This window comes from Tachypleus tridentatus, chromosome 13 (assembly GCF_004210375.1).
Source record: "Tachypleus tridentatus isolate NWPU-2018 chromosome 13, ASM421037v1, whole genome shotgun sequence".
Classification (NCBI taxonomy): Eukaryota; Metazoa; Arthropoda; class Merostomata; order Xiphosura; family Limulidae; genus Tachypleus; species Tachypleus tridentatus.
Genome location: NC_134837.1, coordinates 188,967,584 through 189,089,479, shown reverse-complemented (window position 1 = coordinate 189,089,479; position 121,896 = coordinate 188,967,584). Strand labels below are relative to the sequence as shown.

The 121,896-nt window shown below is 33.8% G+C and overlaps 1 protein-coding gene across 9 annotated transcripts; it reads right to left on the bottom strand.

The window, feature by feature from the left end:
- Positions 1–11,711: 11,711 nt before the first annotated feature.
- Positions 11,712–56,013, bottom strand: LOC143240290 (uncharacterized). Of its 9 annotated transcripts, none has more exons than XR_013021700.1 (7): positions 55,918–56,013; positions 30,768–32,189; positions 23,905–24,314; positions 22,787–22,946; positions 22,024–22,149; positions 13,862–13,937; positions 11,712–12,399 (listed from the first exon to the last, which is right to left on the bottom strand). XR_013021700.1 is itself a non-coding variant. In XM_076482502.1 (7 exons), exons 3-6 carry the CDS (start codon positions 32,035–32,037, stop codon positions 22,043–22,045), a joined length of 1,947 nt encoding a protein of 648 aa, XP_076338617.1. In that variant the 5' UTR covers positions 32,038–32,189; positions 49,627–49,871; positions 55,918–55,994; the 3' UTR covers positions 11,712–13,685; positions 22,024–22,042. The 9 variants fall into 9 exon arrangements, 8 of the variants coding, with proteins under 8 accessions (XP_076338617.1, XP_076338616.1, XP_076338621.1 ...); XM_076482502.1 differs by lacking the exon at positions 13,862–13,937 and adding an exon at positions 49,627–49,871 and having other exon boundaries at positions 11,712–13,685; positions 55,918–55,994; XM_076482501.1 differs by lacking the exon at positions 13,862–13,937 and having other exon boundaries at positions 11,712–13,685.
- Between the last annotated feature and the right edge of the window lie 65,883 nt (positions 56,014–121,896).

The window sequence follows — 121,896 nt, the reverse complement described above, 5'->3', positions numbered from 1 at the left end:
ATTCTCCTGCATAAAAAGTAACTGAACTCCAACATTTATTTTTCTATAGTTGTAGTTACGACTTTAGTTGACTGGCATCGTTGTTTTAACAGAACAGTGCAACCACCCTTCAGTTTAATCCAGTCGTAGTTCTCTCCCCCTTCGTCGGCAGTTCTCAAATTTGTCATGATTTTTTGGGTATCCTTTTGGTTCATCAACTCTCATGCAATTGCACGGACTGCGAGGGCAAACTTACGCCACTGATTGACTACTTTCCAAAGTAACGTCGTATCTACTTTCACAGGTACAGTTATGTAGAACGTATCAGTGTTGCAACGCAACAGTACCAATAACTCAAGATCACTTGACGTCATAAATGATGTTAATGATAATGTAGTGTTGAATTTCAGGAGGTTTTTAATTCTATACAAACTGTAAGCGAGCAACATTCTGGAAGGCTGAAATAAATCAGCCATCACTCACAAATACTCTTCAGACAAGACATTGGACTATGAAGTTCTTGGTGAGTTGTTTGTTGTTTCTCCAAACAACCTGGGCATTGAGAAGTTAACGGCAAAAAAAGAATACAGATATCAGTTGGTAGATTTATTCCGAAAACAGAGATCAGTTGGTAGATGTATTCCGAAGACAGAGATCAGTTGGTAGATTTATTCTGAAGACAGATATTAGTTGGTAGATGTATTCCGAAGACAGAGATCAGTTGGTAGATGTATTCCGAAGACAGATATCAGTTGGTAGATGTATTCCGAAGACAGATATCAGTTGGTAGATTATTTCGATTATTGTTTTTTAAAGAAACTGAAGATGAAATAACGTTTTGGGGTAAAGTCACGTTCCTAACGTTAGAAGTTTGTATGTTTATCAACTGGTTTTAAGACGTAGTAGAAAATTTTATCTTGGCATCACTTTAGTGATGAAATGAAACCACACTTATATATCTTTCAAAAAGTATCTGTTTTTCTTTACAAAGTACATAGTTATTTCAAATATACTTTGTTTTGTTAAATGTAATACCGGTAGAGATCTTAAGGTGCACAGACCAATTAATTGTAAATCTTGAATGTTTACAATATATGTATATATATTTGTATGAAACATCACTCCTTTTTTCATTTAAGGATTGGCCATTAGTACCAGGATAAAATGTATATGGAACCGGATTCAACAGTTTTTGTTTACTTTATTTGGAGTTTTGTGCTGTGTTAAAAAAAAAAAAGAGAAATTAATAATATAATAACAATTTATCCTCAAGGAATAAACAAGTAAATGTTCTGTTGGTTTTACTGTCTTACAAACTTGTAGAAAAGATTAATATTTGTAACTGTCACGTTCTGAAATGACGACAAAATTGTAACTATACTCATCTATTCAATGACGACAGAATTGTAACTATACTCATCTATTCAATGACGACAGAATTGTAATTATACTCATCTATTCAATGACGGCAGAATTGTAACTATACTTATCTATTCAATGACAACAGAGTCGTAACTATACTTATCTATTCAATGACGACAGAGTTGTAACTATACTTATCTATTCAATGACGACAGAGTCGTAACTATACTTATCTATTTAATGACGACAGAGTCGTAACTATACTTATCTATTCAATGACGATAGAGTTGTAACTACACTTATCTATTCAATGACGATAAAGTTGTAACTATACTTGTCTCTTCAATGACGATAGAGTCGTAACTATACTTATCTATTCAATGACGACAGAGTTGTAACTATACTTATCTATTCAATGACGACAGAGTCGTAACTATACTTATCTATTTAATGACGACAGAGTCGTAACTACACTTATCTATTCAATGACGATAGAGTCGTAACTACACTTATCTATTTAATGACGACAGAATTGTAACTATACTTATCTATTCAATGACGTATAACGCTTAAGCCTAATCTAATAAAACATGGAAATCTCTCAGGTCTAACGTTTGACTGTATATGTTTTTATTCACACCCTCTAACAGATGAACTATAGAACTTGTATCTTGTTTTGAAAATATATTCATAAAACATGCTTCTCTCCCATACCAGCCGTTATAAGATATATTTTTATTTCAAGAGGGTTTCTCATCTTCAAGAATGCTTTTCTTTCATTCGTAATTCTCAAAACAGAAGACAAAATATACAGTTTAGTACATAAGTTATTAATTTAGTAATTTTTCTCATAACTATTTCATATATATCTTCACTTCTCTTTCTGTGTTTAGAAAACTACACACAAATTAATATCTTTAACTCACATGGCTAGTAATGGTAAAACTCCATCTTAGGAGAAACGACTGATTACTCTTTAGATGAATGTTAGAAGTTTAACAGGTTTCAGAACATTGTTTTTTTTAATACACCAAGAACTACCGGAAGTATTTTTCGAACCGTGTCTATTTACGACACCAAAAACGATTGGTAAACTTTTTTTTTATTTGCAATGTTTTTCTGTCGTGGTTTTTTTAAACATCGAGTTTGCTTAATAGTGCTTAGCAATATTCGTTAAGATATGGAGGACGATTGGTAGTTTTGTGAAGAACGTTCTGTAAGTAATCGCAAACCACTGGTGTCCTTTTCAACCGTTTTTAAACATTTATAATGGTTGATAATCGTTTTGAACTATTTTTAACTACTTTGATTGATTGGTAGTTATTTAGGATATCGATAATTTGTCTGAAAAAAGTAAACCTTTGAAAACAACTGTTTATTTTATTCTATATGGTTTATACCATTATAGCCATTAACGTTCAAGAAAATAAAGCTACATTTATATGTTCATGTATCATCGACTACACAGCTTAAAACCCTGTTTCATTAACACGATTTCAAATTGGATTAATTATTCATTAGCAATACTAGTAACTAATACTAGTAGCTCTCATATGTATCATACACTTGATTAATAATACGTTTAATAAACACGTAAAAACGATAATATAATTATCAAAAATATTATAATTTTAAAAAAGCTCCCCTTAACATATTTTTGAACCTAGAAACAGCCACTCATATGATGTTCGTTAAATTAATGGTAATTTGGAAACATTGTAAAATCTATTTGTTAACTTGACAGGAAACATCTTCGCATGTAGTTAAAGAAAAAACACATCGTAAGGTTCTTCATACGATGGTTGATAATTGCTTTTAACCTTGAAGAAATTCACTTAATTCATTTAGCTCAATATAAATAAATAGTCGAGCGAAGATCACAAAATATTCCAATCAACATTCTGAAGTTTTCTAAACTTACAATAATTTCTTTCCTTAAAGCAAGCTCCAGTTCAAATGAGTTATTTCAAATGTATGACATATTCTTTGTCAATGTCTCAATTTCTGAAGAACTACATAGCAACCTATATATACTGTTTGCTTTTTATAGTATTCGTCTATCATAGGCCTCACCCAAAAGTAGTATATTGTAGCACATTGTACCATATTGTGCATTAAGTCTTACTTTTTCTTTATCAAATTAAACACATTGTTTATGCTGCACATGTACAAGATACTTTAAATTGTGTATGCGACAGATAAAGTATTTCTGTTTATTGTTTAATTACAAGAAAATTGCGATGCCGGTATTTAGATATGACAAATACCCGTCTTATAGTTTAACCTGTCAGGCTTTTTTAAAATTATGTATTTTGTTTTATTATATACATGATTCATTAAAAATACACATACATTTTAAGAAAACATTAATGTTTTAATAAACCATTGTCTTAAGTTTTAGCTGGTGATTAAACCGAATAGCACCTCCCTTTACACCCAGAATGGTTTAAACCATAATTATCGATAATATAGATTTCTTAATTAATACGCTATGTGCCTAGCTTTTCCCGTGAAATAACATATTTAAAATTTCATATTGACTAGTTCATTTACAAGAACATTAACTGTAATCTATGATTAACTTAAAAAAGTTCCAATCCTCCCAGTAAAAAATCCTGGAACGATCTTTACATGAAATACAAGGCAAAATTCTGTTGTTAGACTTACTGGTTTCAGACTGCCGGTAAACTAGAGATAAAGTGATTAGTGTAACGCTTACTCGGAACAACAACTAAAAAAAAAAAACATTTGTCTGCTTAAGCTTACTTAATATGAACTATTACTCGGGTTTGAACGAGATTAAATCCTTATAAAAATATTAATCAGAAGACTCGAATCTTCTTTGGATAGCTTTTGCTGTATACTGACGTATTTACGTCATTGATTGTTTCAGTGTTGCATTATTTCCTTCTAATGTGTAAGCTTTAAGTACCGATAACGAGCAAAACGCGAACAATGAAACCATCCTTGGTTACCTCAAACCTTCTTCTCTGTAAGAGGTTTAATCAACGATGTATGAAAATAATTACTTTTAGTAAACAATTACACCATGATACAAATATACATAGATATATGTATATATAACTCGATTTCGCTTTTATACGTAAAACGTACAAAGAAAATAAACAGAACGTAGTATGAAAATAAATTGTCACTGTGAGCTGAGGTACGCCCTCACACAACTGAACTTGTAAAATCTTTACGCACGTATTTTTGTTTCTGGTTAACATAAACAACGTATATACAGTTGAAACGGCCCAGCATGGCCAGGTGTTTAAAGAACGCGACTCGTAATCTGTTGGTCGCGGGTTCGAATCCCCGTCACACCAAACATGCTCGCCCTTTCAGACGTGGGGGCGTTATAATGTGACGGTCGTTGGTAAAAGAGTAGCCCAAGAGTTGGCGGTGGGTGCTAGCCGTCCCTAATTTAGCACAGATAGCCCTCGAGTAGCTTTGCGCGAAATTCAAAACCAACAAACAAACAGTTAAAACGATGGTGACTTTTAACATTTTGTTTTCAAATCATGGCCAAATGGGACACAGTAACTCAAAATGTTTGGCGTAAATATTTTAGAATGTGAACAAAAACGTTGAATACAGAAAGGTGGATTCAACGACTTATTTTATATAAAATGAAAGAAGTTCTTTAGAAAATAATCAGTGTCAACGTTTGTTATAGTTGTAATAAAATCAGTTTTAATAATATCTATTACATTTTCATCAAACTTTTACATAGACTTGACTGTAATGATTAGCATATTCTATACTTACACTAGATATCAACATATAGAATTTAGTAATACTCGGACTTGAATAATACTAGTGTCTCTCACATCAAATATCTGCGTATATTGAGCAGTATTTAATGTCTTTCACACCTATATTGTCAATTTCAGTAAGTTTGAGTAATATATAGTTTATATCTTACAAATACACCATGTATGTCTAGCATGTGCATCGAATAGTAACGTAAAGTTGAGCGGTATCTGGTGTCTATTAACACACATCAGCGGACGTCTACGTAAATTTGACTAATACGTAGTTTATCTTACATCAGAATCTATTACCGGTGTAATATTATTATCTCTTTCGTGCACATCGGACATTCACTTCTAGAAATTAGATTAATGAGGTGCTTTATCAGCACATCCAAACAGACATATCTTACAATCCGAATGTTTCGAACTAACACTGAAAGATTATAGTATCAAACACAATGTGTGATGACAAAGACTGGCAAATAACCTAGGAATTTCTTTCTTTAATGACACGAATCTGAATACTTACAACATTCTGAAAACTAATTACTTAGGCCACACTTCCCTTTTTTAGGCCCCAAGTTATTCCTGTCACAAAGAGGTTTAATGGTCTATAAGTCACATAAATTCGACAGTAAAATATTGTCCTTTCATCATACTACAGTACTATAAACCGCGTTGGTTTATAGAATGTGAATAACGTAATAATTCATTTAGTCCTATACATACCGGTGAAGGTCAAAGTGCGCATTTACGAACGAAGTACCATTCAACTTAATATTAAGTATTTGATGTCAAAATTATAAACTATTAATTTTACTCTGCTGTAATGATTTAATGTTATTTCATGGTAGACGAAAGTAAATACAAGATACGACATATAAAGATATTGACAGTAACTGAAAATATACAGGTCCTAGACCTATGTGAATGAAATACAGACTGTGCCATGGAAAAGTTGTCTGCTCTTCACATAAACACCACCTTGTTCTACAACTTGTCAGTATCTGAGTCAAACTGACGTCGTAAATCTAGTGACGTACCTCGAGTACGAACACCTTTTAAATTATTTTTCATTGAACAATAAACTTGTACATGTTGTTAAAACCTTGCTGTATTTCGTGTAAATACACACAACAAATTCGGGATTACAGTCAATATTCCTCTTCAGTACAGGGGCGGTGAATACTCAATTAGTGATGGCAGAATTTGTGAAAAACTTGAGTTTCAGTTGTTTTTGTATTATACAATTCATATGTACAAAAGCTTATTTGCGTGTATACATATATATATTGATGTAACATAACCAAATATGGACGCTTTTTTTTTGGCTGTGGATAGCCGTACGACTGAAAGTCTTATTATTCAGTCAGATAAAAATAGCCCAAGAAAATTAGACGATGGATATTACTGATCGTTAATTGTTTGTTTTCAGAACAAAGTCACATTGCTCTATCTGTTATTGGATATTAGTTATGTAAGTTCGTAACTTATCGCTGCTCCTTCTTGTCTACGTATCTCTGAAAGAAATATCTCTGCTTCCAATAAAATCGAGTTTGTGCTTACTAAGTATTTACCTATCTATGTTATCTGACAACCCGACTTGTTGGAAACATCTATAGATAATTGTAGCTTTTTGGTTTTGAAATTGTTCGTTTCTTGAATTTCGCGAAAAGCTAAACGAGGGCTATCTACACTAGCCGTCCCTCATTTAGCAGTGAAAGACTACAGGGAAGACAGCTAGTCATCACCGCTCCCCGAACTCTTGGGCTACTCTTTTACCAACGAAGAGTGGGTTTGACCTACATTATAATACTCTCCACGGCTGAAAGGGCGAGCATGTTTGTGTGACGAATCTCGAACCCGATATCCTCAGATTACGAGTCGAGTGTCTTAACCACCTGGACATCTCCATTTTAAAACTAATGATGATAACTTCAGTCAATAAATGTTTCATTTATAATACTTTCATTCTATTAATATTTACTAGCATAAGCCACCGCACGGCGCGCGACATTTATTTTATTGGCTTCACTGGATCTTTTGCTACTTTTGCTATCTATACTTATTGGTCTACTGAAAATACGGTAAAAATCACTCAAAATTCACCCCTATTGGCCATCTTCGTTATATTAGTGTAAATGTGACTGTTTTCAACGTGAATTTTAACTTGTACTTCTACGTGTTATGGAAACTTGGACCAACCTAAGAAAACCCTAAAAGTTCGGGAAGTAGGTATAAAGGCAGTAGAAGGAGGAAAATTAAAATGTCTAACAAATTCGTAAAATAAATAACGTTTATATCCCCTCTAGAGCAGACCAAAGCACTATTGATAGTTTTATGGTGATCAAAACCCTTTAGAGGTTGGAAAGTTACAATATTTTCGTCACTGACAGATATAAACACGTGCCACTTCATACAAAGGTTGAGTGCGTCATATCAAAGTGATTTCGAACCTCTTCGTTATTTTTCATGTCACCACATACAGTCATGCTCCACCTGACGATCATACATCTTTACAGTAACTATACAACGTAGTTACACTGCAAAAGGCTTCATTGTAAGCCTCTTACGACCAAAGTACACCACTTATTCCTGTGGTGTTTTAATTATCCATCTGGTGTTTGAGAATGACACTATCCCAGCATTTCTTTCAGCAGTTTCTACTGCACAGAAATCGATAAATGCTACGTCCAGCAACTTGAACGGTATGTTTTCGTAAAGAATAGCATATTAGGCAGATATGTTGTAGAAGCAATTTGTGTACACGTGACTTGTGCCTTGATCATTCTTGATTATATTACGTACTGTTGATTAGAGCACGTGGATAGACTTCACTAACTTTCGTGTTCTTGACTTTTTAGCTGTTAAAAACTACTATGAGATCTCATTAAGACAGTAGGCTCTGGGGATGAGCCCCATCTAGCCCCTACTACTTTTCTTACTAGAAATCGGGTAATATTTGTCACAGGTCTCTTTTTGGATGGTCCTGATATCACAAATTGATTTATATTCCTTCGTTTTTCAAAGTTGCTATCTGGGATATACCAGTCTTCTGAACTTTAAATTCTCGATGTGAATTTTTATGACTATAGTGTATGAATATTTTGCGTGAGAAAGGGCTGTTACATACCCTTTCCAAAAGCAATCAATTTTGGGCGTCATCACACTGCCTTCGAAACGCAATGTCAAAATGAGGTTCTGATACGCACCGATCCATCGTGACTTTATAGTGGGTGTTAGTGTCACATGACTTGCTGGTTTGTAAATTTAAAATAGCTTTAATATATTCAACATTCTGTAGCACAGACTACACTAACGTTTGTAAAGATCCCTATTTCAAGTGTTGAAAATTTTTAAACAATAATTTTGAAACGCTCAGGTGTGCATCACTCTGACAACTGTTATAAACAAGAAATTGCCACGAAATCATCTTGAGCACTGGATCGTTAATTCTTTTTCAACGCTAGTAAATATAAAATCGTTCCTTGAATGGTAGTAAATAACAATCATTATCACAGCAGACTTTGTGAAGTTATTAATTCATCAAGCAGAAATATGGATTCCCTTCTTCACGACATTGAAAAACAAGAATATGTTTCATTTATAGTTAATGTAAATTAGATCAAAATTGGTTTAACAACGTGTACGCAGACTCGGATTAAATCAGTAGTCATACTAAACGGGTTTAGAATGTGGTCGTGAAAGCAAGAAAAATGGTTTTCCTACAATTCTGTCACATGGCGAGGTTAATTAGTAATTCTTGTTGATGCACGAGCTAGTTAATGAACTATGTTTCGAACTACATATATACATATGGTAATAACCATCACTTATATTTGTAATAAATAACACTTTTTGTTTAAATGTATTTTTCAGAACTACCAGTCGGTCAGTGCTAAATGTACGTACTTAAAACACATACAGGTTCTGCTCCTCGAGATGACCAGAAGCACAGATATCAGTATCTGTATATCAATGGAAACAGATCAAGGTTTATTCAATTTTCTAATGTATGTGGTACATTTGTTGATAAAAGCATAAAAGATTTTATGAAAGGCTGCATGCTATTACGTCAAACATCAAGTACAATATAAACCAGAAACTATTCTAATTCAAAGATGTTGAAACTTTCTGAAGAATAAACAAAACGTATAAGTTGGTATATCTTGACGGAATGGATATATATTTTTCAAGTTATACTAGGTTTATTGAGCACACATTATTTTTCAGTGTTTTAATATAATCTACTCGTTTTGTATCATTTACTTACAAGTTAAAACTTCCATAACCACTATTACGTTTGATTTGATTTCTTTTAATGATCAATTTACTAAATATTTAGTTCAATTTCAACTCTAATTTATCATCCCCCCTCCCCAACGTAAACCTAGCAACACCATCATCAGGTCAGACTCTTAGGTTCAGCCATGGCCATCCTTGATTTAAAACTGCTGACCTAAAACAAATGGGACATTTCAAGTAGGTTTCTCGTCATCAAGAAAAAGGACAATTAGCTAGCAACAACGCAACCCTTTATGTTGCTAATCTAGCCAAAGAGGGTAACTGGCTTTCACAGTTATAACATCTCTACGAGCACCATCAGCAGCATGTCATCGCTCGAACCATCGACTTTCAGGTCTGATGACCGTCAGGCTAACCAATAGTATATGCCAAACACTTAACTTTAGTAAGAACGAAATATAGTTAAGTTGGACAAAAACACCTTATTCTGTTACTAACAAACTTGTGAATTCATTCCTTAGTTTACAAATAAACTTTATTAAGGCCAAAAATAAATGTTTCATATGTATTTGAGAACAATATACGAAAGTTGATCAATTCATCTTGCTTTAATCTGACTGCCTATAATCATACATGTAAACTTCCGGTTCATTTATCTTGTATATTTACCCATTAAGCACCAGTACTATATTTTCCCGATGCCTATACACAACTATTATCTTTATAGCTCATTGTTTTTTTTTTGCATTTATATTTTTATGATTTTGTTTTTAATGTAGCCAGATCCCAGAGGGTTAGAGATAGCCTTCAATGGAAAATATGAGATTATTTATAAAAAAAAAACAAAACGAGATTGAAAGAATTTGCACTTTTTCCTTAAGAAAATGTTTTTCTTCAGGTATGGAAATTATAATATTAGAAGTGCTTGTGACAAACCTACTGTTGGATTATCTTGTTTTCTTCAGTCATGTTAGTTGGTAGGATATCACAAAACCTCTGAGGGCTTCTTTCACTATAATCCAGTTAGCATCCGTTCCGTGCAAGGAATTAAACCACATGACAGGTTTCAAGACAGACTAGAGTAGCGTTTAATACAGTCAACTCGAGAACGTTGAGATAAGGCTTATTACCTGCTTAAGACAGGCAAGCAAGTAAAAAGGAATTGATTGAACAGCAACTGTATGGTATCTGAAATCTTTATTTAAAAATTTAAAAGTTGTAGTATTATATTACTATTAATAGGTTGAAGCCTAGTTATTTGGTTTATCATTCATCTACTATTCTACCCTATGAGACTTAGTATTGTAATTAATGACACTGATGTACCTGGATATTCTTGGTGTTATACTTGTGAACTTTAACACTTTTAGCCCAAGTGGCTTTTTAAGCACTTTTCTCCTATAAAAAGTATTCCATTTAAAATGTTACCTGCAAGTTGCTTTACTCATACACTTTGTAATGAACATTTAACAGCAAAAAGTGAACTGTTGAAAAAACATTTGGTACATTTTATAAAATTTTGTAATGTATGATGATTGACAAAAATATAACTGCTTTTTAGATCTTTCAAGACATCTCAAAGTTTTCCTATCCCTAAAAACTTGTCTGACCTTATAACTGGGTAGTGAATAAAGTGCTGAGTTAAATCTTAAGTTCTTTATCTTGTAATTAAACAAGTCATATTTAAATTCCTGAAGCAAATAAAATTTTAATAAAAATTTCAAAATCAAGAAAGATTTGCTTTCATTCTTTATACCAATCATGCACTGAAGGTAAAGAAACTTTGAAAACAACACAATGTATACATCATTCATAAATAACAATTTAAGATAGACGTTACAATGATGACCTCATTCTGTTACCAGTAACGTATTTCATGTGTATGATGAATCTTACTTGGTTATTGTTACTATACTTGTGTACAATGAATTTTACTTAGGTACCAGTAGTGTACTCAGTTGTATATAGGAAATTTACTCAGGTACCAGCAGTGCACTGAACCATGTAAGATTATGTTTACACAGTCACTACAGTTATACTTGATCATGTATGATGGATTTTACTTGGGTACCAGTAGTGCACTGAGCTGTGTACAATGATACTTACACAGTTACCATTAGTTCTACTGATTCTGTATGAATTTTATTCAGTTACAAATTTGTTCTCCATTGTAGATAATGAATTCTACTCAGTTACCAGTAAGGTACTTAATTACGTACAATGAACCTCAATCATTAACAGTGCTGTACTAGACTGCAATATTAAAAAACAGAAGTATCAAAGCTCAGTAAGTACAAAAACTGAAAATTATTAACTTTTTCAAAATATTACCAAATATGTATAACATACAAGATGACTGCAGTAGAGTTTTTATACTATTTAAATTTATTGATCTTGTATCAATACAGTATGTTAATGGAAGGTACACGTAATATATCTGAAAGATATAAATAACAACTGAAACCTATAATATTGATTATCCATATACTATATACTCTGGACAAAGTCAATTATTTTTAATACACTTTTTCTTTTTTATATTTCAGTTGCATCAGTCACTTTACAATTTTACCCTTATATCTCAAGGTATTGTTATGGTGAGTATAAACTGAAACAAAGCAAAAAAATTTAATTCTGGCTGATATAACAAATATAATTATAACAATCAGATACCTTGCAGTTTATAGTTCAGCAATAATACACACACAATGCATAAACAAAAACGACAAAATATAGAATTTTAAATCATGGCTTCTTCAAGCAAAACTCTAGCCTCCAGTGGTTTACTGCTTGTGACTAGTGCCACCTACTGTTAATATGCAAAGAAAAACACTATTATGACACCCAAGCAACTGTAGCTTGATATTTAACAAAGCACAAAATTCTCAAACTTCATCAAGTCTACCATCTGATACTTGGATTTTCCTATAACATCAGTGTAATGTACACAGTGTTTGTTAAGTCATGCTAATATGTAGGTTTGATTTGCAACATGAATTACACGTACCTACAGTTATACACACCATATGACAACGTCCACTTGGTTGGTTTGTTTCTGCAAAGTAACAGTTTATGAAACAATGATCAGAAACATACTGTCTAAATAACCTCATAACTACATATATTAACATATGAGATTGAATAGTTTCGAACTACATTTTTATTTCACTCAAAATTTTAACAACCATCTTCAAATCTACAGATTAATATCTTAACACTGAAAATTATTAGTACATCTGTAATCTTAAAGCTAAATTATACATATGGCATCACTAAATACTTTATCAATAATAATAATGAAAAAGAACAGAAACACAGATTTCATAAAACTGAGTTTCTTCAAATAATAAGTTCTTATATTCTGATGACAGCAAAACATAAGATGGATGGTTACAAAAGCAATATACAGATTTACAACAAATCAAGGAAAAAAGTACTAATCAGAGGCTAATTGATAAATTTCTTCTTAAATATATCATAACTTGTAGTTAGTTTCAATGACAGTTTTATAAAAAACAATGCACATGTTCATACCAAAATGCAATTCAAAAACCCTCAAGTTGAATGACACTTGCTGAAAAATAACAATGCTATTTAGGGTACAAATACTTGTAAAAAATAGTGATTTATAATGTTTAGTATAAATTGAGATTAGATTTAGAGAGCTGTAGTTAAACACTACAAACATGAACAATATCAACTAATGTTATTCAACAATCAATGGGTTCAACGCATACAACAAAAGTCCATGCTGTTGACAGCTTTGACATAACTGGAACATAGCTACAATACCTAGGATTCTATATATAAATCATTCCTATCACAAGCTATGTGATGTGCTTAACATATACCTGCAAAAAAATTACCTGTATACACAAATCCAAAACACTGTAATCTTTTCTATTATTGCACTTTGAAAGAAAAACAAAAACATTATATGGTGAATATATATGTAAGAACGGCTGGTTTGGGTTGAGAAAATTTTTACGTAGAGGAGTGAACAACATTTCAACCTTCTTCAGTCGTTGTCACGTTCACGAAGGAAGAAAGAGGTAACTGACCGATAGCTGACCACATGTTTGAAGAGGGTTGTGTAACTGAGTGTAGGAATGTAGAGGGCATGCTTAGATGTTTATTTTTATTAATACAGGTATAAAGATGTTCCAGCCATTTTTATATATATATTTTTCTCTACAAGTGGGTTTTCTCATCATCACTGATTATATGGTGAATATTATATGGACACTGCAAATACAATGAATTTTTTGTGCAACTCAGAAAAACCTTTTTCACCCTCATCTGACTCCTTGGTTTGATCAACTTCCAGTACTTCAGCCAATACTGACAAAAAAAAATTTATTTATTTATTTATACTAAAATATTAATGAAAACGTATACACATAAAGTAAAATTAAAGTTTTTACAAGTTGGGTGGAATGTAAATGGACAGAAACAAAGTTTCACATCAGTTCAATGCTTATTAAAACCTTATAAGTCTTAGAAATCTTATATCATACCTTACATACACTAGACTTTCCAAGTTCTCCAACTCCCAACAGCTATCATCTGATTATTCACATTTTTAATGCTTCACTGTTATAGAGAACGTGTCATAATTCATTTATTGGTGCAATTCATACAATTGCAGAGATGCCAACTATTTCAAATGACTGAGCGTAATGATTGTAGACAGAGCCCTTTATCATTTGCGGCTAGTAGGCCTGACCAATGTCTCTAAGCTGTTTACTATTATATTATTATTATAACTATTATTATTTATTGGTGAGATGCTGATTTTGCATGTCTGGAACAATCATTTATCCTGCCATGCACCACAGAAAAATCAATGTGACAAACTGTACAAAATGCATGGCTGTCACTGACTTTTGATACAATGACCAGATATTTTGCACTATACTCTTTCTTAAATTTTTGATTCACAATTTTAGTCCTCTTAGATTTGCCAGAAACAAGACAATCTGGTGAACGAGGCCTCTTTCTCTCCATCTCATAAACAATTGCATTGGTGTTTCTATGCCGTTTAGAAAACGAGAAATACCCATCTACGTGAGCATTGATTGGCTGACAAGCACTGATGACGTAACTGTGGATTCCCCCACAGATCCAGTATGAAAAAGCACCACACGCAGACTATTGGTAGACATAGGAGATACCAATATTTTTTATTATTTCAAGCACAAACATGATTATCACAAGTAGCCATTTGGAGAATGTCTTTTACTTATTATCAAAATTTATTTGTATCTCACTAGAAATTTTGTTTTCACCTCTTTCAAGCCCTGGGGGAACAATTTATCACTTTATTGTATAGGCCTATATAATATATGATAATTTGGGAGTTGCAACAAGTTGTAATATTTGTCTGTATGACCGTATAGTTGTAATATATACACCAAAATCGTAATGATTATGCTCAAATCGTAATGGTTGGCATCTCTGCAATTGAAAGAGAAAAATTGAATGAAACAAGTTATTTGAGTGATATAGAAATGACAAAGAAATACAAAAAAATCAAACTTCTGTATTAAATGTAAAACAATATAGACAAAGTAATCCTAAGTTATTGACAATATCATAGTAGATGTTTCCAACCTTTCTATTTAACTATAAGTTAACAAAATCTTTTAGTACTTAACATACATATAATTATACAAACTACAAATTGCTGACAAACAAAATGGCTCTAAATTCCTTTTTCTGTAGTTATCTATTGTTCCAGGTATTTACTTGAGGTATAACATGCACCTTCTTGTGAGAAAGACTTATGTAAAGTTGGATGTACTGTGCAAAAACAGACAATATCTTTTTCACCGGTAGTGCAAATGAAACTTTCAGGATACATTCTCTATTTTTTGATGGGAAAAGACAAGAGTGATATACGTAGTGAATGTGCTTTGGGATGAGTAGTCTTACCATTATATATACAGAACAACATGTTACTATGACTGGCCAAGATACTAGCATTTTCATAAATCTACTTCATACAGAACTCTCAAACCTCTTTTCAGGGTATCATAAATACACTCATTTGGTCTTTAACTAGTGTTCAGTAAATACAGTTTTATATGATATATACTGTATCTAGTTTCTTAGTTAAGCATTGTAAAATGTTACAGAATTTAGACTTACCCCACAAAAAATTTACCAATTGAGCCTTCAGTTATTCTGTGGATCCTAAAACATTGATTACTCTTAAAGAAAAATGTATATGCCATGGGAACCATAACAGAGAAGAACTAGTCAGTAAGTGGTACAAGACATAACACAGTAATCACAACCAGGTGGTTGGTAAGGATCATATTACTACAAACTTCACAAAACAGGTCAAAGTAATCTTAGACTAACACTTTAATGGATGACAGAATCAAGTAAAGACTTCATTATCACTTCTCACTCAAGGTATGATGCTATTCATTTTTTACATCAGAAACATAAGAGGCCCAGGTTCTGACAATGCAACCTGTATTGCTTATTTATAAAAATTAAATGTCAGTGGTCAATTCTACCAATTAGTAATACGTTTTATTACCAAAACTATGTTTACTCCTCAGGAAGCCTATGTTTTTTTCCTATGTAAGATTATGATAAGTTTTATCTTGTAGAGAAGCAGTAACAGGTCAAACAAAAGGTGCCCTCTTATTGAAAACTAGCACAATATTTATCCTCACTGACAAACTTGCCATAATAATAATAATTCTTCTTTCACAACTATTATCTTGTATCAATATTTAAAGTAGTTATCTGGTTCATCACCGATGTAAGTGTAATTTACATAAACACTTTGACAGTACCAAAAACAAACTTTTCAGTGTGAATAGCTAATTATCCAATATTAAAACAATGCCATTACAGCTTTATTCACATATCTCCTCTTTTTTGAAAACAAAAACACCACCAAGAAAAAGACACTACATTATGTTACCATTTTCCTTCCAAAGAGGAACGTTTTGATTTCTTGAAAGTTAAGTAACTGTCATAATGCAATAATAAAACTAAATCATTCACACAATAGTCACTTGCTAAAATTTAGAGAAACAAACAAGAAAGGAAAATAACTATCTGGCAATATTAAACTGTTGATTTACTATATATTACTTTCATAATAGCCAATGAACCTGTGTTTCCACAGTTCACCACTGACTAGTCCTGTTTTGATCTCGTGGTACTTTCTGAACGTGTGTGCATGTGAAAATGTTTGTATGTCTATGTGGTCAATAACTTTCTGCAAAAGAAAAAAGATGTTTGAAGCATTCTTTTTTACTTTGAAATTATCAGTTAAATTATGCAAGGTTACAAAACTATAACTGCCTTGGCTTTTTGTAACTATTAGAAGTAGTGAATGCTAATACAATATAAAATAATGCATATCAATCACCTGAATGTAATATGGAATAATTATAATTAGTTAGTTATCTCATCCAATTTATCTAAAGTCAATTAATATAAGTAGCTAATAATTAATTAGTGATACATATGTAATAAATAATATCTCTAGATGTAAAAAAAGTGAAAATAAGACCAAAGTAGCAGCCATGGATTGGTTTGTTTGATTTTAAATACTGCTCAAAGCTACATGAGGGTTATCTGTGCTAGCTGTCCCTAATATAACAGTGAAATACCACCATCACCACTTCTTGGACTACCATTTTACCAACAAACAGTGGAACTGACTCTCAGGTTATAACATTTCCGACAGCTGAAAGGGCAAACATGTTCCATAGGACAGAGATTTAAACTTGCAACCTTCAGAACATGAGCCAAGTGCCATAACCATCTGTTCATGTTAGGCAACAGGCATAGACAAATTCTAGTATTCCATTGGTTCATTATCAACTACATGATCAAAAGTGGCTCTGAATTAGCTATAGTAAAAGTAACATTGGTAACACAAAAATTTTGTAAAACTATCAGAGAAACACGTTCAGGTGAGGTGTAAAATCATTAAATCACATAAGAACTAGAAACAAGTAACCAAGCTGTTAGTAACATTTCTCCACATCAAATTAAGTCTCTACCAAGAATTATATAAGCAATGACCTGGTAAATAATGAAAGAGCTTTTCAGGTGCATTTTGGATGTAATTCAGCAGGATAAAAATCTTTTAACTTTTTAGTATTACCTTTCTGTTTTATTCTTAAATAGCATCAAATAGGTGATTCTGAAGAAAGTTTTGCTTTTTTGGAACTCATTAAGAAAGAATGGCAGTTAAACGTTTTACATCTACTAACAAAATGATCAAGTGTGACATTCAAACAGTATCAAGGAGTGGAAATATTATGTTGTCACAACAGTGACATACATGACAGTTTTTATGACAGAGATTTCAGATCATGGGAACCAGTTCACATCACAAAGAATTCAACCAATGGCAATAGTTTTAGATATGACGAGAACAGCTTCCTTCATGCAGGTACAAGTTTCACAGTTTATTTACATGAGCAATGCAGAACAAATTAAGCTTTGTTTGTGCAAGGCACTTAATGACATTCAAAATCCTCGTAAAGTACTGCTGCCAAGTACATGAGAAATATGGCCAATAGATTATACTACCTCATCAAACCTGCTGAAAAATATAAATGTCCCAATCATGTAATGAGTATGCAACTATTAAAGGATCTGTTTAGTTATGAAAACAACACACTACATACTAAGCTTAAGAGATTTGGTAAAACTGTTACTTCCTCAAAAAGGTATATAATGACACAAAAGTATACAACTTGGTTTCTGGATCTTGTAAGGAAGTGTATTCCTTGATGACATAACATTTAGTCATTACTTAAAAAAGAGAAAATTGTACAAACCCTTGAAACAGTTATTTCTGTGTTTTAAGATGTTGTGATTGAGCCAAAGGAAGATTGGACTTTAACACAAACAAGAACTATTTTTGCTACTATATCTGTTTTTAGATCTGTCTCCTAGTCCCATAGGATATTATTATCACCAGACTTCACATGTCAGCCAATAAAGTTTGAAGAACAGTTTCTTCCATGCTATTATACCTTGTAACATGCACATGGTTATATTCCATAAATGTATACAGCACACATTTCAAGAAAGTTGAAGACAGATGTTCAAGTAAATTGCAACACCTATACTTAGCTCTACATGCATAGAGTCAATACAATGAAGTAAATCCACACTAAAGAATTAATATTTACTACACATTTTATAATTTAAAATTTATTTAATTATCTTTACAAAATTTGGTAAGCTTTTAATTAACATTATAAGTATGTTGTACACAAAAAAATAGATTTTTTAATATTTATAATTCTATTAAAGATTTGTTTCTGAATTTATCAGTCTGACTCGGATATGGAATAGTCTGAGTGCAAGGTGAAGTTCCATGTTAAGGAAAATCATTTTTTATTCTTCAGTTTTCATATTATTTCATAAGATCCAGAACCTTTTAAATCAACACCAAATGTTTTTATTTCAGTAAAACTTGTATATTTTACCTGTTATTTTCTATACCCTAACAATAAATGAACTCAATCCATTTAAAAGAAATTGTAACAATAACAAAGAAATATGAAATATATCTAAGTCACATTTTTCTTTTCAGAATGACTGCAGATTGTAACAAAAAATAATTTTTATCCTAAACACACAGGCTTGTAACAATTTACACTAATTTTTATTATTTGATTGTGTTTTTCAGCAATGTCTAATTACCATGAATAACAATAAACACCACCCACCAGGAGTATGCAGTTTAGTTAAATAAAATTTCAGGTTATACCATTTAATGTCTAACTGTGTATGTTCTTCAAAGAAAATAACTTTTATAATTATTTTCATTTAAGTTTTTTAACATAACCTAACAAGTTTTTAAGTTTTAGATTTTATTTACTTAAAAAATTAATCAATAAAAAATATACATAAAAAAGTAAAACTATCAGCACTTTCTTCACAACTGAGACTCTTTTGTTCTTAGAAACTTGTCTTTATTAACCCTAAATTTCTTCAATAATTTTGTTCAAAAAAGTAATATGTATAAGTTTCATATATGCATCTTAAAATTCAAACAGTGAAACAATGCTTCAAATCTACACTAACTTATTTTACTTTTCAACTGACCCATTTGTTTATTCATTTCATAAAGTTTGAGCAAAGCAACTTGAAGGCTCTCTGTAATAAGTATTCTTAACTAAAAAGTTATAGACTACAAGGAAAGTAGTTAAGTCAATCCCACTCACTGCCAACTCTTGGGCTAGTGGATTAATTGTCACACTGTAATGTTCTCATAGTTGAAACAGTGAGCATGTTTCATGATGAGATTAGAATACACAACTTGGAAATTGTGAGTCAAGTGTCCTACTCATCAGGCCATTCCAGATACTAAGTGACCTTTAAAAAGGTTAAAAAAATTTCATAACTCATCACAGCACCAATTTCAATTTCAATCTTCACTCAGTAACATTTGTTTCAAAAATGGCATCTTTTACCAAAATAAACTAAAAAGAATATATTATAATTATGTAGTTCACAAAATGGACTTTCTATTGATTATAAACATGAACCACTGACAAAAGAATGATTAACTAAGTAATTTCAAAATATTGTAAAACTGGGAGGAGGCTTCAGTGATGGGTGTAACAAATTAACTGATATCTTAGAGAATATAGGTAGGAGGTTCTCACTCTAAATTCTAGCCTATCAACATCCATAGTTGGTTTATTTTATCGGTAGACATTCTGATATAATATAAAAAAGAAAGAATATCTAAAATGGAGACTTCAGAACAAAAAGGAATCATGCTACATAAAGGAGAAAATTGAGAATTTATTTGAAAATTTTCATTTATTCCAAATTAGGAAATAAAAACTTGTATAATATTAGACTTTGATTTTTATAAACTATAGTTTAATGGCAAGCTCACTGATGAACACTAATAATGTTTAAATTTTGGATCTAACTTTGTAAAAATCATGACATGTGCACTTTGATGTCTAACTGCACACACGTTACAAGTGCAAGGTCTTCTGTTTCTGATACTTGTTTCTTTAATTATACAATGTAGTTTATTCAGCAAACAGTATTATTTTGTGAGAATCAAAATAGCATTATGGTCAGGAAGTAACACTACTAAAGTTAAAGCAGCAAACAAAGTCTACTTGTCCAATGTAAGTACAAAACTGTTCACTAGTTTTTGTTTCATTCTTTGACAAACGAGTCTTGGCAAACAACATCAAACATCTGTAAAAATCAAAAACTAGTTGGCTTGTAATGTGCTAGTAAATTAGAGGCAATGAGGAAAACAGCAAACAATTACTAAGTGAATTACTAGTCAAGTTAACAACTGATAATAAAACACACACTGTAACAACATAACTCACTTGAAAATAAGCTTACTCAGCAATCTTGTCACAATATTTTAGTATGGTTTCAGATAACTTTATCTTTGAAGAATCACAAATTTCTTAGGTATGCCTGAACTGCATTGCTTTGTTTTCTTTATTATAATTACTTATGCTTATGATTTTATTGTATGTTAATTTATATTTCTATGATTAATTTAGTGACTTCTTACACTTTTACCTTCTGACATTTGCAAGAATAAAGCTTTGTTTTTAAGGGTATTGTTCTCTTTAATAAATTTTGTGGCAACAAAGGGTCTATGGGGAAAGTTGTATATTATCATTCTCGTAATGGAAAAACAAATAATAGAATTAGATACTCTTTTAAAGCTTTTGACATAATTTCTTCCTCTACTGATAGTTTTGTGGAAGAGTGAAACTACATAGGTATGTAACAAAATAGGAGTTTTAGTTTATGGTCACAATGATTTATGAATATATTTGTGGCTAGGTATAGCATGATTTTAGTATATACACACACACACACTCAAGGTAGTGAAACAAATAAGGTTGAATGCAATTTATTCTAATGTACATCTACCTTAAGAATCTACAGCAGACTTAAAACAGAAGGATTTCAATGTCAGTATTTTAACAACTGACAACAAAATAAATTCTAGTTCAAAAAACAAGCGTTATGACAAGTTTGGTTTAGCTTATGGACTTCAATAGTACACTTCAGTATTACACGATGTGGAAAATCATAAAATAATTTTAACCAATCAAGTCACATGAGAACTTTCAGATACACATATACTGAAGAAAAAAAAAAGTAAGTCAGCTGCTGTAAGTAAGGTAACTATAGGTTTGTAACTTAGTTTTTGAACACAAGTGGCTGTTAGGACCACTAAAATACTGATTTAGTGACACATGATATCTTTGGGTATGTTTTCCAACAGCATTTGGAGTTCCATTCAAGACCAAACACTGAGACAGGATTACAGAAAGCCAACTACCACTTTTTTTTATGCAGTAACAGCTTAGTAACCTCATATGATACTCATAATATTACTTACTCATTCTTAAATGGTAATAAACTTACAAAATTATCAAAGTTCTTTTTACAGATACAGAGAAATGACTTGTAACTACAGCACAAACCAGCACTGTTCACAATCCACCATATTGCAAAATATTGATTATTGTCATTGAGTGGAACTTGAAATAGTTAGTATGAGTGCACCAGTAACAAATGATCATGCGACATTAACATGCTTTTTGTTAATTTTAATAGCTGAAGTAAGTTACAGTACAACAATTATAATTAAACAGTTGAGAAAAAGAAGATAACTAAATACCTTTTTGTTTACATGAAAATCACACCCACACACCATGTGGGTTCTTATTAGTTGGAACAGCATTCTCTAACTGTCTTGGAGATCCAATAATTTTTCGTGTGCTCCCTGGCCTGTTGTGAAAGTTACCTGCAAATGTAAATGCAAAAATAATTTAGTATGATAGAAACAGATAGAAATACAAAGACAGGTAAAAGTATATTAACAAGATAAAAATATATACAAGTATGAATACTGTGCTTGCAAACAAAGTACATTCAGAACACTTGTCTGCTGGAGACATCAAACTTGAAATAAAAGTTACATCTGTGGTGAAATTATATATGCTTAGAAAATAAATTATACAAAGTACTGACAAATACTGTTGGAATGTTGGTTTGGAATTTACATACTAAAATTAAATATAGTATAAAGACAACACAAGTAAAATGTGACAAAAGACAGAGCTATCATCTCATTTTGAAAATAATATTGTAATAAAACTACCCTTCCAAATCCCAAAAAATGGCATTGAGTTCAAAAAACTTTATTTTCATGCTATTTTTCACAAGCCTTTATTCAGCTAAAACTTAAAAAAATAAAACAACAAAAAAACAACATTCTACAATTTGTATTTCTAAATATGGTATAATTATATTACTTATAATATCTACACAGCAAATGTACTTAGCAGCACATTAGTGACTTGCACATGTTTTTTAAGCTACAAATTAGTCCTATTTTCTGTAGGTTATACCTGATGAATGAAATCTATAACTTAAAGTACCTTCCATAAAATGTTTCATTTCATCAGCTACTGTCATTGAAAGTGATTTTAGATTTTCCTCTCGCAGCTCCTGAGTTAGTTTTTCAATCAGTTTCTCACTTTCTGAAAGCAAAGTGTCCATTTCATTCATCTTCCTTTCAAGTTTCTCTGTACACTCTTTCTATAAAGAAAAAAAAAGAGAAAAAAGATAATTTTAATACAATAATTAAAATAAAGTGTGTCAGTGGTATCATGACTCAAAGTTTCAACCCTCTGATCTTTAGCCTGACATACCAATCACTAGACCATGCCCAGCTTATATCTGATAAAGATACTCATCTAAAGTTATTACTACAATCAGTCTTTCACAAGTTTTCTACTTTTCTACCTGTGATAATTCTGAGACTTAATTATGATCACAGTACATTGCAACTCCTCCAAACTTTCATTTTACTATATATATATAAGATGGGAAAAGTTTTAAATGCAAAAAAACCATGTAGTACTGAAAATCGAGCTTTAAAATGTTCTTAACAAAATGCTTTAACATATCTGAATTTTAATAAATACTACTGGAAACATACATGATGCTTTATTTATAAAGTTTCCTTACAGGGCAATAGAAAAAGAATTAACATAACTTATGCTACATTTACTGACCTTATACCATTTAGTTAAACATAAGAATGTAGACAGAAATGAATTTTTTTCCCAATAATTACATTTATGTTTGTGTATTTCCAACGAATCTCCAAAAGCGTTCTGTTTAAAGAGTAAAACCAAATTTAAGAGTAACAAATAGTTTTATTATTTGCTTTTGAAGTTCGTATGTCATGCTGTGTTGTAGCCTAAAGAGTGTATAATTCTTCTCATGATTCATGACATGCATGTTTTACTGACATCACGACAGTACACACTACAACGTTAAGTGTCCCTCGTGCGATTTCTTTTGAGTGTCTACTGACTGAAAGATAACCCACTACTGTATTGTAGCACAAGTAATTAAAACAAGTGAGAAACTTGTGAATTTCCAAGACCTTCAGGACAAGATATTAGGGCATTTATTTTTTGTTTGGTTCATTCTTGTTTTACATAGAAAGGCAATGAATAACTAGTAATAGAGCAGTACCAAACATTACCTGTATATCATACTCTTCCATTTGACTCATCATTTTTTGATTCAAGATTTCAAGTTCTTCCTGAATCTGCTGTTCTTGTTCTCTTTGCTGCTGTTTGACTTGTTCCTCAAGCAACATTCTCCTGCGTCGTTCATTAGCAATTTCCTCTAGAACTTGCCGAACACGCTGCCGACATTGTAAAAGCTCAGTTTCACAATTTGCCAACTGAGAACGAGCAAGTGTTAGCTCTGAACGAAGAGTACGCTCCTCCTGGCGACAAACATCAACCTCTTCTGCAAGAGGGCGCCGATCTAGCTGGTCTAGTTCTTCGTTATACTCCTGTTCTGTCCTTTCTAACTGACGAACTTCTTCTTCGAGAGAAGCCAAACGTTCCTCCTGCTCCTGTAACTTCCCCTCCCAGTATACTATTTCTAATGAGAAATTAGATAATTATGGTGAATAACATAAACTTCAATAATATTTCATAATATTGATATCCATTTATATAATAATAAATATAGTCTAAGGACGTTTATTAAAAGTACAATATGAAAATGGTGCTGTTGTCATGAAGAAGGTCCAATAATAAATTTTCAAATAAAAATACATTTAATTTGTAACATTACATCATAAAATGTATTCTTAAAATTTCTTCATGAACTTCTACTGTCAGCTGTCTTGAAACCCACTATTATTTTAACATAAAATTGTTAAATGAATCATATTATTCAAAAGATTTATAATTTTCCAATTTGACCTCTGTCACTTCTATCACAAAGCTGTTAAATGTATTATGTTTTAAAATGTAGCCATATTGAATTTATGCACTTTACTAATGAATAGTATAAAATGAGTTACAATTGAGATAATATTTAAATTCAAGGTGTTACTTTTGGCCTGTACAAGCTAAAATGTTTGCCCCAGTGTTCCCAAGTCCACTTATAATAAATGCAATTGTTTTTTCTTTCAAAAATTGCTTTAATTTTTGAAGAGCTGTGGGTGTCAATTCTTTTGGTCTTTTTTTACTCTAAGCTCACTTATTTTTTTTAATGGCTGACACATAATAAAACAGCTGTAGGAGTGATTTCAGTGATTAACTGGGTTATCAAATAGTCTACATTATTAAAATTTTAGAATCATCAAATCCTCACTATTGTTCAGTTAAAAATAAACCTACAATCATGGACTTTTAGACTGCCAACTTGACACATTCTGCATTCTATATAGCAATGAAGTTATGCAAATCACCAAAGCTGGATTAAGGGTTTTAGTGGCCCTAGGCTTTTCAACTTATAGAGGCCCCCTCGAAACAGAACCTTTACGTGCAATACATTTATAGTCATAGCTTGAGGCCCTCTAATTAGTGTGTGGCCTTGGCCTTCTGTTCAGTAAGCCTAAGCCTTCAGGAATGGATTATTTATTAGGCACAACAAGCAGTGTCTAGGGCCTATGAAAACAATGGGTCCATTTTTTTCTACGAACAGAAAGTGCCTAGGCCCTACAATCATTTTGAGCCAGCACTGCACGCCTAAATCTGGGGTTGCAAATCTTCATTTTGAAGGTAAGCCATAAACAGCAGTTTTGAAAGTTTGTTTTGCTTGTTTTGAATGGCAGTGCCATTTATTTTTCTTGCAAGACCTGACAACACTGGTTGGCCTGTACCCAACAGCTAAATATTCCCAAGCCTTGCAACACCTATATAGATGAAAAAATTCAGTACAAAGTAAACACAAGTAGCATGTGAAAGTAAACTTAAATTCCTAAAGAGTTAATGAACAAAAGTTAAAATTTTCCTAAGTTGAAAATGTATTACCAATGACATTTACCTCTACTGACATTTACAGGTAATCCTTGACTTCCAGAATTTCATCTTTGCCCATCTAACATTGGTCTGACTTTTTCTAGCTTGCTTTAGTCTTTTATTTTCCATTCAATTTCCCTTGGTGATATACTCTTCACCAGTGTCAATGTGCTCTCTATCCTGGAAATGTGTATAAGCACCTCATTCAGATACTTTTATCACTTTTGTGAGACTGTTACTATCCCAGTCTTTCTCATTGACTCTAAGGAAGGAAGGGTGGGAAAGTGTGAGCTGGGTAAATTCCAAAAAAATACCATCCACTAGTACTAATAGCTAGAATTCCATATTGAAAAGGTGGAGGGGTCAGTAAGGACATTATTCAAACAGAAAGTATCTGCACAGATTAGGGGTCCACCAAGATAAAAATTACACTTGAGTGGGTAAAGAACACTACATTCAGATCAGGTATATTCTTCTTCCAAACTTAGTTCCTGTATCAAGGGTGGAAAAATACAAGTAATTATCACTATAGGCCAGCCCTAACCAGACAGCTGAGTTTCCACAACATGGGGTTGAAATTAAGGGGTCTTGGTCCCTATATCTCACATTGATGGTTAGGTCAATTGAACCATAATGTAATATATAGATATAATTTTGATTGGATCCCAACCTATAACTAAACCATAAGAATCATGATAGGAAAGTGAGTAACACTGAAGAGATAAACTTTCTCCTGCACCTGAAGAAGTCTGTAAGGCAACATCCCAGATTCAGAATGACAGATTGTGTATACCATACTCAACCAAAGGAAGAGAACTCATCCAGCCTGGAATTATAAACATAAATCCTCACTCCTTAAGACAAGTGGGCATTCCACTGGCCACTGGAATTATGGAAAAGATGTGGAACACCATACTCAACCAAGGACCCAAGATGGGACCACTCCAGATTTAAAATTATGAGGTGATGGTGGACTTCCTTACATAAACAATATACTAAATTGATATTCATCATAAATAAGGATCATTCACACCCAAGGTGGACAGCTTAATATAAAATCTGAACCAATATTATAAGGTTTTTACCACTCCTACTGCCATCTGGGAAAGAAACCTCCAAGAACACAATAAGGAGAGCTCCCAACTTTGTTCTCTTCTCCAAAGTGGAGGAAAACACTTGAACAATCTGGAGGAAAAAAACCTCTGTCCACAATCCTAGTGACTGGAAACTAGCTTTATTAGCAGAACCTGGGGGTAATGCAAGTTGAGGAGTCCTAAGAAAAGGTGTTCTAGAAACATTGCAACAGATGAACCCAGTTCCCTAGATTTTTAAAAGCAAACCAACTCCAATTGTTTTAATCTGATGATAAGCAAGGATGGGCAAGATCCCCTTTACCTTTACTCATGATAGTCCATGGTTAGCAGTCCAGTATAATGTTGAAATACCATCTGGTAAGCTCCTAGATTGCATCATAGAACACCTCATTTCTACAGAGCCTGTTGCAACTGGTAGTAAGTATAGTTAAACTGGTTGATAGTGTGGAATTGGAATGATAAAAGCACATCCATTCAGGCAACATTTGCCAAAGAGTGGAGTTCAGTGAGGAAAAAAAAAGTAAGGGGCCTTGGAGTAAAGAGGCAAGAATAGGACAAAAGGTAGTTGTTAAAAGTGCTTTATATAAAGGAACAATAAATAAAGCTACATCTTAGTCAAAAAACCAGGTCAACAACAACAACAATAATAGAATGAATAATGATGATATTCACCTCTAATAGATGATTTAGACCTTGAACCATTGCTTGATGGTCAACAAGTTCAAAATTAGTGTTGTGGAAGGAAGCCCTGTCCTCCATCCATAGACATTGGAATTACTGATCTTTAATATACGCTTCATCCCTGAAGTGGGGCATCTGTGAAAAGATGAAACTTGGGACACTGATGGTCACACTGATCTGATAAATCACTACTCGATAACTAAGATGTTGCCTGATGAAAGAAAGTGGACAATCCAATGGGTTTGAATTCCTGATCCATTGGTAATAGCCACTGAAAGGACTGTACATGTGCTTGTCCTGAAAGAATCAGAGATTTGAAGGATACCCACATTCCCAAAAGGGATATTCATCCCTTTAGTAAGAGTCTATCTATTCCGCAGCTTAGAGCCAGATCGGAATTGTCTGATCCTAGTTTAAAATATGTTGACAAAAACACATCTTGATAGTCAATGTTTAAAGTCAGCAAGAAAATGGATTTCAAGGCTTTGATAAGAAAGCGAGCCTTAGTAGGTTCTGCCAACTGATAAGGTGGTGCCAAAAGTAACCAGCTGTTCAGATAATGAAGTGTGCACAAGCCCAAAGTATGAAAGTGATAGGAAAAATACTTAGGACTCTGCAAAAGACATAAGGTGTGGATACTAGGTCAAAGGAAAGATCCCTGAACTGCAGAACCTGACCCTGCTGTATGAAACTTGAATACCAGCAGGATGATTCTGCTATAAGAATATGAAGATATGCATCACCAACATCAAACTTATTCATCCACATACCTGGTAAAGAATGCTAATGTAGGTTCAGAAAGGACTCCACTACAAACCTGGAAGGATTTAAAGTTTGGTTGAAACAAGAAAGAATGACAATCAACTGCCAACCTCCTGTCTTCTTGAACACAAGAAGTAAATGGGAATGAAATCCCAGAAGAATAAGACTGACTCTCACTACCACTGCCTTAACCAATAACTCTCTGTCAGGCTAGGAACAAAGATCCATGTTCCACTGATCTGTTGGGGTGGAAAATGGAGATGTAGAAGTTAATGGAATGACCAACTCTGATGAAGAGCCCACTAATTTATGGTGGAAAAAGTACAAATGCCCTTCAATTATTATGACTTTACTCCAACAAACCCTACCCATTTTGGGTAGTCACCTACAACATTGGTGACAGTCTGCCCAAGTGGAAAAGCCTTGAAAATAAGGATGAACTCTATTCTGAGTATCCACAGAACATATACAGAGCAAGAGGGTTAGGACACATAAGAAGCACTCACAGCATGACTTCCAGCAGGAGTCAAAAAAAGTCTAGAGGCCACCAACAATGTGGAAAAAATCAAACAAATGGGTGATATCAAGTAGGAGATAGCAGGTACATGAACTCCCTTACACCAAGCATCTCTATCCAATGAGAAATTGTGATATGTTCAAAGTGATGACAGGATCCAGTCTGGAACCTCACATATCCAAAAAGAATCTAGGCTGTAGAATAAAGGTATGTCTACCTATCAGTGGTAAGCCAAAGCATGCAATTCAGTCAAATGAAAGGAACAAGATGCTAGAAAAAACAGAGTCCAAATTCTCTCCAGACTGTTGTGGATCATTGACAAAATCAGACCCAGAACCCCTTTAAGAAACCTAAAAATGAATAAGATCACAGAAATCCTCAACTGAGAGTGCCCCCCTTACAAACTTTGAGAGAAGTTGGATAACAGAGGTGGAATAGAGGAGGGCTAATTAGACTCCTGCACAGGATACAGTAACATTTGCCTGAAAAAAACATGTCAATTTTATTTTTTTTTAATTATTTTTACACAATATTTATTACATACATTTTTACAGAAAGCTACCAGGCAATGCAAAAGTCACAACAAAAATGGATTAATTATTATAACAGTTGTATAAAGAAACCCGTATACAACCGTTTTGTTATTGAGCAAAAGGGGTAAACATATCTGAATGAGGTGCTTATATACAGTACCAGGACAGAGTGCACATTCACACAGGTGGAGAGTATATCACCAAGGACAATTGGCTGACATATAAAATACTTGAGCAAATGAAAAAAAAATCAGACTTTTGGGTAAAGCTGAAATATTGTAAAATGAGGAACAGTTAAAAGTGTCAGCACATGGTAACTATCCTTTCAAAGTTTATTTGCTGCTTGCTTTTTTTGTTTTGTTTTTTTTCAAACTGAAACATCATTTCACTTTGATTCTCACTGCCACACAATTTACAAAGCTGTAAACTCTCGAGTAGTATGTGACAAAAGTTGTATATCACTTGAACAATGCTTGCCTTAGAAGATAACACATGCAGACTGCAACAAGTCTGTCATTTTTCCAAAAAACATGGGCTAAAAATGTGTTAACAAGAGTTGTAAGTAAATAATGGACAAAAATTAATCTTTACAATTTCCCATATTGATAACTTTGTTTCATATATATTTAATCATACAAAGTATTTGTGTTGAGACCAAAATAATAAACTGACTGATTTTGTTTAAGTGACAATGAATATTTGCATGTAATGTCACTCACAATAACACTGAGAGTTTTTACTCGTTTTCTTGATTGATGCATTAAATCTACAAAATGTACATTTAAAATTGCAATTTTAATCTGTGCTTTTAAAAAGACATTAACAAAAAAATATTATATTCTTGTTACTTTAGCCCTGTACAAAACATTGGTCAGATAAGTTTTTCTCATGTACTTAGCCTCTCAAGTTAATTTTTAAACTTCATCCACTTTATTTAGTTTGTTCTCCTTACTGAAATGTATTTGACTCGGAATACATATTTCAGTATTAAAAAAAAAAAAAAAATTTAAAAGTATTTTAATACAAGAAAAATTAAGTTGGTATAGATTTTAAGCATGAAATTGCACACTTCTTTGTACTCCATGCACTATAGGGTTCAAACCTTTACTTTTGGTGTCATAAGCTCAGAAGCTTAATACATAAACAGTCCATTTATGAGGATTGATTGTTTTCTTAAAGACTTGAAATAAAATGTAAAACCACCAATCCTCTTACAGGAAACTAAATATATTTTGTCAACTCTTACAAAGATAAAATTTTATTTACTAGACTTAAATCTCACAAATACATTATAAGATATAAATATGACTTAGTAAAATAGTATTTATTTATTAATAATATAGGGTATATATAAAAATAAATGGTTGTGATATTTTAAATACATCACTACACAGCTCAACAAGTAAAACATTAAGACATCTTTTTTGGACTGAGCTTTGAGTAACATAGTTTTGTTACAAATAAATAGTATTTATAGGTATGTGAAAACATTTTACCTGCATCATATTGACTTATTTCTGCCTGCTGATTACTAAGTTTCTCTCTTTGAAGGCTGACCAGTCTCACTAAATCATGAAACTGGGGATCATGAGAGATTTCTTCCTGAATCCCAACTGCTTTTCTTGTTTTTATATTCTGACTAGTTCTTTCAAATAAAGATGTCTTATTCAGCTGACTCTCAGCATCAGAAGTGAAAATATCAGTTTGATCAAAATGGTTAATCAGGTTCTTTTTAACTCTTGATGCAGATATTTCTTCATAATGTTTGTTGGCCTGTTGAGGCTTTTCCTGAGTTGGAGAAAAGGCTCTAACAGAAGCCACAAGTTGACCTTCCTTGCTAATTCTGCCATCCCATCTAGAATCCTGAGGTTCTTTGGAGTTAGCCATATCACATGATGTGCTGTCATCTTTTTTGAATTTAGATGACTCAATCTGTTGATGGGGTGACAGGCATCTTTGGGCATTTCTTGCATTTTCTTCAATCCTACTGGTAGCAACATGACGTCGTTTGCTAGAAGGAGATTCACTAACATGGGGATAAGAGTCGATACCTGTTGGTGAAAACTGACTAGTGGGAAAACGAACATTTGATCGATGAATAGCTTCGTCATAAGGTGGTGGATGTTGAGGCCTTTCTGCCTTTGTTCCACTTGGAGAACTATGTGAATCAGAATCACTGAACTGTTCTCTTGGTTTTTGGGGAACACCACGAACAACACCTCTTGGCACGTCCTGTCGTGAAAGAACATCATGAGGATGCAATTCATGTGATACTGAGTCAAATTTTGATGGAGTACTTGTGCTGCTTGTGTTTGGGGTGGTGTTTGAGCTACTCCCACTGCTACCATGGCTACCACTAAAAGTCAGAGATTTCTTTATTTCCTTACTCTGTGTTGAAGATGATTTCTGATTTTGAACTGGAAGATTAGCTGCAGGTGGAGGAAAATTCTGAAAAAATTCATGCTGTCGTTTATTGTTTTGGTGACTGTGACTTACTGAAGCACCGTGAGCCTTAGAATTAGGTTGTGACCGACGAAGAATAAACTGAACATCATTGGCATGTTCTCCCCACTTCAAGAGAACCTTTAAAGGATTATCCTGAGGAGCAAGAAGTCTTTCACTATTTCTCCATTTTTCAACTAGAGTGAATCTTCCTGTCTGGCCAGTAGCATGAGCAAGGGCAAAAACAACATCTTGACAAGTGGTGTTCTCTGTTACTCCACATACAACCCTTTGTATTCCTTCAACCCACACTTTAAGTTCCATCTTGTATTTTACTTCATTGTTTTATATTACATAAGTGTTTTACTTAACAATATATGCTTGGTTATACCCTTGTAATGAATATCACAAGTACTCCAAATTTCTATTCAAAACATCCACCTCTACTGCTCTATCATTAGTCAAATCCCCATTACCTGAAAAAGAAAAAAAAGAGAGCACATCATAAATTAGTTTTTATCCCAAAACATAAAGATAAACAATATACAATGATTTAACAACAAACTTTAAAATCAAATATTAATAAACACATTAGTTGAGTTTAAAGAAACCTGTTTCATATTCTTAACAGTTTTGTAATGACTTATATTTAAAAAATTTGAGTAACAATATTATTATAACAGAAGTAATGGCTACAATTCTAACATAATGAAATGTAGAAACATCTTGAATGTCCACAGTATTACTCACCTTTATACATTTACAAACTAAAAATTGCACATAGCATTTCTGTCATTTATTCATGTCACAGTATATTTCTGTACTGTATACTAGATATAAAAAAAACCATTTAAATTCTCTTAACAAATAATTAAAAACACTAAACGAAATTCTGCAATGTTATTATGGTTTGTCTTTAGTGTATATTGGGAGTTTAAATAAACTAAATTTCCTGTTATAAGGTGATCTATTACTAGAATTAAAAGGCACATACTTTTCCTTTATGTAATTAAATTGGTTCAGTAATCATAATGTTAGTTGTCAGATCACCACTTTATTAATGATTTTATAACAGAGAAAGAATCTGAATTAGTTGCATTACACTGCCATAAGCCAATTCTACCAAACAGACTGATCCTTTTCAACCACCTTAACATCTGAGTAAAAGGAAGAATACTTAATTTAACTGAAAGCTCACTGGTAAAACATTTTACAATTACTCTTTTGAACAAATCACTGTGTCAAATGATTTCCATATATGGAAATATGCTAAAACCTTGTGCTTGTTGTACTTGAAAAGTCATAAATATTCATAAAATTTCTGCCCGTATTCCTGACATTTGATCTGGTCAGTGTGATTAATTAATGAACCCCAATGATTAACTGATCATCAAAGGTTCCAGCTTTATACAAACATCATAACAAATAACTTTCCAATTTCTAACACTAACAGTGAAGTAATATTGCCAGAAGTGAATATTTACGACCTTTTTCAGAGTAATTTTTCCTAACACTTGAGTAATAAACTTCCTTTATTTCAACCAAATAGCAATAAATAAACTCACAGATACAACTTTATTTTAAATTCTTAGCTGTTTTTACCCTAAATCCTAGTCTTTAGCATTGATTACCATTTCATACTTCATACATGTTAAAAGGTTGATATGGAACTACAGGTGTTCATTTTTGAAGTGTACTAATGATCAAGATGAAGAAAATTCAGTAGAAAATCTGGCTTGAAACAGAAGTAGCAATTATATGAATTAGTGTCACAAACTACTGATTAATCAAAATTACCATTAAGATGACTGAACGATATTTAAAGGTTTTCCTGTACAGAAAATATATTTGACAGGTACTTGCTTCTGCTCAAAAGATTAGACATTCTTGCTCACTGCTACCCCTCTATATGCAATTTTTCATTAATGGACACTGCAAGCCTTTTGTTCCCTCCTGTTGGAATTGATTAATTCTAACGTGTTACTCATGTAAATGATCATGTGTCACTTCTCCACCAATAGCAGCAAGACATATATGATGAATGTGACTCCTTCTATATGAAATATATTTTCAGTGTGGAAAAAATTATTACTTCCAATACAGTAATACTAAAGAACTGATAATTGAAACCACACCACTTCTGAAACAGGTATACTTTTTGCCTATTAACAATTGTTATATGTGTAGTAGATAAGGATAGAAAAGGAAAGGAACACATCTAAATGGGAGAGAACTGTGTTAAGAGACTGATCCTAACCACTTAAATATATGTAGCTTAATCCCATAAATTATAAAAGTGGGTGAAATAAAACAATAAAGTACCCCCTAGGCGTACAGTAGATGGGACACAATGGATCATACTTGGTAAGTACATCCAAAACCCATGCTGATGAGAACAAACATCCACATAGGGGTAATATATAAGGATCATACCAACTTTACCTGAAGTTCATGAGACCAAAGAGAACCTAGAACCACTCTGACTTCTGAGCATGATGTGCTAGCTTTGTTTTATTGATTCAGAAACCCAAGATCTGGTATCAAAAGGATGTCAACAAAACTGACTGGAACTATCGAAAAAGCAAAAACATCTTTAAATAAGATACAACAAGGATAGCAAAAAAGACAGAACAAGAACAATCCACTTTACCTCCACTGTGACCGACAACACAGAAGAATACAACTGAGAACTTATGCTAATTGGTTCTATTCTTAATCTAAAATCCAGCCAGGAGTTCCAACATCTACGTGAGGACTGGATGAGTACTTTCAATCATTGGAGTAAACTGCATTTTGACATCTATTTGTATATTTTATATTGGAGAATAGCAATTTATCTACACTTCCAAATAACCACTGTTCTACTCTGCCCTGAATGGTTAGTTAACTTAGTGTGGAACCCATTTAGGAAGGTGTGTCAGTGACTGACCACCCCAGCAGCTTGGAACTGGAAAATAGTAAGGACTCCTATACACCATAAGAAGAAAGGGGAGTGAGAATGCAGTGGAGAGTCAGGAGGGGCATCACAACCTTAAATAGTGCAAGGGGTGAACTCAAAACCCTATTTTTAAAAAGCAGACCATATTGATTTATTCAATACAAGGCATGGCAGGAATGGGCAGTTATCCCCTTCTGCTTTACTCATGCAGTCCAGAATGGGCAAGTTTAGGAAGCAATTATATTGTGAAGTTATTCACCCACAAGTGATAATGTGGAACATCCTATCTTACTGAGCATTGCAAAGCCATGGAAGATAAATCATAAGTCAATGTGGCTGTACAGTGCAGATTTCAAGTTACACTCTTCACAAAGCAGGATCCATTTCATGAGCAAATGAAGCAAGGGTTCCTGAAAGGAAAAGTATGAAAAAAAAGTTGCTCAGTCAATGTCCCAGCTACAGCTCTTGAAGAACAGCTACAGGTGGAAGGTGAAACCCTGATGAAAAATAAACTAAGAAAGAGTGTAAGTAACAGGAGACTAATGTATTTGGTGTGGTCCACATGACTGACTCTAGGATTTCCACCAATAACCCACCAAGACGAGATGCAAGGGAAAAGATAAGGTATTGAATCTGATGAGAAGACACCTGGAACAAATTCTGGGAGAAAGAAGACAAGTGGGAATACGCCATATCAAATCAAAAGTTGAACCCAATTGGTAAGAGACAGGGTCTTGAACAGAGAAAACAGGTACCATGGAAGGAACCTATGTGGACAATATAACAAGAAAGAGTATGGACCATACACAGAAGTCTATCTAAACTGGGACATTTGGTATAAATAAGAAGTAGAAGAAAGGGACATAACCAAAAAAGGAGTTTTCCTCACTAGTTGCTGAGATATTTGGAAGGAAAGTACAATCTGAATAAAAGAGAAAACAGGTTAAGTGGTAAAGTGTATGCAAAAGATCAATGGCAAACAAAGCAGAACTTTGATGTTCACAGGCTAAGAAAATGAAATACAAGACCATGTTAATTTCACAGCCCAAAAGAATAGACCGTCTGGGGATGGAACAAACTCAGAAGCAATGCATTAACATGGTAAGGATAGGGGAAGTAAAAACTTGACAGCATTAGGAAAACTGTAAAGTATGGGATAAACCAACCCAATAACTTGAAAATGAGGAGACCAAAGATCCTAGTTGAAAAGAATGTGAAAAACCCTGCCACTCAACCTACAGCAGGTCATTGTGGAACACTTTCCATTTGTGCTGATACATCTTAATTAAATAAAGACATATGCATTGAGTTAGAAGAAAAGCTAACTGATGGGAGAAACCAGATCTCTTTGCCGAGGACTAGAAAAAAGCCAAGCATTAAAATGAAGAATGTAAATTAATGGAGAACTGATAAAGCCACCAGGTAATGAGGGTTCTAAATACCATTCTGTTAGATATATTTTGTCAAGAGTAGGTACGATGATCTGTTAAAATATTAAAAGCATCAAGAACATGACATGCAATGAGATGAATGTGACAGGTGAGAGCCCATTACAATAGATTCAATGTTCAAAAATAAAGATCTCTTGAGTGGGTACCCCCTTGGTAATTTATATATGCTACTAACATAGAATTGCTAGAATGAATCATCATCACACAACATCTGGAAAGAGGAATGAAGTGATTCAAAGCCTAATGAACCATAAGAAGCTTGAGGACATTAACTGACCCAAGTACATACACCCCAGCTCTGAAAGGATGTGTTTGAGAAATTATGTAAATCAGGGTGAGGAGGAGGAAGCTGAACACCCACTGACATATGAACCTTGTCCAACCACTAGTGCAAATCATCCATCAGAATAGTAGGAAGGTTAACAGGAGCTGATAATGTGCATTGGGTTATTCACCTTGATGATCACATCCCCAAAAGAGACAGAACCTTGAGAGTAGAAAGCGAGGGAGATGAAAGGGTGTGGTAAACTGAAAGTTTTATGGAATGAAGTCATAGAGGAGAAGATTGAGCACAAGTGAAATGAGAGTTGAAGGACACTCACCTGGAAAAGATATATTTTTAGGTTAAAGGAAGGACTTCTTCAATTTGATTGGCCAGCTCACCCAAGCAGCCACTGGAAGGAACTGATGAGTATGGCTGGCTATATCCAGTTCAGAATGAGCCAGAAGCCAGTTGTGTCCATATAATGGAAATAGATGACCCATCTCCTTGTCTGCCTAAACAAACTTAGCTTGGGTGGAAGAAAGAGAAGAGAGGTTGACCCACATAACATTCAATCTCCCAAGAAATAAATCAAACTGCACCTGAAACTCAGTACTAGTTGCAGATGTACCCAACAAAATGGTAATATGAACTTCAGAATTCATGTTGAGAAAGAGTCAACCAATAATTGAAAGTATAAATAACAACTGGACTGTAATAAATTGGCATTAAAGTGAAGTTAAGAAAAAATAACTAACTAATCAAAACAGTTTCCAATTATTACTCTTTTGAATTATTTTAAACTGTACAAATAATTGATACATTGTTACTATATTTGTTATTAAGCACATAGCTCCATAATGAGCTATCTGAGTTTTGTCCTGTTTTAACCTTTCAAGTTTTATAACATACTTAAACTTTGTTTAGCTTCAGTGACTTAGGAAGCTTATGATTCAAGGGTTTCAGGTTCAAATTCCACTGATACCAAATTTGTTAACCCTGTATATTATGGTAAAGCTACTTATGCTATCTGCCAATGTCACTAATTTTATACTGCTGACTAGAGGTAAGACAACTGGCTAGCTGAACTCAGCAACAACGTATTTTTTTCTTCTCATATGTACCATGGTTTCAGGAATGCTGCACTAGTCAATTAACCCTTTCATGAGGAATTTGATATAATATACACAAGTTTGTCTACACATTGCACATATTAAGTATTTGCACTAGAACTTTTGATACAGCATGTATGTGCATCTTCACAAAATTTGGTAGACCTTTAGTAAAGATTAAAAGTATTTTGTAGACAAAAATTAGATTTATATAGAAATGTTTATTTAAGATTTGTTTATGAAAATAGAGTCTGTCTCATTACTAGTCTGAGTGTAAAGTGATTTTTGTCAGGTTTAGAGAAACTATTCTTTGTCCCAAAAATATCAAGTATTACTTGCATAATCTCTTAAAACCTCAAAATACATTTCAAACATTTGGTTTCAATTACATTTTATATTTTATGTTATTTTCTATACTTTAACTATGTGGGATCTGTCATGTGGCCAATCTCATGACCATTATACAAAAATTAGGAAATATAAATTATTTTTTCATGCTAGAATGAACACATTTTAAAATATGAAAACACAGATGTTTAGTATTAAGTAGCTTAAGTCTCATAACACTATATATTAACATATACACATATATTATATTGACCTTCTAGTCCTGCCTAGTTAACAGTGCATAACTTGCACTGATGCAATGTATGAACACTATGTTACATATCCAATAATATAAAACTGACCTTTAGTCTTCCCTGTCTTGGTTGTCCTTTAGTGAATTAGCAGTTTGTAATTCACAATCACATTTCAATTATTACACATTATATAGGTGTATATATATCAACTGATTATTCAGTATTGAAGTAAATGTATATAATGGAATGTTTTCAAAAATGGAAAGAGGTGAACGGGCCCACTGTGTTTGACTCAGTACATAAGCCATATCTCAGCAAAGTAAAAGATAATGAGGTTCTCATTTTATATTCTAGCTTGTTGCTACTGGTAATGTAAATTCCTAATTTGTATGAAACTACAGACTCAGTATTTTGACATCATAAAAATATAATTTAAAACACTGCTGCACTTAACATACCATGTGACTCTCTAAAATCTATATATTTAAGTACCTTCTATTAAAATTTTCTTTTATATTACGAAATTAACTCACAAAAAACATTTAAGTTTGAATTATAATCTACAATTTGATTCCAAACTTATTAACATAAATATATAGCATAGTAGTTCAATAAAATTTTCAATACAAGTCAACAAATGAGATGATATAGTCTTTAACCTGTGATCTGACAAGAAAGTATTAACCGAATGTGAATGATTTAACTACTTCAAAACAGAAGTTGTCACCACTGATAACCCTTGATTTTTTTCCCCCTTCTAACAAAACTTAACCAAACAGCATGAAACTTTGAAACAACTAATTCAGTACTTTAGCTTCCAGTTTTGGCTTAAAGTAACTCATGTAATTTGATTTAGGTCTCCTAACATTTCTATGTTATAAAATTTCCAAAACTTTGTTGTAAGAGTTTGGAGAAACACACACATACTTTCATCCTACAAATTAAAATTTTAAAATATTATTTAAAAATAATTGTACAACTGTGAAGTAGCCATTTTATTGCATAACATAATGATGAGTTGATGAATCTTTCGATGAAAGGACCCAACATGGAATATTACAACTACAGAAGTGTGATCAAAATCTTCATTACTAATAGTTATCACTTTAAATGTGCAGATTTATTATTTTAGAAATAAAATATTGGTAATTGTTAAGGTGCACAATAAAAATAATATCTTCCACTGTTTTAGTGTTAGACTGTTTAATGTTTATTTTACTCTTCAATATAATTGTTTTTATTAATTTACTGAAAATAAAAATTATAGATGACTATGTTACTTCTCTTGTAACTTAAATCAAAAATTTTGTTCTACTTTTACTGCAAACAAATTTTACAACTGATTCAATCCAAATCTTGCTGTGCAGTATTCACTTTCAAGTTAAAATAAAAGTATTTCAATGAAAACCAGTTATTGAACTTATTGGAATTAAAAGTGATAAAATTTTATGCTCAGTTATTGTTATTTTTATGTTCTACAAACTAAAATTCAAGTTCAATAATATCAATATCCATTAATCATTTGTTTTATTTTATGGAGGAATATACATTATCATCATGTTTAAATGTTATAACAAGAGTTAACTAAACAGTGTAATGCAACTCCCAAATGATGGAATACAAATTTTTGACACGAGTTTCCATAAATACTGACAAGAAGCCATTCCTAAAATAAGTCACTACATGGGTAAAGTAAAACAGTCTTAACTGGAGCTTCATTTGTACTTTACAAACATTAAATGTTTTTTCTCTTTCCCATTGTTTTCAAAATATAACACAATATTCTTCAGAAAACAATGAAAACTTTGTAATAATTCTAGGTGAGGTCTAACTAGTGATTTATTTGGGATGTGAAATTTAAAAACAATTTCTTGTCCAGCAGATAAAACACTAGAAAAAGTACTTGTCTATTTTACAAATTTAACTGCCCTTTCCCTGTTCCACAAACCACTAATAAAGTATTTTTCAAGATTTTGGTTCTATTTAATACCAAACACAATAAATATCACTGGCAACTCAATTTTGTCAGGAATGGCATATACTTCACTTTGCATCTAATACTTCCACACGTTTATTTTTGTATTTTTTGTGAGCTCTAAACATTAGTCATTAGGATTTTTATAGTGCAGCACAGAGAACATCCCAAACAAGAGCTGATATTGAAACTACAGTTTATATTAATGCTGCCATAAATCAAAATTATGTTTAATAAATACATTATTTTATTTTCTTGGTTACACTTTGAACAAATGTTTTCTTTTATCAAGCCAGGAACAAACCTGTTTTTAATGCCAAATTACTATACACACGTTTTCTTTAAGTCATACATTATTCAAACTTTACTGAGTTCCCACTGTATATGAAGTAGATATAACAATATTGTTGCATTAACTTAAATACATTTATTACTGTGTAACTGAAAGTTTGTGAACTTAAGGGTTGTGTATATAGTTTTGGTTGCATTTTTAAATATGTTTGCGTACATGCTGTATTTCTGCAGCTCAGAAATTTTAGAAAATTAGATGGCTATCATGTATCAGGGGAAGACATTGATTTTTAAATGTAGTAATGACAGTTTACTACCTGCCTAACAATAGAGTTTGCAGCAAAATAATCTTATTCACTAGCTGTTCATGCTTATGGAAATGTGTGCTTCTCTTACTCTTTCTCTCTATTCTCTTGTCTTATTGTTTTCAGAATAGATCACAATGTTCTTCTACAAAAGACCAAAGCTTTCAAATAATTCTAGGTAAGGTCTAAATAGTCATTTGTCTAGGGTGTGATACCTCTTTTGTCCCCTTAACCATCCTCTGAGAATAATCAAGTAGCTGAATGTAACAAGTCCAACAATATTTGGATTGAATCAGTTGCAGAACTTGTTTGCATTCTGTGTACGAAAAAAAAATTCTTGGAATTAAATTAGAAACACATACAAACAAACATTATAAACAAATAAATTTAGGTTTTAAATAGATTGGATAACATTCATTACTGGACACTCCTGAAACTATCTTGTGCTCAACTGTTTTTGAATCTGGTACAATTAATTTTTACTACAAATTGTGATTAGGCTTATAATATTTACATTTCTTTTCCATTAGGAATACAGTTAAAAGACAAAAATTTATACTAAATATTAAAGCAGTGCAACTTACACAATTAATCAATTAGTGTAAATAAAGGTGTTTAATCGAATTACAATTTTAAAATTGTCAAATATAATGCTAGTGTTTGACTATTTCAACTATACAGTAATTGAAATTAGGATAAAATCTATCAGAAATTAAAGTTTCTGATTATTATTACTGCCAACTGTTTCAGCAAATTCTACATTTGATCTGCAGAATAACATGATCACCAAATTCTACATTTGATCTACAGAATAACATGATCACCAAATTCTACATTTGATCTACAGAATAACATGATCACCAAATTCTACATTTGATCTACACAGTAACTGACCACCAAATTCTATATTTGATCTACACAGTAACTGATCACCAAATTCTATATTTGGTCTACAGAATAACTTTTATCTTTGAATTTCATTCACGTTACCTATATCATATAACTAAGAACCTCCCACGTCTCTATGAGGATGTGACAGCCTGCAAATTGTTGCCCACAACTTAGAAAACTTTGTTGGGAATAATTCTTGTCACTTAAAAATATATGAAAACATTAAAATTTGAAGACAAAGGGAAAAAAAAGTGTGTGCTCATACATGCTATATTTAAGGTACAAGTCAATAAAATGCTATTGCATCAAACTAGTAGAAAAACAATATTTTTAGGGGACAAACTCCTACCAGGTGTACTTCAACTTTGAACTCTGAATACATGTACAATATTGCATTAATGTGATCTCTGAATACCTCACTAAATTATTTTATTACCTACTGTATAAAAAAATATTTTGCAGCAGGGATAGATCATCAAAAGGACCTTTGCATTTTAATGCAGAAATGATACTAAACAACAGTATTAATGACCATGATTAGATGTACTTTTCTCATAGAGCATATATAGATGAACATATGGCAACATAAAAACATAAATTTGTTTTTCCATATTAAGCAATAACTGGTCTGCATCATTTGATAAGATGACAAAACATAATTTCTTCAGTGCCGAAATGCTGAAGGTAATTGTACAATTTACTTTACTTGTAGAATTAAAGAATAAACTTTCACATGATTTCTAATTTGATAAATTCATCATCAAAGAAACTTTTATTCCAAAAGTATACCTAACATAATATACATTTTTGAATTCTTCGATGATCCATTAACTTCCTTTGTAATCAACACTATCTTCAGTTAAAGTCAAAATATCATCACCAATGAAATCCACATCATCATTTTCACCATACACAATTCCTTTACTGACATTTACAACTTTATGATTTTAATATGGCAATGGTCATTTTCTTCTACAATTTGTTACATCATTAGTACTTACTAATACTCTTTTATGCTGCTTTACCCACATCTCCAGCTCAGTTTAGCAGATTGAGAACCATCCTATTCACAACCACAATGAGAGCATGCTGAGAATTTTCCCTATTTAGGTCTTTTCACATTCATAAGATAAAGGTCCCATTTTAAACTAGAATTTATTTTCAATGGTTGTAAAAGCAGTTTTCAACATTTTTAATCTTTCAATTTGGAACAGACAGTGATACAATAAAGCTAAAAACAGGCAAAATTATCATGTTTTTTTTTGGCCAATGCTATTATATTAATACAATGCTATTGCTCAATAAAAGGAAACAAAAAATAATTCCATAATTGGTAGCTTTTTTCCAAATCAACACAAGCCTACTGAATTTGCAGATTTCAGTAGTGTTATAGAGCTTCTTTTATCAGACTTGTTAGCATTTTTCCCACTGAAGAAAAAATGGTACTCCAATAGGTCAAAGGCAGACTCAAAACAAAAAGAAATCACTTCCCTTTATCCATGAAGGTTTTTGTTTACTAAAACAGGAAGCCTTCAGATTTTTGTATCAAACATGTTCACAATGTTTAAACACCATTTAATAAAGGAAATGTTATTCATTTATGGCCAAGTTTTCCATTACACACAAACAAGATGATAGTATTAATTTTAAAAACTTTTTCTTCAATACATGAAAACCATACACATACATTGAATCAGGGATCCACTTTTGAAAATAAAGTTGAGATGGCTTGAATGTGTAACAAATGAAACTTTATTACAAGTATCAAATGAACATTGTTTCGCTACAGTAATACAAGTTGTAAAGGACTTTCTGTAGCATAATTGTAATTAACATAACTCACCAGGAAGACTAATAAGCAAGTTCAAAAACCATCGTAGGTCACCTGAAGTTGGCCTTTCCAGTCCTGGTTCTGAGTTATATGATGTTATGACCATTTTCAAAAATTAAAGTAATAAAAGTTTTGAAAGACTTGTAGCAAAATTTTAATTATAACTCACCAGGATGATTAATGGGTAGTTCAAACAGCAGCATTAGACACCTGAAGTTAGCCTTTCCAGTCCTAGTTTCAAGTTATTTGACGATATGGCTATTTTCTAATTTCAAATCAAACTAAATACTTTGATTCTTAAGAGGGAATCACATTAAAAAAGGTCTAATGTATAAATTAAAAAACTTAAGTTGCATTAAAAAGATTAATGACCTTTAAAAAACTAAAAACATTTCCAAGGTGGACAGTGTCACCATCACCAATAACACTGTCTAACGTTATGGATAAGCCTTGGGACAAAACATGTTTAAACTGATGCCATCGTTGAAAGACATAATGATGGCAAGAAAGTAATATGTGGCTTATTGTGACTTGAGTCACAAGAACAACTTTCTCTTTCCGATCCTTACAGAAGCAAGATAGCCAAAGTCATATATAGGGTTTTATTTGGAAAAACTTGTTTTCGCATTGCTCACCCAAGCCAACTGCCAACTAGCACAAAGCCAAGCCTTGAATGCAAGACCATAGTCCATGTATGGGACAGGCACAGCGATGATAGTGCCAAAGCAGATAAACTTAGCTACAGTGTCGGCAAGCTCGTTCCCACGAATACCAACATGGCCTGGTATCCAGAAAAACTGGATAGAAGTAGATGTTAAAGAGAAATGGGCCAGTCAGTTTTGAATATTGGTGAGAACAGGGTGTGAACCACCGTGAAGCAATTCCAGGGCCAATAGAAAACTAAGCGAGTCAGTATAAATCGTGCAGTTTGAGTACTGCTTAGCTTCTATGTGATCCAGGGCAAAAGAAATGGCATACAATTCAGCAGTGAACACATTAGCTGTAGAGGGGATTCTGTGCACAATCACTGAACCACAACAAACCATGGCAGAGTCTACACAGTCATCTGATTTTGAACCATCTGTATTAATAGGAGTGGAAGGATGGTTTGAAATATGTTCAGCAAATAGCAGACAGTATTTCCAATCAGGAGTGTCTACTTTTCTCAGATGACTTCAAGATAGGTCACAATTGGGGACTGTAAGAAGCCATGGTGGGATGGGCCAAGCAGTGGACACAGCAATGTCATCCAAAGACAGACCCAATTCATCCAACTGCACCTGAATATGAAGGCCAAAAGGAGCAATAACAGACCATCTGGTCTAAAAAAGCATGGCCCATTGAGGAAGAAAAACACAACCCCAGGTGGGATGTTTTGGTAAGAAATGAAGTTTCAAAGCATATAGTAGAGACTGTTGCAAATGGTGTAGGTGCAAAGAAGATTCATGAGACTTTATGTATAAGCTCTGAACTGGGGAAGTACAGAAAGCCCCAGTACAAAGCCAAAGTCCTTGATGATGAATAGGGTCTAGCATCTTTAAGGCCGATGGTCTGACAGAGCCATAGACATGTGATTCATAGTAGAGTTTCAATCGAATAAGAGCATGATATATTTTTAGCATAGAATGTTGCTCCACTCCCCAGTAGTGGAAGAGAGGACATGGAGGATGTTCAGTGCTCTTGTATATTTGACTCATAGCTGTTTGATGTGTGGTATAAAGGTCAGCTTACAGTCAAAGATAAGCCCCAAGAACTTAGTCTCAGAGACCACAGGGAGCACAACTTCACCAATACAGAGTTCAGGATCAGGATGAATACCCCTTTGGTGGCAAAAGTGCATGCAAATGGTTTTAGAGAGAGATAGAAGGTAAAGCTGTTTGCTGTGGTCCACTTCAGTAAACAAATGTGGGCAGTCTGTAGCTCATGCTCAATATACCTCATGTTCGACAACTAACATGAGATGTGAAAGTCATCGACATAGAGCCCGTTTGCAACAGTGAGAGGGAGTTGCTCAGTGATGGTATTAATTTTTATACTGAAAAGTGTGACACTCAGAACAGTCCTGAGAGACTCCAAGTTCCTGTAGAAAAGAATGGGAAGTGTTAAATCCACGTGAACTTGGAATCTTCTGTCCATTAAAAATTTTTAAATAAAAATGGCCACGTAACCCACATATATGGAGGTCTTGCAAAATGCCACACCTCCATGTTGAATCATAAGCCTTCTCAATGTCAAAGAATATTGATAAAAGATGTTGTCGCATGAGAAAGGCTTCTCTGATTGGCGTTTCAAGTCTAATCAGGTGGTACATGGTGGAGCACTGTCATCAGAACCCACACTGGATGGGTGACAGGAGGTTGTTTGATTCGATGAACCAAACAAGACGAGCATAGCCATCCTCTATGAGGTCTTACAGAGACAGCTCATCAAAGCAAGTGGACGGTAGTTTGAAGGAATCTTGGGTTCCTTCTCCGGCTTGAAGAAAGGTAGGACAATAGCCTGGTGCCAGGCATCAGGAAAAATGTTCTCCTGCCAGATCCGGTTAAAACAATCAAAAGGATAGCAAGAGAAGCAGGAGATAGATGGCACAGCATCTCATAGTGTATATCATCAGGTACAACCAATGTACTGACAGACCAATGAAGGGCCAGTTTGAGTAAATGGACAATTATAGTCATAGAGCAATCAGCTTGAAAGGAAAAAGGTGATTGCTCTGCCCGAGTCTTGATGGCTAAGAAGGTAGAAGAAGAAGCAGAAGTGCTAGATACCTGGCAAAAGCTTTCACCTTGAGTATCAGCTATGCTCTGAGTATCAGCCACTTTCTGGCCATCAGAGAGCAAGATCGAGAGGGGGACAGAATTATATTGCTCATTGACCTTTTGAATCTTGTCCCATATGACTTTGGATCTGGTGGTAGAAGATATGCTGGTTGTGAACTTAATCCAAGATTCCTTCTGGCTTTGATGCCTTACCCATCGAGCATGTGCACAGGCCCGCTGGAAAGCTATGCGATTTGAGAGTGTGGAATATCTATGGAAAGTATCCCAGGCTCGTTTTTGAGCCTTCAATGCCATGGGGCAGGCAGGATTCCACCATAGACGAGGATATATTGGAAAACATTTCGAGGTTTTAGGAATACATTGAGCAGCTGCTTGTATAATACAGTCAGCTTACAGACAATGGCAGCATCAAGTTCTGCGAGAGCAATAAAAGAGGGCCAGTTTAGCTGATACAGCTTCCACCTGGGCATGGACAGTCTCTCAAGGTTATAAGAAAATGATCACTGCCTTGCTGATTGTTGTCAACCCTCCATGAAAAATAGAAAAATAATGAAGGAGAAATATAAAAGAGAAAGGTTGTGATCAGAGAACATACGCTCCACAGAACAACCCCTCCCATCAATATCAACACTTCCCCAGAAGGGATGATGTCCATTACATTCCCCCAGGATTAAAAAGGTAGATGGCAACTGTTCATTGAGAACATCTCAAGGTCTGATTGATCATAGGCCTCTCCTGGTGACAGGTAGAGAAAACAAACAGTGATGATACAACTCAAGGAAACACAGATGGCTGCGGCCTCCAAGGGTGTGGAGTGGTAAAGCCAGAGTGGGCACATGCTAATCAACCAACAGTGCCACCCTTTCATGCACTCCTCCATCTCACAGCCTGTCATTTCTGTACAAAGAAAACTGCCAAGAGGTGACTGTATTGGCAGGTTTCAGAAATGTTTCCTATAAGGAAAGACATAAAGGATGGTAAGAAGCAATCAGTGTTTTGATGTCCTCCAGATTATAATGTGAACTTTGACATTTCCATTGTACCAATGTGGCCATTTTTATTTATGTGTAGGTGTATTGGGTGGAAAACCTTTCTGTTTATGACCACATCTTTTTCTTTACTGTCTTTATTCAAGGGAGGTCTATCGACCTCCACGGATCATTTTTCATTTTGCTTAAGAATGATTCTTTTAGAGGTGCAGAGAGATCCATTTGCATTCCCACTGCAGTAGTGAAGCAAAGTGCAGCAGCAAACATCTGAGATAAAGTGGTGAACATAAAGTTTCTAGCCTCAGGATAAGTAATGTTTTGAATCATTTACAACTGCTGCACCTCTTTTTCTTCCAACCATTTAGGGCTAGAATGAAAGTAGGATGGGTGAGAGCCATTGCAATTGATGCAATAAAGGTCCGTTTCACACTCAGAGGCATTGCAGTCCTTGCCACCTCAATAAACACACATCAGGAAACCATGACATGACGTCTACGAGTGACCGAACTGCTGACAATGGAAACATGCAAGAGGGTTTGGAATGTATGGCTGTACCCTGCAATTAAGATAACCCACCTTGATGGTGGCAGGTGGATGTAGTGATGTAAATGTCAGAATGAGAACATTGGTCAACATCATAATTCCATCTTTACAAGTGAAGAAATGCCTCACTGCAGAAACTCCTTGGGTGGAGAAACCAGTGAGAATTTTTGACTCAGGGATGTTCTTCAAATTCCTCTCAACAATAACTCCTCATGATGAATTCAAAGTAGCATGAGGTGCATCCTCAATAGGTACATCCCAAACTTCCTTTGAATACAAGAGGAGTTCACTGTGTTGAGATGTGGATGTTTACACCAATGTCATCAGATTGAAGCTTCTTTACTGATTTTGGAAGGCTAGAAAGTTTCTCTAGTCCCTTCTGAATAAAAAAAGGAAGACATTTGCCCTAAATGTTTGTCTGAAAGAGAATGTAGTACAAGAAAATGAGGTACAATGGGTGTTACAGATGTTAAAGATTGCTGCTCAGAATCTTTAAGATGTGGTCGTTTACCTGTGGACTGTTTTTTCACTATTTAAGTTTTTATTTGGAGGATCCCTAATAAAAAAAGGAATATTTTGGTGCACACTGACCCCACCCAGGATGAAGCCCTACAAGAGGATGCACTACAATGCCAAACAAGGATATTGCAGCAAAGCATGGGTTTCATGAGTACCATACCCAAACACCAGCATCAGATACAATGTCCACAAAACCTGTTGAGAACATCCAACACTAGTACTTGGTTGACCCTAGCCCAAGTGGACCAGCCAACAGACCCAAAAGGGGCCACCCCAAGACTGCCTGTCTACAGGAATTCAAGGCCAAAGTGATGTGTTAGAGTTGGACCCCTCAACCACCAGGATTCTCTCCTCCCCTTCACAGGTCACCATGCACAGCAAACATGTGGGTGGATGTTTAGATCCCAGAGGAAATAAACTGAAGGAACAGAACCTTCATTGAGAGGTCCCCTCACCATGTACAGGAATCCACACCATGGGGTGCATCAACTGAGTAGATTCCAAAGTGCAAGCTATAATGTGGGATTATAAAAGGTACCCTAGGTTTTGAAGGTGACTGTGCAGAAGTAGGACTGAAATTATGGTGAGGATACACCATATACCAGTCTTAACCTCCATTCACCAGTCTCACATAAGAAATAAAGAGTAACAATCGATATAGACATTGGGAGAGCAAGATGTGAGTGCTCAAGTCCACAATGTCCCACATCTATATCACCATTCACTGCCTACAGAGAGTTGTGGGAAGGTGACTGCTCTCCTAAGTACAGAATTAATTGAAATAAAGAATTAGAAAAAAAAAAATAATAAGGAAATAAGGTACTTTGGGGACAAGTAAAATGAAAACTTAACTCTTGATGTTAGTATTCCAGCCCCCAATATGGCAGAAAGGCAATAACTGAAAGCACAGCAAACGAGTTATACCAGCATGAAATGCCCCATCCAGCTGCCTAAACAAACAAGTATAGCTCCCAACCATCACCCATTCACCAAGTTCACTGAAACTATCATGCTGTAAACAAGCCTTTTATGTGGCAAGGTGTGTCATCTGCATAAAGTAGAGCCAATGACATTATTCTTAACTAAAATAATTAGAAATTTTAAGTAAAAATATTTATGTTATTGTAAACAGAATATTTTAATTTTTATTTAAAGTTTCTTTATTAAATCCATTAACTATTTCAACATATTTCAGTATTTCAACATTACTGATAAAATATTGTAATTTATTACAAATTTTACAATATCTGAATAACTGCAAAGTTATAATGCTTATAACAGAAGTGTATGATATATTACTATTAAGACAGGGTGAATAGGAAAGGCAAAGTATTTCCTTTTATCAAAAATATTTACATTGATTTAACAATTAAAATAACTGATAAGGATATCAATGTAAGTAGCTGGAATGCTAACAACAACAGGTAAGTTTTCATCTTACTTACCCCCAAAGTACTTTATTATTTTTTTCTTTATATCCATTAAATCTTTACTTAGGAGAGCAGTCACCTTCCTACGACTGTCTACAGGCAGTGAAGGGTGATATCGATGTGGAACGTGGTGGGCTTGAGCACCTACATCTTGCTCTCCTGATTTCTAATTCTATATTTATTGCACTTTACTTCTTGCGCGAGACTGGTGAATGAACATTAAGACTGGTAGACGGTGTATCCCCACTGCAATGTCATAACTCAAAAACAAGCAGAAACAAAAAACTTAAACAAAAAATGTTGTGTCAATTGAAAATATTACAAGGTGCAAGCTAAAATATAGGATTATAAAAAACTAATATAATTAGTCAAAGGTTTGGTTTTGTTGTTTTAAATGCAGTATTTCCTTGTGATTTTACATATTTTACCATTTAACTTCACTAAAGTGTATTTTCACTAATATATATATATATATCTTTGCTATCTTATACATATTAAAGGAAGACATTCTGCTTATAAATTTAATAATCTCGGCTTTTCATTCTCTACAGTATAACTGTTTACTAGCATTTTCTGCAGGTTTTATGCCTAATAAATTTGCTAGATATTTTGTGCAAACAATAACTACTGCTATGGGCAGTAATACACAAGTTTAATTTGACTGCACATTTAAAATACAATTGTATCTTTAAACCAATGTGTAATGTCAATTTAAGATGATCCTGCTTTTACAGTACCTACCTTATATAAAGTTACCAGCTGTGACAAAAAATCCAATAAAAAATATGAAAATGTATGTACCCAAAAGGACACAACACCTATTGCATGCATCATTAAACACTTCTGTAATCTACTGATAGTGATAATAATTAAGGCAATCGTGTTTATCAATAAAATATAGACAACTTTGTCCTGCAGAAACTATCAACATTAACTGATAAGTGTAATCAGTCGTGACATACATACCTCAGTATTGAGATTGAATCAAGCATGCTGATTGGCTTATCCCTACATTCTGCATTCTAATTTGGAAGAATATGTACAAGTACTGTCTTAACAACTTCACTGGCTTATGTTGAGAGTTTTGAAAACCAAATGTGTGACAATACTGCCTTTGATATAGTGAGTGACCAACGAAGCTGAAAATTGAAGCTAACTACAATTTCACCACGATAGCAAAAATGTAGAGTTGAAACTTTGAAGGTAAAGTTTCAAGGCCCTTTACTATGTTATATGAGCCCACGCTTCAGATAATATGCATATCTGTGTAAAGTTTTTATAGATAAAAAAAAATTATGCTAACCAAATACACATACTTTTTGCTGGTGTACATATCATTCATACATATATGTATATACCTGCTAGTTGAAAAGAAAAAATCCTGTTATCAGTAATAACACAAACATAAAACATGGAAAATCATCCTCATTGCAAACTGATTGGTAAGCTATATAGTAATTTGTAGGAGTTACTTAAAGTTCTTTACATCAAATCATACAAGTTTGCATTTTATCACCATATGGAGGCCTAATATACTACTCTTGATTGGTCTCCTAAGTAGAAATTAAAAGCCACAACTTGTCCAAACTAAATACTACTGAATTGGGAGTAGCAAATCAAACAACAGACTAGATCACTTGTGCTATTCATGGACTCTTTCTTTTCTTCACTGAAGTTATACGTTTTAGTCAGAAATTAATATTAACAAATGGGTAAAGTAGTAATTATATGCTGGCAATTGCCTGGGGTTACTACTGAAATAAACATTACAGCATTATAATGTCATCAATCAACGTTGTTAAGTGATTTGTAATAGAACAATAATTGCAGGTATAACAACAAGTAACTAGTAAACAGCAAAACAGTGACAAAATGTGAAGTGTTTGATGACTAATATGCCAATAAAACCCAATAATATAAACATTTTCAGTACTGAGTTAGTTTTTGTTTTCAGCATTACAGTTTATACCAAAGTAACTTATCTGTTATGATAAAAGCTTATTTAAAACTCTGAAAATTTAACTGGCCTATAATTTTAAGATCAACTCTTATCACCTCCAATCCTTGGGCATCTAAATGTTGCCACACAAATACTGAAGAGTGAGAGTTGTATCTTAAATATCTTTTAAAATCCAAAGGAAAACACAGCCTAGTCCTAGTATCTTATTTTGCCTCATTCTAGTATCTTATTTTTTAATTCTCAGTCCTTTTATTTATCATCTAGGGATTAAAATTGTAATTTTCTTATACTGAAAATATATTTATGTTAAGTAGTTACCTCTGTTAACATAATTACCCATTTTTGTTTGTTCTGTCCTCCATATAAAAAAACAACAAAACATTTATGCATACCCTAAGCCTTGAAACTCTCACCAATATGGAATTGACTGAATCATCTAGCATGCAAATTATCATGCAACAAAAAAGTGTGATATACTTTTTTGAAACATGATTCCCTCTATTCAATTGTACCAAATTATCACTTCAAGTTTTGGCATAAAATGGAAGCACCTGTTTCAGTGGGGAGGATATGTGGGTAGTATAGAAGGGAGGTACGTGCCTACTGAAAATATATTTTCAGTACAGGAAAATTATAACTATCAATATGGTACATTACCTACTCACACATAATTAGCTGCAATCCCATACTGAATAGACAGATACAAGAGAAAGAAGTATCCATAGGACACTTCCCAAGAGATCTTGGGATTCAAAGGATCATATGTGGAAGACTGCATCATTCTGAACAGGTATACTCTTCACTCTTTGTGGAATATATTGCATGCGAAGGTAGAAATATAAAGAAGCACATCCAAGTGGGAGAGAGCTATGGCAGGATAAGAATCTGTACCATACAATATGTATTAAACTCAATCCCAGAAAACATAAAAGTAGGTAAGATTAAAATGATGTGTCCACAAATATAGAGTGGCTAAGTGCTGTGTGATGAACCATACACAGCAAGTAAACTACATTCCAAACCCATGCTGCTGGGAATCATATGGGGGTAGAATGGAAATTATACTATTGGTGGATCAACTATAATCCAAAACCTGGTCACCAGGTACCAACATCCATGTGGGGGTATGAACAACACACAGCTCTACTCTCAACTGAATAGTTTAATAATAATTTAAAACATTTAAAGGGATGTCTCCATAGTCCACCACCCTAGCAGCTTGAAAATTGTTAGGACTCTCAAAGTGCACTAGAAAGAGGAAGAAAGCATGGAGGAGAGTCCAGAGAACAGACTACACTGGAGACAGTGCAACAGGTGACCACCAAAATCCTATACTGAAAAACAGACTATACCAATTTATTCAATATAAGGCATGGTAGGGATGGGCAGTTATCCCCTTTTGCTTAGTCATGTAATCTACAGATGAGTACAATCTAGGACATTGTAACTAATGAAGCAAATATATTTCCAGAATAAGCCCACAAGGGATCTTGTGGAATACCCCATCTCATCAGTGTACATTTAGCAGGCATGGGAATCCTAATATGCAAGTTGACATGATCTTACAGTATGGATTTGAATGTTTAAAAAACACCTGGTTGGACACCACTGACAACAGAGCAGGATCCAAACAATAAATAGCAACAAACCAAAAGGAAATGGATAAAGGCTCCTGTAAAGAAAGATAAGAGAAATAAAAGATAACTTACTCAAAGTCTCACTGTAGTCTGAGGAGTGGCTACAAGAAGAAAATGACAACCAACAGATAAAGATACCATAATCTGATGCAAACAGTGAAATATAAACATACAAGTTGTAGTCCACATGTCTAATTGAAGAACTTCCTCCATGGTACAAAGAACATGAAATGCAAATAAAAAGGTGTGATGTCTAATTTGATGAAAAGACACCTGGATCAAAGTATGGAAAGAAGATGATAAACCAATCAAATTAAAAGCCAAACCCAACTAGTAAGGGTGAAAAGAGAAAGATCACAAATAGAGGATATTTGCCTGCTAAAATAGGTCTTGTACTGCCTCGAACAAAATGTTGCCCAGCAGTATGATCTTAAGGCAGCAGGAAAGACATGTAGGGGAGAGAGAATTTTAGGGCAGAACCCTTGGCTATAACAGAGCAGGAGAAAACAAATGTGCCAACAATAAGGTAATTAGGGAAAGGGTCTCCATTAAAAAACTATCAAGATATCTGTGGATCATCTCAGAAAGAAGATGGATAGTAGATAAATACTGTAGAAGAGAATTAAGGACAAGAAAAAGACAGAATATTGGGCAGGGCATAAATGCACAGATAAAAAACAAAATCAGGGATTGTCCCCAAAACAGGTAAAATCAACCATATCTACTAATAGCTGAGAAATGAACAGTCAGTGTGATGGTAAGCTAATGCAAACTGATTAGTACCCTGTGGAGGATCAAGCATGCTGGCATGCTTCCCAAAACTGAGAAACAAAATGTTCAGAATGGACCTCAATATCCAGGGAAGGAGGAAAACTAAAGACTGAGATGAATAGGTATCACACAAGGGAGAAAGATGGGGATTATAAGAAATTGGGAAAATGGACAAAACATTCCATACCTGTGAAATCATGTCTAAAATGCCATACTATTCCTAGTTAATTTCACAGAAGGGGCATCAAAAAACATGAAAGAATCTGTGGTGGAAAAAGGCTATCAAAATTTTTATTGGCCTGAACAGGTTCAGATTATTCAGGAAGAAGAGGTTGATTCATATAATGGTCAATAACATGACAAATAGCAAATAAATCCAATGACAGGTCTCCCTCCATAGCCTGTGTGATAGTGCTAATAGAAGGTATAATATAGATAGCTTCAAAGCTTGTGGATATGCACAATTTTTAGTATCTAGATAGCAGTACTGAACAAGAATAGATAATTATGTTATAGGAGATAAGTACTATATCAGAAGTACCTGAGTGATTCACATTGAATCCAAATTTGCTCAGTGGCAGGAATATTAAAAAGGTTCTCTTGAAATAACTGCTTGGTAGTAGCAAGTATTTTATTTGTTTGACTGAAATTTCAGATGATAAAAACCCACAGTTCACTTTGTTAATCAATCAAAGACCTTAAAACTATGGTCTTACTATTCAACTATAAATCATGAGAACCTATCTGGATAGAAGAGGATATAGTCAGTAGTTACACTAATAGACAATCATTCCACGTGTTTGAAGGAATACTTTCTTGTGTATTCCAACTACTTTTTCCCCAGTGGTTTGTAAAAAATTTATTATAATAGGTAAAATGCAAATAAATCAAAATTATTGTTCCCAATAAATTCTATTTTCAGCTATTACAATTATTCAAACCCAATGCAAGAATAATCATTATGCTGCTGAAGATAATTAAGCTATAAGCAAATTCCTCTGACTATCCAGATCTAATTACCAATTGATATATATCATTCCACAGTATCTTAATATAATAGAAATAATCAGGAATTTGTCATCAGCAAACTTTTGTAACATACTAATTATGCCTCTAACACATCATTACTGTAATTAAGAAAAAAGGTTTATTTCTCTCATCCAGCCACATGACAATCCAATTAAGTAATTCTTCCCCAACCTAATGATATTTTTTCAGCTAACCTTCTCAGAACGCTTTTCATAAGGTGTCACAACACTCTATGAAAAGCGTTCTGAAAATCCAAAAATAATGTGTCCATACTTTAACCATTATCCAGACGACAATCAGCATCTGATTTAAAAGTTAATGAAATATTAATTAAGTCAAGTATTTCCTTTACTTTAGACAATTTTTATCTATACATTGATCGGCATTTCATATGGTTAAAAGGTCTAAAAACTTTTAAGTGGTCGCAATTATTATGTAGTAATGAAATAAATAAATTATATACTTTATTTTTATTTAAAATAGTTTACTTCAGTTTAACCTTGAAACTTGATACAGCCCGTCAACACAACGTCTTAAAAAATAAAACTTCTAAAGAAAAGTTCAAAATTTGTACATAAGCTACATTAAATTTTGAGCTTAATATTCATTATAAATTCCCCATTTCGATATAAATTAAGTGGTGAAAAGGCCATCTAACTAATATTAGTAGTAATAACTAATAAATCCTTAAATTTACCTATTAAATTTAATATTAGTATTACTACTACTAATTTCTAAATTAGGCTTCAGTCTCATATACAATAACATTAACAATAGAAAACATAAAGTCAACTTATTTAGCTACAACTGAGAAAAAGAAAACAGGTTAAATAATCAGAACATCTAAACTGTTATTAATATATTCTGACAAATTATTTCTGTAAACTTAACAATATCTTTTAAACTTACCGATGTATTTTGTTAGGCCTAATAATATCAAATGAAAAGCCTACACCTCAATCTTTTCCCATTATCCATTGGTTTTAATTCTAGGTCAAACCACCAGGGAAGAACAGATTTGTTCATAATATTTATCTATAATTACAAACATACCTAGTGTGTATAATTAATAAATTCATCCATAAAGAAACAAAAATTCTCATAAATAGTTATTGATAACAAGTCTATTTATTATATCCATAATATTTCATTCTTCACAGTATGTTATGAGTATAGTTTTGTAATGTATCATATACTTTGGCGGATTTCTTCAAGAACGTTTGCTACGCGTTACGTTAACATAACCGAAAGTTGTAGAACTAAGACGATGAAAATATAACTTAAGACAAATCTTCCAAAGTTTCACGTTTTACGAAAACTCAAAACTGTTTATTTTTATTAATTACTTTATTTTTGAAATAACTGTATGATATTTAATAAAAATATTATATGGCATTTTGACACTTTTTGATACAAAGAGGTATAAAATTAAAAGATTCTTCATAAAGTGGCAGTATATAAAAATACATATATATAGATACACTGTACACATGTAAATGACAGAGGCGTCGGAACCGGGGAGATTGGGCTGCTTTAGCACCCTTACTTTTAGATATTTGACTTATATAGCAACTGCAAATTATATTATTATATTAATTTTTTGCTTCCGATCCCCTTAGACTTCTGTGTTGCCTTTCGTAGTACGGGAGCTGCTTTTAGTAGCTCCTTATATTTTCAGTTTTTTATTATAAAATCTTTATGCTTAGCCAAGCACCCCCACTTTACAACTCCTTCCTACATTACTGAATAAGAATACTATTCCAGGCATATAAATATGTTTGTATTGTGCATTTGTGGCAAAGCTATGAAGGTTACCTGTTTCAGTCTCTAATTTTTAACTGCTGATCAAAAGGAAGACAATTTACTACCCACCATTCTAGTTGAATGATTACTTGTCTCTCTTATAACTACATAAGACTGAGATTTTGGAGTTCCTGTAAACTTATACTAACATTGCATATGTATCAGACTAATTTGTATTTGTTTTTTTTATCAAACCATCAACAAATAGAATTTCATATTGCAAATGAAATAGCAATGAGTTCTTTTACAATAAGTTTAACAGCCTTACAAACTTTTAGCTTTAATGAACGTTTGTGCTTAAAATTTAGACAATTAACTATTGTACTTAGCCAGTTTGTTTTGCCTTTGAATTACTAGATCAAATGATCAGAAAAGCTCAGCTCTTTAGAAGTGATCTTAAATTTATTGTGTTAATTTACAAATTTAAGGCCTATTATATGAAACCGATACATTCTCAATCATTGCATAATTGTGTTTAATCAAAAAGTATAAACAATTTCAGGACCTTGATGAAACTTTCACTGATTTATAGGTCACCATGTCCACATTTTAAATAAACTGGTCCTTTCTAGTGACATTTAAGGAACTTAAGAAGTCAAATAAATATTTCAATGTCGTTATTTTAAAACAATCACGATGATATCATCTCATATGTTTTAAAAATTATACTGATGTGAAAGTATAAACTGTCTCTAATCTCAATAAACCTAAAACGAACTCAATAATCAATTTTACAAAGAAAAATGGTTTACTTTGACAAATTAAAAATTTTTGTTTCCTGATGTAGCTTATTTTGCTGAAAGGTCGTATCTTTTATTTAATTTTTTTACAAAGGATAGCTCAAAGACGTTATTTCAAAGCAATGAACACTCATGTGGATTTTAATATATTAATTTAAAATATTTTGTGTTGAAGTATGTCTAAATATTTTCTTTTACCTAAAATAACACATAAGAAGAGCGAGTTATAGAACAAAAGAGTTTGATATTGTGTTTAATTTGAAATCTCCAGCAACACAATATTTTAATTGTTTTTATTTTTCCTTCTTTGTATTCAAGGTACGATTAGTTGAAATTTATATTTTTAAAAATGTACCTGAAGAAAGAGTTGAACTTGAAATTGCTCTTTAAAATTATATAAACTTGATTTTGGTAAATAACTTACTGATACATAATGATTATACTATGAGACACTAATCTATTCATTTCTGCATTATTTTGATATAGAAAACAATTATATTTTCGAAATCACAGAATATGGCTCGTTAATTGGGAAAGTCTCAGAATTATGATAAATATCACATTTAAAACCTCTGTTTTACTGCTCTTATTTGGTCAATTCACACGTACCTTCATTTTTTATCTATTGTAAATTTTGTAGAAACAGACATAGTAATATTTCATTTCAGCTTATCATATTTTTTAGTTTAACTCTTTTTTTTTTAGGTTTTAGAAATTTGCAAATGATTTTAAATCTAAATACTCTAAAATTACATTCAAGCATAATTCAGATATTGGCGTCATTTTCTGATTTTCTAAATTTAGTTAAACATATTTATTAAATAAGGAATGTAAATCACATAAACTGCTTCTACCTTCAGAATATTCGAAGGACAATAATTATTTTGTTTGAAAATGTTGTTTTAATTTTGTGGCACTGTATGGCAGCACTATATTTTAATTCTCGCGCTTACTTGAAAGCATTAAAAGGCATACTAGACAACTTATGAAAACAGTCCTGTCGATGACGTCAGTAATAAGTTTGCGGAATTATAATGCTAAAATTCGGGAATCAATTTTTCGAAGTAAATATACACAGACCACTGTGTTTATAAGCAGCTTTATACTAAGAAAACAACAACATATAGATAATAAATGTGAAATGTATCTGTTATTTGTTTGTTTTTGAATTTCGCGTAAAGTTACTCGAGGACTATCTGCGTTAGCCGTTCCTAATTTAGCAGTGTAAGACTAGAGGAAAGGCAGGTAGTCATCACTACTCACTGCCAGCTCTTGGGCTACTCTTTTATTAGCGAATAGTGGGATTGACCATAATATTATAACGACCCCACAGCTGAAAGGGCGAGCACGTTTGGTGCGACCGGGATTTGAACCCGCTACTCTCAGATAATGACTCGAACGCCTTAACACACTTGGCCATGCTGGGCCCTGTATCTGTTATTACTTACATAAAATTAAGGGTTTTTTGAAAGCAAGCACTCGACGCTTGTATTTCGTTACTTGAACAATTTTAGAAAAGTTCTAACCGTCAGTATTTAAAATCATAAAATATTCAGTTGTAATGTTAAATAAAATGTAGCATAAAGAAACCGGTTGGAAAAATACACTGATCGATAAAATATAATTAAGAAAGCGAAATGCTGAGTTATCATACTGAACAGCCTAGTCATAATTTCTCAACAATGTAATTTTATACAAACTCAATCTCTTATCATTATAGATAGCACTGTCTCATTAATGTTGTTACGTAGATTCTTATTACTTACTGTCGAATATGTGAATGTGGCGCCCTGAACTAACTGTTTTGTAAATCCAAATGCATGGAGATAACCTAACGATATTGGGATATTATGAAATCATAAATTTCAAATATCGTAGGACAAAAAGTTGTTAGAGTTGTCGCGATTGTATGATCAATTGTAAAATATGTTATCTGAAAGAAATACAGATATAGTAACAAAATCCAAACTTTGAAAACTTTCAGGATATCCAGTCTCATGGTATATTGACATACAAAACGAATTCAATTTTGATTCCTACTATGACCAGGTGAGGATATGGTAATAATAGTGCTCTATAATATAACAACTGACGACTATCAGGATCAGTATTATTAGCAATTACAATGCGCAAGTGGTTATTAACTTGGTTGTATTAACGCCTATTTGATTTGGTTTTTTTTTTGTTTTAATTTCGCACAACGCTACACGAGGGATATCTGCGCTAGCCGTCCCTAATTCAGCAGTGTTAGACTAGAGGGAATGCAACTAGTTATCATCACCCACCGCCAACTCTTGGGTTACTCTTTCACAAACGAATAGTGCGATTGACCGTAACGTTATAACGCCCTCAAGCTGAAAGGGCGAGCATGTTTAATGTGAGGGGGATTCGAACCCGCGACCTTCAAATTACGAATAGAATGCCCTAACCATCTAGCCATGCTGAGCCTCACCTATTTGGTATGCCTATGTTTTCAATGGCTGGTTATATGTGATAATACTATGACGCTATATTAGAGAGGCTGAAATTAATAATATACAAAACTTGCTAAGATCCTCTACTTAAACAACTATTTGTCTCTGAAATTTCGAATTACTGTTTAAATCATAATTTAGTCATACAACATCAATCACTTATATGTGCATGCAGTTAGTAATAAACGTTTTTAAATATAAACCAACGAAATCCACTTTTCAAAAGTACACATATCTAACTTTTAAAGTAAATGAAAAAAAAAATAATCACGACGAATTTGCAAGTTATGTTTAAATGTTATTATTTTACATGACAAATAAAACGTTATACGAAACTAAAATATTAGGAATAGGTCAACCTTTGTGTGAGTATTTTTCATTGATGACACAAAACAATTTCATCAGATACGAAAATGGCTGAGAACTACCTCAAATATTATAGGCAGCCCTAACCGTAGTTTTTAATTAAACAAAACGCTACACAATGGGCTGTCAGTGCTATGAACACCACGGATTCCAGCATCGGAAGTCCGCACACATACCACTACACCTTCTTACTGTAGGTCTCAACCAAATGCTGGGAAATTTTATACTACGTAAAATAGAGCACATAAACTATTCTGTTTATGTTGTTATAAAGTAGAGAACACAAATTATTCTTTTTATATTATTATAAAGTAGCGCACATAAACTATTCTTTTTATTTTGTTATAAAGTAGAGCACACAAACTATTCTTTTTATGTTCTTATAACGTAGCGCACATAAACTATTCTTTTTATATTATTATAAAGTAGCGCACACAAACTATTCTTTTTATGTTCTTATAACGTAGCGCAGATAAACTATTCTTTTTATATCTTTATAAAGTAGAACACAAAAAACTATTATTTTCTGTTATTATAAAGTAGAGCACACAAACTATTCTTTTTATGCTATTATTATTTCAAAATATATTGTTTTAAAAAATGTAAAACTTTTTGTGAATATTCCGAAGAAGCACTCATATTTTATTAAAATCTAAACTTCTAAAGCGATGTTCCGATAACTTAAATTCAAAAATGAAAGCATAGAGAAAGCTCTTATTCCATACTATTCGAAAACTCGGCAATTTGTTCAGCTCCCTAACTTTTCCTGAAGAGCTCTCAATAAATTGTGTTAAACAGGTTTTCAGAAAAGTAGTTAAAAAGCGTAGGTCATTAGGCATTATTGTTAAAAAGCTTTAGCAGTGTAGAGAGTTAAAATGAACTAACAATCTTATAGGACTTTTGGTAATGACTGATGTATATATATAAATACATGTATTTCTTTACACGATTATAGTTTCTACAAGAAATAAGAATAATAACAACAAAAAGGATAAACAACAACTGATGAATCCAAAATTTGTATAACTTTTCCTTCACAAGTTTAGAAAGCGTGATCTCTCATGCCATCTGTCTCCCGTAGGAACAGCAGTAGGTCTACGGATTTACAACGATACAATCAGAAGGTTCAATTCCTATCGGAAGACAGAGCAGATAGCACGACGTGGCTTTGCTAAAAGAAACACACAAACACATGCCATCTAAATGCACTAACTAACTAACTATATATAAATAAATACTTGGAGCTACATATTAAGCAGTAAAGGAACTCTATACCTACTTACTTTAAAAAACCCCATAAATATCTTAATTATAACTGCACTAGAGTCCTTACTATTCCAATACTCGTATAAATTTCCTGTTCGCTAAGTATACAATTAATAATATAATGACGAATAAAACCCACCTACGAAACTCTGTGGCAGTGGAGTGATACTTTCTTCGTATGGTAAATATCAAGTTGTACAAAAAAAGCGTAGAACCAGATAACGAAAACAGGTTAAGATAAAAGGGATAGTCATCTGACCACAAATACTCTACCAGTAATCGTGATGTTGTGTTTCACAAATACTCTACCAGTAATCGTGATGTTGTGTTTCACAAATACTCTACCAGTTATCGTGATGTTGTGTTTCACAAATACGCTACCAGTAATCGTGATGTTGTGTTTCACAAATACTCTACCAGTAATCGTGATGTTGTGTTTCACAAATACTCTACCAGTAATCGTGATGTTGTGTTTCACAAATACTCTACCAGTAATCGTGATGTTGTGTTTCACAAATACTCTACCAGTAATCGTGATGTTGTGTTTCACAAATACTCTACCAGTAATCGTGATGTTGTGTTTCACAAATACGCTACCAGTAATCGTGATGTTGTGTTTCACAAATACTCTACCAGTAATCGTGATGTTGTGTTTCACAAGTGCTCTACCAGTAATCGTGATGTTGTGTTTCACAAATACGCTACCAGTAATCGTGATGTTGTGTTTCACAAATACGCTACCAGTAATCGTGATGTTGTGTTTCACAAATACTCTACCAGTAATCGTGATGTTGTGTTTCACAAATACGCTACCAGTAATCGTGATGTTGTGTTTCACAAATACGCTACCAGTAATCGTGATGTTGTGTTTCACAAATACTCTACCAGTAATCGTGATGTTGTGTTTCACAAGTGCTCTACCAGTAATCGTGATGTTGTGTTTCACAAATACGCTACCAGTAATCGTGATGTTGTGTTTCACAAGTGCTCTACCAGTAATCGTGATGTTGTGTTTCACAAATACTCTACCAGTAATCGTGATGTTGTGTTTCACAAGTGCTCTACCAGTAATCGTGATGTTGTGTTTCACAAATACGCTACCAGTAATCGTGATGTTGTGTTTCACAAATACGCTACCAGTAATCGTGATGTTTTGTTTCACAAATACGCTACCAGTAATCGTGATGTTGTGTTTCACAAATACTCTACCAGTAATCGTGATGTTGTGTTTCACAAATACGCTACCAGTAATCGTGATGTTGTGTTTCACAAATACTCTACCAGTAATCGTGATGTTGTGTTTCACAAATACGCTACCAGTAATCGTGATGTTGTGTTTCACAAGTGCTCTACCAGTAATCGTGATGTTGTGTTTTACAAATACTCTACCAGTAATCGTGATGTTGTGTTTCACAAATACTCTACCAGTAATCGTGATGTTGTGTTTCACAAGTGCTCTACCAGTAATCGTGATGTTGTGTTTTACAAATACTCTACCAGTAATCGTGATGTTGTGTTTCACATTTTTTTGACTAGCTTTTGTCTACTTTATGACGGTGGTTGTAGTTAATAGTTTTGTTTTGTGTTTACTTAATTTGTTACAAGTTACAACTTTTACAGTAAAGGATATTTATTTTTAGAGCAGGTACGAAGTTGCGATCATTGGTACAATCATTCACAAATTTTAACAGTAAACAAGGTTTTAGTATTTAAATCAATATTAAACAACTTAACAATAATTCAACTTTTAGAACTGATAGTTGTTACTTATGCATGTGTATATCCATCTGTGAAACTGACACGTTATTCATTTACAGCTGAACAGAAAACACAAGTAACAATTTAATAAATATAAAAAGTTATGGAATGTAAGTGAAGAAACATTTGTAATAACGACGTATAGATATATGTCTGGGTATTTGTTCATTGTGAGAGTGTTTGATTTTATTACTCAGTTAAATACTGATCTTAACCCAGTATACAACAAAGAATTCATAAAACTACTCAACGTATTATTACAAAAATATTACTTTCAAACTTCTTAATGTTTTGCATACAAAACAATCAAGAACATCAAAAGCCTATGATTTACCAAAAGTTAAAAAAAATCTTTTGTCCAATTATGTATTCTTATAACTCTTAAAACAGTCCCAGTATGGTTAGGGCGATCGACTCGTAATCCGAAGGTTGCGGGTTTGAATTCTCGTCACGCCAAACGTGCTCACTCTTTTAACCGTGAGAGTGTTATAATGTGACTATTCGGTGGTAAAAGAGTAGCCCAAGAGTTTCTGGTGGGTGGTAATGACTAACTGCCTTCTCTCTAGTTTTACACTGCTAAATTAGGGATGGCAAACGCAGATATCCCAAGTGTAGCTTTGCGAGAAGTTAAAAACCCTTTAAAATACAATTTTGGTAAGTACTTTAACTAGGTTTTGGAAACTTATGTTTCCTTTTAGTTTTGATGTATAAACCTATTTCCTCAAGCCACTCGTCATGAGACAATACAATTTATTGGAAATATTTTTTTACAAGACTCCAAAAACCGAAGTGTTATGAAACAGGAACACCTGATGGAACTGTTACAACTAGTCCTATTTGTCTGCTTTTAATACCGAGATTCATACTTTCTTCAGTTACACGGACTTGACAAGGAAAATCCATTGTTAGGTACTTTGGTCACTCTTTACTTACATCATGTTGAACAACATACCATAGTCACTTCCACGTATAAGTCTGAATATTGGTTTAGATAAGTAGATGATGTTTGTTTTTGGCTTTTTTTGCCAAGATGAACAAACAAACACACAAACAATCTACACAAAGACATGCAATTCATAGTGGGAAGTGAAAACAACTATAATATAGGTTTTTAAGCTTTGACATCACGCAAAACCACAAGGTTTCATCACTAAATTTTACATACTGCGTGAATTACATAAACTGGTTTTCTAATCATGTAATCCACTAGAAGTTAGGCACTTTATAAAGCCTCAATGATTAACATACGTTACATACACTAAAAATAACATCGATAAAGAAGTTGCGAACTTAACTTAATGCTTTACTAACATTAATCAGTACCCTACTAAAGTAACTGCAGAAACTATTATCACATTCAAACAACACAGACAAGAGAAACTTAACAAAACATACACATTCGAAAAACACCCCACGAAGATAAACCTATTCACTTAAACTATCCCATATCTCTTACTATAATGGATATAGCGTGTATGTCATTATCTACTTATTTAAGCAAAAATGCTTGCTTCGGCAGTACATATAATAAACCTGGGACGATAGAGGGACGATCGCCAGGGTGCCGTGACAGGTTGACACGTATAATCGTGTAGCGTTCTATTCTTTCTCACTTTTTTGCCCCACTTCAGTGGCGTACTCACATTGCTAGAAACTGGTTTTCGATGCTTGTGGTGGGAAGAGCAGAGATAAACCATTGTGTTGTTTTGTGCATAATTCTAAACAAATATACAAGCAAAATCTTTTGCGTCACCTATTGATAGAAACTACAAACAAATATCCATAACAAAATTCACAGTTTGGATATTTCAGATGATTAGAAAAATAAACATGGTAAAACACAGCTTTAAATAAAATTATTCTCCTCACAACGAGAACACAACTTTACTAGGACTGTACTTGAAGGTTTGATTATATTTTTATTGATGCAATTTTGAATTGTATTACTGAGAAACTAGAGTTATTAAAAACTATATTTTTTTCTATAAACAGTACCACTTAAAACATATTAAAACATTACAGTTTACATCAATAAAACTTATGAAAATTTTAAGTTTTGTTATATGAATCAATGAGTCGCGTCTGTTTAAAAAGTACAATCCGAATACTCAAAACCCCGCGTCCCAAGTTCATGAACACACGAACAAAATAAACACGGTTTTCCTGAACAGAATGTCACAATACTAAAACATTAACTGGATACTAACAGCAAAAATGTCAGAGAAGCTTTATTTATAAAACCAAACAATCTCACATTTAACAAACACCCAGGCATATCTCTACATGTTTTTAATCATTTCACATCTAACAAACCCCCAGGCATATCTCTATATGTTTTTATCATAATTTCTCTAGACATTCCTAATCTTATGCAAATATTTGGCTTAACTTATTCCACATTTTTTTATTCACTTTGTGCTCGCTTTCTTTTCTTTGGATGTAAATAAATAATCTGTCAGTTGACACAGATTCATATGCATTTCCATAAATAACTACCAACAATTCTACAATTTAAATATATTGTAAAATTGTTGCATATTGATTTTGAGGGTCACGGGTTCGAATCTCCGTCACACCGAATATGCTCGCCTTTTCACCCGTGGGGCCATTATAAAATAACGGTCAATCCCACTATTCGTTGGTAAAAGAGCAGCCCAAGAGTTGGCGGTGGGTGATGACTAGCTGTCTTCCCTCTAGTTTTACTCTGCTAAATTATGGACAGCTAGCGCAGATAGCCATCGTGTAGCTTTGCATGAATTTCAAAAACAGACAAGCAATACTTTTAAAACTCGTCTATATGAAAATGATTGCACCAGAGGTTGAAACGTAGTACGTGTTCTGTAATTTATTCTTCTTCAAATGGATTAAGAACAACTGTCATGATGTGAACTAGATTAAACTGGTGTGATTTTTCATCAGTTTAATTTGTGTCACAATACATCAGAACTGCCGTATGGAATATTTAGCATTATTCAAAAGAATCAGTCATTTTAGAAACTAATAAATACATCTTTCGTTACCTTGAGACCCGGCAGTTACAGTTAATAATAATACGGCTATTTATTTAATGGTCTATAACACGGTATATGCTAAGTGCACAAATATATCCCTCTGAAAGTTTAAGATATTCTCGGTTATACCTATTATTTAGTAAACTAACCCATGGGTTTCACACTACATAATAAGTCTGTTTGAATATCCTGAGTAAGATTTCTCAACTGTTTGAAACTGCTTGAGCTTTGGGCCTTGTTTGGAAACATTAAAACTTCTGTAGATAATCCTGTGTGATAACTTCTTATCCAGAATGAATATTTAAATAAATAGAATTCTATAAAACTGTATTTGAGACTCTAATAAAGTAGTCAGTAGCCAGTGTATGTGTGTGTTTGTGTGTGTTGATAGATAATGAATAATCGAAATGAGTTTCTTTCAACACAATTTATGTTTTATATACAAGATGGTTATTGATAAAATTCTGGGTTTAAAATTATTATGTATACCCTCAATGGCTCAGCGGTATGTTTCTGGACTTAACACGAAAAACATGTTTTCGATCAGTATTGTGTACTTCATTTCAAATAAACAAATTGTTATATATTAAATCCCATTTCTACGTACGACTCGTAATTGGTCGCTGGTTTAAATCCCCATTACATCAAACTTGCTCACCCTTTCAACCATGGGGGCATTATAATGTAACTGTCAACCCCAGTATTCGTTGATAATAGCGTAGCCCCAGAGTAGGCGGTGGGTGGTGATGACCTACTGCCTTATCTCTAGTCTTACACCGCTAAATTAGGGACGGCTAGCGCAGATAGCTCTCGTGTAGCTTTGCGTGAAATTAAAAAAACAAACAAACAAACAAACAAACAAACAAACAGGGAATCAAATGTACACCAAATGCATGTTAAAAATGATGAGATTTGTTTTAGAACATTAGACATGGTGTAGGGTGTTTCAAAACTATATATGAAAGAACAATCCTAAATCGTTTTCCTTACAAATCAGTATTACTTCTGATGTGTAACCTCTTCCTCCTCTCTTCAAATAATACGAGACCAGCGAGTTCAACCCAGTCCACAACAAACGGTGCTTGCAATAGTGTTATTTAGAGCTAAGAATGACATGATGATTAGCGGAATAGCGGAAAATACATCGAACATCTTTAACAGTAGTTTTTGAAAAACTCTGCACTCTATTCAGCTAGTTGGTTGTTTGTTTAGAGCTTCATGGCACAAAAAAAGATAAACCATTCGCGTCGAACAACCGTTAAAAAGGTGAAAAAATATAAACTGTATAAAAAGTAAAAACTAAACAAGCTAAAAGCTAATCAATGTCCAAGAATCAGATGAAGATTAAATAGAATGAAAAGGTCAATGGTGAACAAAAATATAAGAAGTACAACGATTCTGGACAGTGTAGTCATCGCCAATGACACTGTTCAACGTCAGGGGTAAATCCTAAAAGAAAATGTGTCTAAAATGGTACCGTCGACCTCATTTGCAACAAAGGCACGAAAGTGAAATGTGGGCAGATGTGACCTGAGTGTCACAAAGGTTACACATTAGCGGGTTAGTCCCACATAAAAGTAAACGATGAGTAGAAAAGCTGCATTCACTGCGTAGACTTGAGAAGACAATTTCCTTCCTCCAATACCTACGGAAACGACACGGTGAAAGAACATGAGCTCGTTTGATTCGTAAAAACCTGTGATAAATTTGTTCATCCCAAATGGAATGCCAACTGGTCCGAAACCGTGCCTTGATTATAATATCATAGTTAACAAACTTGACAGTGCAAGAACAGACGGACTTGGCTGTCGTGTTAAGAAGCTCGTTTCCACAAAAACCGAGATGGGAAAAATGAAACAAAAACTCGACAGAAAGGGATGAAAGAGAATATTAGGCCAGTTGTTTCTGAATATCTATGAGAACTAGGTGAGACCTCACAGGAAGCTATTCTAGGTTCAGCAGAGTGCTAAGAGAGTCGATGTAAATAGTAGAGTTAGTGTACTGCCTAGCTTCTGTGTGATTCATGGAAAGAAAATTGACACACAGCTCAATAGTAAACACAGAAACTGTAGTGGGGATCTTATGAGTAACTACCGATCCACAACAAACCATGGTCGAACCCATAGAGTCACGTGATTTTGATCAGAAGACGGTACTTCTAATCAGAAGATGGTACTTCTAATCAGAAGACGGTACTTCCAGTCAGAAGATGGCACTTTTAATCAGAAGACGGTACTTCTAATCAGAAGACGGTACTTCCAGTCAGAAAACGGTACTTCCAATCAGAAGATGGTACTTCTAATCAGAAGATGGTACTTCTAATCAGAAGACGGTACTTCCAGTCGGAAGATGGTACTTCTAATCAGAAGACGGTACTTCCAATCAGAAGACGGTACTTCTAATCGGAAGCATTCGTTCTCTTCAAATGATCCAAAGAAAGGTCACAGGTGGAGGTGGTAATAAGTCATGGATGGATGGGTTGACAATCGGGTTCAGCAGCATCATCCAATGGCAGACTTAGTTCATTTGGTTCCTAGACACGAATGCCAAATGGAGGAGTGGAAGACCGCTGATTCTCAAAGAGTAAAGTCCACTGAATAAGGAAGACACAACCCCAGTGGGATGTCGTGGTAAGGATCTTAGCTATGTAATGTTTAGTGAGGAACATCTGTGGTGAAAAGAGGTTCATTGTATTCAGTGTACAGACTCTGGACTAGACAAATGTGGAATGTCCCTGTGCATAGTGGAAGCCACAGATTACATATAGGGTCTAACACCTTCAAGACAGAGTCCGTGAGAGAATTGTAGAAGATAGACCTCTTACCCAACTTGGATCGAATGAGAGCACGTTAGATTTTGAGCGTGGAACATTGACTCTTAATCATTGTTGTTATTTTACGATTCTATTATAATTACGTTGAAGACCATAACAACTTTTAAAACACAAAGAATTAGATTTGATTACAGAATTAAGTCCCTCTTCTACTTAAACAACGTTAAGAATTACATCTTTAACGGTTGTATGTTTGGAAAAAATACATTTAACCCCTGCAGATTCCTTAAATATCATAAGTTAAGTTTCTAAGTATATAAAATACTGTGACATAATTTTAAAGTCTATAACGAAATACTGTGTCACTGAAACAATATTAATACATACAATAATATTAACTGAAAAGATTAAAATGCTCTAAATTCGTTGAGACAGAACTCAAAAGCTGTTTTAAAAATATTGACGATTTGTTAATATTGAAATAATCTTAATTTTACTACAAAATTCAACAAAATATTTGTAACAGAGAAGTGTTTTCACTTTAAGGTTTGCGAAATTATCTCATAATTAATTTTTGGTAAATTTTTTTGCTTGTCTATTACACATTCTTCAACATAAGTCCTTCCCGGGTATTTATTTACACCTGGTCTTTCAATTAATTAAATTGTATGTAAAAAATTGTATTTAAAATTTATGTAAGTAATGCTACGCTACGAAAACAGTTTCAAAAGTTCCAATTATGGATTTAAGTCTACGGATTTACAACGTTAAAATCAGGGCTTCGATTCCCCTAGGTGGACTCAGCAGATGACCCGATGTAGCTTTGCTATAAGAAACACACATTGATTATGAATTTAATTATTTATTAAGAAGAACCGTCTTTATAACACACACATACATATCTTTAGTTAATTAATTAGAAAGTACTTTGAATATTTTGTGACAGAAAACATTTTTTTCATGTTGAAATCCATAAACTGTTATTTTGTTTATAAACTTTCTTATTATCGCTCAATAGATGGCACTAAGAGATAAAATTGATTGGTTGGCCATCTGAATGATAAATTTCAAATTATGTGAACGAGCCTCGTCAATTCAAAAATATTTTTAAGAACTAAATACAAGCCTAAAGTCAGGTAATAGCAACAGAGTTTTATTAGTAAGGATCTATATGGATAATGTGAAAACCAACATAAAGTAAATATTAAGTTTCGGGTTTAGAAATCACGTGAAAAAGCTTAAAGACAAGGTCGTTAGATTAACATTTATCTGTACACATACGACAGACAAAATGACATCTAGATGGGGAAAGAGATAAACATCTTCTTGTTGTTTTGAAATGAGCTACAAAATGAGCTATGTGTGCTCTGCCCACTACGGGTATCGACACTCGCTTTTCATCCTTGCATGCGCACTGCTGTTCCCCTAGTGACTGAACAAATGAAACTACAAAGAAACGAAGTACAATATTAGCTTTAGTTACACTTGATTCATAAAAACTTGACATTTTCTCGTGTCAAATGTACAGAAACATGAATCGAAACTTAAATAATGTTTATTTGCAATAACAAGCACTTATAAAAGAGTAGAAATTCAATATCTGTCTATTATTTAAGTTACATTTGTGTGAAACAATAAAATATAGCGTTAATTATTTAATGCAGCAATTCATATATTACATAATTTCCAATGTTGTTATTTGCAGTTAAGCACAAAGCTACACAATGGCACTATATGCTCTGCCCACCACGGGTTATGTCAATGATTCTTTGTTTGTTTTTGAATTTCGCGCAAAGCTACACGAGGGCTGCCTGCGCTAGGCGTCTTTAATTTAGCAGTGTAAGGCTAGAAGGAAGGCAGCTAGTCATCATCACCCACCACTAATTCTTGGGATACTCATTTTACCAACGAATAGTGGGATTGACCGTCACATTATAACGCACCCACGACTGAAAGGGCGAGCATGTTTGGTGTGACGGGTGTTCGAATCCGCAACTCTCAGATTACGAGTCGAACGCCTTAACCCATCTTACCATGCCGGGCTGCGGAGCAAGGTATTTCATATATGTTGTTTATAATCTCCTGAAACTTTTAATTAAAAAACAACGATATATTTATTCGTTTCTAGCAGATATGAGACGAAGATAAAAACAGTGGTAATTATTTGCCTGGAATTAAACACAAACGTACATGATGCGCTATCTGTGCTCTGCCCACCATGGATAGCGAAACCTGGGTTCCAGCGGTGTGAGTCTGCAGACATACTGCTGTGCCACTGGAAAGTGTTTGTTTTTTTAATCTGAAAAGCCTTGTCTTACGTAATTTGAACAGCTTTGGTTTTGAACATCAAAAGACTATTTCTTATAAATTCTTAGTTTGCGATTAAGGTCACAATGTTGTATTACCAGTGGAATCAAGTGTATTAGAAACAAGATCAATACAAGATATAATTTTTAACCATCTCACAGGCGCGACACGACCAGATGGTTAGGGTGTTTGACTCTTAATTTGAGGGTTGCAGATTCAAATCCTCTTTACACCAAACATGGTCATCCTTTTACCCGTGGAGGCGTTATTATGTGACGGTTAATCTCAGCATTTGTTGACAAAAAGGTAGCCCAAGAATTGGTGGTGGGTGACGATGACTAGCCGTCTTTCTTCACTGCTAAATTAGGGACGACTAGCGCAGATAGCCCTCGTGTAGCTTTGTGTGAAATTCAAATAAACAGTTAGAGGAGATTAATTTGAAGATTGATGGTATTTTCATAATAGTTTAAACATTTTAAATGTTTATGTTATTTTTATGTTATTAACGGTTCAGTATACAAGAATAGAATGAACTGACAAGCAAACTATTCTTTAGAGAAATGTGTTTCATAAAAGACAAACCCATATTGGACCACACTGTTAGTTCTTCGGTTTAAATCATTTATTAAAATATTGAATACATGTTGAAGTGTTCATGGATATTTTCGTTGTTTTCTTTTCCCCTGAAATTGATGAAAAAAAAAACGGATTACTTTTCGTTTTGTTAAAACGACTTTAGTCGGCAAGTTGTAGTTGTGTGTTTGTTTAAAAAATGTAAACTCAAAGAAAAATTGAACACCACGTAGTTGGAAGAAAAATTTGTTTGTTTTGGAATTTCGCACAAAGCTACTCGAGGGCTATCTGTGCTAGCCGTCCCTAATTTAGCAGTGTAAGACTAAAGAGAAGGCAGCTAGTCATCACCACCCACCGCCAACTCTTGGGATACTCTTTTACCAACGAATAGTGGGATTGACCGTCACATTATACGCCCCCACGACTGAAAGGGCGAGCATGTTTGGCGCGACGGGGTTGCGAACCCGCGACCCTCAGATTACGAGTCGCACGCCTTAACACGCTTGGCCATGCCGGGCCTGGAAGCAGAATTCCTCCATTTATCACAGTAACTGAGGCCTAATCCACTTGAGAAATGGTGCAGCATTAGATGACGTCTAAACGAATGTGACGTTAATTCTGACGAAATAATTTTGGTGTTTGACGCAGCGTTAGGAAGCTGTCATCTCTTGGTAACTAAACGTGACTATCGAATGGATGAAATGGCTTAGAGTTAAGTTAGAAAGAAGTTACATTTTTGACCAACATAAAATTTCCTGGACCTGTTTTATTTTAAAAAAACGTAAATAATTGTGTATTTCACGTGCTACACGCTAGTACAGCGGTAAGTCTATGGATTTACAACGCTAAAATCTGGAATTCGATTCCTCTCGGCAGACTCAACAGATAGCCCGATGTGGCTTTCCTGTAAGAATACACACACAGACACAGTATTCCACATGAAAATATGTGGCACAGACAGCATCAAACGTATGTGGATGCATGCATACGAAGACCACGTGGGAGTGGGTTTAGAGGGCAAGTTGTTATAACCAAAGGTATATTGAAATAAAATTTAAATGACCGAATGAGAAGACATTACTCATATATTTTATGTTTATACATTGAATATATACTCTTCAAGAAAAGAAACGCAAAAGGCAAAATATGAAACAAATTGTTAACAAGTTTATTCCGGGTAGTTCTGTATGACATGTGTGAAACTTTGCACATTCACTGCTGAACATCCAAAGTCTGCAAAGGCGAAGTCCACGCTCACTAGGTGAAGTTTAACGTCACTCAACGTCAATAACGAGTATGCCCCCCGTGAGCATCAATAACTGCTTGGCATCTACTGCCCATGGAAACGATGAGATGACGAATCACATCCTGTGGAATGGCTGTCCACTCAGCCTGCAAAGCTGCTGCAAGCTGAGGTAGAGTCTGCGGTTGAGGTTGTCGCCGTCGAAGACGTCTGTCCAACTCGTCCCAAAGATTTTCAATGGGGTTTAAATCTGGTGATCTGGAGGGCCAGGGAAGAACGTTGATGTTGTGGTGTCTCAAGAAGACAGTGGTGAGTAGGGCTGTGTGAGGACGGGAGATGTCATGTTGAAAAACGTCGTTGACGTTCACCATGATGGGTTGCACATGGAGCCTAAGAATCTTGTCGACGGTTGCGTACAGTCTGATCGGAAATCCTACGCAGCCCTGGTATGGTTGAGGCAGTAGACGTCGCAGTAATGGTCCTATCTCGAAGGTGACGTAACCGGATGTTGCGATCTTGTGCGGGCGTGGTCACACGAGGTCTGCCAGATCGTGGAAGGTCACGAGTTGATCCATGTTGTTGGTGACGATTCCATAGCCTTGTGATGGTGCTTGGGTGGACATTCACAGCTCTGGCAACATCTGATCGAGATTCGCCCTCTTCCAAACGACCCAATGGCGTTGTTGCGTTGTGCTTCAGTCAGTCTTGGCGTAACTGTATTGCGTGTCGGTGGCTTAACACTGAGCTATGGAAACCTAGAAGCCGTCACTTTTATAGGGATTTTGCCCATGTTGCACTTGCAGAACATACAGATCTTTCAAACAAATTTATTGGACACGAATGCGTTTTGGCGAAAAATCCGATGTTTCCTCCGTTTTCAAAGTGCACAACTTTTATTGTCATTTTGGTCTGACAATCAGTGGCTTAACACGTGTAACATCACATACTCTGAGCTTGTAACGTTATTGCATATATTTCTCTTTAAAATAACAAAAATATCCCTTTTGCGTTTCTTTTTTTGAAGAGTGTATATTATATATCTTTAAAAAACTGCAAGAATGATATGAATGCTTGAACATACATGGTAGCTACGGCACTGTTTAAAATTTCTTGGGGAAAGACGAACAAAAACATGTGGCCAAACACCTTTTTTGCTTATTTCTTGTAACCAAATATATACTTCATTAATAATTCACTTAAATAAGGGGATACACACATATCGAAATTCTTTTACCTTCACCATGACCATTAAACAGTAATTTGTGATAAAAAAAAACGAACTCAAACAACAATTGTTGTTAATTTATTTCGTTGTTTTGAGCCAAAGTCATTTTACTACCATTTTTATCGCTTTAATAATACCCTTTGTGGTCTTACACCACTTTCACCAACATTATTGGTTCTTCGTTAAACTTTTCTATGATAAATGTCTGAGAACGTAGATGAGTTATAGCCTTTGAACAATATATTTTCTTCTGGACTGGCATGGTCACTTGACTCGCAATCTCAGCATCGCGGGTTCGAATTCTCTTCCTTCTAAGTATGCTCACTGTTTCGCCCGTGGGGGTGTATAATGTAATGGTCAATCCCACTATTTGTTGGTAAAAGAGTATCCCAAGAGTTGGCGGTGGGTGGTGATGACTAGCTGCCTTCCCTCTAGTCTTACACTTTTAAACTGGGAACGACTAGTACAGCAAGCTCTAGTGTACTTTGCGCGATATTCAAACCAATGTAACAATATTTTTCTTTCTTTAATCCAAATACTTATACAATTGACATGATAATGATCTTTGTCCGATATACGTAAAAAACTAGTTGATCTTTTCAATTGAACTGCCTCTAGACCCATCATCTGCACAAATTGTTGTTGGTGCAAAGATGAAAAGGATACCTGCGCCACTTTTTAAAAACAATAAAGCAGAATCAGCTAAAACTACATATAACATAAAAAAATACAACAAAGAAGACACTCGGTTTTTATTAATAAGGGAAAAATGAAATGGAATTATAAAGGCGATGGTATGTAAATAACTAATAATACTGGTAACTTATAGATTATCATAAATAACATGTCCAGTGTCAAGTGAAGTATACGAGTTTAAGTATGTGTTATACACAAAAGGCCGCTTAAAGTCAAAGAAGAGACATGAAAATAAAAGGTGAGTAACAGTGATTTGGAATTCTACTACCACATTAGTGAATCGCACCTTAGTACGAAAAGTGAGGTGCAAAGAAAGTATGGCTAATGCTAAGCCTTGTTAAAACAATGTTCTCCTTACGATCCCCGCGCAAACTATGGGCAAACAAATACTGATGGTAAGTTTGAGCCGAAAAACTTATGATTATATTGCCATTTTCCGATCGCCTACCATTTGTTACAAATTGATACCTTAAAAGCAGACTTCATGTCCATGAATATGGACAGGAATTAAATTTAAGTGTCTTAGCGGCAAGTTTGGGATCTTTATAACGTTAACATTTCAAGTTCGATAACCATGGTAAAAACAGTTAAAAAATCTCACTGTGCAGATCTGTGCTAAAATAACTAACCTTAAAACTGCTAGGTTAGACTGATTTGGTTTTGATGTCAGCAAATTTTTTCCCGATAAATTTTAGAAAAAATCATAAAAACTAATGATAATTCATTTCGGAATGTTCACGGGCATGAGAAAATTTATATGGACAGTTCATTGGTGATAGTACGTAGCTTCGATATCATTTAACCTAAGTAATATCACACACAAATCTACAATGAACACGGAAGCTAAAAGTGTGATGCTTAATACACAGCCCTAAGGTATTCTGAGCTCATGTATGAAAAATCGTGATGGTGTTAATCTCACACAGATTCGGAAAGACCTTTCTGCTAAAACGTTTCGAAGAAAAGTGGGCAGATGTCTACTCAATCCATGATATATGAGAGAGGCAGGAAAGAAAAATGATCCGGCATCTTATATTGGATTCTATCTTGTTCAACAGATGCACCGCTAGACTGATGTAGAGATGTTTGAGGTTTTGCCAGGGTTTAAAGATATTATTATCAGTAAGTAGGAGGATGCCTTAATGGTCAAAGCTGGAAGAGACCGACAAAGAAGGCAGAATCTTTGGATATACATTACTAAATGATGTTGGATAGTCCTTTTAAATTAGTTTGGTCATCGAGTTACATGGAGTCTTACGAAGGGATTATTGCAGTAACTGCATAAACAAACAGTGCAGACGTATCAGAGTTTAATGGAAACTATTATAGATCCAAACACTGTAATATGACAATGTTCTGTATACTAGTTGAGAATGTCTATCCCTTAACTTAGATGACCGCTTAATTAGCAGATTCATTCTGAGGAAAGAGGCAAAATAATGTTGTTGATGTAACTCAAGTACGACATAAATAATGCTAGGATCTGTTGATTTTTTTTCACAGACTGCTATATAACTCAAACACATGGACGAACTTTTAAATTGAAGAAATAATAAATATGTCTGGATAATTCAAAAAAGTTTTTATTCATTGTTGTAATATTTAATAAATAAAGTGATCGGTGTTTTGTTGTCGCTTCCATCAACATTTCTGGCCAATTAATGTAAAATTATTTATATAAGACACAAATTAGGAATTAATAGATTTTTTAGTTTCTTCCAAAATATCATAAATTCGATTTGAGGAATCAGATAATCAAATCCTACGGTATAAATAATAAAGTATTGGTTAGAATAATTACTGAACCTTTTTTAGTAACGTTCTTATAGAGCTAATGTTGTTCTACAAAAACTGGAAACACAGACATCATTTGTTAGATAATTTTTATCGTTGTATAAATTGTTTATAATTTCACATTACTTTACAAACAGGCAAAGAATAGTTTTATAAAGCTATTAAGTGCATCTGTTGTATCACCATTGTTTATTTGTCTATTTTCGGATAATTGTACTTAATTTTTTAGCTGATAAATCGTGGGCTAACCTTGTTTGATCGAAAGTAAGGTGTAATCCACGCACCTAAAATGTGGACAATGGACTCGTGAATCTACAGTCCAGTTTGTTAAGTATTGGATCACATTTGATACCTTGAAAATATACTAGAAATATCTACATTAAAAACAAATACAATGTTCTTTTCTACCTGCATAAGACTGTTAAGAGATAAGTCTTTAGGCTCATACGTTAAAATTTGAGGTTTGATTTCCGTGACTAGTACAGCAGAAGTAGTCTTTTATTCAGGTTTTCGCTTAAACAAACAGACATTTCTTACTATGTAATGCTACCCACTTGAACAACGATAAGTCTTCGGATTTACAACGTTACAATGAGGTGTTCATGATGACGAGAAACTCACTTGAAGTAAAAACGTATTCTCAAGACGGCTGGTGTGGGTATTAGAACTTTAATTAAACAACAAAACAACGTTTCGATCTTCTTCGATCAGCTTAACCTGAAGATCATCTAAGAAGGTCGAAACGTTGTCTATACTTTATTTTAATTGAAGTGCTAATACCCATACAAGCCGTCTTGAGAATATAATGAGGGATTCAATTCTTTTTGGCGGACAACGCAGATAGTCCGAAGGGGCCTTGCTACAAGAAAATGTACACTTAATAACCAAAGCTCAATTATTTCAGCATTTACTTTTCTGAGTTATTTCTTGAGGAGAAGATGAGATAGTGGTAACTCTGATTATATTTATTTATTCTGTGCGCGAGTTGTAAATAATCTGGAAATAAAATACAAAGCTTGTTTAATAGCAAAGCTATAAGGGGCTATCAAATGTATCCACAGAGAGGTATCGAAACACGGATTTTATGATAGTAAGCCCATAAATATACTATTGTCCCATCGGGAGACAAAAGAAACAGAAAACACAAATTGTCATAGTTGTTGTAATTCGCAGAATTAGAAACCTGAAAAATATTCTTTTCTAAATTAATTAGTCATTATTTTGTTAAATATGACAACGTTTAGCTCTGTAATTACTTCTAATTATTTAATTATTTAATGCAGCAATCCATATATTACATACTTTCCAATGTTGTTATTTGCAGTTTAGCACACAGCTACCCAATGGCTCTATATGCTCTGCCCACCACGGGTTATGTCAATGATTGTATGTTTGTTTTTGAATTTCGCGCAAAACTACACGAGGGCTGTCTGCGCTAGGCGTCCCTAATTTAGCAGTGTAAGGCTAGAAGGAAGGCAGCTAGTCATCATCACCCACCGCCAACTCTTGGGCTACTCTTTTACCAACGAATAGTGGGATTGACTGTCACATTATAACGCCACCTACGGCTGAAAGGGCGAGCATGTTTGATGCGACGGGGATGCAAACGCGCGACCCTCGGATTACGAGTTGCACGCCTTAACCACCTGGCCATGCTGGGCCTTATGTTTTTGTCACTGTATAAACTGTAGTGGAAACTAACCTCAAACAGTATCTGAAACTATCTTGAAACTTAACAAGAGAGAGTGAGTGGAATAATTTGATTCCAACTAAGTAAATATTAACTCATTTTTTACAACATTAGTTACGAAACATAAAAACATAAATCAGCATTATTAATCATGAAAACCAAAGAATGTCTTCCTTAATTTCAAATAAATAGAAAATTATGAAATCGTTAAATGCAAATTTTATTCAGTATTATCATTTAAAGTATCCTTCATATAATGTATATATATATATAATCTTTAATATTAGAAAATACTAAAATTACAAGAGGCTTTTAGGCGGTGAGTTTATTTTTCTCCATTAAAATAAGGTCTTTAAGCTATGGGTTCCGCAAGGATTGCTTATAAAATTATACAGATTTCGTAACATTGTCCTGAGAGAAAAGTACGGACTCTAATACAGACTGCTTTGATAATAAGTAAGACTTCCGTAAAAGACAACTCTGAGAGTAAAAAAGTAATTCGGAAAGACTATCGTGGAAATACAGGACGAATTCTATATAATCAATATTTAAAAGGCTCGTGACACTTTTGAAATGGTGCTTGTCAAAAAAAAAAATTCTCACACGATATATAAAATCAAGTTTAGAAACTTTAAATTAACTTAGTGCTTTCCAAATGTCTACCTATCAGTATTCGGTCAAGTACTTTCACTCATATTTTCTCATTTCAAAAATGCAGCTCTAGAATTTAAAGAAATAAAACTTTCGATGATGTTGAAGGTAGACTCAAACATGATATACCTCAGAGGTTTCCTGTTTAAGGAGAACCTTACAAAAGAAAGCTTTTAGAGAAAAACAAAGTTATGTCCTATTGATTTTCAGGGAATACCGCCACTTCTTTTTAAAAAGCCAGAGAGAGAAGAAGCAAATCGATTGGCTGGATATTTATACACTTTGCAGCTTGCTTGTCGAAAGTATTGAAAGGATTAAGAAGACATCTTGGTTTTGTTCAGGTATCCTGTTATCGGGTTGACATTTCGTAAATACTATTAACTAACTTTTAATGCTCTTCCTTTTATGTCTTTGGCATTTCATTTTTCTTGGAGTTATCAGGGAAAGTATTTTTTGCTGAGTATTCTGTATTAAAACTTCTGCGAAACAAACTGTGTTTAATGCAGCATTTTTTAAAAGACAAATTGGATTTCCTGTCTCAAGCGACTCACATTCTTGAATTTAAATACGTAACAGGGACTGTGGTATTTTGATCCTCCAAATTTACAACCAGTATAACAAACATAATATTCCAGTGTTTTAAAAACACTCACAACCTTAGGAAAATAAACTTTTTATGTCATACGTAATGCTTTCTGATTGGTTAGAAATGGTGAGTATTTTGGATCACGTCTTCGTGGTGAAAGTAATTTTCATTGAGAAATAAGGGAGAGGAGTCAAAATTATGAAAATATAATCGTAATATATTTTCTGGATTAATTAGTTCTTGATGTGATAAAGTAAATAATATAAGAAAAACGTGTATTCAAAATTCCACTAAAAGTATTTTAAATTACGTAACTAAACGATATATTAGTGTAATGATAACACAAAGTTTAAAGTAGCGGATTTGTCTTTCATTATCTTTTTCTTTGTTTCCTACTTACTTAATAAAAGCAGTACCAGCAAAACTGTTATTGTTTCACGCCAATTTGAAAATCGCTTTATTTTAAACCTGATATTTCACCATCACAGCTTTGTTAGGAAACGTTAAACAACGTTATATAAAGACTCAACAAACAACAGATATGAAGACTCAACAACTGTTGAATACTCAACAACGTTTTACACGTCAGATATGATGACTCGACAACGTTTTACACATCAGATATGATGACTCAACAACGTTTTACATATGATATTAAGGTTCAATAACATTTTACATATGATATGAAGGTTCAATAACGTTTTACACATGAGCTATTAAGACTCAACAACTTTTTACACATGAGGTATTAAGACTCGATAACGTTTTACACACGAGATATCAAGACACAACAACGTTTTACACATTAGATATCAAGATTCAACAATATTTTACACATAATACGAAGACTCAACAACGTTTTACACATGAGATAAGGACTCAACAACGTTTTACATATGATATGAGGACACAATAACGTTTTAAACATGAGATATCAAGACTCAACAACGTTTTACACATTAGACATCGAGATTCAAGAATACTTTACACATGATATGAAGAATATACAACGTTTTACACATCAGATATGATGACTCAACAACGTTTTACATATGATATGAAGGTTCAATAACGTTTTACACATGAGCTATTAAGACTCAATAACGTTTTACACATGAGATAAAGACTCAACAACGTTTTACATATGATATCAAGACTTAACAACGTTTTACATATGATATGAAAACTCAACAACGTTCTATACATTAGACATCGAGATTCAAGAATACTTTACACATGATATGAAGAATATACAACGTTTTACACATCAGATATGATGACTCAACAACGTTTTACATATGATATGAAGGTTCAATAACGTTTTACACATGAGCTATTAAGACTCAATAACGTTTTACACATGAGATAAAGACTCAACAACGTTTTACATATGATATGAAGACTCAATAACGTTTTACACATGAGGTATCAAGACTCAACAACGTTTTACACATTAGATATAGAGATTCAAGAATACTTTACACATGATATAAAAGATTCAACAACGTTTTACTCATGAGATATGAAGACTCAACAACGTTTTACACGTCAGATATGAATACTCAACAATGTTTTACACATTATATATCGAGATTCAAGAATACTTTACACATGATATGAAGAATCTACAACGTTTTACACATGATATCAAGACTTAACAACGTTTTACATATGATATGAAAACTCAACAACGTTCTATACATTAGATATAGAGATTCAAGAATACTTTATACATGATATGAAGAACCTACAACGTTTTACACATGAGATATCAAGACTCAACAACGTTTTACACATGAAATATGAAGACTCAACAACGTTTTACATATGATATGAAGACTCAATAACGTTTTACATATGATATGAAGACTCAACAACGTTTTACACACGGTATATCAAGACTCAACAACGTTTTACATGAGCTATGAAGACTCAACAACGTTTTACACATTAGATATCAAGATGCAACAATGTTTTACATATGATATGAAGACAACAACGTTTTACACATGAGATAAAGACTCAACAACGCTTTGTATATGATATGAAGACTCAATAACGTTTTACACATGAGATATCAAGACTCAACAACGTTTTACACATGAGATATCAAGACTCAACAACGTTTTACATATGATATGAAAACTCAACAACGTTTTACACATTAGATATCGAGATTCAAAAAAACTTTACACATGATATGAAGAACCTACAACGTTTTACACATGAGATATGAAGACTCAACAGCGTTTTACATATGATATGAAGACTCAATAACGTTTTACATATGATATGAAGACTCAACAACGTTTTACACACGGTATATCAAGACTCAACAACGTTTTATACATTAGATATCGAGATTCAACAATGTTTTACACATGATATGAAGGCTCAACAACGTTTTACACATGAGATAAAGGCTCAACAACGTTTTACACATGGGCTATTAAGACTCAATAACGTTTTACACATGAGCTATTAAGACTCAACAACATTTTACACATTAGATATAGAGATTCAAGAATACTTTACACATGATATGAAGAATCGACAACGTTTTACACATGAGATATCAAGACTCAACAACGTTTTACACACGAGATATCAAGATTCAACAACGTTTTATACACGAGATATCAAGACTCAACAACGTTTTATGTATGATATGAAGACTCAACAACGTTTTACACATTACATATCGAGATTCAAGAATTTTTTACACATGATATGAAGAATCTACAACGTTTTACACATAAGATATCAAGACTCAACAACGTTTTACACAGGAGATATCAAGACTCAACAACGTTTTACACATGAAATATGAAGACTCAACAACGTTTTACACACGGTATATCAAGACTCAACAACCTCTTATACATTAGATATCGAGATTTAACAATGTTTTACGCATGATATGAAGGCTCAACAACGTTCTACACATGAGATATAGTGATTCAAGAATACTTTACACATGATATGAAGAATCGACAACGTTTTACACATGAGATATAAAGATTGAACAACGTTTTACACATTAGATATAGTGATTCAAGAATACTTTACACATGATATGTAGAATCGACAACGTTTTACACATGAGATATAAAGATTGAACAACGTTTTATACATGAGATATGAAGACTCAACAACGTTTTACATATGATATGAAGACTCAACAACGTTTTACACACGAGATATCAAGACTCAACAACGTTTTATACATTAGATATCGAGATTCAAGAATGCTTTACACATGATATGAAGAATCGACAATGTTTTACACATGATATGAAGACTCAACAACGTTTTACACTCGAGATATCAAGATTCAATAACGTTTTACACATGAGGTATGAAGACTCAATAACATTTTACACATGAGGTATCAAGACTCAACAACGTTTTACACACGAGATATCAAGACTCAACAACGTTTTACACATTAGATATCGAGATTCAACAATGTTTTACACATGAGATAAAGATTCAACAACGTTTTACATATGATATGAAGACTCAATAACGTTTTACACATGAGCTATTAAGTCTCAATAACGTTTTACACACGAGATATCAAGACTCATCAACGTTTTACACATTAGATATTGAGATTCAAGAATACTTTACACATGATATGAAGAATTGACAACGTTGTACACATGATATGAAGACGCAACAACGTTTTACACATGAGATATCAAGACTCAACAATGTTTTACACACGAGATATCAAGATTCAAAAACGTTTTACACATGAGATATGAATACTCAACAATGTTTTACACATTAGATATAGAGATTTAAGAATACTTTATACATGATATGAAGAATCGACAACGTTTTACACATGAGATATCAAGACTTAACAACCTTTTACACACGAGATATCAAGATTCAACAACCTTTTACACACGAGATATCAAGATTCAACAACCTTTTACACATGAGGAATGAAGACTCAACAACGTTTTACACATGAGGTATCAAGACTGAACAACGGTTTACACATGAGATATGAAAACTCAACAAAGTTTTACCCATGAGATAAAGAGTCAACAACGTTTTAGATCTGAGATATCAAGACTCAATAGTCATCACTGGTCACACACGAAACAAAACGAGTTTCTCAGTGAAGGCCACATTAAAAAAATCAAAGGAACTTCTATAGTCAAAGATTAAAATGCCAATTAAAGCCAACGTGTACATACAGCGTAGCAGATATTATTAATGTGATCAGCCACTAAGTGAGCAGTAAGTGTTTGTTTTTGAAGCATCATTTACTTCGATGTCAATAGCCATGCTGATTTAACTCTAAGACAGCAGACCTGTACTACTGACTCTTTCGTCTAGAAAAGTGACAAATTTGACCTCCTCACACATGACCTTTGCCAATGCAATTTACGCTTATCCTTCCTTTACAACACCAACTTTAAACTAAAAATAGGACACATTTCAAAGCAAAGGATGATTTACACCTCTGTTTCAAAAGAATCTCTTCCCTATCCTGTAAGTTACGATTCTTTATAACTAAATACATTCTCACTCTCCTACAAAAACACCGAACAATCCAACCCAGATCCACCAAACACTTCTAGTCATAAACCTCCTTCAACCTATTCTATTTCTCATATCCAATCCACAAAATCTCCTCAATCAATATTTCTGTAGGCCTCACTTCCAATACATTTTGAAGCTTCAATTCTATCGCTACTTCTCCTGGAACTAGATGTGACCATTTTTTAAGCATCGTACTTATAAAGAAGTCACGGTTTTCGCTCCTGTTTCTAGAAACTTCTTCCTAAGCTATAAACCTGACACACAACTCAAGAATTCTGCCCCATTCACAAACTTTGACACTACTGTAGGCCACACTTACAACCCCTTCTCCTAAATGCATCAACTCTATGTTTATTTCTAGTTATCATCGAGTCACCCCTTTTTTTGAAATCTTTTCGAATCTCGCATTTTCTGAGGCTTTTCTTCTTCCATAAGCAGAATCCTCTACGACCTTTGAAGGAAAACATTACCCTTCATCCAACAATTTTTCCCAAATCTCCAAACCTAAAAACTTTCTAAATCTAACAGACCTCGAATCATTTCATTGTCATAAAGCAAAACTATGTACCCTTCTTGAAATAAACACTCTCCCCTTACACAGCTGCCCAAGGGTATTCTGATCTGAACTCTAGCATTACTCAGGAGCATAATGAAGAAAGACTGAGGTGCATCCATCATGCCGAAGTGCTAGAACAGCATTTACAGAATCAAAATATATTTAAATCACTTACTCTGGATCCACCTGTCACCATGGGAACCAATGAAAAACTTATGTTCGCAGTAGAAGAAAATCCTTCATTTCATCTCACTTACACTTACAAAACTCACACACGACTTTTGTAAATCAACAATAGACAATCTAAAAAACGGATCAATGTTGCTATGAATTTTAAGAACACAACAACACAGTTTAATTCTACTGATTGTTTGTTTGTTTTTGAATTTCGCACAAAGCTACTCGAGGGCTATCTGCGCTAGCTGTCCCTAATTTAGCAGTGTAAGACTAGAGGGAAGGTAGCTAGTCATCACCACCCACCGCCAACACTTGGGCTACTTTTTACCAACAAATAATGGGATTGACCGTGACATTATAACGCCCCCACGGCTGAAAGGGCGAGCATATTTGGCGCGACGGGGATGCGAACCGGTGACCCTCAGATTACAAGTCGCACGCTTTAACACGCTTGGCCATGCTGGGCCTATTCTGCTGAACAACAAGAACTTGATTAATTTCTGAACAAAACAATGAAAACTTTTGAAAATAACGAAAAAAGCAACATTAGAAACGCATGACGATCATAAAGACAAAGGTTTCTCTTATCCAAACCATAATGTTTGTTTACAACCAAATAATACATTTAAACAGATTCATACTAATACCATCTGAGAACTTTTGGTTAATAACGCCAACAATGTAAACACGTACATTGAGCTTGAACTCAAACTAGATTTTACTTGTGACTACTCAAGCTTAGTCACTTCTGTATTTGATCGACCTAAATCGAAGAACATTTCCAATGCGGTCAATCTGTTCTCTAAAACACGAACTGAAGCTAAACACAGTCTTCTTGGTAAAGGTCTTATTTTTTCTCTCAACCCTAAAAACATAAATAGTTTTTTCTGACCTTTAATAATCTTCACGCAGATTAAAACATCGAGAATTTTCTTTCAAAATCAAACCACGGAAAGAAATAATTTCGACTCACAGTTTAAAAAAAAAAAAAAAAACCCTTCAGGTCACACCCAGCCGACATGGAATCACTTTTCGAGAATTTTATTACTGTACTTGAAAATGAAGTCATTCAAGCCTTTAACTCAGACGCAAACGTACAAAACAATCTTTCCTATAGTGAACCTGCTGCTCTAATTTCACTAAAAGACGAAAACGAAATTATTATTAAAACAGCTGTTAGAGCGGCACCATTGTCATTCAAGATAAGACCGCCTATATCAAGACGCGTTTCAACAACTTGATGACACAAACCACTATAAAAAGCTAAATAAACTGCAATATTGAAGATATACTATGCAGTTTACGGAAAAGTCAACACCTAAGTCTGTTAATTGGCAAGATAATATTAAGAACAAATGGTTGAATCCAAGACCTTTATTGGTTAAGTAATATTAAGAAAAAAGAAGGTTACATACTAACCTGTTACTTAATACAGAAAATATTTATCAGTCTTATTGACAAAACTGCATTAACACCAATAACTCTTTTCCTAACATTCTTATATTTATAGTGGATAGGTCAAAGGTCATTAGGCAGTCAAGACAGGCACACATATCTGAAGTATAGGAAATGTGTGTGTGTGCTTTCTTATAGCAGAACCACTTCAGGATATCTGCTATGTCCACCGAGGGGAATCGAACCTGTGATTTTAGCGTTGAAATCCGTTGAAAAGTGTTTATGATAAATTATATTTATCATAAGAAACCACATTAGCGGACCAACCGAGATAATGTTCACGTCATGCTTTAGTGTAAGATCGATTATCGTTTGTCAATCGTTTTTTTTTATCAATTATGACATATGATTTTTTTTATTCCATACAGGAGAGAAAGCTAGTAAGCAGCATTGAATCGTGGTCTTTGTTCTGTAATATAGTTCTGTCCTCTTGACCATGCGGTTTACGTGTGTGCGTGGAAAACAAAAAATGAAATGAACATTTTACTTTCTCGTTAAATAATCTGACACCCATGCGGAAGAAAAAATATTCATTAAATTCTATAAATATTCGCAGAAATATGAGTAAATTATTTTAATAATTAAGCTATTTTAGCAAAGCAACATTTTTAAAACTGGATACAAAGACATAGATATAATTTGTAATTACCTTCAGTTATATAACAAAATGAAGGACTAACATAAACAAACAAATAATACTGAAATCGATTCAAAATAATTAATTTCAACGGATGTCATTGTTAAAACTTTTTTTTTTAATGTGTTCTGATGCGAAGATTTGCCAGGAATCCATTCAATATAAGATTTTTGGCTTCTATATCCTAAGAGGTATACTGTTTACAAGTAAATTCTGCATTTATATTTGAGGAAACAAATACTCGTACTAAACTTAAACGTCTGTTTCGAGAGGCCCGGTAAGGCCAGGTTCGAATCCCTGTCACACCAAACATGCTCGCCCTTTCAGCCATGGGGACATTATAACGTGATGGTTAGTCCAACTATTCATTGGTAAAAAGTAGTTCAAGACTTGGCGGTGGGTGGTGATGACTTTTCTTCCAATATTAAAGTGTTAAATTAGTCACGACTAGGGCAGGTAGCCATCGTGCAGTTTTTCGCGAAATTCAAAAAGAAACAAAGCACTGAAAAACTGTTATAACATCACATAGTCAGAATAACACTTTCAATGTATTTACTAAGTGAAAATACAATCACAAGTCATTCTATTTATTATTCTCTGCTTTTCAGGTGTTTACTTCTAAAATTTTGTCTCGCTTTTCTTTGTGAGCGTAATTATTGGTATGCCGCATTTTTTTGTTTTATTCGTTCAAGGTGTGCCGTAATGGAAGCTTTGTGAAAGCTGTTTTAGTAAGAACAGTTTCTTAGATGTACGTACTTACCTATTGCACATCTTACCAACAGTCTACAGATGGGATCCGGTGATTCGAATACTTAGTACGAATGAAGGAAAATTGGTGTCTATTGCGTCAGTTACTTAGATATCGGTTTTTCGAAATCGATCAAACTGTACTAAAGTTTGCTGGCAAATGAATAACTTCATGGTGAAAAAATATATTATAATCCATTGAATACGTTTCAGAAATTACTGATCGAATTAACTATTTAATCACCCGAGAAGCCACAAAACATTTGGAAATTTATAATTGGTTTTAAATAGTTTAAATAAAAAATAAGGCACTTCATTTTTCTCAGTTTTATAGTTTTGTCAGTGCAATTATTTTAATTAAAGTGAAAACAAGCACTGTATTTAATGTAAAGGATTTGTGAGGTTTAGAGTTAGGCCGCTAGAGGGATTAGCTAGTTAGTCAGTTAGTTTGTTTTCGAGCTTTGTGTACTCGATAGTTATTCGCGCTTGTCGTCCCTAATTTTGAAGTGATAGATTAGATAGAGTGCAGTTAGTCAACACCAACTACCGACAACTCTTGGGCTATCTGTATTAAGTTAGTAAGATATGAATTCTAAATTCTAACGCCACCAGTTCCCACGGCCCGGCATGACCAAGCGTGTTACGGCGTTTGACTCGTAATTCGAGGTCACGGGTTCGAATTCCGGTCGCACCAAACATGCTCGCCATTTCAGCCGTGTAACGATCAATCCTACTATTCGTTGGTAAAAGAGTAGCTCAAGAGTTGGCGTTGGGTGGTGATGACTAGCTGCCTTCCCTCTGGTCTTACACTGCTAAATTAGTGACGGATAACACAGATAGCCCTCGAATAGCTTTGCGCGAAATTCAAAACAAAAAACAAACAAACCAGTCCACAGTCGTGTCACTTGATTTGGTCTGTTTTGAATTTACGCTAGGGCTATCTGCACCAGCCGGCTAGACTAGAGAGAAGGCAGCTATTCAACACCCACGACTGAAAGGGTGAGGATGTTCGGTGATCAAGATTCGAAACCGCGATCCTCAGATTGCGAGGAGAGCGCCTTAACTAAAAGGCCATGTTGCGCGAAAGCATAGCTTTGAGCTATTGGCGCACAGTCTTGTAATTAGCTTAAGGTTTATCATAAATGCTACCATTGTTTATGTTTATAATAGAATCATATTACAGTAAGATGAAGTACGCTAACATAATACGCTGAACCTAATAGTTGTTGCTGCATCTGGATACATCAGTATTCTCAAATATACTCCAAATATCAGAGTAATCAGAAGTGGCATTTATAATGTAAACCAGTCCGATATATTAAACAGTTGGTTATTATAAGGTATAGAAGATTTTTAATGCACCTAGAACGTTTCAAATTAAAATTTATGTTTGTTTCAAACAAGGGGCTAAACATAAATCTACCTATGAATATCTTTGCATGAAAACAACTCACTTTGTTTTAGTTGTTCCAATCAGTATGTTTAGCAATACATTTACCAGACGATCCGCTCTTGTAAGTTTACTTAACATTAAAACTACACTAGATAGATCTTCTAACCGTGGGTGTTTTAAGTTGTTAAGAAATCGATGAACTTTAATCTCCGTTGTACACCTTAAGCGAGCTCACATCTCTTGCAATGAATGTACCATAAAATTGAAAATCTCCCCGTAAGGCATAACTTTCAGTCGTGTTCATTAAATAGCTCTTCAGATTGCAGTTTGTAAGATTAAAACAGTATTTCACTTTATCACCACCAAGCTGTCTAGAGCTTGTTTCCAATATATAATCCTGCAGGTTGTAAAAACAAGATAATGTCTAGATTTATCAAGATTTGATGTTTCTGGTACACCTCGCCGAAATTCCTATTATGTTTTTAATGCGAACAATATTGGTACATTTTCTAAGAAAATAATTGTTTCTTTATTTGTTTTTTGAATTTTACACAAAGCTATACGAGGGCTATCTGCGCTAGCCGTCCCTAATTTAGCAGTGTAAGACTAGAGGGAAGACAGCTAGTCATCACCACCTACCGCCAACTTTTGGGCTGTTCTTTTATCAACGAATAGTGGGTACAAAATAATATCACATTTGTCAGGTTTTATGTTAGTAAGCCAAATGAAACATATTGTTAGTGTTTTAGGTTTTATGTTAGTAAGCCAAATGAAACATATTGTTAGTGTTTCAAGTTTTATGTTAGTAAGCCAAATTAAACATATTGTTAGTGTTGCTACCAGCCTACTTTCTTAAAAAAGGTATTTTTTAACTTTCACATAAACAACAAATTCTAAGGTGAATCTCCTGTGTTAATGCTCCTATCTTAGATCTGAATCTCCTATTTTTATAACAAACAAATACACTATGGACTATTTGTGTTTTTCGCACCTCGGATATCGAAACCCAATTTATTGCACTGGAAGTTTTCGAACTTACCGCTGAGCTATAGGGGGGTATAAACATTAATAATACCTTATGCTAAGATACAAGGTGGAATCATCACACACGTATCAAAAATACCCAATAACGTCATACCCGATAAACATTATTTATGTCTTTATTTGTTAAATAACAGTATCTCATGTTGTCCTTCTTATTGTCATTGATCGGTTATCATATTAGAATGTAAACTTGCTTATTTTAATTTTTTTCAGTTTTGATAATTCTCTGTAGTAATATTATTAATTGTTCTTGTCCAATAACATAAGAGTAGAGAATGAAGACTGACTCCATGTCAACGGATTATCCTAACATATTTATATTCTCGCAGTTGAATACATACAGAAGAAGGAAAATATTTCTTTTCAGAAAGAAAACAAACCCTGCAATGTTCCATAAGTGAGATCCGCTTTCTTAAAATATTGTGTTTATGTTTTTATTCACAGTTCTAGCACCGTTGCCTCAATGGTAATCGTAAGGACTTACACCCTAAAAATGTGGTTTCGATAACCTGTGGTGAGAAACACATGGATAACATAAAACAAATAACAACTAGTGTTTGTTTTATTATGAAGAGAGAATGTATAGATCTTATTGAGGAGCATGATTTGTATGGTATTAATAATATAGTTGTGAGGCCAGGTAGTTAGGGCACTCGACTCGTAATTTGAGGGTCACTAGTTCGAATCTCCATCCCACCAAACATACTCGTCCTTTCAGCCGTGGGGTCATTATAAGTTACGGTCAATTCCATTATTCGTCAGTAAAAGAGTAGCCCAAGAGTTGACGATGGATAGTGATAATAAGGGACAAATTACCCTCATGTAGCTTTGCGCCAAAGTAAAAAAACAACAACACAATCAAACAAGTATGGTTATGTTTGCAGTAACCGTCTGACATGCTCAATGACACAAATATGTACACAGACATATGAAACCACACTTGACAAGCTGTTAAATATGCTCCAGCTAAAGCACTGCATTGTTTTTGTTATGCATTGCTTTAACTCCCATACAAAATAGTTTAACTCTTTTCAAGTATTTGGAAAACAGACTAACGGAATTTTTTGTTAATTATTTGGAATTAAGTACAAAGATACACGATGGGCCATCTGTGCTCTGTCCACCACAGGTATCGAAGCCCGGTTTCTGGATATGTGAGTCCATAGACGTACTGCTATGCCACTTGGAGGCTTAAAATAATTTGATTATTTTTCTTAAACGAACCATTCTGTTTGAAGTTGTTGATGAATCACTGAAATTAGAAGATCTGTATTAAACAAATTATAGCCTGAATAAACATATTGTTGTAAGATGTATTTTCAATGTTTTAATTTAGATATTTGATAAAAGGAATTGCTAATCATGATGATGATATAATAACTAAGAAATTGTAACTAATATCTGGAGTGGTACATCTACCTATCCATCAATATATATAAAGTACAAAGATATGTGTGTCTGTTTGTTTGTCTATCCATTGTCTAACTACTCCAGGATCGCTGAGCCTACCTCAACTAAACTTTGTGGGATGATAGTTTGGAACAAGGGGCATGTTAGTACGGGGTTTACAACCCCCAGAACTATCAGTTACTGCTGTTATTGAGCATTTATTATGTTTGACGTAAGTTGACATTAATTACATTTACAGATGGCACGTTCTTACACACACACACAAAACTTAAATTTTCTTTAATACTACACACACACAATGTGGAAGGGGAGCACACAAACGCGTTTTATTTTTAAGAAATGCAGTAAAAAAATGTAGGCTACTATGACAGTAATACGTAAAGCTGTAGGAAGTTTCTACTCCAACAGCCAACATGACACTGATATGAAGAGCCATTTTTTTGAGCTATACCCGCTTCTCATTTTGATCTGTGACCTTACAACTTCAGCCTTGTAAAACAATTCTGCGACTAATGACCTTCTATTAATTAATAACGTGAAATAGTATGGAAGAACACTAAGAGCTGGTTGTTGAGAGCGGGTAACAGAAAGCATCCATATCGTCAATAGTTTTGTCGATACCTCTTCCTACTAAGTCACCCTTACTATACTACCGTATATATTATATTTTAATCATATACATATTGAGTTATTAAAGCGTATACAAAATTATAAATGAGGTAATCATTAATACTGTAACAATATGTTATGTTATAAATAATTTGTGTGAAAGTTAAGATTTTTTGTGTCATTTATCATGGCATCCAACCCTACTTTTTAGTTCGTAACTTGGACAAGGCACGGCATAGTCAGATGGTTAAGGCACTCGACTAGTAATCTGAGGGTCGCGAGTTCAAATCCTCGAGACACCAACATATTTGCCCTTTCAACCGTGGAGGCGTTACAACGTGACGGTCATTCCCACTATTCGTTGTTAAAAGAGTAGTCCAAGAGTTGGCGGTGGGTGGTGATGACCAGCTGCCTTCCGTCTAGTCTTACACTGCTAAATTAGGGACGGCTAGCGCAGATAGCCCTCGAGTAGTTTTGCGCGAAATTCAAAACAAACCAAACCAAAAACTCGGACAAAGGAGGGTACCTCAACTTGTTATCTATAAATAAGAGCAATCAGGAAGTTATTCAGTATGAGTTAGTGCTTCTGTTACGCTAATCAGTTAGTTCGTTGGGTTAGTTATCAACTGTTGAGCTTTATTACAGCAGCTTCATGCTTTATATTGTAAAGTTCGTATATGAACTCAGGCTTACAATTTGCGTCAAAGTGAACGTTGCTGTAAAAGAATAAACTAATTTGTTGTCATTACGTGGACTGAAATGTGCATTATTGTTTTATCAAATAATCTAAAAGAACGCCATCAACGATAGAATACGGTACATTAGTCACCCAGTGGCGTAGTGGTATGGGTGCGGACTCACACTGCTAGAAACATTGTGTCGCTTTGTGCTTCGTTCTAAACAAACAAACAAACAAACGGTACAATAATATTATTTTATTTAATAAAAAGACTATTCTCCAAAGTATCATAAATTGTCTGATAATTTCCATTTTGGAAGTATGGTTTGTATTAGCTCAAAGCGCGGAGAATCGAGCCACAATTTTCGAGCTTGAAGTTCTTAATCTTACTGTCAACCTATTAGGGGAATGGGAAATTGAGTGAACATCAGAATGGTTTACGCCTAAAGTCATCATTTGTGTAGAAAGCCAGCTTAAAAAACGTACATTTTATATGTAAAAATAAAATTAGTGTTTTCACATCATAACAGTTTTTGGTTTTAAACTCGATTGTTGTAAAACTTATTGTTTTGAAGTGTTGTAATTTAGGTTAACACGGCATTTAGCTCGAAATTTTGACACGAAACTGTTGGTTACAGAGAATTTATTATGTCTTTTCTGTGTGGTTGTTTAATAAAAGTGTCGCCACCAAACAATCAAGTGAAATGAAGTAAACAAAAATATCTCGCAATAAATAAAAAAAGAATATTCTGATCCTAACATATGTTTATACGGTTGAGTTGTGTAATAGTATGATTTTACCTATATGTCATTGAAATGATAATTTTGTAATTACCATTATTTTATTAATTAGTCTTACCTATATTCATGCTTTTGGATAGTTAATATTTCTTTAATAGAACAAGTATTCTGAAAGAAAATATTAATGAAGTCTTCGAAGGATTGTGAATTGTAATCTAAATGTTTACCTTGTGCACGTGGGTATAAGCCTATATCATGTATTTTTTAGCATAAGTCTATCTGTAAATCTTTCAGGCTTTCTTTTGTTTGTAACTAGGTAGTACTATGATCTATTTGTGATATGTGCACCATGGGTATCGAAACCCGGTTTCTAACATTGTGAGTCTGCTATGGAGAAATCTTTCAGAATATGATTGTTGAGTAAAGTAAGATATCAGAATTTCTGATTATTTCCCAACTAGCAGTTTCATAGAGCTTTGAATATATTCATTTTACACGGTGGATAGCGCAACCTCTCTCCGATATCGACACGTAAGCGATGAATTGGTTTGTTTTGAATATCTGTGCTAGCCTTCCATAATTTAGTAGTGTAAGACCAGATGGAAGGCAGCTCGTCATTATCACCACCTTCAACTCTTGGGCTACTCTTTTATCAACGAATAGTGGGATTGACCGTAACATTATATCGCCCCACGGCTGAAAGGATAAGCATGTTTCTGTGACCGGGATTAAAACCTGCGATCCTCAAATTACGAGTTGAGCGCCCTAACTACCTGGCCATGCCGATCCTTTAACGATGGAATGAATACTTTATAAACAACGATTATGGAAAAATAAATAAATCGAAAACTAATAAATTGTCTGCTAAATGTTTGTTTAGTAAAAAAAAATACAGTATATTATTATGGCAACACAGTATGAATTGTGAATTATGGGCTTATTTTTCGTATCGTAACAATTTTTATCATATAAAAAATAAACAATTTCAAATATTTTTCCTGGAAATTTCACACAAATTTACTGATTAAAAAATCTATATATGCATTTTTTTCTGTTTTCATCAGCAAAAGTATTTAAAAAGAAGCTTAATATTTTATAAAATGTCTAAACAAATAAATGAAGAAATGTTTTGTTGTCTATAGACACTGGCACTCGTGTTCCAGTTCTACTTAACGTTGCTTTAAAAATAAGAATAGAAAAATATGATTGATATTGTACTGAAATGCCGAAAATACCCGCGCGTATTGGACCCTGACCTGAATGTTTTAAGCATCTAGCGACGCCTCTGGCTATATTTGCAACTGGTCTAGTAATTTTAGTATACTGTATACCACTAAGCTCCAAACATTCCACCGGAAGGATGACCAATATTCAAAGATTTATTTATTGGATCTGCTTCAAATCTTATGCTCTGATACACATTTTTTCACAGATTCAAAGTGCAATATTATTACACTGGGGAATAATTGTTGTGAATACAGTAGGATACGTAAGCTTATAAACTTAAAATGGTGTTCTCGGAGCATGAGCCAATTCGGTTAACTTTTGTGTGCATGCGTTGTTGCTCTCGAGAGTATCGTAATTGGTATCACATAAACATTCTAATGATACAAGCGATGATTGGTTTCTTTATTTTCAGTGGATTTCTACTTCAATTATTTACAGTAAAATAGTGACCAATAATAAATCAAAGAAGAAACAGCTAATACCCACCTCCCCACCGTTGATAACAGTCTATGTCATGGCAACGTGCAACTCACAAACACGTGTCTCGCATATATTAAACAAAATAGAGAGACCTTAACATTAAGAAAGAAATTTAGTATGATAAATGAGGAATACCTCTTTGCCTGGTTCATTTTTGAAATTAAAGACATTTTTCTATAGAGGGCGCTTAGACCCAGTCGGAATTGTGCCCTTAATATCGGGGTTGTGCTGTAGTTATTGTAAACCAAGAAACACATTTTATTAGAATGCAATACAAACAAATTACACATCCTTATATATTAAAGTAAAACTACAAGATATATCTTCCTGACGTAGAAATTTTCTTCACAATTTATTGGTGGTTTTATCATTTTGTAGATACATGTCACTTTACAGTCTGTAGTTTTATGTAATAACTTCTTACGTCATAAAATTTTATACGTTTATCTATTGTTGGATTCAAGTCGTAAAGCGTAGATACATGTCACTTTACAGTCTGTAGTTTTATGTAATAACTTCTTACGTCATAAAATTTTATACGTTTATCTATTGTTGGATTCAAGTCGTAAAGCGCCCTCATGCTTGATAATGTTCGTAAAATAAGCATTCTAAATATTCACTAAATAAATATTGTCCTTGAATAACTTCTAAAAAACGAAATATTATATGGCATTGGAATAACTGTAATTATATTTTGCAGGATCAACGGACAGCTTCTAATATTAACTGGAAGATATGAGTTTTATTCAGAAATGTCATTTTTAATGCCAAGGCAACTTGTGTGTTCACATGAGCTTGAGTTAAACGAATTTACCTTTTGTTACGAATTTAAATAAACTGAACACGTCCGTAAAGGTGTAGAAATAGACCTGATGTATTTTTTTATTTTCAATGAAATATGACAGTTGAATGTCGTCACGCATACTCGCCCCAATACCTGTATTACGTCGTAGCATATATATTTTATGGGTTTCATAAAAATGTACATAATTTTAAGGCTGTGTCAATTAATTCTAGCTTAACCAGCATCTAGTTATTTTATTGTAGTCAAATTTGATACTTTCCAAAAAAAATAATCGACAGAAAATGAAATATTCGTTTTGAGATAAAGTTTGCGTATCAACCGTTTGAAGATGTAATAAAATGAATAAGAGTTTACTCTGGAATCTTCTTAAAAATGAACAGTTAGTTATTTAACGAACATGTGTGAAAAACCAACTACTTCAAGTTAAATTAATGTATTCACGACAGCATCTTTTTAACGACTGATTAATACCACATTTTATTGTATGGATGACACATGAAGTAGAAAAGAAGCCTACTTACATATATAGTTAAATTTTGAGATATAATAGGCTTAAGATAATTACTTTAAGTATGGATAACACATGAAGTAGAAAAGAAACCTACTTACATATATAGTTAAATTTTGAGATATAATAGACTTAAGATAATTACTTTAAGTATGGATGACACATGAAGTAGAAAAGAAGCCTACTTACATATATAGTTAAATTTTGAGATATAATAGGCTTAAGATAATTACTTTAAGTATGGATGACACATGAAGTAGAAAAGAAGCCTACTTACATATATAGTTAAATTTTGAGATATAATAGACTTAAGATAATTACTTTAAGTATGGATGACACATGAAGTAGAAAAGAAGCCTACTTACATATATAGTTAAATTTTGAGATATAATAGGCTTAAGATAATTACTTTAAGTATGGATGACACATGAAGTAGAAAAGAAGCCTACTTACATATATAGTTAAATTTTGAGATATAATTTTCCCGCTAATAATGATTACAGTAATGAAAAACATCACTTGTGGAAAATAACTCTAAAAGACACAACCGTATTGCTGTTGCTATTTTAGTTATGTATCGTAATAAGGTGTTTATGATATCAAATAAAAACCCTTTGATAACAGCCTGTAACACCAGGTGTAACTGAAATACTAGCAGTTAACATTTTCTCAGTGAATGTCGTCATGGACTGTTAAGATTGTAGTGTTAAATCCACATGCGGTCCTTTGTTTTTGAACAATTTGAGTTTTATTGGCTTTGACATGGCGAACTATTATAAAATTACCATAATTGTTATGATTTTGCAAAAGCTTCAGGGATTTAAGTAACAGATTAAGAAAAAATAAACAGTCACTAGAATTTAACTTGAATTCTCATGTGAAACACATCTAATCAATCATGCAATTACTTTATATAAGGCGTTTTCAATATAATAGACACTTGCTGACCATTACATCTTTTATCAATAAATAAAGAGTGAAATATATTTATTTAAACATGAACTAACAATTAATCCTTCTCATGGGTAAGTGGTGAGTTCACGGATTTACAACTCTAAAATTCTGGTTTCAATTTCTACGGTGGACAGACCGCAGATACTTCATTTTGTAGCTTTGCACTTAAAAAAACAAACGGATGATTCAATATATATATATTTAAAACGATTGAACTAATATAATTTAACTCTTTCTGAGTGGTAAACGTTGTCAAGGTGCTGATACCGGTTCTTCTAAGACCAATCGTGAAACAATACTTCAGATAAATTTCTGTTATTTTAAAATAAATAGATCAAACATAAATGTATTATTTAATTCACGTGCGATGTTTAGAAATATGAGTAACAAAACTGAGACTGTTCTAAGGCTGTTTTACACTTATTTATCAAGTAATTAACTGTACAGTTGCAGAATATTCAGAAGGAAATGCGCCAGAGTTTATTATTTATTCAGAGTTCTTTTTTATTTTGTTATTTCTCATCGACAGTAGTGGTCTACTAGAATAATAAACAAGCATATTTCAAACTACCTATGCTGCTGTCAAACATTTGCATTTCACTATGATAAATAATAACCTCAAAAGCTTCACTATGAATAATGCAAGGCATTAAGTACGATAATCCCTCATAGGGAAAGAAATGTAATTATAAGGGCCCAAGGGGTTGACAAAGTATACATCACTAGTCAGTCTGCACAGTAAACAGGTACCAGTAATACATTAATGGTTTTTAACATGATAATAAATTACGAAAACTATATGTTGCATCTTTAATGGTGTATATTGTGTTCAGGAAGAAGTTTGCTTGCACATATCTACTTATTCGTTTATTCTAATAAGAACACATGGAAAATTGATAAAGATTCAAACACGCGTATAACAAAACAAGTGCTTTACCTAATAACAGTCTTTTGGAATGAACTGTATTCCTATTTGTATTGAACGCAAAACGCGCTTGTAGATACCTAATTTTCAAATAAATTAATCTAGAGCAAAATTCATGATTATGGTCTGTTTTGTTTGAATTTCGCGCAAAGCTACACGAGGGCTATCTGCGCTAGCCATCCCTAACTTAGCAGTGTAAGACTAGATGAAAAGCAGCTAGTCATTATCACCACCGCCAACTCTTGGGCTACTCTTTTAACAACGAATAGTGGGATTGACTGTCATATTATAACGACCCAACGGATAAAAGGGCGAACATGTTTGGTGTGACGGGCATTCGAACCCGCACCCTCAGATTACGTGTCAAATGCCTTAACTACCTGGCCAAATCATGATTAGAGCTCACTGTTTTGTTACATCAATTCAGAGGTTTGCTCATCAATAATGGTTTGATGTCATTTTATGAAGTCATTATTGTCTGGGCTGAGGGTATAGGTTAAAACGAAACATTAAATTTACGTTGGTCTGATTAGTGTGTTTACTTAGTTTATATTGAAAAGAAGAAATGCGACTATTATGTGACTTAGAGAGAGAATGATAAATGTTGAAAAATCCACATTATCTAAGGAAAATTTATAAAGAAATAAAAACGCCGTTCGTAGACTTAAAATGAATTTTAAATGCTTCGATCACGTTCTGTTTGATAGGCTTTTATGTCGTCATTTTGTTGTACGGTTTTACGTTCTTTTTGCAGATGTAAATATTTGTTTTGTTTTGGAATTTCGCACAAAGCTACTCGAGGGCTATCTGTGCTAGTCGTCCCTAATTTAGCAGTGTAAGACTAGAGGGAAGGCAGCTAGTCATTACCACCCACCGCCAACTCTTGGGCTACTCTTTTACCAACGAAAAGTGGGATTGACCGTTACATTATAACGCCCCTACGGCTGGGAGGGCGAGCATGTTTGGCGCGACTCGGGCGCGAACCCGCGACCCTCAGATTACGAAGCACACGCCTTAACGCGGTAGGCCATGCCAGGTCTTAGATGTAAATATAATACAAAAAATGTAAAAAAATGAATAAATAAAAATAAAGTCCTTTACAGGTAATTTCAGTCACTTTAGATTCTGGTATTTAGTATTTAAATAACCTTAAAATAAAATATTAATTAGGAACAAGGATGTTTATACATGTTGTACTGAATTTAGAAATGACATAGCTGCATGTAAATAATTTAGTAATGACATAGCTAGATGTAAATATGTAAATAATTTAGTAATGACATAGCTGGATGTAAATATGTAAATAATTTAGTAACGACATAGCTGAATGTAAATATGTATATAATTTACTAATGACATAGCTAGATGTAAATATGTAAATAATTTAGTAATGACATAGCTGGATGTAAATACGTAAATAATTTACTGATGACATAGCTAGATGTAAATATGTAAATAATTTCTCTCATTTCCTGTTTCTCTTTAAATTTTATGTGGTATTATTAATTAATAGTGCAAAAATAAATAAAAATAATAATAATTTATTTTCCTTGTAGCTCCATGCCTTTTCAATAATCCTGGTATAAGTTTCATTTCATCTTGTGCTATCTCCGTTACACAGGTTGATGGCAAGGGACCGGAACATTGTCCATCTTGAGTCGTTCCTTGCACTCTGAGGCCCATTCCGTGCCATCTCATTTCGTTCTTTTTGCTACTTTACTTTATTTCCTTCTGGTATAATTTTCTGTATTTTTTGTCCTTTTTTATATGTCCAAACTATAAGTACGACTTTGTTTGATAGCCTTGAATTTCTTAGATTTTGGTGTCAGTAACACAAGTGTATAAGTAACATTCCGAAGTTTAGTCTATTTGGATTACTTTCTTTCACAAACAATAAATATTTTGTGTTCACAAGTGTTTATTTGTTTTAAATTTTCTCGCAAAGCTATACGAGGACTACCTGTGCGACCTCCGTTGGTACAGCGGAAAGTCCAGGGATTTACAACGTTAAAATGAGGGGTTTGACTTCCCTCGTTGGACTCAGCAAATAACCCGATGTAGCTTTGCTATAAGAAAAACATACACACTATCTACGCTGCCGTCCCTAATTTAGCAGTGAAAGACTAGAAAGAAGAAAACTAGTAATCATCATCCATTGTCAACTCTTGAGTTACTGTGTTATCAACGAGTAGTGAGATTAACTGTAACATTATAACGCCCCCCACAGTTCAGAAGTGAAGCTAAGCCAGTGAATGAATATATTATGTGATTAAGATGATGTTACTGTGGAATTTGTATAAAAAATTGTTTTGTTTGTTATTATGCACAAAGCTACACATACGGCCATTTGTGCTCTGCTCATCGCAAGTATCGAAACCTGGTTTTGAGCAGTGTAATTCGGCAGACATTCCGTTGTATCTCTGGGCAACAGATAAAAATTGAAACGTAGTTTATTCAAACGCATCTAATATTTACTTAATAGTCCCCCGATGAGACAGGGATAAGTTTATGGACTCACAATGCTAAAATTCGGGGTTCGATTCTTCTATTGGGGGAAACAGATAACTCGACATATCTTTACTCTAAAACAAACAAATTTACATAACTTATAAAGTGATATATATTCCATTTAGTTTTTTTATTACAAAATAATTTAAAATTATTTGTAACGACTAACATTTAATTTTTTGTTTGTTTGAATTTCGTGCAAAGCTACAAAAGGGATATCTGCTCTAGCTGTCCCTAATTTAGCAGTGTAATACTCGAGGGAACGCAGTTAGTCATCACCAACCACGACCAACTTTGGACTACTCTTTTACCAACTTATAGTGGGATTGACCGTAATATTATAACAACGCTCCCACGGCTGAAAGGGGAGCATGTTTGGTGTGATGGAGATTCGAACCAGCGTCCTTCAGATTACGAGTCGAACGTCTTAACTACATGGTCATATATACCGGAAAACGTCCTTTAAATGAAACTATATCAGTATTGAAGCCATACGTTGTGAAACACAAAATATATTGATTAGAAATTTAAAAAAGCTGCTACTGAAAACAATTGATGTTTATATCTATGGTTAATTTCGACCAAGGGCTAGCTAAAAAGGAGTTTTGCATTGTGGCTGGAACAATGGACTGGCACGATTCATGATGACAAGAAACTCACTTGCAGTGAAAACGTGTTAATAAAGAACCTAAAGATGACCTAAGAAGGTCGAAACCTTGTTCTGTGTTTAATTTTAATTAAAGTTTTAGTATCCATACGAGCCGTCTTGAGAATAATTCGGACTGGCAAATGTTTCTGTGGACTCCTATTTTCATTATTGGTTGTTCCATGGAGGGATTCATCAAAGGTTGTATACGACAATTATTATTATTATTTATTTAAACAAAAATGTGATAAAATAACATTAAGATGTAAATATAGAGATAAGTTAATACAATTTACCCGACACATCTAGTCTCGAAATTACTCTTTTATACAAAATAGCCAAGTTAATCAGATTGGAGATATTTTCCTCACATCTATAGCTCTCGAGTAAACCCCCCAGTGGCACATTAGTATGTCCGTGAATTTACATGTTAGACTCCGGTTATACTCATGGTGGGTATATCCCATTGTGTTGCTTTGTGCTTAGACCTGGCATGGCCAAGCGCGTAAGGCGTGCGACTCGAAATCTGAGGGTTGCGGGTTCGCGCCCGCTTCGCGCTAAACATGCTCGCCCTCCCAGCCGTGGGGGTGTATAATGTGACGGTCAATCCCACTATTCGTTGGTAAAAGAGTAGCCCAAGAGTTGGCGGTGGGTGGTGATGACTAGCTGCCTTCCCTCTAGTCTTACACTACTAAATTAGGGACGGCTAGCACAGATAGCCCTCGAGTAGCTTTGTGCGAAATTCTCAAACAAACAAAAGCTTTGTGCTTAACTTCAAAACAAGTGAACGAACGCTCGAGCAAATGTGTGTTGAAATAATGAGCCACAGAAGCTAATTGTTGGTCCAGAACAAAAACAAACGCAGATGCAGACACTGTAATAGCATGATCCATGCGAAATGGGCTTTCTGAAACAAATATTTTTTTTGTATTCCAGATCACAGAGTTTAATTACAAAATGGCAAAGTTTACCTTGGCATATTATCTTCCATCTGGAACTGACTTACTGCACTTGTACTAACTTTTCTTGGTGTATATAATGTTTTCAGGTTCTGACTCATGAATAGGCGAACCAAAGGATAAATGCTCATATAAGTACATTCTTTACACTTAATGAACATTCAATTTTCAAATCATTACGCCTTAACACAATAGGTGTATTTTGACATAAAACTTGTACTAGTAAGATTAAAAGTTAAACATTTTACACTTAATAAAAATAGAAAGTAAACAAAAATATACACTCATTAAAGCCTTCCATTATTGTCAGGATTTCGTGCGACCACAATAATGAATTACTAATTGAAATTTAATTGAAAAAAAACTAGTTTGGGAGTAAATTTCCAGTAATTTCCGAATGAAAATTGTAATGTTTTATTACTTATGAGCTTAATATCATGGCTGAATTACCAATAATGTTAGCGATGCTCTGTTCTGTCAAAGGTGCTCTATTATTAAGCTAATTAATATCCTGATATTTATGGAATTAATGATATAATGCTATATTAATAAAACAATATTATATTACCAGTATAATTAATAACAATGTGCTGTATTACCAGTAGAATTAATAACATAGTGCTGTATTACCATTGGAAATAATGACAATGCTATATTAATCGAACAATATTATATTACCAGTAGAATAAATAACATTGTGCTGTATTACCATTGAAAATAATGACATGGTGCTATATTAATGGAACGATATTATATTACCAGTAGAATTTATAACATAGTGCTGTATTACCTTTGGAAATAATGACAATGCTATATTAATTAAATGATTATATATTACCAGTAGAATTAATAACACAGTGCTGTACCACCATTGGAAATAATGACATAATGCTATATTAATGGAATGATATTATATTACCAGTGGAATTAATAACATAGTGCTGTATTACCAGTGGAACTAAATTACATAGTGCTATATCTCAATTGAAAGTAATGACATAATGCTATATCTCAATTGAAGTAATGACATAATGCTATATCACTACTGGAATTAATGAAACGGTATTAAATTACCAGTCGAATTAATTACACAGTGCTGTATCACCAGCGGAGTTAGCGACAGCGTTATATTATCGGTGGAGTTTATGAAACAGTGCTGTAGTATTGGTGCAGTTGACCTGGAATGACCAGGTGGTTAGAGTGTTTAACTTGTAACACCGTCGCACCAAACATGCTTTCCCTTTCAGACGTGAAGGTGTTATATGTCACAACCAATCCAAATATTTGTTGGTAAAATAGTAGCCCAAAAGTTGGCGGCGGGTGGTGATGACTAGCTGCCTTCCCTCTAGTCTTACACTGTTAAATTAGGAAAGGTTAGCACAGATAGCCCTCGTGTAGCTTTGTGTGAAATTCAAAAGCAAACAAATACTGATGGAGTCAAAGATAAAACTTTATAATGTGTGTTTACTTATAACAAAGCCACATAAAGCTATCTGATGTGTCTACTGAGGGAAATCAAATCCCTGATTTTACCGTTGCAAACCCGTAGACTTACCGCTGTCCAAGCGAGAGAGACAAATGCTATAATACTAGTAGAACTAATGATATTTTTTTTATTAATATTATATTTAATGACACAATTTTCATTACCAATACAATTAATGTCATAATGTTAAATTACCAGTGGAATTAAATGTTTTAAAAATCATACCAATAAAAAATAAAGTTTTTAACCATCTTATAGAAAATATATTCTGGTTTTCAACTCATGTCTCAAAATTCAACAGTTTTTTTTTTTTTTAATTTCGCGCGAAGCTACTGGAGGACTATCTGCGCTAACCGTCCCTAATTTAGCAGTGCAAGACTAGAGTGAAGGCAGCTAGTCATCACCACCCACCGTCAACTATTGGACTACTCTTTCACCAACGAATAGTGTGATTAATCATAACGTTATAACGCCTTCATGGCTGAAAAGGCGAGCATGTTTGGTGCGACGGGGGCGCGAACTCGCGACCCTCAGAGGACGAGTTGCATACCTTAACCCACCTGGCCATGCCGGAAGGATAAATTCAACCGTATCCTTTTTGGTGCTATTTTGATAAATAATAATAATAAAAAACAACGTGTTATTACTCAAGCAGCCAATTATTGGATTGTAAAGTATTTTGATACGTGTATGTGTTAAACATTTAAAACATGCTGTTTATTTACTTTAATACAAGTATGAAGCTGTTTGCCTTTCCAGTATGTGTCAGGTTATTTTATATAAAATGTCAGATTTTTAAACGAAAATGTGAAATAAGTACATCTTTTTGTTGTTTAATTTATTTAATCAAAATAAGCTTCCTTAGACTAAATACACTTCTGCCAACTAGTTGTAAGTTTATAAATAGCCATCTTTAAAAATTGGCTGTTTTTTGATTCAATGAACTCATCAAAGGCACTTTCAATTGACCTTTTGTTTGGAAACCTTTGTTTTTCCTTTAAAAATACCCATTTTTTAAAAAAAGTTCGTTTAATTTTTAGACAGTAATGCGTGAGACATGAGGTCGAGCATTGTTATAAACTAGTATGGGTCTACTGTGACTGGATGTTTTAGTATAACTTTTGATACATTATTTTAAGTTCACGATATTTCTTTGCTATGAATGTTTCTCTCGTGTTTAAGAATGACAAATGAATCACACTTGCTGATAAGCAAACACTGACCATAGGCTTCTTAGGGTGAAGAGCTGATTTTGGCATACGTTTGGTGGTTTTTCAAAGTAAAGCCACTATCCAAATCGTCGTCGATTGTTTTAAATAATCCATTTTTTATCACAGGTGACAATTCTATAGAGAAATGTTTGTTTTTTTGCGAGTAAGGATTGAGGAATAAATTTCAACTCATCTTATTTGATGGTTTTCAGTCAGGTCGTGAGGTATCCATTTATCGAGCTTTTTCACCTTAACAATTGCTTCAGAATGTTGGAAAACTGTTGAATAATGAACATTAAGTGTGTCTGCAGGTTCTCTCACGGTTTGGTAGATATCTGATTCAACTAAGGTTTCAATTCTTTCTCATTAATGGATGTCTGAGGGTGGCCTCGAGGTTCATTTTCAAGGTTTGTGTCACCAGAACGAAATCTTCTAACTCAACGCTGTGCTGTGCACTCATTAGTTCGTCGATCACCAAATGCATGATTGATATTAAGAGATGCTGTCATCGCATTATGACCAAGCTTGAACTGTATAAGAAAATTATTCAAATTTCAACTTTATCCGTGATGACGAAAATCAATATAAATATGGTGTTGGTTTTTAAAATAAAAAATAAAGTCAGCTTGAAATGAATCAGACAATATAATATATAATATAATATATTATTCTAATAAACTTACTGCTTCTCTTCTAGCCCCTAAGAACCAAGTTTTAAATTTGCACATAAAAATCTGACATTTCATATGCAACAGCCTAATTGATGTTTCTAGTTTACCCACCTATCGATAGTTATATCAACATTTTCGAACTAATGATAGATTGCATGAGCGCCACCTTGATGGATATAGAAGTATACGTCCTTTGTGCATTCTAGTTTTAGTAAATTCAAATTTTAGACAATAAAAACAAAGAGTAACGACAGTATAGAATGATGTGTTTTTATCATTTGTTCTCGTTACACAAAAACGTAACTTTAATGTGTAATGCTGTGTTTGTATTACACATACCACAAGTTTGAAGCCATCTAATCACTATATTTTTCAAACACTTGTATTTAGTTTAGTAAGAGATTTAAGATTAAACATGCAGACTGAGAAAATTATACAATAACAGAGATCACGCAATCTTCGGTTCAGTTAACTCATACTTGCATAGTAGTTGTGACACTAGCTACTAGGGTGTATACTTTTTAGAATAGATATACGAGAGCTGTTCAAAAAATACGCGGACTGTTTGAATTGCGCGGCTCCAGTTGGTTCCAGGAGAATCCGCTTGGTGTCGCTAGGTTTGCACAGATCAGCTGATTACGACGCCATTTCCCGATTGCAGATATCTTCATTTGTGTATTAGCTACGCGGTTTTAAGTGAAGTGCGATTTTTTCGTTTGGCGGCTTTCAGAATGAATGACCTGAAGAAGCAACGTCTTGCTGTGAAAATTTGTGTTAAACTTGGAAAATCTGCGACTGAAACTTTTGCTATGCTTAACACGGCTTACGGTGATGTTGCTATGAAGCGTACGGCATGTTTAAAGTGGCATGAAGGTTTTAAGGATGGTCGACAGTCCATTGAAGATGATGAGCGTCCTGGACGTCCTTCTACGTCAACTGACAACCCACACGTCGACAAAATCAACACCCTGGTGCGGGCAACTCGACGTCTGACTGTCAGGAAGCTTGGTGAAGAGTGTGGGATATCAGTTGGATCTTGTTACGAGATTCTGACCGAAAAATTGAAGATGCACCGCGTTGCTGCGAAATTCAGCCCTCAGAACTCGTGAGTTTTTGGCCAAACTCTGTTCTTCCCCACCCCTCCTACTCACCTGACCTTGCTCCTTGCGATTTTTTCTTGTTCCCCAAACTCAAAAGACCCTTGAAAGGAAGAAGATTTGAGACGATTCCCGAGATTAAAGGCAAATGCGACGAAGGAACTGGAGGACATTACAAAAGAAGCGTACCAGGACTGTTTCAACAAGTGGAAACACCATTGGGATAAGTGTGTGCGTTGGGGAGGAGAGTACTTTGAAGGTGTTCCAGACCTGTAACTTTTAAATACAATACATTTTGTTTCATGACGTCTGTCCGCGTATTTTTTGAACAGACCTCGTATTTTGATGTTATTATTTTACTTTGTGATACTGCATTAATCAATGAATCATCTCCTATTTTGTACAATATTACTGTGCAAGTTAATTAAACAACAAAGTGGGTGTATTTCAACACAGGAATATCTCTATCGTCATATCTGTTAATTAACATATACTTTGACATTTATCCACTAGTTAGTTACACATGTAGCTGAAATGGTCTATTTCTTTTACGATAAAATTTGATATTAGGTTCAGGTTTAGGTAACCACTTAGATCGGGATTCCCTATTAGTTTATGAAACAATCGTTATGGAATAACACCAAGCCTCTATCCTTTGGTATGCAAATCAGGATTATGATGGTTAGCCATATAATCTGAAGCAAAAATGGTTTATTGGTCTTACAAATATTGTCTGAATTATTATTTGAAGTGAATTGCATAACTGAAAATATTCCAAACTGTTAGTGAAACATGGTTAAACTTTAAGCAATATATTTCGATGTTTTATTTACGCAGTGAACCACAATATGAATATATTCTTGCCGTTTCGAATTGACTAAAAATACCTGAAAGTTTTGTCACTAAAATATAGAACCAAACCGCTTATAATCCAGTCTTATAGTTCCTGGATACTTGAGCAAGATAGACATTTAACAAACAATAGCGATGTACGAAATTATGGCTCACTGCAATCGTAATGCACCCGCTCTGAGACTGAATAAGTTGTTCACAGCCGCGTCAGTCTATAGATGGTTTAAAGCAAATTTCATAAGGCCAGGCGTCCAATGAGTCGCGTTCCGCTAATAACAAGATACAAAATAGCTCTTGCAATTGTACTATAATTATATCCTTTAGATCAGTGGCAGGGAGCGTTACTCTCTTTATAGATGATACCCGCTTTAGCATTAGTTATTAAGTTTAGGATTGAAATATAGTTTATGTAGTTGGTTGAGGAAAAATTCTGTTATATATATAATTGTTTAGATTAAAAATTTCAAGAAGTTTATGTGTTGGCTTGGATAGAACATTTCTAAAATTAATTATATAATTACTTGGATAAGAATTAATTGGGACTCCATACAGTTCCTCAGATAACAAATTCTATAGGAATTTGTATAGTTATTGAGGTAAAGATTTGCTAAAAAACTGCTCATATGAAGCCTTCCAAAGAGTTTATGTCAATATCAGGATAGGTTTTTCAAATATTTACATGATTGCTCAGGAGAAATATCTTCGCCCGTTTACCTAGATTGTTGAATAATAGTTTTTCTCGACAATTTTAAATATCTACTTTGATAACGGCTTTGAGGCTGCACTACAAATGGTTCCGATATAATAGTTTACTTGGTTATTTAGTAACTGTTATTCTGGTGGTTAAGGTAGTTACTTGGGTTCTTTGTTATTTCACGTGGTGACTTAGCTAAGGGATCTCTGATAATTTAAGTGGTTATATAAAGGTTCTCTGACAGTTCTGACAAAATAAAATAATGATTAATGTGCGAATACAAAGCCCAGTGGAAATATCCACGTCTGGTTTATTTTATAAGTGTTTTTTTCTAAGATTAATTGTTTAAACGTAATTAATTTTATCTCTTTAGAAGACTAATATTTCTATCAAATATTCAACAAACATAAAACTTTTCGTTTACGTAAAGATTTGATGGGACTGGTATAGGACTAAAATGATTGTAAAGAAATGTACATACACAACGTTACCTTAAACCTCAACTCGCTTTTCCTATTAATTGTAACATAGATCTAACATTTTGACACAGAAGAAGGAAAAACGGACCAAAGAAGTATTCTATTTGAGAAATAAACATGTGGTACTCGGTGTGTGAGGACATTGAAAATAAACATTTGAAGATAGTTTCATCAACGTTCATAGGCTTACTTTGAAACTTCGTGCCCGATATGTTTCAGGTCTCAGCTATCAATGACCTTTTAATTTTATCTCGTTATAACCCAATTCAGAGAGAACAGTACGAAGACCACATGAGTGCCAGACTTATGGCTGATGCGTCAACTTCTAAGGTAGCGGAGAAACGTGTTTAGTTAGTGGATCGAAGAGCTTCTCTAGACTTCACAGAGTTTATTACCAAACTAGGGATGGTAAGTCTTTTAATCATTCTGTCTGATGACAAAAAAAGAAAATAGAATAAGGTAAGCTTTTACTGACATAATTCGACTTCAAATATACATAAATGAACACTTAATCTTTCTAAAAGCGTTAAAAGTTGCAGTGACCGGAAATACCACGTAATATAAAATAGGATAAACATTTTGAGAAGTGCATCATTTTTTAAAGCGAAAAATAACTCTTTTAACAAAAGTGTGCCTACCAGGAAACCAATCAAGAACACCATCAACAAAACCCAATACTTCTATTTAAATAAATAAAGCTAAATAAAGCAAACAAACATATACGCAGTTCCCTTTTCCAGCTAATGAACTGCATTATTTATTACATTTTCATCCATTCAGACGAAGTAGGTGATATAATTGTATTAATAATGGAGTTCACTCTTAAGGAGTGTTCGTTTTTCTTCAAATCAAGAAAAATAAACCGTTTTTTCTGACGTCCGTGACTCAGAACAACTTCAGCTACACCCCATACGTGTTAATCACGAACAGATGATAAATGATAATAGGGTGTTTTAGTCAGCTATTTTTTGCTACTATCGGATAGCTGTTTCAGTTTTATGAACTTTGAGTTTGTATTCTGACGAAACACTTGAGATTCGAGAAACTAAATAGTTACGAGAAAAAATTAGCGAGTAAGTGATGCTAGGATATTTTGGAGTCATGCATATTCTTTATAGTTGCTCACTGGGCTAGGCGTGGCTTATTGATTACGATGCATATTCTTTATAGTTGTTCACTGGGCTAGGCGTGGCTTATTGGTTACGATGTTAATCGTTTATTTCACAGCTCCCGTTTCGCTTAGGCAAAAACTTATTCGTTCTTTGGGGCTCGGCATGATCAACTGGTTCGGGCGCTTGTGCACTCTGGGGGTCACAAGTTGAATTTCCGTCACATCACACATGCTCGCCTCTTCAGTTTCGCGGGCGTTATAATGTCACGGACAATCCCACCATTTGTTGGTAATTAAGGAAGGGGTATCTTACTTAACTTTTTATAATCCAATGTGTCTTCTATAAGATGGCATTCTTCTAAACAATAATAAATTCCAATATTTTTAGTTGTTATTTATTTTGCATTGATATTTCTGTTCGATAAATAACTCACCAACAGTCACCTTGAAGTTATTTGAAACCATCACTTCATGATGTGCTATGTGAGAGATTCTCTCTTTGCTTGTTTATTCGACGTTATACACAAAGTTGTCCCCCCTGGTAGAGCGGTAAGTCTACGAATTTACAACGCTAAAATCAGGGGTTCGATTCTCCTCGGTAGACACAGCAGATAGCCCTATGTGGCTTTGCTAAAAGAAAACACATACAAAACAAACAAAAGCACAAACATAGAATTACAAGATTTGTACTCTGCCTGCCGTTGGTATCGAAACACCAGGGCTAGTTTCTCCCTGATATAGGTCAGTATGTTTTTAATTTATTTCATTTATTAATATTTTCTCAGAGCGCATGAGCATTTTAGCTATTATAAAATAGTGTTTTGTGATTAGTTTCAGATCTCACCTACGTTCACTTGTTTCATTAATTAATATTTTATTTACAACGGTACAATTAATTCTGAAATATAATTTAGTAAGGATGTTAAGCAATAGCCAAGAAGTTAGGATTTCAATGACTTACTTTTTTTACAGGTTACAACCATGAAATTTGAAACTTATTTATGCAAGTAATATATTGTCGTTTATTCCATTAGATCGAACAATAAAAATGATGTGATACAATTTCTATTTTTTTTCTACAATAAAAAATAGACGACTGTCGTTCCTCGCGACTGTATATGCATTAAAATGAATATTTTAAAAGAAGAATCCAATATCTGTTGCTTGTATGCACAATGATGTACTGTGGTATATAACCAGTGCTACACGTATTGTTTCTTCGTAATTCACTGAGTTGATTGATGGTATACCGGAAGAATTATAGTTCACGGCCACTAAACGTTCATAATAGGAATATCACCATCTTTGATGGACATCAATCTTAGTTAATCTTTTAAAAGGAAGGGGGCTCGTCACCATTAAGCACACAATAATCATATTTCAGTCGTCTTATTAGTTCGTGTTCATGTAGCAAACTGTGATTGGTTCCGAGACTGCTGTGGATGTTTATCATTCACCGTTTTGTTGAGAACTGCGAGTTTATTATTTTTTAGTGAATTATGCTTACGGAAAATGAGACAAAGCACTTTTTTTTTTTTTTAGTAATTTATCCTCTGTTTTGTAGACTGCTTGTTCTTCTGGAGTACAGAGTGACGCGTCGTACAAACAACTCTTAATATATATTTTATACAAGTGAAATATGTTAAATTTCGTTTTATTTTTTATTTGATGTCATCCCTAAATCCATCCATTATTTGAATTATAAAAGGAAAGGTAATTAGAATACTTTGCTAGTAGAAACTATTAACATGTGAATATTAAATGGGCATGCATTTCTTTTACGAAAATATGAACTTATGGATTTCGTATTCGAGGCTGTTTAATTTTTTAGCTACTTCAATAAATGTACATGCAATTAGAATTTTCAAGGCAGAGCTTTTAAAAAAAATATACAATGAAGTAGAATAAAAAAGACAAAAGTTGATTATTTTAAGAAGCCATTAAACGGAGAAAAACGTCTCTAAGCTATTTCATTTTGCTAAATGTCGCTTCGTTGCTAGGTTACGGTACATATCTTATTATTCAGGACGGCAGAACTCAGTAGTTAATTAATTTACGCGTAGCACTCAAGGATATGTAACTACAACACACCTTACCAGGTCTGATAAAACAGAGAGACATGCAGCTAACCCCAATATAGCCTACCAGGTCTCATAAAACAGAAATATTTGATCTTTCTTTCTAGATGACACCGTATTAGATCTGATAAAACACGGTTTCGGTTTGCTTTGTTTTCAATTTCGCAGAAAGCTACATAAGGGCTATCTGCCCTAGCCGTCCATAATTTAGCAGTATAAGATTAGAGGGAAGGCATCTAGTCATCACCACTCCCTGCCATATCTTGGGCTACTCTTTTACCAACGAATAGTGGAATTGACCGTCACATTAGAACGCCCCCACGGCTGAAATGACAAACATGTTTGGCGTGACGGAGATTTGAACCCGCGACTCTCAGATTACGAGTCGAGGGCCTTAACCACCTGGCCATGCCAGGCTATGAAACAGGGACACGTAAACTTATCCATAAGACAGCGCATCAACAGGGACGCGTGACAGATATCCGTATACTCTGTTCATGTTATGTTACCTAACTATTCGAAGGAAATGCTGTCAGATTACAGAATCTCAGTAAGTTAAACGTTATAAGGAAAAGCTTATATTAAAAGAAGAAATGATAAAATAAACACAATATAAAGATACAAAAAAAAAAGAGTAAAACTGAAAGTTACAGTAATGTAGTAACTTTTCTGATGATAACCTGTATTAAATACTGTTAAAATAATATCAGTCATTGTAATATTACATTTACGTACTGTTTTTTTTTATTTCTAAAAATAACTTTTGCATTTTTAAGTATTATTATAAAGAAAATTTAAACTTTGTTTTGCATTATTTGCAGCTTAGAATTATATTTTTATTAAAAAATCTTTCACTGATTTAAAGGGTCTAAAAACCAAGGAAGTTTGGAGTTGCCGTTATTAGGCTGATCAATAACAAATAAGAGCTATGGGATTACCGTTATTATATAGGTGTGTGATACACAAGGACTGTATGGCTGCTGTTATTATGTTGGTTTATGACACATGAAGACCATGGGTTGCTGTTACTATGTCAGTCTGTGACATATAAGGATGTTTATAACTACAGGTGACTTATCGATCAGGGTTGAAGGTATGCTTGAAATAACTTTTGTTTGAAAGAACTCAGTGAGTGGTGTCCAAAGACACTCGTGTATCAGCTTTATTGATAGAGTAACAATTTTATAACTATGCACATAGGAGAGACATCTGAACAATCTTCAGCAACTTTCGACAAAGAACTTTAAAGTAAAAGTGTTTTTTGTTCCTTATTCGGAAAAAAGAATATTACAGGAATTCATTAGAAGCTACAGTTAAACAGTTTACTTTACATTTTAAATCAATGTCAATCAAACAGCCTAAAGTATGATGTAGGTATAGTGTTGTGATTTGATGTTCTGAAATTATATAAAATTAAAAAAAAACTTTCTTCAGTTGTTTGAGGAGAGACTGATGTCCGTGTATGCTTGTGTTTGTGCTCATTTTATGTACTTTAAGTACCTGTTGTGTGCCATTCCTCAGATGGTTTGTATGATATATTGCTCCTAATGGCTCATAATTAGGTAACAATAATACCATAACATATCAACACTCTGCCTTTCACTATCACATTAACTAAGCACTTTACGAAGTTAGTCTGGTAAAGTAGAGAGCTTTACTTTACCTCATTAGTTTTAGATCTTCTGTTTCATTATATCTAAAGTACCTTTAAATATATATTTTTACCATCCATGGCTTATTTTTATTTAGCTTCTTTTATAATACGAAATTTGCCATGTCTCTTCTGACTTGTAGTCTGTCAATATTCCAGCCGTATTTCCTCCTATTTTTCCTCTATCAGTATTTTTGCCGAATCCTCTTCTAGTTTCTCTTCTGTCAGTTTCCCCACCAGGCCTGGCATGGCCAAGCGCGTAAGGCGTGCGACTCGTAATTCGCGGGTTCGCGCCCGCGTCTCGCTAAAAACATGCTCGCCCTCCCAGCCGTGGGGGCGTATAATGTGACGGTCAATCCAACTATTCGTTGGTAAAAGAGTAGCCCAAGAGTTAGCGGTGGGTGGTGATGACTAGCTGCCTTCCCTCTAGTCTTACACTGCAAAATTAGGAACGGCTAGCACAGATAGCCCTCGAGTAGCTTTGTGCGAAATTCCAAAAACAAAAAACAACACAAGTTTCCCCACCCTATTATCTTCTATCTTTTCCCTTCCAGAACTCCACTGCATCTCTGCCGGATTATATTCTAGCTTCTTCCTTGTCAGAATTCCCTCAATACCTTAATCTTTCTACACATACCAGTATGTGTGTTGTTTGTCCCTTATCTACACCAGATAGAGGAAAGTTTATAACTCCAACATAACGCTCAAATTATATAATCGCACATATATATGTGACACATTTGGTAGATAGTTTGAAATACCTCTCATAGACTATTAAAAACACTACACTCTATGCGTTTTCATTCAAATAATTTCCTAATTCCCTTATAATACAAGATATTTTAAAATCTATGACTAATTATTGCTTAGCTAGTAATGAAAATAAATCATTTCAATAAAGGTAAACGAATAGATACAAAATCAAAGCTTTGTATTACATTAAACCACGTATTTATTTAAAAGTGAATAGAATGAGCTCTTAAACAATAGAGTTTACTTTTTCTGGGGTTAGTTCCATAACTGGCATCATTTCTGTATAATACACACATTTTTGTATATTCTTCTTAATTGTACTTATGAATCTAATCTACGTGACCCGACGCGGGCAGCTGGTTAAGGCACTCGACTGGCAATTTGAAGGCCGTGGTTTCGAATCCTAGTCGCACCCAACATACTCGACTTTTCAGCGTTGGGGACGTTATAACGTCACTGTTAATCCCTCTATTAACTGGTAAAAGAGTAGCTCAAGAGTTGGCGGTGGGTGGTGATGACTACCTGACTTTCCTCTAGTCTTACATTGCTAAATTAGGGACGGTTAGAGCAGATAGCCCTCATGTAACTTTGTCCGAAATTCAAAACTAATTTACGTATGCCTTTCATCAGGAGTTTCTTTTTCTATTAAAATCCCTGAAACCATTAATAAACTATGGTTATGTTGCACAATAACTGTAAAAGGAGATGGTGTTATAAATAAGCTTTAATCTTTAATTACTCATTACATCGTCAAGATATTTTAGTCGTCATGTAAACAACAGTATTTGTTGGTTTAATATATCTCAAACATAACCAAATTGAGTTTCTAGTTCTTTTCCACCATTCTGGATGGTGTGTACTTCAGTGCTATTATGTCCTATAAAAAATAGTAAGACCCTATGTTATCAGAAGTAGCAGCTTTAATTCCATTTCTCACTTATAGATTGCAGTCTGTACACTTAATATTTGTTAAATTGTTTCCAAATCGGTGTTTAATTTGTGACTAAATATCAGATCAAAAGTTGCAAGTATTGATACATAATTAAGGCTTACTTATTTTGAAAGAACACCGTTTAGTATAAGATGGTGTTTTGCTGGTATGATTTTTGTAATAATAATTCAGTTCTCTACATCTCAGTTTCGGGTAAACAAGTGTTTAACAATATTACATTACTTGCTCTCTGGCGAGTTTTCTTAAAATTCTTTCAAACATTATCGTCTAAAATAAGTACATCTTCAAATGAACTTTAAGCTCTGTTGGTTTAAACCAGTTCGGTTTCAAACTATCTTTAAACATTATCGACTAAACCCAGTACAGCTAAAAAAGAACCTCTATACATTGTCAACTTAAACTAATACAGCTTCAAACTACTTTAAACAATGTTGGATAATATGGATAAAGCTATAACCGTGTACTTTATACACCAAAAATGAAATACTGTATACAGTGAAAGTAAATGCATTTCTATATCGTTAGAACAAGTACTAGTGATAAAACATATACCTAATGCTCTGTCTTTCAGAGCTTAGTTTTTCTTTTATGACATCTGAAGGAACATAATAATTTGCAGAACTACTGAATACTGCTTTTAAGATCTTGTCAAATCTTTAATTTTATCATAAAATGTGTGGGCCGAGTGCACGTACTGTACACATAATAGAACATATACATATATTTGAGGAACCTTTTTTTCTACTATGGCACCGGGTAACCTTTCTTTATTTACCAAATCCACTATCATGCATGATCAGGTGAAAGTGAGTTTCGAGCAATGTTAAATCTCTTAAGCTCAACTACTATTATGATAGAGATTTATTCTGAGGGGAGCTTTTAATGGCTTTAGATGTGCTACATGGTTGAATTAGAGCTGATGTTGCTCGAAAGTGCGTAAGGCTTTCGCATTACAGTTTATCACATCAATAGATTAGGGAAGATAGAGCATTAGGGTTAATTATAAATAAAATAACTTATGTTCGTCTTAAATGAAAGAGTTTGTGATTAACTGTGAAAACCAACTTTTGTTCATTATCTAGTTATGAAGAAGTAATACACGTGCCCTTTGTCATTTCAAAAGTGCATGTATCCTTTTTTTTACATTATAACTTTCCTTTGTGCTTATTGAACCAATAAAAATCTTGTAAAAAATGCGTTAAGTTCAACAAGTAGCGGCTTCGATGTAAAACATTGAAATTTGTGCTTTGTGTGCAGTGTTTGACCCTGTTTTAACAGAATCGTAGCTGTATCCCACCTTCTCTATTGCTGCTATTTAGATATACGTAGCAAAGCTTGTTAATTAAGGCGCTCGACTCCCAATCTGAGGGTCATAGGTTCGAATCCCTGTCACCAAACATTCTCGTTCTTTTAGTCATGTGGGCGTTATAATGTGAATGTCCAATCAATTCTAGTATTCGTTGGTAAAAGGATGACCTAAGAGTTGATGGTGGATGGTGGTGGTGACCAGCTATATTTTCTCTAGTCTATCACTACTAAATTAGGATAGGCTAGAGCAAATAGCTCTTCGTAGCTTTGAGTAAAATTCAAAACAAATTATTTACGTATCTCAATTAAACGCATACTTATAAATTATAAAATCGTACAGTCCGTTTACTCTTTGTTAAGGTGATTATTTACGTTTTATGAGTTATCCAAAGAAACCCATTAACATTTAATGAAAGTACACAATGTTTGCGTAATGGAAATATGCTTCAAATATTTGCACGTATTTTTGATTAAATTATATCATTAATAATTTTTGATATAAGTGACAATAAGCCATAAGAACATTCAGAAACTTTATTATTTCTCAGTGAATTCAGTATAATATTAAGTGTTAGTTGAATACAAGTTGATTTTCTTTCGACCGTCTCATCTTTAAGGTGTATTAGAAGAACACAACAGTGTTAAAACTATTTCACAATGAACTCGAAAATAACAACATTAAAAAAAGAAAAAAACAATACATCCCAAAACACTGGAAAAAACAACAACAGTGCCATGAAAAAAAATATTTCATTGAACTGAAAAAACAACAACAACGTCTTGAAAGAAGAAATGATTCTAGTGAAATGAAAGAAAACATAATTATATGAAAATATTTTGTTTTTGAATTTCGCACAAAGCTACTCGAGGGCTATCTGTGCTAGCCGTCCCTAATTTAGCAGTGTAAGACTAGAGGGAAGGCAGCTAGTTATCACCACCCACCGCCAACTCTTGGGCTACTCTTTTACCAACGAATAGTGGGATTCACTGTCACATTATAACGCCACCACGGCTGAAAGGGCGAGGGTGTTTGGTGCAATGGAGATTCGAACCCGCAACCCTCAGATTACGAGTCGAACGCCTTAACATACCTGGCCATGCCGGGCCCTGAACAGAAGATGTAATTGCAGTGAGATGGACTAAAACAACAGTGCCAGAACATAAGTAAAACTCCAGTGAAATTGAATTATAAAATGGGGCCAGAAAATTCTATTGAAATTCAATAAGAATCCAACGTCGCCAAGTGACGAAACTCAATTTTTTTTCTCAGTTTGTAGATGTTAAGATTTAGCTCATTTATTTGTTCATAGAAAGAGTTGAAATTTGATAAAATGTATTTCATTCAATTCAGATTCTTATTTAACCATACGGAATCGAATATTTGGCCACTAAGGTATGAACTTTCTGACAGTTCATTTAAAACTAATAACAAAATCTTTATCTGGTAATGTTGATACTGTGAATACTAAACCCCCTTTAAAGGTTTTAATAGCAGAAACATTTCAAAATTGTTTGTTTGAAATTAAGGACAATGCTACGCAATAGGGTGTCTGTGCTCTGCTTCTTACGGGTATCGAAACCCGCCTTATAGCAGTATGATTCCGCAAACATATCACTGTGCCACTGGGGGGGGGGGCTCATTTCAAAATAACCCATTTTCTAATGTTAGAGCTAGTTCTGTACTTGTTAACATAATTCTTAGTACCAATATAACACTGAATTGCCATACAAAATGTTGGGGAAATACACAGGAATTACAATGTCCATTGTACGCGTATTTTCATAAATTATAAAAGGATAATATATTTTTATTAGCATAAAATGACAGTACTCTCAAAACAATGATTTTGAAAAATCATTTCGGTGTTACAACATTATATGAAGATTATTATTTGAAACATTCAAATTGGAAAACTTTGTTCAGTTTTAGAAACAAATTAACAAACATTCATAAGAGTCGCTTTCAGAAGGTCCTGCATTTATACGCGTGATTTATTTTGTTTATTTATTTTTATCTTCTTTGTTATATTAGTATGCAATGGATGGATACATATCTGTTTTTCTACATGTTATTACTTTGCTTGTAGAGCGTGCGAAAATTGGGTAATGTTTATAAAATTGGGGCATTTTAAGACACGGTCTAAAACTAAGGTCTAACAAATTAATATCAGAAGAGTTTTCCTCGTAAACAATATTTCAAATATTTGCATCTTCAGAGATATAAAGTTTTAACCGATCGAATGAATATATTTAGATAGAGGTAGTTTATAATTAACAACAAAACTATATAGTAGGCTATCTGTGCCCTGCCCCAAACAGGTATCGAAACCCGGATTTTAGCGTTTAGGTCCGAAGACATTCCGTTATGCCACTGTGAGGAAAACAATTGCTCAGTTTAGTTCAACACCGATGAACGGATATCCGTTTTTCCAAATTACATTATTACGTAAGCTCAGTTGTATGTTGCTATTTTGCAGGGTTAAATTCCTTTTCAGGTTATAAAAAAATATTGCTACATGTCAAAGCACTACGTTTACGATTATTTGGCATTAAGAGATTATAAATTCGTTATTAACCACAGAGTCACACATATGACACATCGAACCCCTGATTTTAACGTTGTAAATACGAAAATATATCGTTGTATTAGCAGGGGGCGGGGAGCATAATAAAGTTGAGATCAGTACTGTAACAAAATGTTAGAAAATTGTGAGCTAGCTTTTAATTTTATTTTAGCTAGCGCAGATAATTATTGTTTTGCACAGGTTATGTATATAGGTATAGGAAATATAAACGATATAATACACACGTAGAAATAAGGACAAAACATCTGTGAAGAGAACAGCTTCCACCTTACCAGGTGAATCATTGTAGCGCACAATATCTCTTTAGGTTCCATTGTCAATCTGTTTCCATTATCTAGCGCACAATGTCTCTTTAGGTTCCATTATCAATCTGTTTCCTTTTTCTCGCTCACAATGTCTCTTTAGGTCCCATTATCAATCTGTTTCCATTATCTAGCGCACAATGTCTCTTTAGGTCCCATTATCAATCTGTTTCCTTTATCTAGCGCACAATGTCTCTTTGGGTCCCATTATCAATCTGTTTCCTTTATCTAGCGCACAATGTCTCTTTAGGTCCCATTATCAATCTGTTTCCCTTATCTCGCTCACATTGTCTCTTTAGGTCCCATTATCAATCTGTTTCCATTATCTAGCGCACAATGTCTCTTTAGGTCCCATTATCAATCTGTTTCCGTTATCTAGCGCACAATGTCTCTTTAGGTCCCATTATCAATCTGTTTCCCTTATCTCGCTCACATTGTCTCTTTAGGTCCCATTATCAATCTGTTTCCATTATCTAGCGCACAATGTCTCTTTAGGTCCCATTTTCAATCTGTTTCCTTTATCTAGCTCACAATGTCTCTTTAGGTCCCATTATCAATCTGTTTCCTTTATCTAGCTCACAATGTCTCTTTAGGTCCCATTATCAATCTGTTTCCATTATCTGGTCATCTCTGATGATTGAACGTCTACATGTCAAAATTACTTCGTTAATTTTGTTTTGTTTAAGTATTTTTGCCAATTTGAGTACGTTTCAAATGCTGAGAAGTCATTTTGTATACTTTATTAATACAATGGACACTACATTACCTATTAACATTCTTTTTTTATAAACACTCGATTTGTCCATTCGTGGTTCTCCATTCAGAAATGTTTAAGGAAACTTTGACGATTTACTAGCTTAAACTTAACATCATTTGTAGAAAAAATAAATACAAATTAAAGAGACAACAACTTTCACGACTGAATGCAACATTTCTGACATGCATTCCCAACATGGCCAATTTTGACATCAGAAAAATTGTGAAGACAACAAATCGACAAGTTTTCCTATTACTGCTTTGGATCAGAAAAAAAAAGTTTCCTTGTTGTACCAAATTCCATGAGCATTAGTCGAAATAAAGCCTAGTAACTGTTAAAGAACCCTTAAACTGTGTTTTTGGTGACACCTGGATTTCGTTATAATTACTAAAAATGGGCAAATCCACCATTTTTGTTCGTCAACGTGTGGGATCAATATGAAAGTATGTTTACACCAAATCCCATGTAAAGTCGTCAAAATATGGCCGAGTAACTGACCACAGTCTCTATAATTATGTATTTTTTGCAAGCCTCTGACCACTCATAAAAATGACTCATAATCGACAAATCCAACTTTTTTGATTGTTAATGTGTTAGGCATGTAAAAATTTATATTTGTGTCAGTTTTAGTCTCGATTGCTTGCTGTAAACATGACCGCACAAACATAAAGCCAAATAAGTTTAAAATACACTACAACGTAACATTATTCCTAAAGAAGGAATTTGGTATTTCTATCTGGGTTGTTTCTCATATTATTTTTCATTTTGAAACAAACGTTTTGAAGAAAGGAAATAAAGATATACATAATAGTGTTATACATCGTACGAGAAGTAAATTGTAGGGAAGTTGATAGTTTTACAAACTTTATCAATGGAAATTCAACAGAACTAAAAATACAGTCCAAGAGTTATTGAATAGATT

Bases quoted from the DNA above. Each gene is read 5' to 3' on its own strand.
- LOC143240290 (XM_076482501.1), bottom strand. From the start codon at position 32,037: ATGGAACTTAAAGTGTGGGTTGAAGGAATACAAAGGGTTGTATGTGGA. The intron at 24,315-30,767 runs GTAAAATGTTTT...ATTTCTCATTAG, and splicing joins AATAAGTCAATATGATGCAG to AAATAGTATACTGGGAGGGG. The intron at 22,947-23,904 runs GTAATGTTTGGT...TTTTCTTTATAG, and splicing joins TGGAAGAGTATGATATACAG to AAAGAGTGTACAGAGAAACT.